The 144,179-nt window shown below is 41.2% G+C and overlaps 1 protein-coding gene, 2 non-coding genes and 2 pseudogenes across 3 annotated transcripts; 1 reads left to right on the forward strand and 4 right to left on the reverse strand.

The window, feature by feature from the left end:
* The first annotated feature begins 21,782 nt into the window (after positions 1 to 21,782).
* LOC122663030 lies at positions 21,783 to 48,707 on the forward strand (annotated as a pseudogene).
* On the reverse strand, positions 29,501 to 29,607 carry LOC122663521. The gene has a single exon (XR_006333185.1). It is a non-coding gene; the product is annotated as a small nucleolar RNA R71 (small nucleolar RNA).
* A 3,642-nt stretch (positions 48,708 to 52,349) lies between the features above and the next one.
* On the reverse strand, positions 52,350 to 55,828 carry LOC122663031 (annotated as a pseudogene).
* On the reverse strand, positions 55,461 to 55,567 carry LOC122663512. The gene has a single exon (XR_006333177.1). It is a non-coding gene; the product is annotated as a small nucleolar RNA R71 (small nucleolar RNA).
* A 20,127-nt stretch (positions 55,829 to 75,955) lies between the features above and the next one.
* On the reverse strand, positions 75,956 to 76,459 carry LOC122663034 (uncharacterized mitochondrial protein AtMg00860-like). Its single transcript, XM_043858743.1, has one exon. It carries the CDS (start codon positions 76,457 to 76,459, stop codon positions 75,956 to 75,958), a length of 504 nt encoding a protein of 167 aa, XP_043714678.1.
* Between the last annotated feature and the right edge of the window lie 67,720 nt (positions 76,460 to 144,179).

Raw genomic sequence — 144,179 nt, forward strand, 5'->3', positions numbered from 1 at the left:
CAGTTCTAAAAGCACTCAACAAGGTTCAAGTACCAATAGAAATGGGTCTGGAAGAACTCTCACACATTGTAGGGGCAACCTATGCCATGCAATACCTCTCCTTCTCGAAAAATGATCTCCCACCTGGAGGAAAGGACCATAATCGAGCTCTGCACATTACAATAGAGTGCAATGGGAAACGAGTCCCTCAAGTTTTTATTGATAATGGGTCAGCTCTCAATGTCATACCTCTCAAGGCTGCAAGTTGTATTGGGATGGATCTGACCCAAATGAAGCCCTTTACTCGGACAATTTGCGTATGATAATCCAAAAAGGAAGGTTCTAGGTGTTTTGACCATAGACATCCGAGTTGGACTTGATCTATGCACTGTGGAATGTGAAGTGATTGACATCCAAGCATTATTCAACATGCTGTTGGGATGGCCTTGGCTGCATTCTGTAGGAGTAATAGCCTCAAGCCTATATAAAAAAAATGAAATTTGTCTATGAAAAAAAAATGATCACTATCTTTGGCGATCCAGAGATTATCCACATCTTGGCAAGCATCAAAGTAGGTTGGGAAGCCCCGACAGATATCCAGTTGGGAGGATTTGAGATTGAGGCAATCAGTGTAATGGCCTAAAAAATGAAGGAGATAATTCCATCCAATTACCCATCTGCATGGAGCGAAACAATTTTGAAGATGATGAACAACATGAGATATTTTCTTGGACTTGGATTAAGAAGGAACCAACAAAGGATTCCACAATTCCCTGACTTTCCTACCTATAGCAACCATCGCGGGTTGGGATACAAAGCACAAGAGAAGGGAAGTTATCTTGAGCAAATGAGCCAAGAATGCCAGAAGGCCAAGAAACCATCTCCATACTTCAAGACTTTAAATGGATACTTTATCAAAGAAGGTGACAGCTTCCCTTACTGCGGAAACATTGAGCCTCAGTTTGATCATGACAGTGGAAGTCTCCAGCCAGAGTTTGAAATCTTCTTTTAGGAGGACATCGACTAGATCGCCCTCAAAGTAGAACAGGTGAAACTGAAAGCTACAAAAGAAGAACTGAGATGAATACAGAAATAAAATTTAAATGATGCCACAAGGGCACCATTCTTAGGTGTACATCGACATCCAAGTCCAAGCCATCGGCTCCACTTGATTTGCATCCATAGGTGCTCATCAAGAAATTACCTGCATATCAACTAAAAGAGGTTGCGCAACGGGGTTAGCTCCACAAGCTAGTGAGAGAACAAAGGGGAATGCAAATACACGCAAAACACGCAATTTGAACAATTCATGATGCATGCAAATGTTAGATTCATTTTCCACCTAGCACACAAATTCCAAGTCAAGTGTATGCTACTGTGATAACTCGGGACACACTATGGATCACTCAACTTATCGCCACAATGAAACCTTAGTTATCACGAGGGAGCCTATACCGATAGAAGCCATCGGACCACCCGGTGGCAGACCCTGATAGCAATCACTACCCCTGACCTGGCCTCTCTCCCCCACAGGCAACAGGTGCTCAGACTATCCAACACATAAACCCCTATTGGTAAGGGTCATAACATAAGGGAACAAGAATCCTAGCCATAGATATACTACATGCAAGTCCTATCGTCCCAAGAGGTATTCCGAGTGCATCAATGTCCCATTTCATCTAGTTCCCGGGTACCAGCACGGCACAACGCATACAGGTCAGGATGACAGTCAACAAGTTTTATAATTAATTCTGGGGTTCCGATATCGGTACACCCGGCATCGTGACCCGATACCATAATGAGAACATTATCACATCACATTAGTAACAGTTCACAATCAAGATAAATAATGCATTGCACAAGATGTTTGTAACTCATATAATAGCATGATAATGATTGTTTAATAGATATTCAAACCCAAACAAATCACCCAAAACCCACTCACCAAACTCGGGTATCAACCAGCGTGGTTGACATGAATCTCACCAGTGTACCTACTATCCATTGAGTTGGTTAGCCTAAGAATGCAAGAGTAACGTTAAAAAATGTATAAAGGGGTCCTATGTCATGCCCCCAAGTTAAAACTAGGTTTCAACCAAGACAGCACGGACCGACTCAGGGACGGAAGCAATAGGGTGAGTCTGTCCCTGACTCCGTTCAGGCTAATAGGTCAAAATATGAGGGACGGATCCACGGACGGAACTTCCACCTGAATCCGTTCCTGCATCTGTCCAAACCCTGAGACATACCCGAGAGCGAACGAAACTACAGACGGAACCTCTTCATGAATTCGTCCCTATATCCGTTCAGTCCCTGAGACATTCCTGAGAGGGAACGGAACTACGGTCGAAGGCAACAGAGTAAATCCGTTCTTGCATCCGTTTGAACCAGCTACTAGAATACATTGGACAAATTGATGGACGAAACCACGACAGTGACTCCGTTTGTGTGTTCGTCGGAGATCTTTCTGAGATTTCTAAAGGTTTTCTCCTCCATCTTGGAACCTGGAGTTCACAAGGACCTCAGGGTCATGGAGGGGTGTTATAGGTCTCCCTAGGGTCACTAGAACCTAGGGCTACCTCATGGATCTAACTCCTATTTTGGTCCAACATAGGGTTTGGGGTTTGAAAACCAGGGAATCAGTAACAAAGGCTGTAAGGTAGCTGATAGAAGCCTTCAATACAGCTTGGTCTTCACTATTAGAGCCCCATTTAAGGGTTAAGCCTCATCTTGAGTCCCAAATGGAACCCTAGGTTAGCTCAAACTCAAGAAACCTACTCAAATTCAAAAATAGAAATGGAGGAGAGGGAGATACCAAGAGATAAAACATACCTTGGTGAGTGGAGCTCCAATCCCAGCCCTAGCCAACCTTGAAGATCCACCTCCTCCTCTCTCCTTCTTCCTTTTTTCTTCTTTTCTTCAATCCTTGTCCGGACAGCAAGAGGAGGGAAGGTAGGGCAACAAAACCCCTTTGCCTTACCTTCCATCTTCTTCCTTTCCCCTCCTATTCCTCTTCCTTTCCTCTTCTTCTTCTTCCTTACCTCTTCTCCTCCACAATTTTGGCTTGGAGGGGGAGAGATGGAAGAATCTTGGGCTGAGCCCTTCTTTTAAAGATCAAAAGTGGTCTTAGGGCCTGTTTTCCTAGGTACCCCTAAGACTAAGGATGGTCCTTTAGGTTTAAATGGGCCTTAAGGCCTATTTGGCCAAGGTCACATTCCTATTAAGTCTAATTGGTTAGGACACATTTGGCTTAGCCTAAGGTCCTATAAGGGCATATTAGTTTTAGGGCATGTTTAGCTCAAGCTAATTAAAGGAACACATTATTCATTTAAGTTAAGTCTTGTGGGCGCACTTTTATGGCCCAACCAACCAGAAGAAAATAAGGGTGGGAGTCCACCTTGTCCGAGGACCTAGTTAGGGTGTGCGGGACACGGAAGTATGGGTCCCACACAAAAATACAACAGAAGGGCAAGAAACAGTACGGATGGACTCATAGAGGGAACCAGTTTGGTGAGTCCGTTCGAAACTCCGTTGCTGCTGTCAGGGCCCAAACCTTAAGGAAAGTTGTGGGGCTTTGACCCATACTTTCAAGACTTCGAGGGGATTCCAATAATAGGATTTGGGGTCCAAGGTCACAGGTATTGACCATTGCCATCGTGGCATTACTCGTTAAGTGAAAGTCCAATTTGACCCGGGTATTATGATGCATTTCGGGTGCGGGTGTAACATTTCCCCAACCTTATAAAAAATTTTTCCTCGAAATTTGACGCGTCTAAGGGTCTCAATGGGTGAGGATTGTTAAATAACAACACCTCTAGTCAACCACTACATGAACTAAGTCAGGGGTTCGATCAAAGTAGGGCAGTGCCTACATAGCACAGCAAGTCAGGACTTAAAATTTCTCTTTTTCACAGAGTCGCATTACCACAGGGGGTGTGGTTCACTGTAACCCGGGCTCAATTGGGTTAAGGGTCAATGATTAAAATATATCAGGAAAATAGGGCCTCAAATACTAAGTTAAGCCACAAGGAACAGAAGGTCCCACGATCTTCCCGATCGAGTCAGCATTATATGCCATCTACCCTTAAGTTATGGGGTTTAACTTTATTTAGCCCTTGACACAGGGTTCAAATTCTGAATGCTTCCACCTTGGGTTATTTCATACCTAACCCAACTTTAGAATGACTCAAAATATTGATGGAATCTCCTATTATTCATTCCCAGTACGGAGGGAACGCATTTGGTGACCCATTACCCCATTCATATCTGTTGTTGGAGAAGGTCCTGCTACATCCTTTAGTTTCAGCCTTCATCACCTTATAATTTACCACTCGCTCAACCCACCAGAAAGAAAGTCCACATTAGTACTCTTTCGAGAACTAAACAATCTCTTATCAGTTTCAATCTAAGTCATTTATTTTAAGCAAGTCCTACCAATCAACCTACCCGTGACCTACCCAGGCCAACATTAAATTTATAGACCATTATCCCACACTTAACTCAATTGAGGTCAGGACTTGATCTGGCTTTAACATAGTACGATCGAAGCAAGGTCATATTAGGAATACGTGAAAACCATCCTAGTTAAACATTTAAGATTTAAGGGAGGTACTTATTTGGTTTCAATCTTTCACATACACATAAGTACAAAATAAACCCAATAATTATATTCACATCCCTAAGAATGTACCCACTAACAAGGTTAATTCATAAGGGTAGGTAAATCTTAAGCACGACATACTAGGTCATTTGGGAGTTCTAAATACGATTTGGAACTCCATTTATGGATCTAATTTAAAGGTTTGGATAGGCCAAGCAAAATTCTAATTAGGGTTGTCACTAGCCTGTGAGGTTTCATGAATGGCTTTCGCTTATACAAGGTCTCCATTGATCGCTTAAACTAAGCTATCTAAAACAAGCCTATTATCTCTTCTTTCTTGTCTGACTACGAATTTGGATTTTATACATCCCTTTAAAGGTTTCTACACTGTACAGGTTTAGCTAAGTGGGTTGCATGACACTCACCCTTACATGGTCCTCTGTCCTACACCTTGTACTTGGAATGGGGAAAAGATCCCACCCTATTCTAAGTTCTTACAGATACTGTTGAATTCAAGTGTAGTGAATGGGGTTCGAGCCTCTTCATTAACTTTAGCTTTCCCGTCCTCAAGCTTATAATTAAGATCAAACAATATCCATGAATAGGTAAAACAACATAGGTGTATATTTAGGGTACAGGCATAAAATCATCACATATAAGCGTGGCCACAAAGTCTCCAAAGTTTGGTCTCAAATTCCCAAAAGAAAATGGACAGACTCATGGACGAAATCAATGTTGTTAGTTCGTTCGTGGCTCCATTGCAAAATAGGCAGGACGGATTAACGGGTGGAATGTAACGTGAATCCGTTCATTTGTCAGTCCTCAGAAAGCTTGGTTTGGTAAAAATACCAAGACAAACGGAACTACGGATAGAATCATGATAGGGGATCCGTTCGATGCTCCATGCAGTTCTAGGAACGAAAGGTTACAATTTTGTGCTGGACGGATTCAAGGATGGAATCACGATGATAGATCCGTTTGTGCGTCCGTTCGATAAATTTTATAAAAACAGAGCCATGAGTTTTTCAAACTCATTTTGGCTCCAAAAGGGAAGAACGGAACTGCAGCGTGAGATCTCTAAGAAGCCTCCATCTGTGCCTCCCTTGCCCCTGTCTTGGTGATTTTGGTGAGTCAAGACCTCAAGGTCGATCTCCTCCGACTCCAGGTAAGATTCTCTCCCTGTTTCCCCCTTCCTTTCCCTGATTTCCTCTCCCTTTTCCCCTAGGGTTTTTGGTTGTGCACCCTCTTTGTTCAAAGGGCAAAATCATTAGGGATTAGTATGTAAATTTATCTTGTTGTTTGTTCTTCCAATCCATGTAAATACCGAAACCATGCTAAGACTCTATTGGGGCTAGGGTTTTTGATTGATTCAGGCCCTAATCGATCAATGACACTATTTTAGTAAATTTTTGTATGCATATTGTGTTTTTGATTGAATTTAAAATTCTTTTCAAGGAATTCTAGAGATTAATTGTCAAGTTTACCATTTTTAGTTGAATTACTTCAATTGTTTCTAGGAAATGGTTGGGATAGAACTCTCAAATTCTCACTATTTTGGAAAAACTTCCAAGGCATAACCAATCCCAATGTATGTCCTAAAATTATATGGAAAGTAATTTCATTGACATATCCTCAAGCATGTTTCCTTGTTGGTGTGGTTGTTAGTATAGAATTTGAAATTCATTCCCTTCCCTATTTACTCTATCACACTCGATCTTTGCCTCTTGTTGGGATTTTCATCTAATCGAATTACTTGTTTGATATTTGATTGGGGACAATGAGTAGCCAAGAGCATAGGTTGCTCCTATAAATCTCTTCCCCTCATGTCCGTGCTCTATGGATTTATATGTCTTATCGCTTTCTCCAAATTGATCGTATTTCCCAATGATAATTATGTCTTGTCTAATTGTTGTGTAATCTTTCTCATCTAAAAATTCCCACACAACACATGTATTTGCACCTACAATTGTACACATCAGTCACATCTTATTTATTTAAGTTTGACTCAATTGTTGTTGTCTTTTGGTGGTTTCTTGTGTGTAGGAAGTACCCGTGGCTCCACGTAAGTGAAGTGATTTAGCCATCGTGACAGCTCCCCCTCTCGCCTTCAATGTTGGGCGGTTTATATCAGTGGAGACAGAGGGAATTTATAGAGAGCATCTCCATGAAAGAAAGATTTTGGTGGAGAGGGATTGTCACACCCCAAACCACCCCCTGGGAGGATTTAGGCAAGTGACCCGGACATCCTACAACATCCGCCAATCCCCAAGGATCAAGAAGCAATACTTACACGTCATAAACCACACAATGAGGGTAAAAGAATAATAAAGGAATATCAGAGTGCAACGGAAGATCGAACTACCCATAGATGATTTATATCATCAATAATAAAATCCCAAATACCTATGTTATACCATATACATATCCATTTATGTTCAATAAGTACATTATCTTGGTAATTACACTTCTTGAAAGAAAGAAATTTAAATAATAACAAAATCGTTGCTAAGCAATGAGATGAAGAAGATATACAATTCCATCGATAGCTTCCTCGCCCATTAGCAAACCCGTACCTACAAAATCAGGTAAAAGAGAATATACAAGAGTGTGAGTTCCACCGAGCCCGTGAATGAAACATAAACCAAGCATGTACATGCAAGCACAACCAAATGAGTCCTACATGAGGTGCAATTCATTTTATTTATTAGCCACCTAACGTCATAACTAAGGCGGGTTAGTGCTACTACAATCCACAATACATGTATCCCTGGTGCGGGCTTGGTTACCCCTTCCTACGATACACCCATTGAGTTGTCGGAGAGGACTAGTCAGCTCCAGTATCTCCCTACCCAGATCAGTCTGACTAGCCCTCTATGATTATCCTGTGAAGTGATCGTCAACATATAACTCAATGATCACATTTCTTTTCTTTTGGATTATATTGTGGCATAAAGCCCAGCATATAGCTCAAGGTCACATTTCTTTTCCTTATTATGGTTTTAAGCTCGGCATATAGCTCATAATTGAATTGTGGCTTAAAACTCGGCATATAGCTCAAGGTCACATTTCTTTTCCTTATTATGGTTTTAAGCTCGGCATATAGCTCATAATTGAATTGTGGCTTAAAACTCGGCATATAGCTCAAGGATTATATGGTCGCTCCCACAGTCATCCAACACCTTAACCCCTGTTGGCAAGGGTGCGTAGCACGGGTGATGAAACTCTAGCCCCATGTCTATATGGCATTGTATGAGTCAGGCGGTATCAATCGTATCCCATAATACAGGCTACCATAGGCCTCATTTCCCAGCCGGCTATGGCATCTAATATAGCAATTCCACATACAAGCATTATCATCCATTTCCAATGTTCATCAGATAAGATTTAGAATTTAAATGAGAATATAAAACTATTTAAAGTAATTAAAGATAGTAAATATTGTTGTTGTTGTCATGACCCATCAGTCATGTTACACCTACACTCATGGTGTACTTCCACTCACCTTCGTTTGATCCTACCAGTTCAGTTGTTTATTCAGTTCTGGTCGGTATCTGGCTGTGCACCTTGAGCACGGAATCAAATCCTAAAGTAATAAATCAGAAATATGTTATTTTAATTATTCAAAACTATTTTGGATAACCCAGTGTTAGTCTAGGCTCCTAGGTCTAACTCGGTGCTCAGTCCAAGATCACTTTGAATTCTCTGGGCCTTGCACTGGGCTTTAAGCCCATGTCCCGGTGCATCATCTGGAGAATGTGGCTTAGGGTCAATATGGTATTTTACCATTGTAGTACATGGTTCTAGGTCACAATAGTCTTACAACACAGTCCCTAGGTAGCAATGTTGCAGGACCAAAATAGACAGGGTTTTCAAGCCCTACGGGCCCACTTAGGTACCCAAGGTGTTCATAATTATGGACAGATGTGAGGAGGGGTATTTTGGTCATTTTACACCTCCTTACACTACTTATAGTCCATATGTGGAGGTCCCTAAACTCAGATTTGCAAAACAGCCCACTTTAATTCTCTGGATGATGCATCGCCCAGTGGCATCAGCCAGAGAATGCAAAAGCGGAATGAAGCTGAGATTCCAAGGTTTTGAGCTATGGGTAGTGCATGGATCCTCTCCCCATGCATGTTAGGTCATCTTGGACCCCCAGGGGCATACTTTGCACTGATCCTTGTGGATTTTCAATTGGGCCCACCACTTGGCTGCCAGAGGCTGCCTAGACAACCCAGTGAATAGTGACACAGGGTATCTTCAGTTATAAATGACTGTTTTCACTACATGTAAGGCTGAATTTATGTTTATTACAATGATCCAAGCCTGCTACCACCTAGGGCTAGGCCCCATGCAGCCAGGGCATGAAATCAGGACTCCAAACAGCCTGTTTTCAGTGTAACACAGCAGTGCAGCCAAGCACAGTTCTGGTTTCGGTTCTAGATGTAAAAATAGATGTGAAAATCATCATAAAAACCTCAGATCTTCCATGCATCATGCTTGCATGGTAGATCTGATATTGTCCATGGCAGCCGCCAGCTATTCTGGGCTGCCAATGGCCAGAAATGCTACCAAAACTCAAAGATTCATGGAGAAGAACAGTAATAGTAGCATAACAGCAGGTATAGGTATAGTTTTATACCTGAACTGGGTTGAGGATGGCTACTGGAGCTGAGTCTTGGAGGCAGGTACAGCTTCTCCTCCTTCTCTCTCCTTCTTTGCCCTTCTTTCTTCTTCCTCTCCTTCTCTTTTCTCTCTTTTCTCTCTTCTCTTCTCTCCTACGTTTTCAGCAATGAAATAAGGTTCTAAAATAAGGCTGAGGTCTCTATTTGTAGACCAGCCCTCTACTAAGGCCTGTTTGGCTATCAAGGCCACTTTTGGAAATGCATTTTTAACCTGATTCTTTGCCATTATGGGCACTCAGGTGGGGTCCATAGTGATCCAAGGGTATGAGGTGGTCCCTCAGACTCCCCTCATCCTATGGAGGGTGCCCATGACCAGTATGGGTGGTCCCCGCACATCTGTATAATAGAATAATGCACTTTCCACCCTGGGTGATGTGTGCATCGCCCATGGCCATCGCCCAGAGAATTCATCTGCAGAATTGTTTGGATTGAAATGAAATTTCAGTTCATTTAGAGACATAATTGGATCATGGTTCCTTCTAAGAAAATGAAGCCCTATGAATCTATTTTCTAGAAAAACTAGAATCAAAGAAAATGAAGATTGGATTATGGAGTTATGTTATTTTTATTACACAAAGGTCAACTTGTCAAGACAGCAGGATCCGATTTTGACAGCAACTTGAACTGAACTTTTAACTAACTTAGAGTCATAACTAGGTAATGGTGTCCTGTAACAAAATGCATCTCTATGAGTCTAGTTTCCAATGAAATTGGAATCAACACAAATGGAGTTTGGGTGGTGGAGTTATATTATTTTAACTAAGAGGAGGTCAATCTGCAAAGTAGCAGAATTTGTCATTTATTGTTAAGATGTATGCATGGAATTAGGTTCTCATCATCAAATCAATCATGCAAATTGATGTTTGGGTTTAAAAATGCTTTATCTAAAACATAGGATGGTGATGAGGGTTGTTTGAGTTAAAATAAAATCGTAAGCGTACGGGTCAATCGTAGCTACGGGTCGAACACGAGGAGATATACGCCACTCTATTTAACTAACTTAAAAGTAATGCAAAATGAACCAAATTAAAGTGTTAAATTAAACTAATTAAACTAACAAAAATCAATGCATCCTAACTCATAAGCATCTAACAAAATTAAGGGATTAAATCGGCGTCCTAACACATGAGCATCTAACCTATCAAACTAAAGCGAATTGAAAGGAATAAAAATGCAGCCACACATACTAACCACATAAAAAGAAATAAGGGAATAAAAATGCATCCATAAACCACAACCATATAAAATTAAAATAAAAGAAATAGAGGGGGAAGAAGAAGAAGATAGAGAGAGATAGAGGAGATGGAGAATGAGATTGAGAGTTTAGATAGTAAAATCTGGATATGCTTGCATGAATGTAAATGAAAAGCTTGAATACTTGCATAAACTTACCATGGCCTCCTCTTCTAAATCTTCAAGTCTTGTCATCAACTTAAGAACTTAGACTAGAAGGCTTAAAACCTAAACTAGAATTAAGAAATTACAACCCAATTGAAGACTTAAATTGAAATTAAAGCATAAACTAAACTTATTATAACCATTAACTAAAAATTATAAAAGCAAACTAGAACTTAGAAAAGCCAAAAATCACAAATTAGAAGGAGAAGAAGAGAAGAAATTTCACTAAGTGAATGAGCCCATTTTTACAAGAGAGGTAGGGGGTATTTATAGGTGGAAGAGAGGAGAAGAGAAAAGATGGAAGTGTAGGAGAAATATTCCCTAAGAAAAGAGAATATTCTCTTCTCTTTCCTCTTTTACAATGCCTTGAATCCTAAGAAAAAAGAAAAAATAGAAAGAAGAAGAAGAGAAGATTGTTTACATAGACCTTCTATTTCTAGAAAAATAAACTTCCAATTCTAACAAGTGCTTCCTTTTCTTTGTAGATATCTTCTCCAAGTAATAAAATCAAAGCATCTTTGATTTTTCAACCTTCCATAGATGAGAAAATATAAATCTATCCCAAGTAGAATTCTAGAAGTGCCCTTGAGAAGTTGGAGGAGAGAGAGAGTAAGGGTGATGACTAGGATTCCTTCAAGAATAAATAAAATACCCATTCTATCCTTCAGAAAACGTGGAGCATGGGGTGCTTATATAGCCCTCACCATTGTGTTCCTTGCGAAAAATCACACAAAATAGACCCAAATTTCATCCAATTCGGAGTTGGGGAGCCCAAGATATCTCAAGTTGAAGTTGGACTGTCCAGAGCCTTCCAAATGGAATCTTTCGGATACAGTAAAGTAACTTCTGATAATTACATTAAGGCCCCTAAAATCCGAACTTCCGCTTCACTTTGTCCCCATCCGACTGTCAATAATTATAAATAAACCACTGCAGACCATTTTCACGCGTCGTTACGGAAACGGCCATAACTTCTTCGTTTCAACTCGGAATTAAGTGCCGTTTGAACCATTGCGAAGCTGACTCGATGGGCTATGCATCCATTTACACTTCTAAAAAGCTTAAAAGCATCTCCTTAGCATCATCTCCTTCATTTTCACAAGAATTCACCTAAACCCTAAAAAGCACAAGAAAGCACCGAGTAACTCTGTCCAATGTGGTAAAATGTATAATTTATGCCCTAAAATTTCATACATAAATGTGCTCATCTGATTCCCCCACACTTGAACGTTACTTGTCCTCAAGTAAAGCAAAAACAAAAACTAACCTAGAATGCAGAAAATCCTAACTCACTTTCGTAGGAATCACGGTTGCACTTAGCATGTGCAACAAGCCTTTAAACCTCTAGGTTACCCCTAGTGGACGAGTTGTGTCTCGTGGGTGTTTGCAGTGAATATACACCCAAAATTCAATTGTAAATAAATGCTGTAAATTTTAATCATGGCATAAGTAGGACAGTGCACATAATCCCAAAAAGTGTTCAACTAATGATCAAGGAGCCAAAGGTTCCCCCACACTTGAATTTTATCATCCCACATCAATTCAAGTAACAAGCATGCATCAAGTTCAAGGGATCTCCTCATATTTTCTGAACACTACTCACCTTTAAGTAAACCCCTCATAGCATCGATGGAACCAAAGACTTAGGCATTGAGTATTGTTGACCATACTTTTTTTTTTTTTTTTTCAGGCATTAAGGCAAAAGTTTTTTTTCTTTCTCAACCACAAACTCTATTTCTACTCCACTACTGTTCTCTGAATGATATGGTGGAGCATACACCAGACACCCAAATACTTGGTAGCTTCGCTTTTTGCATATATCCATAAGACATTGAGACATTGATGCAAGAGTTTTTTTTTTTTTTTGAGTTTCCTTCCAAAGAATTTCAATCAAGTCACCCTGCTTCATGAGGCACAGTGCCCTGTCTAGTCCTAAGGAATTCCACTTTCTTTTCTGTTCCTTGTTTTTTTTCTTTTTCTTTTTTTTTCATTCACTTCCACTTTCATGTCTTGCCTTGCCACAAACAAATTGGTCTCAACTACTAGCCAAAAGATCAAAGGGGTCCATAAACACATAGAGGAATCTAACCATCACATGAAGTAGCACTCATATATTCAAACTCAATCCCCATCACCGGATACAAACCAACTACCATCCTTGAAAAGGGATTTTTTTATTATTTCGCATGCTAGGAGGGCACCTAATTCCCTCTCACTCTCGCTTTGCAAATCGAAGAGACTTATGCACATACCCAAAAACTATCGCCACAATCAAAATTCACAAAATTCAAAATTCATAAAATTCATAATTAAAGTCCAACACACCCCCCACACTTAATTCATGCAGTGTCCTCAATGTATGTAGAAAAGAAAGAATAAGGACAAGGGAGGGGATACATACCAGGATATCAGGGGTCAAGGTAAAGAGGCTCATGGAGATTCATGACCTCTTCGTCAACTAGAGTAGGCATCTCTATGTACTGCTTCAATCTTTGGCCATTGACCTTGAAAGTAGCTCCTGTACTTGGATTGAGGACTTCAACAGCCCCATGAGGATAAACTTTTTGAACAATATAGGGGCCATCCCATCTAGAACGCAGCTTACCTGGAAAGATATGCAAATGAGAATTGTACAACAAAACATTTTGGCCTACCTCAAAAGATTTTCTCAAAATGTGTCTATCATAGAAAGCCTTGGTTTTTTCCTTGTAAATTCGGGCATTCTCATATGCCTCATTCCTAAGCTCTTCCAACTCAGATAGTTGGAGTTTCCTATGGGCACCTGCGGTGCGTAGGTCAAAGTTAAGCTTCTTGATAGCCCAAAAGGCCTTGTGCTCAATCTCTACAGGTAAGTGACATGCCTTTCCATACACCAGACGGTACGGAGATTGACCAAGATCGGTCTTGAAGGCTATCCTATGGGCCCACAATGCATCTAACAATCGGTTAGACCAATCCTTGCGGTTCGGGTTGATGGTTTTCTCAAGAATTTGCTTGATCTGCCTATTTGAAACCTCAACCTGGCCAGTGGTCTGGGGATGGTAGGGTGTGGCCAACTTATGGACGACACCATACTTTTTCATGAGGGCCTCAAAAGGCCGATTACAAAAATGCTTGCCCCGATCACTAATGAGAGCCCGGGGAGTACCAAAACGGGAGAAGATGTTCTCCTTCAAAAATTTCACAACCACCTTGTGGTCATTGGTCTTACAAGCAACTGCCTCAATCCATTTGGACACATAGTCCACAGCAAGTAATATGTACAGGTTACCAAAAGAGTTAGGGAAAGGTCCCATGAAATCAATACCCCATACATCAAACACCTTAACCACCAGAATTGGGTTGAGGGGCATCATATTTCTCTTAGTAAGATGCCCTAAGGATTGGCATGAAGAACATGCCCTGCAATAAGTAAAAGCGTCTTTAAACAGACTAGGCCAATAAAATCCACTTGTAAAACTTTGGCCTCGGTCTTATTAGGCCCAAAATGGCCTCCACAAGCTCGATCATGGCAAAAAGATAAGACAAATTGTTGCTCATGATCAGGGACACATCTCCGGATTACTTGATCCGGGCAGGTCTTAAAAAGATAAGGATCATCCCAAAAGAAATACTTAACTTGGGAAAAGAAATGATTCTTATCTTGGGTGGACCAATGTGCAGGTGTCACACCCATAACCAGATAATTAACAATGTCAGCAAACCAAGGTTCACTAGATACTGCCATCAGATACTCATCAGGAAAATTCTCGTTGACTGGAGAATCAACAGTCAAGGAATTAGGCAGCTGGGATAGATGGTCTGCAACCAAATTTTCACACCCTTTCTTATCCCTAATTTTAAGATCAAATTCTTGTAACAAAAGGACCCACCTAATGAGGCGAGCCTTGGCATCTTTCTTCTGCCCAAGATATTTGATAGCTGCATGGTCAGTATAAACAATCACATGTGATCCAACCAAATAGGGCCTAAACTTCTCTAAAGCAAACACAACAGCTAAAAATTCTTTCTCAGTGGTGGTATAATTAAGCTGTGCATCATTAAGAGTCTTACTTACATAATAAATCACATGGGGCAATTTATTGATTCTTTGCCCAAGAACAGCCCCTATAGCAAAATCAGAGGCATCACACATAAGTTTAAATGAAACTGTCCAAATTGGAGCTTGAATAATGGGGGCTGAAGTCAACGCTCTTTTCAATTGCTCAAAACTATCATGACACTCAGAAGAGAAATCAAATAGGCAATCCTTTGCCAAAAGAGAGGTGAGAGGTCTAGCTATCTAGCTAAAGTCCTTGATGAATCTCCTGTAAAAACCTGCATGACCAAGAAAAGATCTAATGTCCTTCACACTCTTGGGTGGTTGTAAATTGGCAATAAGGTCTACCTTAGATCTATCAACCTTGATCCCTTCTTTGAACACAATGTGACCAAGAACTATACCTTGCTTTACCATGAAGTGGCACTTCTCCCAATTCAGGACCAAGTTCTTTTCTATGCATCTTTTAAGAACCAAAGAGAGATGATGCAAGCAATTAGAAAAAGTAGAGCCGTGAATAGAAAAATCATCCATAAACACCTCTAGGAAGTGCTCTACCATATCAGAAAAGATACTCATCATGCACCTTTGGAATGTAGCAGGGGCATTGCAAAGCCCAAAAGGCATACGCCGATAAGCAAAGGTTCCATAAGGGCATGTAAAAGTGGTCTTGTGTTGATCCTCTAGAGCAATAGGAATTTGGTTATAGCCTACATAACCATCAAGAAAACAATAATATTCATGGCCAGCTAGTCTCTCTAACATCTGATCAATAAAAGGTAAGGGGAAGTGGTCCTTCCAAGTTGCCGCATTCAATTTCCTATAGTCAATGCACACTCTCCATCCCGTTTGGATACGGGTTGGAATCAACTCATTATTAGCATTCTCAACTACAGTGACTCCTCCTTTCTTAGACACAACCAGCACAGGACTCACCCATTGGCTATCAGAAATAGGATAAATGATGCCATGATCCAAGCATTTTAGGATCTCTTTCTTGATTGCCTCTTTCATCACAGGATTAGCCCTCCTTTGGGGTTCCCTAGAAGGTTTGGAACTCTCCATTAGATGTATATAATGTTAAACAATGGAGGGGCTAATACCTTTGATGTCAGACATGGTCCAACCTATGGCTTCCGTATTGTCCTTTAGAAGCTTAATCAACTCTTCTTCCTGAATAGAAGTCAAATCAGAAGCAATAATAACAGGAAGAGTATGATCATGTCCTAAGAAGACATACTTGAGGTTGGAGGGCAATGCCTTCAACTCTAATGTGGGGGGCTCAATAATAGAGGATTTGGGAATGGAAGTGGATAGGGGTCCAAGGGGCTCCAAAGGTGGTTGGATGCTCCAGACCTCAGATAAGGGAGTATCATCAACACCCTCCAATTCTTGCATACATTCTTGAAATCCCGAATCAAAATCAATCTCAAAGAACATATCAATATCATCGAGAAATCCTTGAAGCATATGCACCTCTTCATCCATGTCAGGCTGCTTGCCCAACCTAAACACATTGAAGTCAACAGAAGTATTGCCAAAAGATAATTTCATGAGACCATTCCTGCAATTGATTAAAGCATTACTGGTAGCTAGGAATGGTCTACCCAATATGATTAGGATTTGGTCCTTGAAGTTGGCAGTGGGTTGGGTATCTAAAACAATAAAATCTACAGGAAAAATAAATTCTCCAACCTTCAACAGGACATCCTCAATCATTCCCTTAGGAACTTTAACCGACCGATCTACAAGTTGAAGAGTAATTTTGGTCGGTTTTAGTTCTCCCAATCCCAGTTGTTGGTAGACATGAAAGGGTAAGAGATTCACACTTGCACCAAGGTCCAATAAGGCATGATCAATAGTAGTATGGCCTATAGTGCAAGAGATGGTGGGGCTTCCCGGATCCTTATGCTTGGCTGCTACTGGCTGTGAGATTAGAGAACTAATATTAGCAGCCAAGAATGCCTTTTTGGGCACATTGGTGGTCCACTTTTGGGTGCATAAGTCTTTGAGGACTTTAGCATAAGCGGGGATCTAGGCAATAGCATCCAACAAGGGGATATTCACCTGAACCTGTTTGAACACATCCAATATCTTCTCCACAGAAAGAGACTTCTTGCTAACCAACCTATTTGGGAAAGGGGCAGGTGGGGTATAAATTCTTTTAGGGTTGGTCTTTTTAACTTCCTCAACAGAATCCTCTTTGGTTTCCTCAACCAAATCATCTGGTATATCTTTAGGTTCATCAGACGAACCTGAAACAGAGGCACTTCAATGGCCTCTTCGAAGGGGAGAGTCAACAGGAGTATGAGATGATAAAGACCGAGGTGCACTAGCCTATTGATACTCACGGCCACTCCTTAAAGCATAAACAACATTTACTGCCGGAGGGCCCTTGGTGCTTGTTGGCCTTGTGCAACATTGGTTGGAGGAGCTTGGGTACCTTCTTTGAATATGAACTCGATGCCTAGGATTTGGCTCGGTGGCTAGGTAACTTCCCCTGTTTCCCTCTCATGCAGGATTGTGGCAAGCTGGGTGAGTTGTTTTTCCATGTTATTATGGCTTGTCATGAGAAGAGCTATCTTGTTGTCCATCTCATTCAGTCTTGTTGCCTCTCCTATATTGGTAAACCCTGAGGGTTGCTGATAAGGTGTAAGGAGAGGAGGCCTAGCAGAATTAATAGAAGGTCCTGGATGAGGACGAGGGGGAAAGGGGTTAGGAGACATTCCTTGGCTTTGTGGTGCATAGTTGGTCCTTTGGGCACCAACCTGGCCTTGATGGTTAAAGTTGGATGGGCCTGCTTGGTTCCCTTGATTCCATGAGAAATTGGGGTGATTTCTCCATCCTGGATTGTAAGTATTGCTATATAGGTTATTTTGGTAGAGAGCACTTACATTCTCAGTGCTGGAATTGCCCACCAAAGTGTTGGGGTATTCCTCAGAAAGGTGTCCAGGGGTTTGGCACCAACTGCATACCGACACATGGTTGAGCTGGTTGACCGGATTAACTGGTGTAGACTCTTTAAGAACTATGGACTCCAACCATTTTATGAGGCTATCAAGTTTGGCCTCCTTGACTGGCATATCCTCAATGAGATACCCCTTAATGGTCCTTTCAGCCTCTTGGGAAGATTCCCATTTCCTAGTCTTATCAGCCAAGTTGGTTAAGAATGTCCATGCATCATTCTCCTCAGAAAAAGAAGTAAAGCCTGCTGGACACATAGACTCTACAAGTTGCTTGGTCTGATAATCAATACCCTCATAAATAATTTGGCATAGCTGCCACAAGTCAAAACCATGGTGAGGGCATTCTAAGAGGAGGTCCTTGAATCTTTCCATGAATTTAGAAAAGGACTCATGTGGTTTTACTTGAACCGGAGGATGTCACTTTTAAGCTTATTGGCCTTGTGAAGAGGGAAGAATTTTCTCAAAAAGACAATGGTGAACTCATCCCATGTATTAATGGAGTTTGTTGGCAGTCCATAGAGCCACTTCTTGGCCTGGTCTTTCAAGGCAAAGGGTATAAACCTAAGCCTAACTACATCATTAGTCAAATTCTGGACCTTAATTAGAACACAGACCTCCTCAAATTCCCTAAGGAAGAGATATGCATCCTCATTAGCCATCCCATGGAAATGGGGTAGCATACTGATGAAGTTGGTCTTGAGTTCATAGTTATTCCCTGTAACAACAGGCAGACTAATGCATGAGGGTTGTGCAGCCCTGGTGGGGTAAAACCTATCCTTAAGAGTCTTGAGTTGTTGGTCACCCATGGTTAAAGGTGGTAGAGAAAGTAGTCTTCTAATAAGATGATTACTTGAATCATGAGTCCACACCTTAGCCACCTAAATAGATATGAGGTCTCCTTTAGAAAAATTAAAGAAAAATAAAACACTTAAAAAAAAAAAACTAGAAACAAGAGGGACCCCAAGGTAGATAGTGCATCTCTATCCCTCAAAAATCGAAACAATGGTTTAAAAGCTGTAAGGATGCCATATAGGTTGGCAGCAAGGGAACCCGTATAGTCTTCTATAGCCACCTACGTGCGACTCCAATATGGATTCTGATGTAGAATGGAGGTCTACTATACGTTTATGTTTCCAACACTCTCACTATGTTGCTTTCCTGTTATCAAGAGTGGTCACCTCCAAAGATAAGTCACATGTCAATCCACCCAACCAAGTCAAGATGTAGCATCATAGGTAACTTAATCCTATGAGGGACACCAAAAGATGGAGGGTTGAAGCATATGAAGGACTTTAGATTGGACGCACACTATTTGAAACAGAAGAGAAACAAGCAAAGGTTTTCAAAAACTAATTTTTTTTTTTTTTTTCAAAAAAAGAAGAAGAGAAAATAATAAAATAAAACACTTCGAACTACTTAAAAATCAGATAAATAAAATGGACAATAATCTCCCTGGAAACGGCGCCAAAAACTTGTTTGAGTTAAAATAAAAACCGCAGCGTACGGTCAATCGTAGCTACGGGTCGAACACGAGGAGATATACGCCACTCTATTTAACTAACTTAAAAGTAATGCAAAATGAACCAAATTAAAGCGTTAAATTAAACTAATTAAACTAACGAAAATCAATGCATCCTAACTCATAAGCATCTAACAAAATTAAGGGATTAAATCGACGTCCTAACACATGAGCATCTAACCTATCAAACTAAAGCGAATTGAAAGGAATAAAAATGCAGCCACACATACTAACCACATAAAAAGAAATAAGGGAATAAAAATGCATCCATAAACCACAACCATATAAAATTAAAATAAAAGAAATAGAGGGGGAAGAAGAAGAAGATAGAGAGAGATAGAGGAGATGGAGAATGAGATTGAGAGTTTAGATAGTAAAACCTGGATGTGCTTGCATGAATGTAAATGAAAAGCTTGAATACTTGCATAAACTTACCATGGCCTCCTCTTCTAAATCTTCAAGTCTTGTCATCAACTTAAGAACTTAGACTAGAAGGCTTAAAACCTAAACTAGAATTAAGAAATTACAACCCAATTGAAGACTTAAATTGAAATTAAAGCATAAACTAAACCTATTATAACTATTAACTAAAAATTATAAAAGCAAACTAGAACTTAGAAAAGCCAAAAATCACAAATTAGAAGGAGAAGAAGAGAAGAAATTTCACTAAGTGAATGAGCCCATTTTTACAAGAGAGGTAGGGAGTATTTATAGGTGGAAGAGAGGAGAAGAGAGAAGATGGAAATGTAGGAGAAATATTCCCTAAGAAAAGAGAATATTCTCTTCTCTTTCCTCTTTTACAATGCCTTGAATCCTAAGAAAAAAGAAAAAAATAGAAAGAAGAAGAAGAGAAGATTGTTTACCTAGACCTTCTATTTCTAGAAAAATAAACTTCCAATTCTAACAAGTGCTTCCTTTTCTTTGTAGATATCTTCTCCAAGCAATAAAATCAAAGCATCTTTGATTTTTCAACCTTCCATAGATGAGAAAATATAAATCTATCCCAAGTAGAATTCTAGAAGTGCCCTTGAGAAGTTGGAGGAGAGAGAGAGTAAGGGTGATGACTAGGATTCCTTCAAGAATAAATAAAATACTCATTCTGTCCTTCAAAAAACATGGAGCATGGGGTGTTTATATAGGTCTCACCATTGTGTTCCTTGCGAAAAATCACACAAAATAGACCCAAATTTCATCCAATTCGGAGTTGGGGAGCCCAAGATATCTCAAGTTGAAGTTGGACTGTCCAGAGCCTTCCAAATGGAATCTTTCGGGTACAGTAAAGTAACTTCTGATAATTGCATTAAGGCCCCTAAAATCCGAACTTCCGCCTCACTTTGTCCCCATCCGACTGTCAATAATTATAAATAAACCCCTGCAGACCATTTTCACGCGTTGTTACGGAAACGGCCATAACTTCTTCGTTTCAATTTGGAATTAAGTGCCGTTTGAACCATTGCGAAGATGACTCGATGGGCTATGCATCCATTTACACTTCTAAAAAGCTTAAAAACATCTCCTTAGCATCATCTCCTTCATTTTCACAAGAATTCACCTAAACCCTGAAAAGCACAAGAAAACACCGAGTAACTCTGTCCAATGTGGTAAAATGTATAATTTATGCCCTAAAATTTCACACATAAATGTGCTCATCAAGGGTCATCATTAGTTTAGCCTAGAACAAGGATTCAGTCTAAGGGCCCTAGAATCAAGGGATGGTATCTTCCTCAGAATGTACATTATGCAGTGGGCTATACAATTACAAAGGTCTGCATCCATCTTTTGACAGGTATGTAGGAAGATATCCTTAGAGTTTCTCCATTAAATTCAATCACTAGAGTGATACTCCATAGTGTGCTTGGATGCCATGTCAGGGGTTCCTGTCCTTCATTCAAATCCCCAGCCAGTCAAGGGCGGGTTTGACAGGGATGCTATCGAGGAGGAGTTGATCGCCTTCAAAGTGGGCACTAGATTTGGTTAAGTTGAAGTGGAGTAGTATGCTGACCCATCCAGACTTCTATTACCCCACATTAGTCAGGGAGTTCTACTCGTACTTGGTGCTAGTCAAGGAGGATGAGGAGGGCATTAGGTTAACCTCTTTCGTGAAGGGGGTAACCATTTCCTTTAATGAGATGGAGCTGGGGATTCTTTTGAACATTTCAGCAGAGGGAGATAGAGTCTATTATTATCTAAGCAGCGACCCTAACCCATGCCTGTCCTCTGCAGACCATCAGAAGTTATATAAGATCCTTAACAACGACAAGACGGATGAAAATGATGACCTTTCCAGGTTCGGCCCCTCTCAGTGAGTTCTCACTTTCATCACTAAGACCAACTTGGCCCCCTCTAAAGGACATAGCACCCGGCCTCCTTTGATGGTAGCAGCACTGGCATACTCCCTCTATACTAGCCAGCAAATATGTCTTCCTTATGTGATCATCCAGCACATGGCCCATGCAGTGGCAAATCCTCGCTGCAAGAACACCTTGCCATATGGTAGACTGCTCACCCGCATTTTCCTCTACTTTGGGAAAGACCTCGACCACGAACCCAAGGGAACCAGCTCAGAAGGGCCTTTTGGTTTGATGCATTATAGAGGATGGGATTATATTGTGACTATTATAGTTCCAAGGAGCCGATCAAATATGAGGAGGGTGGAGGGCCCCAAGAGATTGATGATGAGGATGATGATATAGAGTTCATGGGATCCAAACCACATTCTACAGAGGCTTCTAGTGCCAGGGAGGGAGGTGGAGGTGATGTTCTTTTGGCCATCAGGCGGATGAATCTGAGGATGATGGAGGGGTTCAAAGGAATTAAGGGGCAGTTCTCTTCGCACAGTCAGCGCCTCAAGTGGATCGAGAAGGAATTGAACGACATCAATACTTTCCTCTATTATGGTGGCAGCGAGAGGACTGACGACCGTGATGGTATGGAGGACTAGCCCGCTTCTCTTTCAGAATCAAAAGTTGTCTTCAATTTACATTTTCTTGACTTGACTTCAGACTTGCTGGAACTCTTTTTACTTTTGGCTTTCTTTTATTCTAGTGTTCTCTGTCCCCCCCCCCCCTTGGCGTTTTTTTTTTTATCAGTTTGGTTTGAGAAGTTTGGAGGTGGTGGTTATGTATGTTTTTAGTTGGGAAGGATACAGCTACCTCCAAGGGAGGGATCTAAACAATTTGGGCAGTTAGATATTGACTCTATATATCTGTGTTTATATATATTTGCCTATTTCCCTTAAGTTCTAGGCTTTGCTTGAATTATTATTGATTATTGTGAATTGTTAGATGTGATTGCCCATCTATCACTCACATAGGGCCTAACTAGGCAACATCACAGTTATCACTCAAACAATAAGTACTTCAAGTCCTAAACTCCATATATGCCTATTAACTTCTAAAATTTTTGGTAGTACCTCAATAAGTCTTCTCCTATGTCTGCACACACTTAATTATGATCTTGAAATTTTTAATTTAGAACTCTAATTGTGGGGAGTAAATCAAATGGTTACACTAGACTAGTGGTCGGTGCAGAGCATCACGCTCTAATACCAAGCTGTCATGCCCCCATCCCAATAAAGGGTATTTTACAAGAAAGGGGTGACCGAGACAATAGACGTCATCCCAATACTACCAGGATCACAGATACAGTGTCCTGAGCCACAGTCTATTCAATTATCAAGGCATGATAATGTCAAAGAATGTAGACCAATGGAATAAATCGTTTCAAATACAAAGATTGAGATTAGTGGAAGCATAAATCATTTTAAAATCATATAAATACAGAGCATCGGTTCTCTAATGATAACATATATTACAGTTACAATATCCCGTATCCATCCAATAATTTTCGTACATTTACACATAAAGTTCATACATGAATGGAGATGAATACAAAAATGAAGTTTAAATTACGCCACAAGGGAACCATTCTTGGGTGTACATCGACATCCAAATCTAAGCCACCGGCTCCACTTGATTCGCATCCATAGGTGCTCATCAAGAAATTACCTACATATCAACTAAAAGAGGTTGCATAACGAGGTTAGCTCCACAAGCTAGTGAGAGAGCAAAGGGAATGCACATACATCAAAACATGCAATTTCAAACAATTCATGATGCATGCAAATGTTAGATTCATTTTTCACCTAGCACACAAATTCTAAGTCAAGTGTATGCTACTATAAAAACTCGGGAGACACTATGGGTCACTTAACTTATTGCCACAATAAAACCTTAGTTATCACGAGGGAGCCTACGCTGGTAGAAGCCATCAAACCACCCAGTGGCAGACCTCGATAGCCAACACTACCCCTGACCTGGCCTCTCTCCCCCACAGGCAACAAGTGCTCAGACTATCCAACACATAAACCCCTACTGGTAAGGGTCGTAGCATAAGGGAACAAGAATCCTAGCCACAGTTATACTACATGTAAGTCCTATCGTCTTGAGAGGTATTCCGGGTGCATCAACGTCCCATTCCATCTAGTACCCGGGTACCAGTACGGCACGGTGCATACAGGTCAGAATGATAGTCAATAAGTTTTATAATTAATTCTGGGGTTTCGGTACTGGTACACCCGGCACCATGACCCGATACCATAATGAGAACATTATCACATCACATTAGTAACAGTTCACAATCAAGATAAATAATGCAATGCACAAGATGCTTAGAACTCATATAATTGCATGATAATGATTGTTTAATAGATATTCAAACCCAAACAAATCACCCAAAATCCACTCACCAAACTCGGTTATCACCCGGCATGGTTGACATGAATCTCACCGGTGCACCTTCTATCCATCGAGTTGGGTAGCCTAAGAAATCAAGAGCAACGTTAAAAGATGTATAGAGGGGTCCTATGTCATACCCCCAAGTTAAAACTGGGTTTCAACCAAGACAGCATGGATGGACTCACGGACGGAAGAAATAGGGTGAGTCTGTCCCTGACTCCGTTCAGGCCAATAGGTCAAAATATGAGGGACGGATCCACGGATGGAACATCCATCTGAATCCATTCTTGCATCCGTCTAAACCCCGAGACATACCCGAGAGCGAACAGAACTACGGACGGAGGCAACAGAGTAAATCCGTTCCTGCATCCATTCAAACTAGCTACCAGAATACACTGGATGGACTGACGGACGGAACCATGATAGTGACTCTGTTTGTACGTCCGTCGGAGTTCTTTCTGAGATTTTTTAAGGTTTTCTCCTCCATCTTGGAACCTGGAGTTCACATGGCCCTCAAGGTCATAAAGGGTGTTATAGGTCTCCCTAGGGTTAATAGAACCTAGGCCTACCTTATGGATCCAAGATCACACAAGGATCTAACTAATATTTTTGTCCAACATAGGGTTTGGGTTTGAAAACCAAGGAATCAGTGACAAAGGCAGTAAGGTAGCTAATAGAAGCCTTCAATAGAGCTTGGTCTTCACTATTAGAGCCTCATTTAAGGGTTAAGTCTCATCTTGAGTCCCAAATGGAACCCTAGGTTAGCTCAAACTCAAGAAACCTACTCAAATTCAAAAATAGAAATGGAGGAGAGGGAGATACCAAGAGATAGAACATACCTTGGTGAGTGGAGCTCCAATCCCAGCCCTAGCCAGCCTTGAAGATCCACCTCCTCCTCTCTCCTTCTTCCCTTTTTCTTCTTTTCTTCAATCCTTGTTCGGACAGCAAGAGGAGGGAAGGTAGGGTAGCAAAACCCCTTTGGCTTACCTTCCACCTTCTTCCTTTCGCCTCCCATTCCTCTTCCTTACTTCTTCTTCTTCTTCTTCTTCTTCTTCTTCCTTACCTCTTCTCCTCCATGGTTTTGGCTTGGAGGGGGAGAGATGGAAGAATCTTGGGCTAAGCCCTTCTTTTAAAGACCAAAAGTGGCCTTAGGGCCTGTTTGCCTACGACTAAGGATGGTCCTTCAGGTTTAAATGGGCCTTAAGGCCTGTTTGGCTAAGGTCACATTCCTATTAAGTCTAATTGGTTAGGACATACTTGGCTTAGCCTAAGGTCCTATAAGGGCATATTTTTAGGGCTTGTTTGGCTCAAGCTAATTAAAGGAACCTATTATTCATTTAAGTTAAGTCTTATGGGCCCACTTTGGAGTCTCCCACTCGAGAACCGCCTTTACTTTGTCTAGGTCTACCTTGATGCTGTCCTTGGTGATGATGTGCCCCAGGAATCCAATTTGGTGAAGCCAACATTCACACTTGCTAAACTTGGCATATAGCTGGTGTTCCCGCAACCGCTGCAACACGAAGGTAAGGTGCCGAGCATGCTCCTCTTCACTCTTGGAATACACTAGAATGTCATCGATAAATATGATGACAAACTTGTCCAACACGTCATGGAACACTCTATTCATCATATCCATGAACGCTGCTGAGGCGTTAGTTAACCCGAACGATAAGACTAGAAATTCATAATGTCCGTATCGAGTTCTAAACGCCGTTTTATAAATATCGCCACTCTTGATCTTTAACTGGTGGTATCCAGACCTAAGATCGATCTTGGAGAAAACTCTTGCTCCCTGTAGTTGATCAAATAGGTCGTCAATGCGTGGCAATGGGTATCGATTTTTAATCATCAGTTTATTTAGTTCACGATAGTCGATACACAAACACATACTATCATCCTTCTTCTTCACGAATAGCACGAGTGCTCCCCAGGGAGACACGCTAGGTCGTATGAAACCTTTCTTCAGCAAGTCTTGTGGTTAGACCTGCAGTTCCTTCAGCTCGAGAGGTGCCATTCAATATGGTGCCTTGGATACCGGTGTTGCACCAGGAATTAGATCAATCGCGAACTCTGTCTTGCGATCAGGCGGTAGCTGGGTAGATCTTTTAGAAACACATCAGAAAAATCTCTGACGATGTTAAGTTCCTCCAAAGGTTTTATCTTTGCCTCAATGTCCAACACAGTGGCCAAAAAGCCTTGACATCCTTCATCCAGTAACTTTCGCGCCTGGAGGGCAGATAAGGTAATTCTTCTGGGCTTCCTCATCGGTTCAGTTTGGTAGTTGAAAACCGACCCATCATCTAACTTGAATACTATCTTCTTCTCCGCACACATGACGTTTGCTCCATAGGCGGATAGACAATCCATACCTAGTATTACATCAAAGTCCTTCATATCAAACTTTATCAAACGTGCGGTCAGGTTTTTCCCATAAATTTCTACCTGACAGGGGTCGTAAACTTCCCATTTTTATACTTGGAACGGAACTACTTGAGGTTTTTGTTTGTGTTTTCAGGTTTTAGGTGAATTCTTATGAAAATAGAGCAAATGATGTTAAGGATCATTTTTAAGCTATTTAGTGGTGTTTGGCAGTAGCCGAAAGCGCCCAGGAGTCGAGAAAATAAAGTTTGGATTGAGCACTAAAAGAATCATGCCAATTAGTTAAATTTTAATGCTGTCATAATGGGCTCCTTAGCATAATTTTGAGGCGTTAATAGTACGGATACGTAGCCCATCGAGTCAGCTTCGCAACGGTTCAAATGGCACTTGATTCTGAGTTGAAACGAAGAAGTTACGACCGTTTCCGTAACGACGCGCGAAAATGGTCTATAGGGGTTTGTTTATAATTATCAAAAATTAGCCGGAACAAAGTAAAGCGGAAGTTCGAATTCGAGGGGTTTTAGTGCAATTCGCTGAAGTTATCTTTTCTGTTAGCCGAAAGATTCTATTTGGAAGGCTCTGGAGCAGTCTAACTTTAACTTGAGATATCTTGGGCTCCTGAACTCCAAATTGGACGAAATTTGGGTCTATTTTGGGTGATTTTTTGCAAGGAATGCAATAGTGAGGCCTATATAAGCACTCCATGCTCCATGTTTTTTGAAAGACAGAATGGGTATTTTATTTATTGTGAGTGAAATCCTAGTCATCACCCTTATTCTCTCTCTCCTTCAACTTTTCAAGGGCACTTTTGAAATTGTACTATGGATAGATTTCTTTTGAAAAATATTCTCTTATCCATGGAAGGTTGAAAAGTCAAAGATGCCTTAATCTCATTGTTTGGAGAAGACACCTACAAGGAAAAGAAAGCACAAGTTAGAATTAGAAAGTTACTTTTTGATAAATAGAAGGTTTATGTAGCTAGGATTTTTATCTCTCTTAGTTTCTATTTTTTTTCTTTTTCTTAGCATTCAAGGCATTGTAAAGGAGGAAGGAGAAGAGAATATTCTCTTTTCTTAAGAAATATTTCTCCTACCACTTCCCTCTTCTCTCTTCTCCTCTCTCCCCCCTGTAAATACCCCTACCCTCTCCTTTGTAATGTGGTTCAATTCATTAGTGAAATTTCTTCTTTTCTTCTAGTTTTTGGCTTTCTAAGTTCTAGTTTAATTTCATGCTTTGAATTCCATAGTTGTAATGCTTTTGATTCATGCTTTAATTTTATGTCTTCAATATGGTTGTAATAATTCTAGTTTAGTTTCAAGCTTTCTAGTTTAGGCTTCTAAATTCTAGTGAGAAGATTTAGAAGACTTGGAAGAGGAAGCCATGGTAGGATTGTTCAAGTGCTCAAGCTTCATCAAATTACATTCATGCAAGGATTAATTAGTTCATGCAATTCAACTTTGGTAGAAAGGAGTATCAATTTCTTATTTTTATTTTTATGCTCTTCTTCTCCTTAACCTCTTAATTTTTTCTAGTTTCTAATTTCTTCTTCTTATTCTCTACCTCTTTCTTCTTCTATTAGTATTCTCATCTCCATTAATCCCTCCACTCTATTAGGAATTTTAATTCTCCATTATTTTTAGTTTATTCTCATTTTCTATCTCCCTAGTTCAATCATGATTTTAAGATTCTTATTATTATTTTTATTCACTATTATCATCATGTTAGAATCTTAATTTAATTAATTTTATTTTAATTTCAGAATTGGTAGCGCCATTTCAAGTGTGAGAAGCAAGCAAATTCAGTCCAATTCAAGCACCTTTGGATTTACCTAATTTCTTATCTTTACTTTTTCCTTGTGTTTTTTTATGTGGTTGTGGTTTGTGGCTGCGAATTATTCCTTCCAATCCGCGTTAGTTTGATAGGTTAGATGATTATGTGTTAGGACACCAATCAATTCATGCCAATTCAGTTTCCTAGATGCATAATTTCGGTAGATGCTTGTGAGTTAGGACGCATTAATTTTCGTTAGTTTAATTAGTTTAATTTAACACTTTAATTTGGTTCACTTTGCATTACTTTAAAGTGAGTAAAATAGGGTGGCGTATATCTCCTTGAGTTTGACCCGTAGCTATGATTGATCCATACGCTTGCGGTTATTATTTTGTGCAAACAAGTTTTTGGCGTCGTTGCCGGGGAGATTATTGTCCACTTTATTTTTCTGATTTTTAGATAATTCGGAGTGCTTAGTTTTTATAATCTTTTCCTTTTCTTCTAAAAAAAAAAAATCAGTTTTTGAAAACCTCATCTTGTCTCTCTTCGGATTCAAAGACTGTGCGCCCAATCTAAAGTCCTTCTTATGCTCAAACCCAGCCTCTTTTGGTGTCCCTCATAGGATTAAGTTACCTATGACGCTGCATCTTGACTTGGTTGGGTGGAATGGCATATGACTTATCTTTGGAGGCGACCAACTTTGATAACAGGAAAGTGACATAGTGAGTGCCTAGAAAACAGAAACGTATAGTAGTCCTCCACTCTATATCAGAATCCAATTGGAGTCGCCCGTAGGTGGCCCTTGAAGACTATACGGGTCCCCTTGTTGTCAACCTATATGACAACTTTACAGCTTTGGAACCACTGTTTTGATTCTTGAGGGACAGATGCACTATCTATCTTGGACTCCCTCTTGTTTTTGATTTTTTCTAGTCTCTTATTTAATTTTTCTAAAGGAGACTTCATATCTATTTAGGTGGCTCAATTGTGGACCCGTGACTCATCTAACCGTCTTATTAGACTACCATCTTCTCCATCACCTTTGACCCCACCTTTGACCATGGGTGAACCCAAGACTCTTAAGGATAGGTTTTACCCTACTAGGGCTGCACAACCTTCTTGCATTAGTCTGCCTACTATTACAGAGAACAATTATGAACTCAAGACCAACTTCATTAGCATGCTACCCCACTTCCATGGGATGGCCAATGATGATGCATATCTCTTCCTCAGGGAATTTGAGGAGGTTTGTGTTCTAATTAAGGTTTAAAATTTAACTGATGATGCAGTTAGGCTCCGATTTATACCCTTTGCCCTGAAGGACCAAGCTAAGAAGTGGCTTTATGAACTGCCGACTAATTCCATTACTACATGGGATCGGTTTACCATTGTCTTCTTGAGAAAAATTTTCCCTCTTCACAAGACCAATAAACTCAAGAGTGACATACTCCAATTCAGGCAGAAACCACATGAGTCCTTCTCTAGATTCATGGAGAGATTCAAGGACCTCCTGTTAGAATGCCCTCACCATGGTATTGACTTGTGGCAAATCTGCCAAATTATTTATGAGAGCATAGACTTTTAGACCAAGCAGCTTTTAGAATCTATGCGTCTTGCAGGCTTCACCTCTTTTTCTGATGAGAATGATGCTTGGTCATTTTTGACCAACTTGGCTAATAAGACTAGGGAGTGGAAATCCTACCAAGAAGCTAAAAGGACCACTAAGGGTAACATCATTGATGGTGTACCAGTCAAGGAAGCCAAACTGGACAGTCTCATCAAAAGGTTAGAGTCCATTGTCCTTAAAGAGCCTATGTCGGTTAACCAGGTCAACCATGCGTCAATGTGCAATTGGTGCCACAACCCTAGACATCATTTGGAGGAATGCCCCAACACCTTTGTGGGTAATTCCAACACTGAAAATGTAAGTGCTCTACCAAAATAATCCATATAGCAACACTTACAACCCAGGATGGAGAAATCACCCCAATTTCTCCTGGAATAAAGGGAACCCAGCAGGCCCATCCAACTTTCACAATCAAGGCCAGCTTGGCCTCCAAAGGCCCAACTTTACACCACAGAGCCAAGGTATGTCTCCTCACCCCTTCCCCCCTCGTCCTCATTTAGGACCTTCTATTAATTCTGCTAGGCCTCCTCCCCTTGCACCCTATCAGCCACTCCTAGGGTTTATCAATACAGGAGAAGTAACAAGAATGAATGAGATGGAGAACAAGATAGCCCTTCTTATGATAGGCCACAGTAATATTGAGAGACAGCTCACCCAGCTTGTCACCATCATACATGAGAGGGAAACAGGGAAGTTGTCACACCCCAAACCACCCCCTAGGAGGATTGGGTAGGTGACCGGAATTGCATAATGGCAATCTGCCAATTCCCACGGATCTAGAAGCAGTGCTTACATTCACGGAACCACATTCATCTCATTACCATAAGTAAGATCAGAGTGCTGTAGATAAACTACAATTTCAATAAAGAAAGGAAGCATAGCGATACGGGAAAATGATGATAATATATACATAAGAAAGATTGTTTTGATACATTTCCCACTAACCCACAAACATAAAGACAAAGCTAACAGAACCAAAGCTAAAACTACTATATACACATATATATACAGGGTGAGCATACTCAACCCCAAAGGAAAAAAAAAATAAAAACTACAACCGGTCCACAGTCAGAATGGGGATGAACCCCTAGTAAAAATAAAAAGGAGTTCCCAAAACAAAAAGCATCAGAAGTACTCAACGGTCTTCATCAATGACCATAGAGAAAGTATGCAGGATCAGTATGACCTCCATCGGGGTCCACACCAACATCATCGTAACAACCAGGACTCTCCTCCTCGAGATAAGCCTCCATGCCACACTATCATCGATCTGCAAAATCATCTAAGAAAAATATTGTATAACTGAGTGTGAGCCCCACTGAGCTTATAAGCAAATAACATCAATCATGCGTGCATATGCAATCACAATTCTCAGTTCATATGATCCTACATGATGTGCAAGTCCAGTTTATTATTAGCCACCTAACAATACAACTAAGTCAGGTCTGTGCTACTATAATCCCCAATACATGTATCCTTGGTGCGGGCTTCTAACCCCTTCCCGTGATACACCCATTGAGTTGTTGGAGAGGACCAGTCAGCTCCCGCATCAATCACCAAGGTCAGCCCGATCAGCCCTCTGTGATTAACCTGTAGGGCAATCCATTTCTTTTCTCTTTTCTTTTCTTTGGCATACAACCCATATTCACCATTCCGGTGTTCTTTCATTTCTTTTCATTTCTTTTCTCATTCACATATGGTCACCCTCACAGGCATCCAACACCTAAACTCATGTTGGCAAGGGTGCGTAGCACGGGTGATGAAACTCTAACCCCATGTCTATATGGCATCGTATGAGTCGGGTGGTGTCAACCGCATCCTATTCTATGGGCTACCACAGGCCTCATTTCCAAGCCGACTACGACATCTAGTCTAACAATCACAATCATCATAATAGAATTCATAGTGTTGATCAACAGACAGTCATTATGCAGTGATTTGAGTAGTTTGAACAGAAATAAATAACACAACATATATGATTCAAGTTTTAGTAGCCGGCATAGTATCATAATTACACATGTACGCACAACAAAATTATTCACTCACCTAAGTTTGGTTCTAGATACTCAGTTGCAAACTCAGTTCCAATAGCAGTTTGGTTGTTGACCTCGAGCGCGGGATCAATTCCTAGATATAAATCAAAAGTTATCATGTTAGGTTTCCAGTCTATCACTGGCACTCCTAGGATTAACCTAAACTTACTAGGTTGACCCGGTATTTGATTGGTACTCATTTTGGATCACTGGGCCTTGCATTGGGCCTTAGGTCATGTCTCTGTGCATGGGCCAGAGTTAGTGGCACAAGGGTAATATGGTCATTTTCAATAGTTGTACCTGACCCTAGACCAGATCAGGCCCACAGTGTTGTTCATAGCTTGCCTATGCTGCAGGGCCAAGCACAATAGGGTTTCCTTCACCTACGGGACCCACTAGGGTTCCAAAGTATGCCTTGATCATAAACAGTTGTGGGGAAGGGCTTTTTAGTCATTTCCCAACCACCCATAGTGTCCAAAAGCCAAAGGGTGAGATTCCCCAAAGTCAGATCAGCAATACAGCAACCTTCCATTCACTGGGCGATGTCTGCATCGCCCAGAGGCTGTAATCGACATTTGGGCTGAGTTCCCAAGGTTGGGCCCACAGGGCTGAGGTCAGACTTGATCCTCTGCATGTCAGGGGGTTAGGTAGCCCCTGGGATGACCTTCAATTTGATCCTAATGGATCATCCATCAGGTCCACCATCAGGCTGCCCAGACAACCCAATAAATAGTGTCACAAGGTTTTCTCCAAGCTTGGATCTCAGTCTTAGCCATATGTAGGGCTGTAAATAGTTGCAAAATAGGGTTTCATGGCTGTGATTACCTAAGGTTAGGTCTGTGCAGCCATGGGTTGCATCTAGGGCTTCAGTCAATCAGCCAGGAATGAATCTGGATAGTGCAGCTATGCACAGCCAGAATCGGCTCACAAGAATAACAAATCAGAATTATATTTTTGTTCAAAAATCACAGATCTTCCATGCTTAAGGCTAGCATGGCAGATCTGGAGCTGTTCTGGGAAAGCCCTAGTTGTTCAGGGCTGCCCAGGGAGCAAAAATACACCAAACACAGAGAAAAGATGTGGACAGTAGGTATAGGCATACATGCTTATACCTGAGACGGCTGAGAGAGGGCTTGGTTCTAGCTGTGATGGGTGGCAGCACCTCCCCCTTCCTTCTTCTTCCTTCTTCCTTCTCCTTTTTCTTCTTTTTCTCCTTTCTTTCCTCTCTTCTCTCCCACGGATTTCAGATATGTCAAGGGCTCTAAAATGAGCCCAAAGCCACCTATTTATAGGCTAAACCCTTACTGAGGCATGTTTGCCTGAGAAAGCCTCTTTTGAAAATAAGTTTTTAAACTGATTCTGACTGATTCTGGGTACACTGGTGGGGTCCACAGTGAACCAAGGGTATGAGGTGGTCCTTCAGACTTCCCTTTATCCATGGAGGGTACCCTTGTCCATGTTGGGTAATCCCCACAATTAAAATCCAATAAAATATTCAAAAACACCCACTGGGTGATGTCACTGGGCCTTGCTGCATCGCTCAGTGCCATCGTCTAGAGAATTCCAGCAAGCTGAAATTCAATGGGCTTACACAGGGGTTTGACCCTTGGTCAGGGTATTGTCCCCACATGCCCATATTAGGGTTTTACACACTTTTACAGAGGTGGGTCCCACCATTATAAGGAGGAGAGAGATTACCTGGGATCCAAATTATATATCAGGCAATGGGTTGTACATTTGCATGGGTTTGCTGTCCATCTTCTGACAAGCATGTAGGATGATCCACACAAGGTTTCTTCATCAATCCAAGTCACTGGAGTGATGCTCCACAGTGATCCTGGTTGCCGGATCAGGGGTTCCTGTCCTTCAATCAAAATTTCTAGTCAGCCAGGGGTAGGGTTTGACATTTTTCCCCACCTTACAAAAATTTCGTCCTTGAAATTTGCTTACCTCGCATTTCGAAGAGTTGAGGATATTTTTCTTTCATTTCATCCTCACGTTCCCATGAAGCTTCCTCTACCAGATTGTTTCCCCATCGATCCTTTACAAAAGTGACTGTGCGGTTATGGAGGTTATGCTCCTTTCTGTCCAATATCTTTGTGGGTTGTTCTTCGTAGGTCATATCCACATCCAACTGTTCAGGTTCAGTTGATAGTACATGTGTCAGGTTGTTAATATACTTTCTCAACATCGACACATGAAAAACATCGTGGACGCCTGATAAAGATGGTGGTAATGCCAGTCGGTATGCTACGGGTCCCACTTTATTAAGTATTTCATAAGGACCAATGAATCTTGGGCTCAATTTGCCTTTCTTGTTGAATCGTAGCAATCCTTTAGTTGGAGACACTCGAAGGAATACATTTTCACCGACTTCAAACTCGATGTCCTTCCTTCTATTATCGGCATAACTTTTCTCTCTTGATTGGGCTGTCTTGATCTTTTCTCTTATAATATCCACCTTGTCTCAAGTCGCTTATATCATCTCAGGTCCGAGATATTTCCGCTCGCCAACTTCATCCCAATATAATGGAGTTCTACATTTCTGTCCATATAATGCTTCGAATGGTGCCATGCTAATGGTGGAGTGATAGCTATTATTGTATGCAAATTCCACCAGAGGTATGTGAGCATCCCAACTGTCATTCATTTCCAAAACACAGGCTCGGAGCATGTCCTCCAGAGTCTTAATGGTTCTTTCTGATTGTCCGTCCATCTGCGAATGGAAAGCTGTGCTAAGATTTAGTTGAGATCCCAATGCCTTCTGCAAACTTCTCCAAAACCTTGAGCTAAACCGAGGATCTCTGTCGGACACAATACTGACAGGCACGCCGTGTAACCGAACTACGTTTTCAATATATATGCGGGCAAGCTTCTCCATTGGGTAACTTGTCTTGATCGATATAAAGTGTGCCACCTTTGTTAGTCTATCTACAATCACCCAAATTGCATTCATGCCTTTCCTAGTGTTGGGCAGATTTGTCACAAAATTCATAGTGATTCTTTCCCACTTCCACTTAGGTATGGGAAGTGGCTGCAACAATCCATACGGTCGGTGTCTCTCTGCTTTTATCTGTTGACAGATGAGGCACTTAGACACGTATATTGCTATGGTCTCCTTCATTCCCATCCACCAGTAATACTTCTTCAAATCTTTATACATATTTGTACTTCCAGGGTGGACTGTGTAGGGTGAGTTGTGCGCCTCTTTAAGAATTCGGTCTTGGATGTCAAAATCATCAGGCACGCACAGTCTATCTCGAAACTTCAATGCACCATCATGGGCCAAGGAAAAATCTGGGTCCTTATGGACACCTTATTGAACTTCCCAAATTATTTTGGCCAGGTCGGGATCCAATGGTTGTTTCACAATTATTTCCTCTCGTATCGACGGCTGCAGGTTCATAGCTACCAATTGCATAGCTGTTCCTTCGATCACGAGTTCCAAATCAAATTTCGGAGCTTCCTCTATTAACTGCTCACTTACGGCCAAAGATGCGAGGGACGCAGTCTGAGATTTTCTGCTTAGTGCATTCGCCACAACATTGGCTTTGCTAGGGTTGTACTGGATTTCACAATCGTAGTCTTTCACCAATTCCAACCATCGCCTTTGTCTCATATTCAGCTCCTTTTGGGTAAAGAAATACTTCAGACTTTTGTGATCGTTGAAGATCTCACTCTTTCCACCATATAGGTAATACCGCCATATTTTTAACGCAAAAACTACTACTGCCAACTCTAAGTCATGAGTAGGGTAGTTCTTCTCATGTTCCTTCAATTGTTTGGATGCGTAGGCGACAACTTTTCCTTTCTGCATCAAGATGCCACCCAATCCTATCCTAGATGCATCTGTATATACCACCATTCCTCCGGTGCCGTCTGGAATGGTCAGGACTGGAGCTATTACCAAACGGTTCTTCAATTCTTGAAAACTTTTCTCACATGCTTCGTTCCATTCAAATTTGGCTCCCTTCCTTATAAGTTTTGTCATTGGTGCCGAAATCCGTGAGAAATTCTCAATAAATCGTCGATAATATCCGCCCAGTCCTAAGAAACTTTGAATCTCAGTAGCATTCTTTGGGGTTTCCCATTCAAGAATCGCTTTCACCTTGCCTGGGTCTACTTTGATGTCGTCTTTGGTGACGATGTGTCCCAGGAATCCAATTTGATGAAGCCAAAATTCATATTTACTGAATTTGGCAAAAAGTTGGTGTTCTCGCAATCGCTGCAACACAAAAGTAAGGTGTCACGTGTGTTCTTCCTCATCCTTAGAGGATACCAAGATGTCATCAATGAATACAATGACGAATTTATCTAGCAAGTCATGGAATACTCTATTCATCATGTCCATGAATGTTGCCGGGGTGTTGGTTAATCTGAACGACAAAACCAAAAATTCGTAATGCCCGTATCGAGTTCGGAACGCCGTCTTATGGATATCACCGCTCTTGATCTTCAATTGATGGTATCCCGACCTAAGATCAATTTTGGAGAAAACTCGTGCTCCCTGTAACTGATTGAGTAGGTCATCGATACGCGGTAGCGGATATCGATTCTTGATGGTCAGCTTATTCAACTCGCGGTAGTCGATACACAGCCGTATACTTCCATCTTTCTTCTTGACAAGCAGAATGGGTGCTCCCCAGGGTGATATACTGGGTCGTATAAATCCTTTCTTCAACAGGTCTTGAAGTTGAACCTGCAACTCTTTCAGTTTGATTGGTGCCATCCAGTATGTTGCCTTCGATACCGGTGCTGCACCAGGAATCAGATCAATATTCAAATTCTATATCGCGATCAGGCGGTAGCTGCTTTAGATCTTCTGGAAAAACATCAGGAAATTCTCTGACGACTTCCAGTTCCTCCAATGGTTTTATCTTTGCCTCCGCGTCTATTATTATGGCAAAAAAACCTTGGCATCCATCGTCAAGAAACTTTCGTGCCTAGAGGGCTGACAAAGTTATTCTCCTGGATTTCTTCTTGGGTTCACTTTGATAGGTGAACATTGACCCATCTTTCAAGTTGAACCTTATCTTCTTCTCTGCACACAAGAAGTTTGCACCATAGGCGGATAGCCAATCCATGCCTAGGATTATGTCAAAATCATTTATATCCATCTTTATCAATTGTGCGGTTACTTTCTTCCCACAAATCTCAATCTAACAAGGGTCGTAGACCTTCTTCAAGCTCACGACACTCCCTGTCGGCGTGCTGACTACTAGTTCATGCCCGATGTCTCTTGGTTGATCTTTCATCTTACTCGCAAAGGTTGAGGAGACGAAAGAGTGGGTTACGCCTGAGTCAAATAATACTCGCGCAGGTATGGTTGAGACATTCAGGGTACCTAGGGTTCGTAGGTAATTTAGGTTACATGTAGTAAGCCAATTAGTCCCTATAAGTTAGTAGTGTTCAGTAACTTACCTGTTAATACATCGGGATTCACCTCAGCTTCTTCATTCGTCATCGCAAACACCTTTCCTAGCGTCCGATTGTCCTGTGGCTGGAAAGACCTAGCGTAGGGCTGATTCAGCGAGTTGTTGTTGCACTCACGCGTTCTACAATCTCTGACCCTTCCTTGTTGCACTGGTAACACTTAAAGGCTGGAGCAGCAGGTGTTGAGGCTTGGCTCACTTGACTTTTTACTAGTCGAGTTGGAGAAGCTGCCGTTGTTGCTTGACTCATCGCCGGTTGAGCAGGTCGATTAAATGTGGGGCAAAAAGGATTCTGACCCATGTTCGGCCTATGATACGGAGTTGAGACGGAATTTGAGTTGGTTCCGCGGTAAACTTTATTTTGGCCAGGCATAGGTCTGGAAATTGTTTGGCCTTTTGCCCACGAACGATGTCACAGCTTTCTCTTTCTCTTTCTCCTTAAATCTATCTTCCATGGTTTTTGCCTTGTCGACCATCTGAGCATAATCCCTAATGTCCATGATTGACAACACTGATCCGATCTCAGTCTTGAGTCCTTTTTTAAATTTCTTCGCCTTACTAACTTCTCCTTTCAGGTGCTCTGGAGAAAAATGGAACAAGTCCTCAAATCGCTGTTGATAATCTAGTACCGACTTGGTTCCTTGCACCAATGCGATGAATTCTACTTCTTTCCTATCCCTGAAACTCTCTGGGAAGTAGTTCTTGAAGAAAACTTCTTTAAATTCCTCCCACGTGGGGTTCGGATGAGTGGCTTCCAAATTATGTTTAGTAGCTTTCCACCAGGCTTTGGCTTCATTCTGCAACTGATAACCCACACATATCAATTTTTGTGCTTCTGTGCACTCAAGCACTTCAAATGCCTTCTCTAGGGCACTGATCCATCGTTCCGGCTGCAATGCTTCAGAAGTTATTTTGAAAAATGTAGGCGATTGAAGTTTCTTAAATCTTTCCATAACCTTGGCGGTAGAGTTCTCTGCTAAATGCTGAGGCACAGGTGGTGGAAATAGCACAGGTCAGTTGGGTGGTGGTGGTGTCGCGTTCGTGTATCATGGTTGCAAACTGAGTAGACATCTGACCAAGCAATTCTTGCTGTTGTTGCATGGTCCGCGTCAAAGTGGTTATGAATGCAGTCACGTCACCAACTACCACATTTGGCTGAGGTGTAGCAGTAGTGACTTGAGCAGCCGCTGGTGCTTCTGATGAAGCAGCCGATGCTTCAGAATTTTGAGCCTCAGTTTCGTTAGGCAGTTCAACCTCCGGTACAACTCGAGGTTGCTTTCCCTTACGACCACCACGAGAACCTCTTCTGGTGTTAACCATTATTGCTTCTCTGAAAAAGAGGAGCGTGTTCAATATCCCAATATCATCCATATGGATCAACAATTCTAGCTAGAGCAGGTGCAAGTCTAGTCCACAGTTCCAATTAGTTTCGTGAGTCGAACCAGTAAGGTAGATTGTTAGAGTACATTGTCTTGGTTTATTATGTGATGTGTCTTATTGAGTGCATTATGTTTCACTTTCTTATGCATTTTATGTATCAATATACTATGCATGGCACTATATGAGAGATTTCAAAATTTTTTTTACATAAAAGACTTTTATTTATTTACCTGATCTAACAGGCAAGCATCTCCAGCTTCTTCCCGGTCACAAACTCCATCGCAAGCAAAAATTCTATGTCAGCTCTTACCTCTTCAGCTAAGGTCATAAAATACTCTCGCTCTTCTGGTCCACTAAGGGCAGCAATGGCTAAATAGAAATCCAATCGATTCTCAGCTCGGGGTAACATTAGTCGTATCCGTCTCAGTCTCTCTCGTAGATGTCTAATATAAATCATATTGCCGGGGTCTCCAGCCTTGGCCAAGGTAATGGGTCCTGTCATGTAAAATGATTCTAATCATCAGGTCATACTTAATCAGAAGAGTTAAGTACAAATCTACTGAAATTGAATTACCAAAGATCGATGAAACTAATTCTTGGGTTGGCTCGAGGTACCTTAACATCTAGGTGTTTGATTTACTAGGAATCCTATTAGGTCCTATTCCCAGCTATTCTAGGCCTTGGTTAGGATGAGATCTACGCTCCCCGTACTTACTAAACCCTTATTACAACATACCTACTTAACTAAGTTCTGTTTGCATAGCAACACTCCAATCAGTTTGTACATCACAGTATTCAAGCATGTAGCTGTACTCACCATAACCTATAATTATGCATACACGTACATTCATATTTATATAAATATATTAAGTACTTAGTTTAATTATATCCACAAAATGTTCCTAGTCCCTATGTGTTCCACTAAAACCACATGTAGAAATTTCACCCTTTTGACCTTAAGAAGACTAGGTTGGTTGCCCTCTTAGGTCATTTGAGTTTTATTATTTTATTATTTTATTATTATTATTATTATTATTTCTTAAACATTAATAAAAATCTGTATTTTAATGTTGTCTAAGGTCACTTTAGGTATTCCCAAAGGTTCCATAAGCTAAAACTCAAAAACTAGCAAGATTCCCTCACTGGGCGATGTCTCTGGGCGTTGCCACATCGCCCAGTGCCATCACCCAAAGAATCGGGGCTTAGGCTTTTTATATCTGAGAGGGCCCCATTTGACTTCTTACTTCTTCCAAATCTCTCTAAACACCTAGGAGAAGTACTTGGAGGGTGAGGGGACCATCTCAACACCAAATCTTGGCATTTCCTCAAGTCAATCACGAACCTACACATACCTAGGTGAGTTTTCTTAGTTACTTTATCTTTTTCTTTGAATTCTTTTTGTTCCCTCTTGCTTAGGTTAGGGTTTTGTCAACAGTCTTGTCCTAACCATGTTATTTTCTTCCCTTTTTGTAGAAAATGTCTACAAGTCATTGTACGGCTAGGAAATCGGTAGCCCAGAAGCGACTACGGGTTGAGTCAGAGGATTCTTCGGCATCCATAGTACCTCCTTCATCTCCTAGTGATGATTCTTCTCCGGAGGAAACCAACTTCGATCATTTCCTCTTCTCTAGGTACGAATATGCTAAGGAGTGGAAAAATTTTGAATCTCTGAAGATTGTGAATGGTCAGGTAGTCCGGGTAGAGGACTTTCATCAATACAATCTCTATACTAGGTTCAACATTTTGGGTTGGACCCCCATGTTGGCACTCACCGAGCCATGCTATCCTTTCTTGGTTTGGTACTTTTACTGCAACCTAGGGCCTTCTAGTACCCAGGAGTTCGGAGTGGAGAGTAGGGTGAAGGGAACGGATATTAGGTTGACCACTACCCTATTAGCAGAGATTTTGGGTTTACCTGACTTAGGAGAGAGGGTTTACTATCTGCCACGGATGGACATCTCAGATATGTTCTCTTTGGAGACCAGGAGGATGGTCTTCAAAGCATTGACAGGGTCACAGAGCTCACCCAAATCTGAGATTTCTTACAAACCCAGTGCCCGTGTCATTAGCAGGTGTGTGACTTACAACATCTACCCTAAAGGCGGTAACAAGGGTAGCATACCCATGCTGAGGGCGTACATCACATACTATCTCTTGGGAGCTGGGAAGGAAGGTCTAGTTATAAACCTTCCATATCTATTGCTTCAGGTAATGCTTTACCATGCTAGGAACCCAGCTGATGGGAACCTTCCTTATGGGAAGTTCCTCACTTTAGTCTTTCGTTACTTTGGGGTTCCCTTGGAGGGTGAGTATGTTGATAAAGACCGATCCAGGCCCATTGACAAAACCTTCATTCTGAAGATGAAGGTGCCTGGAGAGGATCCACCAGAGGGTGAGGAACAGATGGGGATGTAGTAGGATGTGGAGGAGCAGGGAGTGGAGCATGGTGATGATGTGCACGATGAGGGGTTGCTTGGAGAGGAGCAGAGGAACATTGGGGGAGACACCCAGGGTATACATGTAGAGGAGCAAGGTATAGGTCCAGGTGATTTCGAGGGTTTTGACACTTAGTTTACTGACCTACCTGCATATGAGATGACCAGTGCCACTAGCTCTCAAGTTCCAGGGTCTTCTGATTGGGCACAGATGAAGACACATTTCCAGAGCTTCGGAACCCAGCTTTCTGATATGGCGACCAGGATGGACCAGGGCTTCGCTTCCTTGGGGAGCAGAGTGGGATCTATTAAGCGGTGACTAAATTTCTAGGACAAATTCTACGGGGTTAACTCTCGCCAGACACAGCCTCCTCCAGATGACTTACCTCCCACCGAGTAGTTCTTGATCAGCTCCTGCCAGTCCATACTATGTGTTTCAGACTATTTTGCTTCTGTTATGCTTATGTACTTTTCTTTCCTTAGGATGTTTCAAATTTTAGTGTTTTTCTTTTTTTTTATTAGCTATGTAATTGTTAAACTTTCAGTTTACCAGTGAAACTTATGTAGTGGCTTGGCCACAATTATCTTTTATTTAATGGAAATTATGCATCTTTTATTTAATTGTAACTACCTCCCCTATAGCTTTTAATTATTACATATTTTATTATTTCAAGCTTATTAGTCCTAGTCTACACTCCATGAATGTAAGAAGAGCCTCACGCTCTGACACCAAGCTCTGTCACACCCCAAACCACCCCTAGGAGGATTAGGTAGGTGACCCAAATTGCATAACGGCAATCCACCAAATCCCATGAATCTAGAAGCAGTGCTTACATTCACGGAACCACATTCATCTCATTACCATAAGTAAGATCAGAGTGCTGCAGATAAACTATAATTTCAATAAAGAAAGGAAGCATAGCGATACGGGGAAATGATGATAATATATACATAAGAAAGATTGTTTTGATACATTTCCCACCAACCCATAAACATAAAGACAAAGCTAACAGAACCAAAGCTAAAACTACTATATATACATATATATACAGGGTGAGCATACTCATCCCCAAAAAGAAAAGAAAGTAAAAACTACAACCGGTCCACAGTCAGAACGGGGATGAACTCCTAGCAAAAACAAAAAGGAGTTCCCAAAACAAAAAGCATCAAAAATACTCCTCAACGGTCTTCATCAATGACCACTGAGAAAGAATGCAGGATCGGTATGACCTCCGTCGGGTCCACACCAACATCATCGTAACAACCAGGACTCTCCTCCTCGAGATAAGCCTCCCCACACTGGCATCGATCTACAAAATCATCTAAAAAAAATATTGTATAATAGAGTGTAAGCCCCACTGAGCTCATGAGCAATTAACATCAATCATGCATGCATATGCAATCACAATTCACAGTTCATATGATCCTACATGATGTGCAAGTCCAGTTTATTATTAGCCACCTAATAATACAACTAAGTCAGGTCTGTGCTACTACAATCCCCAATACATGTATCCCTGGTGCGGGCTTCTAACCCTTTCCCGCGATACACCCATTGAGTTGTCGGAGAGGACCAGTCAGCTCCCGCATCAGTCACCAAGGTTAGTCTGACCAGCCCTCTGTGATTAACCTATAGGGCAATCCATTTCTTTTCTCTTTTCTTTTCTTTGGCATATAGCCCATATTCACCATTCCGGTGTTCTTTCATTTCTTTTCATTTCTTTTCTCATTCACATATGGTCACCCTCACAGGCATCCAACACCTAAACCCCTGTTGGCAAGGGTGCATAGCATGGGTGATGAAACTCTAACCCCATGTCTATATGGCATCGTATGAGTTGGGTGGTGTCAACCGCATCCCATTCTACGGGCTACCACAGGCCTCATTTCCAAGCCGACTACGGCATCTAGTCTAACAATCACAATCATCATTATAGAATTCACAGTGTTGATCAATAGATAGTCATTATGCAGTGATTTGAGTAGTTTAAACAGAAATACATAACACAACATATATGATTCAAGTTTTATTAGCCGACATAGTATCATAATTACACATGTACGCACAACAGAATTATTCACTCACCTGAGTTTGGTTTTAGATACTCTGTTGCAAACTTAGTTCTAATAGTAGTCTGGTTGTTGACCTCGAGCGCGGGATCAATTCCTAGATATAAATCAAAAGTTATCATGTTAGGTTTTCAGTCTATCACTGGCACTCCTAGGGTTAACCTAAACTTACTGGGTTGACCCGGTATTTGATTGGTACTCATTTTGGATCACTGGGCCTTGCACTAGGCCTTAGGTCATGTCCTGGTGCATGGGCCAGAGTCAATGGCACAAGGGTAATATGGTCATTTTCAATAGTTGTACCTGACCCTAGAGCAGATCAGGCCCACAATGCTGTCCACAGTTTGCCTATGCTGCAGGACCAAGCACAGTAGGGTTTCCTTTACCTATGGGACCCACTAGGGTTCCAAAGTATTCCTTGATCATAAATAGATGTGGTAAAGGGCTTTTTAGTCATTTCCCAACCACCCACAGTGAACAAAAGCCAAAGGGTGAGATTCCCGAAAGTTAGATCAGCAATACAGTAACTTTCCATTCATTGGGCAATGGCTCTGGGCGATGTCTGCATCGCCCAGCTCATAGCCCGGAGGCTGCAATCGATATTTGGGCTGAGTTCCCAAGGTTGGGCCCACAGGGCTGAGGTCAGACTTGATCCTCTGCATGTCAGGGGGGTTAGGTAGCCCCTGGGATGACCTTCAATTTGATCCTAATGGATCATCCATCAGGTCCACCATCAGGCTGCCAGAGGATGCCCAAACAACCCAATGAATAGTATCACAAGGTTTTCTCCAAGCTGGATCTCAATCTCAACCGTATGTAGGGCTGTAAATAGTTATAAAATAGGGTTTCATGGCTGTGATTACCTAGGGTTAGGTCTGTGCAGCCATGGCTTGCATCTAGGGCTTCAATCAGTCAGCCAGGAGTGAATCTAGACAGTGCAGCTGTGAACAGCCAGAATTGGCTCACAAGAACAGCAAATTAGAATTATATTTTTGTTCAAAAATCACAGATCTTCCATGCTTAAGGCTAGCATGGCAGATCTGGAGCTGTTCTGGGCAAAGCCTAGCTATTCAGGGCTGCCTAGGGAGCAGAAATACACCAAACACAGAAAAAAGATGTGGACAGCAGGTATAGGCATACATGTTTATACCTGAGATGGCTGAGAGAGGGCTCGGTTCCAGCTGTGATGGGTGGCAACACCTCCCCCTTCCTTCTTCTTCCTTCTTCCTTCTCCTTTTTCTTCTTTTTCTCCTTTCTTCCCTCTCTTCTCTCCCATGGATTTCAGATATATCAAGGGCTCTAAAATGAGCCCAAAGCTACCTATTTATAGGCTCAGCCCTTACTGAGGCCTGTTTGCCTAAGAAAGCCTCTTTTAAAAATCAGTTTTTAAACTGATTCTGGGCACACTGGTGGGGTCCACAGTGAACCAAGGGTATGAGGTGGTCCTTCAGACTTCCCTCTGTCCATGGAGGGTGCCCATGTCCATGTTGGGTGATCCCCACAATTAAAATCCAATTAAATATTCAGAAACACCCACTGGGCGATGTCATTGGGCCTTACTGCATCGCCCAGTGCCATCGTCCAGAGAATTCTAGCAAGCTGAAATTCAATGGGCTTGCATAGGGGTTTGACCCTTGGTCAGGGTATTGTCCCCACATACCCATATTGGGGTTTTACACACTTTTATAGAGGTGGGTCCCACCATTATAAAGAGGAGAGAGATTACCTGGGATCCAAACTATATATCAGGCAATGGGCTATACATTTGTAGGGGTCTGTTGTCCACCTTCTGACAGGCAGGTAGGATGATCCACACAAGGTTTCTTCATCAATCCAAGTCACTAGGGTGATGCTCCATAGTGATCCTGGTTACTTGATCAGGGGTTCCTGTCCTTCAATCAAAATTTTCAGTCAGCCAGGGGCAGGGTTTGATAGAAGTTACCTAGCCAACCTGAGCAAAATCCTAGGCATCAGGTTCATATTCAGTAAGGTACCCAAGACCCTCCACTCAATGTTGTATAAGGCCAACAGCATCAAGGGCCCTCCAATCAGGTAAATGCAATATATGCTATGCGGAGTAGCCATGAGTATCAACAGGTTAGTACACCTCAATCTCTAATATCTTATACTCCTGTTGATTCTCCCCCTTCTGATAAGGCCATTGAAGTGCCTATTGTTCCTGGTTCGTCTGATGAACCTGAAGTAATTTCAGATGATTTGGTTGAGGAAACCAAAGATGATTCTGTTGAGAAAGTGAAAGAGACCACCCCTAAAAGAGTTTATACCCCACTTGCCCCTTTCCCAAATAGGTTGGTTAGCAAGAAGTCTCCTTCTATGGAGAAAATATTGGATGTTTTTAAACAGGTTTAGGTGAATATTCCTCTACTACATGGTATAGCCCAGGTCCCTACTTATGCTAAAGTTCTCAAAGACTTGTGTACCCAAAAGCGGATCACTAATGTGTCCAAAAAGGCATTCTTGGCTGCTAATATCAGTTCTCTTATCGCACAACTGGTAGCAGCCAAGTATAAGGACCCTAGAAGCCCCACCATCTCTTGCACTATAGGCAATACCACCATTGATCATGCCTTATTGGACTTTGGTGCAAGTGTGAACCTGTTACCCTTTCATGTCTACCAACAGTTGGAATTAGGAGAGCTAAAACTGACCAGAATTACTCTCCAACTTGCAGATAGGTCGGTTAAAATTTCCAAGGGGATGGTTAAGGATGTCCTGCTAAAGGTTGGGGAATTTGTCTTTCCTGTGGATTTTATTGTCTTGGATACCCAACCTACTGCAAATTTTAAGGACCAAATCCCAATTATTTTGGGTAGACCTTTCCTTGCTACTAGTAATGCTTTGATCAATTGCAGGAATGGTCTCATAAAACTATCTTTTGGCAATACTTCTATGAACTTTAATGTGTTTAGGTTAGGCAAGCAACCTGATATGGATGAAGAGGTACATATGCTTCAAGGATTTCCTGATGATGTTGATACTTTCTTTGAGATTGACTTTGATTCAGAATTTCAAGAATGTATACAGGAATTGGAGGGTGTTGATGATACCCCCTTATTTGAGGTCTGGAGCATCTAACTACCTTTGGAGCCCCTTGGACCCCTATCCACCTCCATTCCTAAACCCTCTATTATTGAGCCCCCCATATTAGAGTTGAAAGTGTTGCCCTCCAACCTCAAGTATGCCTTCCTAGGGTAAGATGACACTCTTCCTGTAATTATTACTTCTGATTTGACTTCTGTTCAGGAAGAAGAGTTGATCAAGCTTCTACAGGAACATAAGGAAGCCATAGGTTGGACCATGTCAGACCTCAAAGGTATTAGCCCCTCCATTGTTCAACATCATATGCATCTAATGGAGAGTTCCAAATCTTCTAGGGAACCCTAAAGGAGGGTTAATCCTGTGATGAAAGAGGCAATCAAGAAAGAGATCCTAAAGTGTTTGGATCATTGCATAATTTATCCTATTTTTGATAGCCAATGGGTGAGTCCTGTGCAGGTTATACCAAAGAAAGGAGGAGTCACTGTAGTTGAGAATGCCAATAATGAATTGATTCCAACCTGTATCCAAACAGGATGGAGACTGTGCATTGACTATAGAAAATTGAATGCAGCAACTTAGAAGGACCACTTCCTCTTGCCTTTTATTGATCAGATGTTAGAGAGACTAGCTGGCCATGAATACTATTATTTTCTTGATGGATATGTAGGCTATAATCAGATCCCTATTGCTTTGAAGGACAACATAAGACCACATTCACATGCCCTTATGGAACCTTTGCTTACCGGCATATACCTTTTGGGTTTTGCAATGCCCCTGCTACATTCCAAAGGTGCATAATGAGTATCTTTTATGATATGGTAGAGCACTTCTTAGAGGTGTTTATGGATGATTTTTCTATTCACGACTCTACCTTTTCTAATTGCTTGCATCACCTTTCCTTGGTTCTTAAAAGATGCATAGAAAAGAACTTGATCTTAAATTGGGAGAAGTGCCACTTCATGGTGAAGCAAGGCATCGTTCTTGGTCACATTGTGTCCAAAGAGGGGATTAAGATTGATAGATCTAAGGTGAACCTTATTGTCAATTTATCACCACCCAAGAGTGTGAAGGACATTAGATCTTTTTTAGGCCATGCAGGTTTTTACAGGAGATTCATCAAGGATTTTAGCCAAATAGCTAGACCTCTCACTTTCCTTTTGGCAAAGGATTGCCCATTTCATTTTTCTCCTGAGTGTCATAAGAGTTTTGAGCAATTGAAAAGAGCATTGACCTCAGCCCCTATTATTCAAGCTCCAAATTGGATAGTGCCATTTGAGCTTATGTGTGATGCCTCTGATTTTGCTATAGGGGCTGTTCTTGGGCAAAGAATCAACAAATTACCCCATGTGATTTATTATGCAAGTAAGACTCTTGATGATGCACAACTCAATTATACCACCACTGAGAAAGAATTTTTAGCTGTTGTGTTTGCTTTAGAGAAGTTTAGGCCCTATTTGATTGGATCATATGTGATTGTTTATACTGACCATGCAGCTATCAAATATCTTGTACAGAAAAAAGATGCTAAGGCTCGCCTCATTAGGTGGGTTCTTTTGTTGTAGGAATTTGATCTTGAAATTAGGGATAAGAAAGGGTATGAAAATTTGGTTGCAGACCATCTATCCCGGCTGCCTAATTCTTTGACTGTTGATTCTCCAATCAACGAGAACTTTCCTGATGAGTATCTGATGGTAGTGTCTAGTGAACCTTGGTTTGCTAACATTGTTAATTATCTGGTTACGGGTGTAACACCTGCACATTGGTCCACCCAAGATAAGAATCGTTTCTTTTCATAGGTTAAATATTTCTTTTGGGATGATCCTTATCTTTTTAAGACTTGTCCGGATCAGGTAATCCGGAGATGTGTTCCTGATCATGAGCAACAATCTATCTTATCTTTTTGCCATGATCAGGCTTGTGGAGGTCACTTTGGGCCCAATAAGACAGCGGCTAAGGTTTTATAGTATGGATTTTATTGGCCTGCTCTTTTTAGAGACACTTTACTTATTGCAAGGCGTGTCCTTCATGCCAATCTTTAGGGTGTCTCACCAGGAGGAATATGATGCCCCTCAACCCAATTCTGGTGGTTGAGGTGTTTGATGTATGGGGTATAGATTTTATGGGGCCTTTCCCTAATTTTTTTAGTAATCTGTACATATTACTTGCTGTAGACTATGTGTCCAAATGGATTGAGGCAGTTGCTTATAAGACCAATGACCACAAGGTGATTGGGAAATTTTTGAAGGAGAACATTTTCTCCTATTTTGGTACTCCCTGTGCTATCATTAGTGATCGGGGCAAGCACTTTTGCAACCAGTCCTTTGAGGCCCTTATGAGAAAATATGGTGTCATTCACAAGTTGGCCACACCCTACCATCCCCAGACCAGTGGCCAGGTTGAGGTTTTCAATCGACAAATTAAGCAAATTCTTGAGAAAACCATCAACCCGAACCACAAAGATTGATCTAATTGGTTGGTAGATGCTTTGTGGGCCCATAGGACCGCCTTTAAGACCGATCTTGGTCAATCTCCATACCGTCTGGTATATGGAAAGGCATGCCACTTACCTGTTGAGCTTGAGCACAAGGCCTTTTGGGCTATAAAGGAGCTTAACTTTGACCTACCCACTGCAGGTGCCCATAGGAAACTCCAACTATCTGAGTTGGAAGAGCTTAGAAATGAGGCATATGAGAATATCCTGATTTACAAAGCAAAAACCAAGGCTTTCCATGATAGGCACATTTTGAGAAAATCTTTTGAGGTAGGCCATAAAGTCTTATTGTACAATTCTCGTTTGCACATCTTTCCAGGTAAGTTGATCTCAAGATGGGATGGCCCCTATATTGTTCAAATTGTTTATCCTTCATGGGGCTGTTGAAGTCCTCAATCCAAGTACAGGTGTCACATTTAAGGTAAATGACCAACATTTGAAGCCATACATTGAGATGCCTACTCCAAGTGTGGAAGAGGTCATGGATCTCCATGAGCCTCTTTACCTTGAAGACTAACTTCCTGGTATATATCCCCTCCCCTGTCCTTATTTCTTCTTTTCTGCATGCATTGAGGACATTGCATGAATTAAGAGTGGGGGGGTGTGTTGGACTTAATTGGTGAATTTTGATTGTGACGGCAGTTTGGTTTGGTGCATACATTTCTTTGATTGCAAGGCGAGAGAGAGAGGGAATCAGGTGCCCTAGTATGCAAAATAATAAAGAAATCCCTTTTCAAGGACGGTAGTTAGTTTGTATCCTGTGAGAGAGACTGAATTGGAAAATATGAGCGTTATTTCATTTGATGGCTAGATTTCTCTATGTGTTTTATGGACCCTTTGATCTTTTAGCTAGTAGTTGAGATCAATTTGTTTGTGGCAAGGCAAGGCATGAAAGTGAATGGAAAGAAAAAAAAAAAAGAAAAAGAAATAGAAAGAAAAGTGGAATTCCTTGGGACTAGACAGGGCACTGTTGCCTTAGGAAACAGGGTGACTTGTTCGAAATTCCTTGGAAGGAAACTCAAAAAAAAAAAAAAAATTCTTGCATCAATATCTCAATGTCTTATGGATATATGCAAAAAGTAAAGCTACCAAGTATTTGGGTGTCTGGTGTATGCTCCACCATGTCATTCAGAGAATAGTAGTGGAGCAGAAATAGAGTTTACTGTTGTGAAAAAAAAGCTTCTGCCTTAATGCCTGAAAAGAAAGTATGGTAAAAAATACTCAAAGCCTAAGTCTTTGGTTCCATTGATGCTATGAGTGGTTTACTTGAAGGTGAGTAGTGTTCAGAAAATATGAGGAGATCCCTTGAACTTGATGCATGCTTGTTACTTGAATTGATGTGGGGTGATAAAATTCAAGTGTGGGGGAACCTTTGGCTCCTTGATCTTTAATTGAGCATTTTTTGGGATTATGTGCACTTTCTTACTTATGCCATGATTGAAATTTGCAGCATCTTTTAACTTATTGAATTTTGGGTGTACATTCACCGCAAACACCCATAAGACAAAACTCGTCCACTATGGGTAACCTAGGGGTTTAAAGGCTTGTTGCACATGCCAAGTGTAACCGTGATTCCTACGAAGGGGAGTTAGGATTTTTGCATTCTAGATTAGTTTTTTGTTTTTGTTTACTTGAGGACAAGTAACGTTCAAGTGTGGGGGAATCTAATGAACACATTTATGTGTGAAATCTTAGGGCCATAAAGCATGCATTTTTATACTTGGAACAGAACTACTCGAGGTTTTTGTTTGTGTTTTCAAGTTTTAGGTGAATTCTTGTGAAAATTGAGCAAATGATGCTAAGGATCATTTTTAAGCTATTTAGTGGTATTTGGCAGTAGCCGGAAGCGCCCAGGAGTCGAGAAAATAAAGTTTGGATTGAGTACTAAAAGAATCATGCCAATTAGTTAAATTTTAATGCAGTCATAGTGGGCTCCTTAGCATAATTTTGAGATGTTAAGAGTACGGATGCATAGCCCATTGAGTCAGCTTCGTAATGGTTCAAACAGCACTTGATTCCAAGTTGAAACGAAGAAGTTACGGTTGTTTTCGTAACGATGTGCGAAAATGGTCTATAGGGGTTTATTTATAATTATTGAAAATTGGCTGGGGACAAAGTAAAGCGAAAGTTCGAATTCAGGGGGCTTTAGTGTAATTCATAGAAGTTATCTTTTCTGTTAGCCGAAAGATTTCATTTGGAAGGCTCTGGAGCAGTCTAACTTCAACTTGAGATATAAGCACCCCATGCTCCACGTTTTTTGAAGGATAGAATGGGTATTTTATTTATTGTGAGTGGAATCCTAGTCATCACCCTTATTCTCTCACTCCTCCAACTTTCCAATGGCACTTTTGGAATTGTACTATAGATAGATTTCTTTTGAAAATAATTCTCTTATCCATAGAAGGTTGAAAAGTCAAAGATGCCTTGATCTCATTGCTTGGAGAAGACACCTACAAGGAAAAGGATTACTTTTTGATAAATAGAAGGTTTATGTAGCTAGGATTTTTATCTCTCTTAGTTTTTATTTTTTTCCTTTTTCTTAGGATTCAAGGTATTGTAAAGGAGGAAGGAGAAGAGAATATTCTCTTTTCTTTGGGAATATTTCTCCTACCACTTCCCTCTTCTCTCTTCTCCTCTCTTCCCCCTATAAATACCTCTATCCTCTCCTTTGTAATGTGGTTCAATTCATTAGTGAAATTTCTTCTTTTCTTCTTATAGTTTTTGGCTTTCTAAGTTCTAGTTTGATTTCATGCTTTCAATTCCATGGTTGTAATGCTTTTGATTCATGTTTTAATTTTATGTCTTCAATATGGTTGTAATAATTCTAGTTTAGTTTCAAGCTTTCTAGTCTAGGCTTCTAAATTCTAGTGAGAAGATTTAGAAAACTTGAAAGAGGAAGCCATGGTAGGATTATTCAAGTGCTCAAGCTTCATCAAATTACATTCATGCAAGGATTAATTAGTTCATGCAATTCAACTTTGGTAGAAGGGAGTATTAATTTCTTATTTTTATTTTTATGTTCTTCTCCTTAACCTCTTAATTTTTTATAGTTTCTAATTTCTTCTTCTTCTTCTCTACCTCTTTCTTCTTCTATTAGTTTTAGTTTATTAGTATCCTCATCTCCACTAATCCCTCCACTCTATTAGGAATTTTAATTCTCCATTTTTTTTAGTTTATTCTCATTCTCTATCTCCCTAGTTCAATCATGTTTTTAGGATTCTTATTATTATTTGGGAAATTTACACATACCCCCCTGAGGTTTAACGAAAGGATATTTTCACCCCTCAGGTTTGGAAAATTCTGCGTAACCCCCTGAGGTTTGTAAACGGTAACAGATAGGTCCATTCTGTCAATTCATGACTAACACTGTTAAAAAATAGACTTGAACTGACGGAATTGCCCTTCTAAGAAGAACCCAAAAAAAAAAAAAAAAAACCTGCAACTCATCTTCCCCAAAAGGGAAGATGAGTTGCAACCATCCCAGCCCCATTGATTTGTTAAAACGTTTGCCACTCAATCACTCCTCTTCAACCTCTTTGCTTGAACCGAATCATCTGCTCCAGCAGAAGGAAAGTAGCAAGCATTCTCTTTCAGCTGTTCTAGTGTATTATTCAAAGCCACAACCTTGGCCTCATTCTCTTTAGCGACTTTTTGCCAAGTTTGGTTCTCCATTTCTACCCTTCTCAAGCATTAACTCTATTGTTCTTTTGGCCGCTCTTGCAATGTCTTCATCCTTTCGTTTTAGTAAGCTCAACGCCTTTGATTCCATCTTTTTAAGAAGGGTAGCCATTTGTTGATTCCTTTATTCATGTAAAGCTGATCTGAGTCTCTCATTCTGTGTTTTTTCCCACCAAATAAACAGAACTGAAACATCAAAATAAGATACTATAATCAATCATATACAGAACAATCAATAAAAAAATAGATGCAGTTCCTTTTTACCTGTAATAGAATAAAACGATCAATCTCCAATGCTTTCTTATCAATCTGAGCAGCTAAACCTAGGTCTTCCTCAAGAAGGGTCTCAATTCCAAACTCTTTCCTCCATGCCACCGTATTCTTCATCATGGTGAATGCGTCCTTCACCTTCAAATCCCTGGCATGAAGGAATTTCAGAAGGACCACATCGCTCCGCTCATAGGCAAGCAAAGGGATTCCCCATATTGACACCTCCTCTGGTGGTGGTGGTGGCAGCACAGCAGCGTCAGTTATCTCTTCTTATTTTGTTTTAGTAAGTGCAGCGGCGGCGGCGGCCTCTGCCTCCCCTTCCTTTTTTGGAGCCGCCACTGCAGTTTCCTCAACCGGTGCTGCAGGAGCAAAGACGGCTATGATGGTCTCTTCAATGGCTTCAACAATCTTAGCGCCATTGTCATCAACATAGGTTATCTTCTCAACCACCTCTATAACCACCACGACTGCTGGTTCCTCAGCTTCGGGTGCCGATGCCAGTGGTGTCACTTCATTCGGCTTCTTCGATGGTGCTTCTTTCTTCTCCTCCACCATGTCTGAGACTAGTATCGGCTCTGCAACTTTACTAGCCTCCATCTTCGAGGGCTCTTCCGTGATTGTCGGTACCGACGTTTCTTCAACAGCAGTTGGCTTTTCCTCTACAGGGGCAAAGGCTTCTTGAATCTCAGCCTTCTTCTCTTCCTCCTTTGCCGCCGGTGGAGGAGCAGTGAACTCGTGTTTGTTAAGTGCTTCCTAGATAAGCTGCTTTAACTCTTCGAGGTCTTTCTTCTCTGGGTCAGGAAGATTGGAAACGATGTTACTCTCCTCCTTAAAAGAAACTGATTGAGCGATGGTCTCCTCCTCAGCAACCTTTGGCTTCTCAACCTCCTCGGTAGCAGTAGCAGAAACTTCTTCGATGAGGGTGGGTTTGGTTGACTCGTGACCTCTGGCACCGGTGGTGTTGGTGGTGGTGCATCTTTCTCAATCGTAGTTTTCTCTGTCTCAACCACAATGACTTCCTCTGCTTTCATTTGGGTTTCCTTTGCCATGGTTGAGAGTAGAGAGTGATGGTGAAGATGGTGATGATTCGGTTCAGGCAAAGAGGTTGAAGAGGAGTGATTGAGTGGCAAACGTTTTAAAGAATCAATGGGGCTAGGATGGTTGCAACTCATCTTCCCTTTTGGGGAAGATGAGTTGCAGGGTTTTTTTTTTTTGGGGTTCTTCTTAGAAGGGCAATTCTGTCAGTTCAAGTCTATTTTTTAACAGTGTTAGTCATGAACTGACAGAATGGACCTATCTGTTACCGTTTGCAAACCTCAGGGGGGTACGTAGAGTTTTCCAAACCTGGGGGGTGAAAATATCCTTTCGTTAAACCTTAGGGGGGTATGTGTAAATTTCCCTTATTATTTTTATTCACTATTATCATCATGTTAGGATCTTAATTTAATTAATTTTGTTTTAATTTCAGATTTGGTAGCGCCATTTCAAGTGTGAGAAGCAAGCAAATACAGTCCAATTCAAGCACCTTTGGGTTTACCTCTCTAATCTCTTATCTTTACTTTTTCCTTGTGTTTTTTTATGTGATTGTGGTTTGTGGCTGCGATTTATTCCTTCCAATCCGTGGTAGTTTGATAGGTTAGATGCTTATGTGTTAGGATGCCAATCAATTCATGCCAATTCAGTTTTCTAGATGCGTAATTTTGGTAAATGCTTGTGAGTTAGGACGCGTTAATTTTCGTTAGTTTAATTAGTTTAATTTAACACTTTAATTTGATTCACTTTGCATTACTTTAAAGTGAGTAAAATAGGGTGGCGTATATCTCCTTGAGTTCGACCCGTAGCTACGATTGATCCGTACGCTTGTGGTTATTATTTTGTGCAAAAAAGTTTTTGGCGTCGTTGCTGGGGAGATTATTGTCCACTTTATTTTTCTGATTTTTAAGTAATTCGAAGTGCTTAGTTTTTATAATCTTTTCCTTTTCTTCTAAAAAAAAAAAAAAATCAGTTTTTGAAAACCTCATCTTGTCTCTCTTCTGTTTCAAAGACTGTGCACCCAATCTAAAGTCCTTCTTATGCTCAAACCTAGCCTCTTTTGGTGTCCCTCATAGGATTAAATTACCTATGACGCTGCATCTTGACTTGGTTGGGTGGAATGGCATATGACTTATCTTTGGAGGTGACCAACTTTGATAACAAGAAAGCGACATAGTGAGTGCCTAGGAAACAAAAACGTATAGTAGTCCTCCACTCTACATCAGAATCCAATTGGAGTCACCCGTAGGTGGCTCTTGAAGACTATACGGGTCCCCTTGTTGTCAACCTATATGGCAACTTTACAGCTTTGGAACCACTGTTTCGATTCGAGGGACAGATGCACTATCTACCTTGGACTCCCTCTTGTTTTTTATTTTTTCTAGTCTTTTATTTAATTTTTCTAAAGGAGACTTCATATCTGTTTAGGTAGCTCAATTGTGGATCCATGATTCATCTAATCGTCTTATTAGACTACCATCTTCTCCACCACCTTTGACCCCACCTTTGACCATGGGTGAATCTAAGACTCTTAAGGATAGGTTTTACCCTACTAGGGCTGCACAACCTTCTTGCATTAGTCTGCCTATTGTTATAGGGAACAATTATGAACTCAAGATCAACTTCATTAGCATGCTACCCCACTTCCATGGGATAGCCAATGAAGATGCATATCTCTTCCTTAGGGAATTTGAGGAGATCTGTCTTCTAATTAAGGTTTAAAATTTAACTGATGATGCAGTTAGGCTTTGGTTTATACCCTTTGCCCTGAAGGACCAAGCTAAGAAGTAGCTTTATGGACTGCCGACTAATTCCATTACTACATGGGATCAGTTTACCATTGTCTTCTTGAGAAAATTTTTCCCTCTTCACAAGACCAATAAACTCAAGAGTGACATACTCCAATTCAGGCAGAAACCACATGAGTCCTTCTCTAGATTCATGGAAAGATTCAAGGACTTCCTGTTAGAATGCCCTCACCATGGTATTGACTTGTGGCAAATCTACCAAATTATTTATGAGGGCATAGACTTTCAAACCAAGCAGCTTTCAGAATCTATGTGTCCTGCAGGCTTTACCTCTTTTTCTGATGAGAATGATGCCTGGACATTCTTGACCAACTTGGCTGATAAGACTAGGGAGTGAGAATCCTCCTAAGAGGCCGAAAGGACCACTAAGGATCACATCATTGATGGTGTACCAGCCAAGGAAGCCAAACTGGACAGCCTCATCAAAACGTTAGAGTCCATTGTCCTTAAAGAGCCTATGTCGGTTAACCAGGTCAACCATGTGTCAATGTGCAGTTGGTGCCACAACCCTGGACATCTTTTGGAGGAATGCCCCAACACCTTTGTGGTATTCCAACATTGAAAATGTAAGTGCCCTCTACCAAAATAATCCATATAGCAACACTTACAACCCAGGATGGAGAAATCACCCTAATTTCTCCTAGAATCAAGGGAACCAAGCAGGCCCATCCAACTTTCACAATCAAGGCCGCCAGCTTGGCCTCCAAAGGCCCAACTTTGCACCACAAAGCCAAGGTATGTCTCCTCACCCCTTCCTCCCTCATCCTCATTTAGGACCTTCTATTAATTCTGCTAGGCCTCCTCCCCTTGCACCCTATCAGCCACCCCCAAGGTTTATCAATATAGGAGAAGCAACAAGAATGAATGAGATGGAGAACAAGATAGCCCTTCTTATGACAGGCCACAATAATATTGAGAGACAGCTCACCCAGCTTGTCACCATCATACATGAGAGGGAAACAGGGAAGTTACCTAGCCAACCTAAGCCAAATCATAGGCATCAGGTTCATATTCAGCAAGGTACCCAAGACCCTCCACTCAATGTTGTACAAGGCCAATAGCATCAAGGGCACTCCAATAAGGTAAATGCAATATATGCTTTACGGAGTGGTCGTGAGTATCAACAGGTTAGTACACCTCAATCTCTACCATCTTATACTCCTGTTGATTCTCCCCCTTCTGATAAGGCCATTGAAGTGCCTATTGCTCCTGGTTCGTCTGATGAGCCTGAAGTAATTCCAGATGATTCTGTTGAGACATTCAGGGTACCTAGGGTTTGTAGGTAGTTTAGGTTGCATAAGGTAAACCAATTATTCCCTATAATTTAGTAGTGTTTAGCAAACTTACCTGTCAATACATCGGGGTTCGCCTCAGCTTCTTCATTCATCATCACAAACACCTTTCCTCACGTTCAATTGTCCTATGGCTGGAAAGGTCTGGCATAGGGCTGATTCGGTGAGTTGTTGCCATACCCACGCGATCTGCAATCTCTAGCCATGTGCCCTTCCTTATTGCACACATAGCACTTATAGGGTGGAACAGCAAGTGTTGAGGCTTGGCTCACTTGACTTATTGCTGGTCGGGTTGGCGAAGCTACTGTTGTCGCTTGACTCGTAGTCAGTTGAGCAGGTCGATTGAATGTAGGACGAAAAGGGTTCTGTCCCACGTTCGGCCTACGATACGGAGTTGAGATAGAATTTGAATTGGTTCTGTGGTAAGCTTTATTTGGCCAGGCATAGGTTTGGAAATTGTTTGGCCTCTTGCCTACAGACGACGTCACAGCTTACTCTTTCTCTTTCTCTTTAAATCTATCTTCCATGGTCTTCGCCTTGTCGACCATCTGAGCATAATCCCGGATGTCCATGATGGACAATACTAATCCAATCTTAGTCTTGAGTCCTTTCTCGAATTTCTTTGCCGTACTAACTTCCCCTTTCAGGTGCTCTGGAGAAAAATAAAACAAGTCTTCAAATCGCTGTTTGTAATCCAATACCGACTTGGTTCCTTGCACCAATGCGATGAATTCAGCTTCTTTTCTATCCCTGTAACTCTTTGGGAAGTAGTTCTTGAAGAAAACTTCTTTAAATTGCTCCCACGTGGGATTTGGGTGAGTAGCTTCCAAGTTAGGCTTAGTAGCTTTCCACCAAGCTTCGGCTTCATTTTGCAACTGATAACCAGAACATATCAGCTTCTATCCATCCGTGCACTCAAGTACTTCAAATGCCTTCTCTAGGGCACTAATCCACCATTCCGACTGCATTGCCTCAGAAGTTATTTTGGAAAATGCAGGCTGTTGGAGTTTCTTGAATCTCCCCATAACCTTAGCGGTAGAGTTCTCCGCTAAGTGTAGAGGCACAGGAGGTGGAAATAGTACGGGCCGATTGGGTGGTGGTGGTGGTGGTGGTGGTGTTGTGCGTTCATGCATCATGGTTGTAAACTGTGTAGACATCTGACCAAGCAATTCTTGTTGTTGTTGCATGGTCCGCATCATAGTGGTCATGAATGCAGTCACATCATCGGCTACCACATTTGGCTGAGGTGCTGCAGCAGTGGCTTGTGCAGCTGCTGGTGCCACTGATGAAGCAGCCGATGCCTTAGAATTTTGAGCCTCTGTCCCATTTGGCAGTTCAACCTCCGGTATAACACGAGGTTGCTTCCCTTTGCGACCACCATGAGAACTTCTTCTTGTGTTGACCATTGTGGCTTCTCTGAATAGAGGAGCAGGTTCAATATTCCAATATTGCTCATCGAGGTCAACAATTATTTCCTAGCTAGTACAGGTACAAACCTAGTCCATAGTTCCAGTGAACTTCATGAGCCGCACCAGTAAGGTGGATTGTTAAATATGTTATCTTTGTTCGTTATGAGGTGTTTTCTTTCATTTTGTATTTTGTCTCTTCTTAAATATTTTATGTAATGGTAGGCTATGCATGACACTAGATAAGAGATTTCAAATTTTTAAATAGAAGGCTTTTAATTATTTACCTGGTCTAACAGGCAAGCAATTCCAGCTTCTTCCCGGTTACAAACTCCATCGCAAGTAGGTACTCTATGTCGGCTCTTACTTCTTCAGCTAAGGACATAAAATAGTCTCACTCTCCCAGTCCACTAATGGCAGCAAGGGCTAAATAAAAGTCTAGCCTGTTCTTGGCTCGAGGTAGTACCAGTCGTATCATCTTAGTCTCTCTTGCAGCTGTCTAATATAGATCATGATGCTAGGGTCTCCAGCCTTGGTTGAGGTAATGGATCCTGTCATGGAAAATGGTTCTAAACATCAGGTTATACTTAATTAGAAGAATTAAGTACATGTCTACTGGAATTTAAATGACTAAAATCAATAAAATATACTTGGGTTGGCTCGAGGTACCTTAGCATCTAAAGTGTTTTGATTGGCTAGACAACCTATGAGATCCTATTCTTGGCTAACTTAGACTTTGGATAAGGTAAAGTCTATGCTCCCTACACGTCGTAAATACGTGTTACAACATACCTACATATCTATGTTCGGTTTTACATAGCAGCACTCCAATTAGTTTGTACATCACAATATCAAGCACATATTAATTAAATATTACACATACCAATTCTCATAAGTATGTATATATATTTATATATTTTAGGCACTTATATCAAACATATAAACAAGGAGTTTAAATTTCATATGTGTCTTACTAAGATTCCAAGTAGAAGTTGTATTCCCTTAACTTCACGAAAATTGTGTTTGTTTAATTAATTAGTTTAATTAATTATTTATTTATATATATATATTTTATAAAGCATTAGTAAAAATCTTTATTTTTATGTTCAACAAAGCTATTATAGGTGAAGTCCAAGTTCCCATGTGTCAAAAGATCAAAATCAGCAAAAATGCATTCACTGGGTGATGTCTCTAGGCGTTGGATACATCGCCCAGTGCCATCACCCAGAGAATCAGGGCACAGGTATATGAGTCAGAGAGGGGCCCATATCAGTCCTAACTTCTTCTAAACTTCTCTAAACACTTGGAGAGACTATTTGGAGGGTAGTGCGACTATTCCCACACCAATTCCTCTTACTTCTTCGAGTTCCTCGCGAATCCACGTGTGCCTAGGTAAGGATTCTTGGTTACATTCTCCTATTAGGTTTTCTTTTATTCCATCTTGTTTTATCTAGGGTTTTTGTTAGATTTCCTTACCCTAACTATTTTTTTTTCTTCTCTTTTGTAGCAAAATGTCTACAAGTCACCGCACGGCTAGAAAGTCCGTGGTACAGAAGAGACTATGAGTGGAGTGTGATCATTCTTCATCATCATCATCCATAGTGCCACCATCTGCACCTAGGGACGATTCTTCTTCGGAGGAGCCCAAGTTTGACCGATTCCTCTTCTCTAGGTACGAGTATTTTAAGGAGTGGAACAACTTTAAATCCCTAAAAATTGTAAATGGTCGGATTGTGCGGGTGGATGACTTTCACCAATATAGTCTCTTTGCTAGGTTCAATGCCCTAGGTTGGGCTTCTATGTTGACACCTACTGACCCTTGTTATCCCAACTTGGTTCGGTACTTTTACTGCAACTTGGTGCCATCTGGGGCACAAGAGTTTGGACTATTGAGTAGGGTGAAGGGAGTGGATATTAGGTTGACCACTACCTCACTAGCAGGGATATTGGGGCTGCCTATTACTGAAGAGAGGTGTTACTACAAGCCTCGAGTTGACATTTCTGAGATGTTTTCTTTGGAGACTAGGAGGATGGTCTTCAAAGAACTGATAGGGTCTGAGAGCACACCCAAGTCTGAGGCTTCCTATAAGCCTAGTGCTCAAGTGATTAGTAGGTGTGTTACCTACAACATCTATCCCAAGGGCGGCAATAGGGGTAGTATCTCTATGATGAGGGCCTACATCACATACTGTTTACTTGGAGCTAGTAGAGGGGGTCCGATCATAAACCTCCCATACCTATTACTCCAGGTTATGTTGTACCAAGCACAGAACCCTTCTGATGGGAAACTTCCATATGGGAAGTTCCTTACCTCAGTGTTTCGGCATTTTGAGGTTCCTTTGATGGGCAAGTATGTGGAGAGGGACACATCCAGGCCTATTGATAAGACCTCGATACTGAAGATGAAAGTGCCAGGGGAGGATCCACCAGAGGATGAGGAGCAAATAGAGATGCAGCAGAGGGATGAGGAGCTAGAGGAGGTGCAGGGTGGTGATGATCATGATGAGGAGCTGAGAGATATTGAGGGAGACATCCAGGGCGAGCTTGGAGAGAGGCAGGGTGTTGATGAACAGGATGTGGGTTAGGGTGACTTCGAGGGTGTTGGCACACAGTTCACAGACTTACCTGCCTATGAGGCGATGGGTGCTACCAGTTCTCAGGTTCCAGGGCCTTCTGAGTGGGCACAAATGATGTCACATTTCCAGGGCCTCAGTACCTAGCTTTCTGACATGGCGACTAGGATGGATTGGGGCTTCACATCATTGGAGAGCAGGGTAGGGTCTGTTGAGCAGCGCTTGGACTTTTGGGATAGATTCTATTGTGTAGATTCACGTTATTTACAGCCTCCACCGAGCGACTAGCCTCCACCAGGGTAGTTCTTTTGACCAGCATTGGTGTCTATGCTAGGTGGTTCTGACTTATCTTTTTTTTTTTAGCTTATGTACTTTTCTTTGTTTGAGATGTATCCAGTTTTAGTTAGTTTTTTTTTTTTTTTGTTAGCTTATGTAACTATTGAAGTAATACTTCCAATCAAACTTATGTAGTGGCTTAGCCACAGTTATCTTTAAATTTAATGGTAATTTATGCATCTTTTTATTTATTTGCATCTACCTCCCTTGTAGCCTTTAGTTATTACTTGTTTTAGTGTTGGTAGCTTATTAACCCTAATCTACACCCCGTGAATGTAAGAAGAGCCTCACGCTCTGATACCAAGCTCTGTCACACCCCAAACCATCCCCTGGGAGGATTAGGTAGGTGACCCGAATTGCATAACGGCAATCGGCCAAATCCCACGGATCTAGAAGCAGTTATTACATTCATGGTTCCACATTCATCACATTACTACAGGTAAGATCAGAGTGTTGCAGAATAAACTACAACTATAATAAAAGAGTAAGCATAGCAATACGGGAATGATAGTGATATATACATAAATATAGTGTTCTGAAACATTCCCACCCAGATACAACCCACAAAGAGAAACTAAGCTGACAAAAGCTAAAAGAAAGAAAGATATACATACATATATGTACAGGGTGAGATAACTCAACCCCAAAAAGAAAAGAAAGAAAACTATAGCAGAACCACAAATAGAACGGGGATAAACTCCTAATAAAAACAAAAAGGAGTACCCAAGACACAAAACATCAAGTGCACTCTTCAACGGTCTTCATCAATGACCACCGAGAATGCACGCATCATTGGCACGACCTCCGTCGGGGTCCACACCAAGATCATCATAACAACCAAGGCTCTCCTCTTCATAATGAGCCTCCATGCCACAGCGGCATCGATCTGCAAAATCATCTAAAGAAAATAATGCATAACAGAGTGTGAGCCCCACTGAGCTTGTGAGCAAAACATATCATCATGCATGCACATGCAACCACATTCCACATGATCCTACATGATATGCAAGTCCAGATTATTATTAGCCACCTAGCAATACAACTAAGTCAGGTCAGTGCTACTACAATCCCTAATACATGTATCCCTGGTGCGGGCATGGTTACCCCTTCCCGCAATACACCTATTGAGTTGTCGGAGAGGACCAGTCAGCTCCCGCATTCATTCACCAAGGTCAGCCCGACCAGCCCTCTGTTATTAACCTGTAGGGAAATCCATTCCTTTTCTCTTTTCTTTTCATTTCTGGCATATAACCCATAATCACCATTCCGGTGCAAACACATTTCTTTTCATTTCATTTCTTTTCTTTTCTCATATACACATATGGTCACCCTCACAGGCATCCAATACCTTAACCCCTGTTGGCAAGGGTGCATAGCACAGGTGATGAAACTCTAACCCCATGTCTATATGGCATCGTATGAGTCGAGTGGTGTCAACCGCATCCCATTCTACGGGCTACCACAGGCCTCATTTCCAAGTCGACTACGGCATCTAGTCTGACATTCACAATCATCAGATAACATTCACAGTGTTGATCAACAGACAATCATTATGTAGTAATTTGAGTAATTGAACAGAATTAAATAACACAGCACTTAGGATTTAACAATTATTTGCCTGCAGACAGTTACACATGCATATATGATATTACTTCACTTACTTGGGTCTGGTTCTAGGAACTCGGTTGCAAATTCAGTTCCAACAGCAATCTGATTGTAGACCTCGAGTGCAGGATCAAATCCTAGATGTAAATAAAAAATTGTCATGTTAAGTTTCCAATCTGTCTCTGGTAGTCCTAGGGTTAACCTAAGCTCACTGGGTTGACCCGGTGTTCAGTTGGTTCTCATTTGGAACTCTCTGGGCCTTGCACTGGGCCTTAGGCCTATGTCCTTGTACATCATCCAGAGATGGTGATCTAGGGGTAAAATGGTCATTCTCAATAATTGTACCTGACCCTAGGATATAATAGGCTTACTGTGCTGCCCTCAGCCTGACAGTGCTGCAAGACCAAGCACAGGCAGGGTTTCCATCACCTGCGGGGCCCACTTGGGTTCCCAAGCCAAACCTTCATAAGGACAGATGTGGGGAGGGGCATTTAGGTCATTTTCCACCTTCCCACACAGCACCATGGCCAATGGATGAGGTTCCCTAAGCCAGATCAGCAACTTTGCAAACTTCCATTCACTGGGGATGTCTCTGGGCATTGGGTGCATCGCCCAAAGTCTTCAAATCGATAATGGGCTGAGATCCCAAGGTTGCAGCTCATAGGCAATGATCAAATCATCACCCCATGCATGTTAGGGCATAAGGTGACCCCTGGGGTGATCTTCATCATGGTCCATGTGGATTTTCCACTGGGTCCACCACTTGGCTGCCAGAGGCTGCCCAGACAGCCCAGTAAATAGTGTCATAGGGTTTTCTCCAATTGCAGATCTGGATTTTGGTCACATGCAATGCTGTAAACAGATGCAACATGGTGATTCAAGGCTACTACCACCTAGGGCTTGGTCCCATGCAGCCAGGGCTTGCATCCAGGGTTCCAAACAGCCAAGCAACTGGGCATCTGGCAGTGTAGCTATGCACAGCCAAATTTTGGCTTCAAGAACAGCATATTAGACTTATAAAATTAACTCAAAATCTCAGATCTCCCATGCTCTATGCTTGCATGGTAGATCTGGAGCCATCCATATCATTTCCTAGCTATTCTGGGCTGCCAAAGAGCAGGAATCCATACAAAATACAGGAATAAAGGGAGGCAGCAGGTATAGGCATAGAGATGTATACCTGAGTAGAGCTTGGGTGCCACAAAAATCAGGGCCTAGGTGTGAGAGCAGCTCCCCCCCTTCCTTCCTTCCTTCCTTCTTCTTCCTCTCTTCTTTCTCTCTTCTTTTTCTTCTTTTCTCTCCCATGAAATGAGCAGTGCCTAAAGCTCAAAATGAGCCTAAGGCTCACCTATTTATAGGCCCAACCCCCATTAGGGTCTGTTTGCCTGTTAAGGCCCTTTTTTAAAATGTGTTTTTGGACGGTTTCTCAGTGATTTTGGGCACACTGGTGGGGTCCACAGTGAACCAAGGCTATGAGGTGGTCCCTCAGACTCCCCTCTATCTATGGAGGGTGCCCATGTCCATTATGGGTGGTCTCCATAATTTAAAATTAATTTAATCAGCTGTTTTGCACACTGGGCGATGTCTTTGGGCCTTGTCTGCATCGCCCAGTGCCATAACCCAGAGATTCCAGCAAGGCTGAATCTCAGTGGGGCTTGCACAGGGGTTTGACCTTTGGTCAGGGTATTGTCCCCACATGCCATTTAGAGGTTTTTACACACTTTTCCAGAGGTGGGTCCCACAGTTATGGAGAGGAGAGAGATTACCTGGGGTCCAGGCCATACAAAATGCTGTGAGTTGTACAGCCACAAGGGTCAGTGATCCACCTACTGACAGACATGTAGGATGATCCACACAGGGTTTCTTCATCAATCCAAATCACTAGAGTGATACTCCACAGTGTTCTTGGTTGCCTGGTCAGGGGTTCCTGTCCTTCAATCAAAATTCCAACCAGTCAGGAGCAGGGTTTGACAGGGTTTGGATGAGCGACTTCAAGATTTGGCTTGGAGGCCTTCCACCAGGCTTCAACCTAATTTTGTAGCTGATAACCCGCACATATCAGCTTTTACGCATCCGTACATTCAAGCACATCAAATGCCTTCTCTAGGGTACTAATCCATTGTTCCGACTGCATTGCCTCCGAGTTCAACTTGGAAAACACGGGTGGTTGGAGTTTCTTGAACCTCTCCATCACCTTCGCTGTAGAGTTTTCTGTCAGGTGTTAAGGTACAGGTGGAGGAAAAAGTATTGGCCGGTTGGGTGGTGGAGGTGGTGCTATACGCTCTTGCATCATGGTCGCAAATTGAGTAGACATTTGGCCTAGCAGTTCTTGTTGTTGTTGCATGGTCCGCATCATAGTGGTCATGAAGGCATTTACCTCACCAGCTGCTACACCTAGCTAAGGTGCTGCAGTAATGGCTTGAGCAGCCATTAGTGCCCTCGGCTAAGTAGCCGACACTTCAAAATTTTGAGCTTCGGTTCCATCCGGCAGCTCTACTTCCGGGATAGTTCGAGGGCGTCTTCCTCGACGACCACCACAGTTGGTTATAGTGTTGACCATCTTTGCTTTTCTGGAAGAAGTTACTTGTTTAATAATCCAATACTTCTTACCAAGGTCAATAAGCATTCCAATTTAACATATGTACATTCCCAGTAAGGTGTATTATTAGTTTATTAGTTTTGTTCCAGTTATTTGTTTTATGCCAGAGGAGTGTTTTATGCTATGATATGTTATGCAAGATGTTGTCTTGAATTTAATTTAAGTAACTATTTTCTTAATTATATACCTGTGTCTAGTAGGCAAGTGTCTATGACTGCCAATTGGTGATGATAGTCTACAAGTAAAGGTATGCTATGTCACCTCTAACCTTGTCAGCTAGGGATAGGTAGATGGCTCGACCCATAGGTCCACTAGTGTCTACAAGTGCTAGGTAAACTACCAACTGGTTCTCAGCACGGGCCTGTGTCTCACGTATCCGAATCAGTTTCCTCCTTAATTGCCTAATATATCGCATGTTGCTAGGGTCTCCAAGCCCGAACAACGCAACAAGGTCCTGCCATGAAGAAGTTCTAAGTATCAGGCCACTATGGTTACTTAATCTCAAGAATTAAGTACAATACTATAGGGGATTTAAGTAGCATGAGCAGGAAGAAAAATAGGTCAACTCGAGGTTGCACAAGGTGTCTCGGTACCTACGGGGTTCAAATTTCACTCGGCAGCTTAATAGATCCTCTTCCAGGTTGAACTAGGTTATGGGTGTGGTAGGGTCTATTCTTCTTATGATTCTATAATCACATAGAACAACATACCTACATACCTATGTTTGAGTTTGCACAGCATCACTCAACCATGGTTCGTACACACATGAAAATAGACACATAATATTTAATATTAAAGGTACACAGTATTATTATTATTTTTTTTTACATGCATGTATTTATGTTTATAACCATTTAAATAAAAGAGAGAAAACTTTAATCCCCATATATCTTAATTTGATAGTTTACCCATAGGTATAACGTATAATTATCTTGTTTAGTCATTTTTCGAATTATTATTTAATTATTTATACTATTATATAATATTTATTTTTTTTGACATATTTATTTAATTAATGTTTTTAGGTTTATTATGCTGTCTTTAGGTGAAACTCACAAGTCCATAATCATTTATATAAAAAACGACAAAGAATCATTCTCTGGGCGATATCTCTATGCTTAGGGCTTACATCTCCTACTGCCTGTTGGGAGCTGATAAGGGGGGTCCAGTGATCAACCTCCCATATCTACTAATGCAGGCCATGTTATACCATGCTCAAAACCCTTCTGATGGGAACCTACCGTATGGAAAGTTCCTAACTTTAGTGTTTCGACATTTCAATGTTCCCCTAGCTAGAGAGTACATAGATAGGGACGGGTCTAGACCTATCAGTAAGACCTCGATCCTGAAGATGAAAGTGCAAGGGGAACCTGAGAGTGATCCAGAGGAGGGAGATGAGATGGAGCTGGGACAGGAGCAGGAGATTGGCCTGCAGGAGCAGGGTGATATTGAGGGGACTGGAGCACAGTTTACTGACTTGCCCTCCTATGTGCCGACTGGTGCTACTAGTTCGCAGATGCCAGAGTCCTACGGATGGTCTGATATGATGGCACAATTTCAGGGCCTCCGCACCTAGCTTATAGAGATGTCTACGAGGATGGATCAGGGCTTCACATCCCTAGAGGGGAGAGTAGGTTCCGTAGAGCAGTGCTTGGATTTCTGGGACTCTTACTACCGCGTCGACTCTCGACAAACTCAGCCTCCACCAAGCGACATATCTTCTCAGGAGTAGCTTTCCCGGCCCGAGTTTCTTATGTTTAGCCTGACTTGTTGGATGTATTTCTGACTTTCTCTTTTTGTTTTCATGGTTTATGTAGTTTTTTTTTTTTTTTGTCAGCTGATGTAATTTGGAAGTAGTACTTCCAGTAGAACTTATGTAGTGGCTTCGGCCACAATTAACTTTTCATTATGTAAATATGTGTTCTACCTTTTTTTTACAATTACCCCCTGTAGCTTTTACTTATTGCATGTTTTATTATTTGTAATTTATTATTCCTATTCTACCATTGGTGAATGTACAAAGAGCCTCGCGCACTGATACCAAGCTCTGTCACACCCTAACCACCCCCTGGGAGGATTAGGTAGGTGACCCGAATTACATAACAGTAATCCGCCAAATCCCATGGATCTAGAAGCAGTTACTCCATTCACAAACACACATCCATAGTAATACAACATGTAAACTCAGAGTGCTGCAAAAACTATAATTACATTAAAAGATAAAGGAAGCGTAGCAATACAGGAAATGATGATATATACATAAATAGGTCTGATCATTCCCTCTCTCACACCCACAAACAGAACAGTAAAAGATATTAAATACATCAGCTTAAACAAAAGGAAAATATATACAGGGTGAGGTAACTCTAGCCCCCAAAAAGAAAGAGAAAAATTAAAAGTAGAAACGGGGATAAACTCCTGACAAAGTAAAAAAGGAGTCCCCAAGACAAAAAGCAATAGCATCAGCATCCACGTCAACACCCTTCACGGGTCAGTCCTCAGTAGTCACCGAGAACACTCAGACCATTGGCACGACCTCCGTCGGGGTCCACACCAATATGGTCATAACCACCATGGCTCTCCCCCGTGTAATAAGCCTCCCCGCCACAGTGACATCCACCTGTACAATCATCTAATAGAAAAACATGTATAACAGAGTGTGAGCCCCACTGAGCCCGTGAATGAAACATATCATCATACATGCATATGCAACTGCAATCATATGGATCCTACATGAAAATGCAGTCCAATTATTTATTAGCCACCTAACATCACAACTAAGGCAGGTTAGTGCTACTACAATCCCTAATACATGTATTCCTGGTGCGAGCTTTTAACCCCTTCCCGCGATACACCCGTTGAGTTATCGGAGAGGACCAGTCAGCTCCCGCATTCGTTCACCAAGGTCAGCCCGACCAGCCCTCTATGATTAACCTGTGAGGCATCCGTCCCTTTTTCTCTTTTCTTTTCTTTTCTAGCTTATAGCTCGGCATATAGCCTATAATCATATTTCTTTGCTTTTCTTTTTCTTTTCTCATATATACGGTAACTCCCACAGGCATCCAACACCTTAACCCCTATTGGCAAGGGTGTGTAGCACGGGTGATGAAACTCTAACCCCATGTCTATATGGTATCGTATGAGTCAGGTGGTGTCAACCGCATCCCATTCTACGAGCTACCACAGGCCTCATTTCCAAGCCGGCTACAGCATCTAGTCTAGCATTCACAATCAGCATGGAATAATCAAACAGAATTGTCCAATAGTCAACACAGTGTTGCTTTGTATTTATGAGGTTTGAATTAAACATGTATCATAGTATTAATATTGTAAAGATTAAATTCAGCATATTATTCATGTTACACGTACATACACGATGACATTCCACTCACCTTGGTCTGGTCCTACAAGTCCTGTTGCTGGTTCAGTTTCGGTTGGAGTCTGGCAATGCACCTCGAGCGCAGGATCAAATCCTAAGGAATTAAATCAGACATGTGTTATTTAATATTCAAAATTATTATTGGATGTCCTAGTATTGATCTAGACTCACTGGTCTGACTCAGTACTCAGTCTGATTTCACTTGGAATTCTCTGGGTCTTGCACTGAGCTTTAGGTCTCTGTCCCGGTGCATCATCCAGAGAATGTGGTTCAGGGTTAGGTATGATATTTTACCATTGTGGTACATAGTTCATAGTCCCAACAGTCTCACAACACAGCCCTTAGGTCAGTAGTGCTACTGGACCAACACAGGCAGGGTTTCCAAGCCCTGCGGGGTCCACTTGGGTACTCAAGGTGTAAATACTTGTGGACAGATGTGAGGAGGGGTATTTTGGTCTTTTTTCACCTCCTTACGCTGTTTATGGTCCACAGGTGGAAGCCCCCAAAGTTAGACCTATAAAACAGCCCATAATAATTCTCTGGGTGATGTGTGCATCGCCCAGAGCCTGTTTAAAACGTGAAAAGGCTCCAGACCTTGGGTTTTGCACCACAGGCAGTGCTATGGTCGATCCTTCATACATGTTAGGTCATTGTGGACCCCATGTGGAGTGTTTTACAGTGGTCCATATGGATCATGGCCTGGGCCCACCACTTGGCAGCCAGGAGCTGTCCAGACAGCACAGGGAATAGTAGCCCAGCTGTGTTCCAGCATATGGCCATGGATTGGGCTGTATGCAAGGGTGATCCTATGTAAAATAGGGTAGTCTAAGGCTGTTGCAACACAGGGCTAGGTCGAGAGCAGCCTGTGTGCACAGATCCAAGCCCAGACTGCCCGTTCTTGGTGCAACAGGGCAGTGCAGTCTGGCACAGGGACAGATTTTGGTCCCAAGTATAAAACACCAGTAAAAATACATGAATAACCCTTAGATCTTCCATGCAATCTATTTGCATGTTGGATCTGAGGCAGTACATAGCAGCCCTCAGGTGATCTGGGCTGTCCATGACTAGAAACACCATTGATAAGCACATTTATGTGTGAAATCTTAGGGCATAAAGCATACATTTTACCACATTGGATAGAGTTACTTTGGTGCTTTCTTGTGCTTTTCAGATTTTAGGTGAATTCTTGTGAAAATGGAGCAAAAGATGCTAAGAATAGCCGGAAGCGCCCAGGAGTCGAGAAAATCAAGTTTGGATTGAGCACTGAAAGAATCATGCCAATCAATCAAATTTGGATGTGATTACAATGGGCCCCTTAGTATAATTTTGAGGTATTAATAGTATGGATGCGTAGCCTGTCAAGTCAGCTTCGCAATGGTTCAAACGGCACTTGATTCCGAGTTGAAACGAAGAAGTTACGGCCGTTTCCGTGGATAGGGGTTTATTTGTAATTATTAACAGTCCGTCGAAAACAAAGTAAAGCGGAAGTTCGGATTCCAGGAGCCTTAGCACAATTATCAGAAGTTATCTTTCTCTCAGCCGAAAGATTCTATTTATAAGGCTCTGGAGCAGTCCAACTTCAACTTGAGATATCTTGGGCTCCCGAACTCCAAATTGGACGAAATTTGGGTCTATTTTGGGTGATTTTTCGTAAGGAATATAACAGTGAGGCCCATATAAGCATCCCATGCTCCACCTTTTTTGAAGGACAGATTTGACATTTCATTAACTGTAAGTGGAATCCTAGTCATCACCCTTGCTCTCTCTCTCCTCCAACTTTTCAAGGGCACTTTTGGAATTCTACTTGGGATAGATTTCTTTTGAAAGATATTCTCTCATCTATGGAAGGTTGAAAAGTCAAAGATGCCTTGATCTCATTGCTTGGAGAAGACACCTACAAAGAAAAGGAAGCACAAGTTAGAATTAGAAAGTTACTTTTTAATAAATAGAAAGTTTATGTATCTAGGATTTTTTTCTCTCCCTCTTTCAATTTTTTTTTCTTTTTTCTTGGGATTCAAGGCAATGTAAAAGAGGAAGGAGAAGAGAATATTCTCTTTTCTTAGAGAATATTTCTCCTACCACTTCCCTCTATAAATACCCTTGCCCTTTGGGTTGTGAGAAGTTAGTTCTAGTTCAGTTTTTAAGTTAGTTTTAGTTTAGTTTTAATTTAGTTTTTAGTTCAATTAATTAGTGAAATTTCTTCTTCTCTTCTTCTAGTTTTTGGCTTTCTAAGTTCTAGTTTGATTTCATGCTTTCAATTCCATGGTTGTAATGCTTTTGATTCATGCTTTAATTTTATGTCTTCAATATGGTTGTAATAATTCTAGTTTAGTTTCAAGTTTTCTAATCTAAGTTCCTAAGTTGATGACAAGACTTGGAGATTTAGAAGAGGAAGCCATGCAAGGTTTGTTCAAGTATCCAGGTTTTTACTCTCTAAACTCTTAAACTCATTCTCCCTCTCTTCTATCTCATTCTCTCTTCTACCATCTTATTCTTCTTCTTCTTCTCTCTCTATTTCTTTTATTTTTTTTTTATGTGGTTCTGGTTAGATGGATATGTGTTAGGACGCCAATTTAATTCATACCAATTTAATTCGTTAGATGCTTATGAGTTAGGATGTGTTAATTTGTTAGTTTAATTAGTTTAATCTAACACTTTAATTTGATTCACTTTGCATTACTTTAAATTGAGTAAAATAGGGTGGTGTATATCTCCTCGTGTTCAACTCGTAGCTACGATTGACCCGTACGCTTGCGGTAATTATTTTAACTAAAACAACCATCAAAACACTGAGATCCAAGGTGAAGAACAGAGAACCAGTAGGTAAGGGATATATTTTTATACCTAAACCTGGTCTGGTAGGCTGCTGGGGTTGAGCTTGGAGGCAGGGGTAAGCTTCCTCTCCTTTCCCTTCTTCTTCTCCTTCCTTTCTTCTTCTTCTCCTCTCTTTTCTCTCTTCTCTCCCTTCCCACGGTTTGAACAGTGTATAGAGGCTCCAAAATTAGGCTGAGTTCTCTATTTATAGTTCAGCCACAACTAGGGCCTGTTTGGCAGCCTAGGCCCACTTTCAAGAATGCATTTTCGAACTGATTTTGGGCCATTCTGGCCACTCTGATGGGGTCCACAGGGGTCCAAGGGTAATTTATGGTGCCCAAGACTCCATCTACCTCTGGAGGGTATCCATGGTCAATATGGGTGGTCCCCACACTTCTACTGATTAAAATATTCAATTTTACCACTCTGGGCGATCCACTGGGTGATGTGTGCACCGCCCAAAGAATACAGCAAAGCTGTAATCCTTTGTACTTGCACAGGGGCTTGGCCCAGGGCTTAGGCCTTGTGCCTACATCATGCCCAGGGTCAAATGCACCTCTTTCCAGGTGTGGGCCCCATATTTATGAGGAGGAGAGAGATTACCTGGAGTCCATGTTGTACATTATGCAGTGGGTAGTGCAATTGCATGGGTCTGCAATCCATCTTCTGACAGGTATGTGGGAGGACATTCTCGGCGGTTCTCCATTAAATTCAATCACTGGAGTGATGCCCCATAGTGTGTTTGGATGTCTTGCCAAGGGTTCCTGTCCTTCATTCACAATTCCCAGCCTATTAGGGGGTAGGTTTGACATATTTGGTCGTTTATTTATTGGTTTGGTGATATTATTGGCAGAAATGCATCATGCATGTGGAATGGAATCTGGGAACCGAGGGTAATGTCGGTCCCGTGATTGCCATTTGGTTATTATATTTGCATATTGTATTAGGTTGGAAATTGCTTTGTGACAGACCGACCAGATCTTCGGTACCACATTCGCCGTACTTGTATGTGGTTGTGTATGCCATAGGAGATGGGAGGATAGTGTGGTCGACGGGGAATCTGGTACTATGGCCCCGACCTGGGTATATGCATCTACATGCGCTATTTTCCATGTAGATGCATAATGGTTAGGATGAATTATCCCCAGTGCTACACACCTTACCAACAGGGGGTGAGGTGTTAGATAACCGATGGTGGACCGACGTATTGGAATACTATGCTCAAATTCGGAAAATGCTATGCGAGAGTTTCGGTACCGAGTGAGAGCTAAGGTTATATCGGGGGTTTACGGATAATCTAATGTCTAGTCCGATACTGCTGACTTTCAACCGCAACTCGGGTGGCATCGTTGGGCTCCGTCATTTTTGGGACTAGGGATGTTACCTAGGGCGTTGCAGTAGCACTAGTACCTGACTTAGGCATTTGTTTGTTAGGTAAGGAATAATAAAATGAACTCATTCATGCTTTCATGTGCATGATTGTAAACTAGATTTGATGTACGAATTGTCCTGGTGGTATGGGATGTTGTGGGATTCGTTTATCATGTTTGGTTTGCGTCATTGGGAAATGTGCATTCATGATTGATTGTGTATGCTTGTGTGCTTTAATTCACTTGTTGAGCTTAGTGAAGCTCATTCAACATGGAATCCTTTTTTTATAGATTTTGATGCAAGACATGCCATGTCGGTGGACACCGATGATATTGTGGGTGTTATTGAGCATGGTGGTGATTGGTGGATTCTAGAGTCCAAGGGACGTGGAGTTGATTGAGGATGTGATGAGTGTGCCTATGGGACACTATGATCGAGAATAAGATCCTCAAGTTACTTTCTTTTTATTTATAGTTTTGTGATGTTTTTGGTGGGCTTGGCCCCAACCTTATTTTTAGTTCCACCTTGAGATGTAATAACTTAGATTTATTTACTACTATGTCTATTTGAAAACTTTGGATGTTTAAAGGATAATTCACACATGGTTATGTATATTTTATCACGAGTCTAGCTTCCGCACTCTGATTTATTCCTATATCTTCTATTTCCACTGCTTCAATTATAATTATGTTGGATTAAGGACTGTGAGGGCTGACTACTACTTCTGTGATCTTGGGGATGTTGGGGTGCTTGTGTGCATCCCAGTCACACCACCTTGATCGTGGGAAGTGGGGTGTGACAGAAAATGTAAATTAATTAAAAATAAACAATTTATTTAGATTTGATAGACACATCACAATATCGATAACAATAAGAATCATATCGAGACCACAATTTAGGAAAATAGGAGTTAAAATGTAATGAAGTACAAATAGAAGGTTAAATTCTGAATTAGAGTTTCAGTAACTCCTGGAAAGAAGAAGGAAGAGAATAGAACTTTTATTCATTTTTCCCCTTTCATCGAATACAATCTCCCTATTTATGACTCACTACTAACAATCAAGAATTCTAGAAGCTTTTCTAACAATATCCCACCCACTAACTCACTAACAGAATCCCAGCTGGAACCCACTAACTTGCTAAGCCATATTGTAATCTCTTGTCCAGTTCGGCTCTCTTCTTGATCTGGCGCTTCTTCTTATTTGCTGAGCTGGCTGAAGATGTCCACCTTGTCCATTTGGAATAGCAGTATCAACATCTTCATTGGTAGAAATAGAATCTGGTATCAACTCACTGCTAAGGGTATCATTAATGAGCTGATCATTCAATGGAATAGGCTGGTTCATTACAACTCCATCTCCCTCAAAATCAACCTTGTCCTCAAGGTGGAGACCAGGGAACCTTTGAATAAAAGGCTGAAAATTCTCCCAGGTGGCATCTTCCAAGGCCAATCCCTCCCATTGAAGTAAGATCTGGGGTACAATGCAACCATTCAGAACAACCTTCCTAGCAGCCAAGACTGCTATCGAACGATGTACAGGTTGATGTTGGTGGCTGAAGCGAGGTAGGGACTTATGTAACACAAAAAGTGGATCCCCCCGAAAAGGTTTAAGTAGAGACACATGAAATACAGGGTGTATCCTACTCCCTGTCGGCAATTGAAGATAGTATGCCACCTTCCCCACCCTTTGGATCACCTGAAAGGGGCCATAAAAACGTTTGCTCAGCTTCTAAGAAGTGCGAAATTGCACAGTGCGTTGACAATAAGGTTGTAATTTGAGAAGCACCCAATCGCCCTCCGTGAACTCAAGCTCCCTACGGTGTCCATCAGTTGCTGCCTTCATTGTAGTTTGGACCTTTTGCAAATTAATTTTGAGACGATGAAGCCGAGCTCTCCGATTGCCAAGTTGTTGCTCCACAGCCTCTACACAAGTAGTCCCCGAAACATAATCTGGAATGGATGGGGGTAATCTCCCATATAATGCTTGGAATGGGGACATCCCAATTGCAGTGTGGTGAGAGGTATTATACCACAATTCAGCCCAACATAAGAACTTCGACCACTGGTTGGGTTTCTCATGAACAAAGCATCGCAAATATTGCTCCACACATTTATTGATATTTTCAGTTTGACCATCAGATTGAGGATGGTACGCTGTGCTAAAGTTGAGAGTCGTGCCACTTAATGTGAATAGCTCCTTCCTGAATTGGCTGAGAAAAATAGAACCCCTGTCAGACACAATGGTGCACGGAAAACCATGAAGCCGGACCACCATCTGAGCGAACAATTGGGCTACCTTGCTAGCATTATAAGAAGGCAATCCCCTAAAATGTGCAAACTTAGATAGCCTATCCACCACCACAAAAATCACCGAGAACCCCTGTGACATAGGCAGGCCTGTGATGAAGTCCAAGGAAATATCCTCCTAGACCTGTTGGGGAATGGGTAACGGCTGCAAAAGACCAGCTGGTCTTGTAGTAAGGAACTTCATTTGTTGACAAGTTGCGCAGTCGCGTACGAAGGCAATGACATCCTTTCGCATGGCTGGCCAAAAGAAACTCGAAGCAACACGCTTGTAAGTGCGTAATGACCCGGCATGTCCACCCAATGGGCTAGAGTGAAACTCTTGCAAAATGGAATGTCGCAATGGAGAAGAAGAACTAAGCACCATTCTGTTGTTATAAATAAGTAAACCACCACCCCGTACTTCATAGCCTGAATCAGCCAATAAGCCATCATTCCATTGCTGATGTAAACGTAACAACTCAGTATCTTGCGCATTAGCCTCCAACAAGGCATCAATGATATCAAACTGAGGAGTAGAGAGAGGAAAATGTGAGGCTGGTTCAGCAAAAGTATCAGTCAACAGAGCAGGTACTCTAGAGAGTGCATCGGCTGCAGCATTGTCTCTCCCAAGCCGATAGACAATCTTATATGAATAACCAAGTAGCTTGCTTAAATAGTGATGTTGCTCCGGGGTTTGAATAACCTGGCTCATTAATTCTTTCAAACTTCGATGGTCTGTCCGAATGATAAACCGACGACCCAACAAATAATGTCGCCACTTTAGGACTGCTGCGGAGATTGCAAACAATTCCCGGACATAAGTGGATGCCATTTGCATTTTGGAAGACAACTTCTTACTGAAATAGGCCAAAGGATGACCATTTTGGCTTAGGGCAGCCCCAATTCCTACACCGGAAGCATCAGTTTCAACCTCGAAATCCAATGCGTAGTTGGTAAGGCCAACACCGGGGCAGAAGTCATGCAACATTTCAGTTCAATGAAAGCTTGCTGAGCCGAATCCGTCCAGGTAAAAGCGTCCTTCTTCAAAAGATCTGTCAATGGGGCAGCAACACTGGCATAGTGTTTGATAAATTTCCTATAATAACCTGTGAGGCCCAAAAATCCTCGCACCTGCTTCAAATTCTGAGGTGGTGGCCAGTGAAGCATGGCACTGATTTTACTGCTATCAACATGGATGCCAGAACTGGAAATTATATGGCCTAAGTACTCCACAGATTCTTGAGCGAACAAGCCTTTACTCATCTTAGCATACAACTGGTTTGTTGCTAAACATTGGAAAACGGTTCTCAAATGTGAAAAATGTTCAGCAATAGAGTTACTATAAACCAGTATATCATCAAAAAATACTATCACAAATTTGCGAAGGAATGGCTTGAACACAGCGTTCATAATAGCTTGGAAGGTAGAGGGAGAGCATTTGTTAAGCTGAAAGGCATGACTATAAACTCATAGTGTCCCTCATGTGTACGAAAAGCAGTTTTAGAAACATCACCTTCATGTACTCTGATGATAACCGGCACGAAGGTCCAACTTAGAGAACACCCGGGCACCATGTAACTCATCCATGAGCTCCTCAATAGTAGGAATAGGGAACCTATCATGCACAGTGATGGCATTTAAAGCCCGATAATCGACGCAAAAACGCAAAGTACCATCCTTCTTTTTAACCAATAACACAGGTGAGGAGAAGGGACTTGTGCTGTTTCTGATGATACCTTGTTCAAGCATTTCACTAACCAATTTTTCAATTTCTGATTTCTGGAAGTGGGGGTACTTATAGGGTCGCACATTGACTGGTTGTGAGCCCGGTAACACATGAATGTGATGATCAAATGCTCTCGTAGGTGGAAGATAAGTTGGAACAGAAAAAACCTGTTGAAACTCATCTAACAATGGCTGAATAACAGGGGATATGGAAACAAGTTCACGGTTCTCCTCTTGAATTACGTGCAGATGAAACATGGAAGCTATGCCTTCCAAAGAAGCTAACTTCTTGAGGCCTTTTAAATGCAGAGGTTCACTTTGAACAAGGGGTTCCCCCACCAAATGCACATTCGTGCCATCCCAAGTAAAGTCGATGGTTAATAGTTTATGATCAGTCACCACTGGGCCTAACAATTCTAGCCATTGAATGCCCAAAACAACCTCAGCACCTTCTATAGGTAATACAAATAAGTCGACAGTGAAGGAAGTACCTTGGAGGAGCAGGAGAATGGATTTGCACTGCTGGTTGCAAACCAAAAACTCACCATTACCCACATAAACTTTAAATTGTTTGCAGGGAAGAATGGTTAAGCCCAATCTAATAGAGATGCTTTCTTTGATGAAGTTATGCGTACTACCACTGTCAATCAAAACCTGAAGCTGGTGTTGGGCAAAAATACCTTTCAAACGAATGGTCCTGGGATTGAGTTGTCCAGAAAGAGCATGTAAACTGATTTCATGTAATGGAGCATCCTCAATTGTATCTTCTTTAATGATTGTAGAATCTGGTTCCTCATCTGCATCAACAGAATCGCCCACCAATAACAAAATCCTCTGCTTACATTTGTGACCAGGGGCATGCTTTTCGTCACAGTTGTAACATAGACCTCTATCCCTCTTAGCAGAGAGTTCTTCTGGGGTGAGGCGTTTAATGGAAAATTGACGAGGAGGAACGTTAGATGGAAGAGGACCCAAAATGCCGGAATTGGTCACCGAATGTTTGGGTAAAGAGGGTTTCCAAACATTAGAATGACGGATATCAAAAGACTTTTGTTGATGTAGTTTAGCTAGACTCATGGCATGGATTAAAGAAATCGGTTGGGCAATCAATAATTCTCTTCTTAATTCAGGTTTAAGACCAGAAATGAAGATGCTGATCAAGAAGGTTTCAGAAAGACCTGTAACTTTGGTGGATAATTGCTCAAATTGATCTTGGTAAAGAGATACCGAAGATGTTTATTGAATTCGAACCAATGCGCCTCTGTGTTCTTCAAACAGAGACGGGCCAAATCGAGTGGAAACAGCCTGCAAGAACCCTTTCCATCCTTGTAATAACCCACTGGATTGCATCCACTGAAACCAGCTGAGAGCAATGCCATCCAGATGGAAGGAAGTGATGATCAATCGTTGTTCGTCAAAGGTGTTATGAAAATCGAAAAATTGCTGAATCTTGAAGATCCAGCCAGTAACATCAGTCGTGCCATCAAAGCGAGGCACCTCCAATCGCATGAATCTAGGAGTTGAATGATTTGAAGGAGAAAACCAAGATCCTTCACTGGCTCTGTGAGATTGCGTTGAATCCTTCGGCAATTGCGGCTCCTTACTAGCAATTGCCTCCATGGACAATGTTTGCAAGTTCCTCAAGGAGTGTGTAATCTCTTCGAGCTTGGCATCATATTGATGGTGAATCGCCTGCTTACTCTTGAGCTGTTCATCAACTCTGGCGCGAGTGCCGTCCGCCATTGGAAAGAATGAAAGCACCAATTGTAATGAAGTACAAACAGAAGGATAAATTCTGAATTCGAGTTTCAGTAACTCCTGGAAAGAAGAAGGAAGAGAATAGAACTTTTATTCATTTGTCCCCTTTCATCGAATACAATCTCCTATTTATGACTCACTACTAACAATCAAGAATTCTAGAAGCTTTTTTTAACAATATCCCACCCACTAACTCACTAAAAGAATCTCAGCTGGAACCCACTAACCTGCTAAGCCATATTGTAATCTCTTGTCCAGTTCGGCTCTTTTCTTGATCTGGCGCTTCTTCTTATTTGCTGAGCTGGCTGAAGATGTCCACCTTGTCCATTTGGAATAGCAGTATCAACATCTTCATTGGTAGAAACAGAATCTGGTATCAACTCACTGCTAAGGGTATCATTAATGAGCTGATCATTCAATGGAATAGACTGGTTCATTACATAAAATTTTTCAATTGTATTTTTCCCCTTTAAACTAGAAAAACTTATTTTTGATAAAATATTATTTAGCAAGAAAAAGCAGGTGAGGCAGACAAAAATATTTTCCTTACAGCTAACTCATGGAAAACGTTGATTTTGTTTCGTTCCACTTTTGGTTATTTTACTCATTTACCTTACTCATTTATCTCAATTTACCTCACCACTAAAATTTGTACTCATACTTCACACTCCATATCTAACCAAACAAGAGTGATACAACATAAAGTCACATCATCAATCAGAAGCCGCCACGTGGCTGAGCCGGGGTCATCCCAAGAATCGAACCGAACTGAATCAAAAACCGGGCCGATCTAATATCCGTCACATCGCATGGTTGGGCCGAGCACTCTGCTGAACCCGCGATACATCATCCATGCCGACCTCCTTGGCCGAGCATACACAGGATGGCCTAGGCCGAGGTAACTGACGAGCTCGACCTCCCAAGCCGAGCATACACAGGACGGCCTAGGTCGAGGTAGCTGACGAGCTCGACCTCCCTGGCTGAACATACATAGGACGGTCAAGGCCGAGGTGATCGCCGAGATCGACCTCCCATGGCAGACCTCCATGGCCGAGCCCTCCACCAAGGTCATCACAACGGCCTACCAGGAATCGCGGAGCCACGTCAGCACCGCCCGAGTATCCCAGAATAAGGATCGAACCACGATCCCTACACGATATCGAATCACGCTCCCATTAGGACTCTTACCTTAACAAGAGTCCGACCCCGAAAATGACTCTCCACTCCGCCCTACGCGAGAGAGCCTTCCAAAAGAAGAACTCCTACCATACTAGGACTCTCCCAACCGCCTCATCTCCCCCTATAAATACCTAGGTATGGAGCACAATTCCACACCTTACTTTCACTAGCTATTACGCTGTCGCATTGGAGACCTAACTTGAGCGTCGGAGATTCCTAGGCCGGAGCCACACCGGCTCTCTTGCGCTCACTAGATTTTTTGCAGGCTCATCAGTGGGTGAACCGGGCACCGAAGGTTTCCACAGGCAACAGATTTGGCACCGTCTGTGAGAACGACGTCAGCAAGCCATCGTCGTTTCTACCAACTTCAAGAGCAGCAACAATGATGCACATGAGATCAGGGCAGCATGGCTCGACTTCCCGTGGGGATGAGCTATAGCCCGTTGTGTGGGCGAGGCAATCACTGCCCCCTGAAGCCTAGCGACAGGATACGATCGGAAGACCCCCTCGGGAAGGGGGTGCACAGCCCAGCACGGGCTCCGAGGCCAATCCCATTCCCCCGCTAGAGGGTGGGAATGGTGGAAGTGTGCTCGACACAGTAGCGGCTGACCGGGCACAGGTCGAGCCAAACTTGAACGGGTTGAGTCTACCACCGCCGCCGCCCTTATCGGAGAATTTGGACCCCAAAGCCCCGGTAAATAACCTACAAGTTATGGACTTGCAGCTGCAGATGCTCCACACCAACGAGATGCTGCGTACTTTCATGACCCAGATGGCCCGGGGTGGGCTGATGGGCCAACCACTAGTTGCGCCCCCTCCAACCCCAGTGATCGTAGAGGGAAACTTGCAGTAGAATGGTGGCCGGAGTCGGGCCTAGCCAACGCGGGCCGCGTCATCACACCCGTCTCGTCAGAAGACTCCTCTTCCACCCCCTAGTAGAGGCGCTCGACGGGATGAGTAAGGGCATCACCGAAGCCCGGGGGCAGGGCAAGAAATCGAACCAGCAGGCTCAGTAGTGAGAAGGTCGGTATTTTTTGGTCGACTCGGAGAAGACGGGCTGCCGAGGGGAAACCGAGAACAAGGGAACGAGCCAAATGGGAGACGTGTTGTGAGGCAAGGAGAAGGATCTCGCCATAGCCCCCGGCGTCGAAGCCCGCTTCCCCGAGAAGAGCAACAGAGGAGCCCCCACGGGTCCAATTTCCAGGTGGAAAGAAGAATAAGGAGGGATGGAGCTAACCGAGCCGACCAGAATGGTCGACCACAACAGGAAGACCGAGCATACCGACCCCGAGCTGAAGGACAAAATGGCCGACCTAGACTGAGTGAACAAGACAATTTGCACCAAGTGGATGAGCCGAACGGCCGAGCACCTGAAACCGAGCTGGAAAGGCGGCTACCAGACTTGGCCGAGCAGGTGGAGGGATTGAAGAAACAGGCAACCCCGAACGCTTATTCACTGGTCGGACGACACCCTTATCCTCCCGAAATCATGACCGCGCCTCTACCGGTCGGGTTCAAGCCACCACCTTTCGACAGGTATGACGGGACGACCGACCCGACAGATCATATCAACTACTTTAATGCGATGATGACCATGTACGGGGGAACCGAGATTGTTTCTTGTCGGGCTTTCCCCGCATCTCTCAAGGGCGCGACGACCTCATGGTTCTCTTGGTTGCCACCGAACTCCATAACAGGCTTTGCCCAGCTCTGTCGAGCCTTCGTCACGCGCTTCCAGAGTAGCATGAAACACAAGAAGACGATGGTCAACCTCCTCAGTGTGAAGTAAAGGTCTGACGAGTCGATCCAAGCATTCGTCTCCCACTTCAACAAGGAATCCTTAGACATCAAGGATTTGGATGAGGCCACGGCTCATACGGCCATGATTAACGGACTCACCGACATGGACCTGATCAAGGACCTGGCCTGAAAAACCAACCAAAAACATGGCCGAGCTCTTGGAAAGGTGTAATGAGTTCGCGAATATGGCAGAGGTGCTCCAAGCGCAAAAAATGACTGAAAGCAAGGGAGAGAAGAAGAGGTCGGCCACCGACGACCGAAAGGATGAGAAGAGGACCAAAAGTGATCGCCAAACTGAAAGGTCGGATCGAGCTCGAAGTCCAGATTGCACCCCTTTGAACGCGTCGCGGAAAGAGATCTTAATGCAAATCCAAGATGACGGATACATCCGTCGTCCTCGGCCAATGTAGGCCGAGTCATCCCGGAACCCTAACAAGTATTGTCTATTCCATAAAGACAACAGTCACAACACCGAAGATTTCTATCAGCTAAAGCGAGAAATCGAAGAGCTGATCAAGGTAGGTAACTTGAAGAGGTACATCAGGGGAGGCCGAGAAGATCGCGGAGGTCAAAGGCCCGAGGGCCGCGACCAGAAGAGGACCGAGCCGAGGTCCGAGAATACGCAAGCCGAGCGGGACGAGAGTAAAGCCCGAGCTGACAAAAAAGATGAGGAGGCGGGGCCGGATACTGACAAAGGAGCACCCATTTACACCATCCTCGGAGGACCTGGACAAGAGTTTACTCGAAAGACCAAGGCAAACGCGCTGTTCGTCGGAGTCACCGAGATGCCCACCAAGAAGGTCAAGCCAGTGGCGACGATCTCCTTCATCGAGTCCGACCTTGAAGGTATAAGTTTACCTCATGACGATGCTTTAGTGATGTAGGTAGAAATTGCGAAGAGACCCGTCCATCGGGTATTGGTCGATATTGGTGCATCCGTGGACCTTATGTCACTAGACGCGTACCGACAAGTTTGCTTCGGCGATAAAGCGCTCAAACAGGAGGGCACCTCACTTCACGGGTTCTCGGGAGCCACCGCTACCATCAAGGGCTCAATCGACCTACTGGTCATGATCGGACAAGCTCCATGTCAAGCGAAAATCCAGGTCAAATTCATGGTAGTATGGTTAGTGGTGGCTTTCAACGCCATACTCGGCTGCCCATCATTGACCTCTCTCCAAGCCATCATCTCGCCGATGCACTTGAAGATGTAGTTCCCTACCGAGAACGGTATTGACGAAGTTCAAGGTGATCAAAAGAAAGCACGGGAGTGCTATGCTACTTTTGTTAAGCAAAACAAAGGCAATGTCCAAGGAATGGCAATGTGCGTCAAGCACCTCCCTGAGGATCAGCGGGATGAGCTCACCAAAAGGAGAGGACGACCTGACCCCATTCCCCATCAGCAAGGAAGACCCAACAAAGGTGGTCCAGCTCGGATCATTGCTGAGCGAGGATCAAAGGAATCAGCTCGGAAACTTCTTAAAGGTGAACGCCGATGTCTACGCCCTTGATCGGCAAGCCGTGATCAAAGAAGAGGTGGAGAAGCTTCGCTGATCAGGGTTCATCCTAGAAGAAAAATTTCCAACCTAGTTGGCTAATGTCGTTATGGTCCCTAAGCTGAACGGGAAGTGGAGGATGTGTGTCGACTACACCAACCTCAATAAGGCTTGTTCGAAAGACGAGTACCCGCTACCTTAGATCAACCTCTTGATCAATGCCATGGTAGGGCACCAAATGCTAAGCTTCATGGACGCATACTCCGGCTACAACCAAATCATGATGCATATGGAGGATGAGTCATACACGGCATTCCGAATTGACCAAGAAAATTTTTGCTACAAGGTCATGCCGTTTGGATTGAAGAACGCCGGAGCGACATACCAGCGGCTCGTAAACTATATATTCCGTGAGCAGATAGAAGAAACATGGAAGTCTACATGGACGACATGTTAGTAAAGAGCTTGAAGGCCGAGCACTACTTGGCCGACCTAGAAGAGGCCTTTAGGTTATTGAAGAAGAACCAAATAAAACTAAACCCCGCCAAGTGTGCATTCGGGGTGACTTCGGGAAAGTTCCTCGGCTTCATGGTCTCTGTCAAGGGCATCGAAGCCAATCCGGCAAAAATCAAGGCCATCCAAGAGATGAGCCCTCCAAGGACGATCCAAGAAGTACAAAGGCTAAACGGGAGAGTGGCGGCGTTGGCACGATTCATGTCGAGGTCGGGCGACAAGTACCTACCATTCTTCAAGGCCCTTAAGAACATCCAGAACCTGAAGGACTTCGTTTGGTCGGACGAGTGCCAACAAGCTTTTGAAGAGCTGAAGAAATACTTGGAGAACCCGCCTCTTCTCTGCCGACCCGAGCCAAAAGAGGAGCTTCAAGTTTACTTAGCTGCCACCCCGGTGGCAGTTAGCGCGGTGTTGGTTAGGGAAGAAGGCCGAGCTCAGAAGCCTATATACTACATCAGCCATGTTCTTGTCGACGCCGAGATGAGATACTCTAAGTTTGAGAAGATAGCGTTCACCCTTATCACGGCCGCGAGAAAGCTAAGGCCATACTTTCAAGCTCATTCGATATCAGTGCTAACCAACCAGCCTCTCAAGAAGATATTGCACAAGCTCGACGTGTCAGGTCGGCTGATCACCTGGGTGGTTGAGCTGAGTGAGTATGACATAAGCTATAGCCCGAGGACCGTGATCAAAGGACAAGCCCTTGCGGACTTCGTCGTCGATTGCAGAATGCCCGACCTTGGAGTCGAAGAAGAGAAGACAGCAGAAGAGGTCAATGCAGAAGCTAAGGCAAACCCGACCTAGACCATGAACGTTGACAACTCGAGCAACCTCGGGGGAAGCGGGGCAGGGCTGATCCTAGTGAGCCCCAAGGGCTTTCGTGTCCAATATGCCCTAAGGTTCAAGTTCTCAGCCTCAAACAATGAGGCTGAGTATGAGGCCCTCCTGGCCGGACTTCGAGTCAGCAGAGCCATAGGCATAAAGCGATTGAAGGTACGAGGAGATTCCTAACTCATGGTCAACTAGGTCAGCGGAGACTATGAGGCAAAAGATGAAAGGATGATAGCTTACCTAAATCGAGCACAATATCTGATCTCCGAGCCTGAGCACTTTGAGGTAACCCGAGTACCGAGAAAGGAGAACATGGCGGCAGACTCCTTATCAAAGTTGGCCAAGGCCGACCTCCAACATCTGAGCCGATCAGTGTACATAGAAATCCTAGAGAGGCCCTCATTACCGGAGGAAAGCATCAAACACATTGCGGAGGACGAGCCGACCTGGATGGACCCCATTATCAACTACTTGGAGAATGACCAACTCCCGGAGAATCGAGATGAAGCAAGGAAAGTCAAAATTCGAGCTGCCAAATACACCATGATCGACGGGGTGCTCTATAAGAAAGCCATCTCAGCACCCCTTCTCCGATGTCTCGGTCCGAAGGGAGCCGAGTATGCCTTAGCCGAGGTACATGAAGGAATATGCGGAAGCCACATGGGTGGCCGAGCTCTGCCATACAAGATACTACGACAGGGATTTTATTGGTCGAGAATGCAAGAAGAGGCCATGAAATATGTGAAGACATGTGAGAAATATCAGCTCTTCGCACCAGTGCCGAGCCGACCTACAACAAAGCTGACCCCAATGTTGAGCCCGATCCCCTTTGCTATGTGGGGGATGGATATTCTGGGGGATTTCACCCCAGCATCAAGGAATCGAAAGTATGTGGTCGTGGGAATCGACTACTTCACCAAGTGGGTCGAGGCTGAGCCCCTGGCAACCATCACCGAGAAGAGCATGGAAAAGTTCTTCCGAGATAAGGTCATCTACCGGTTTGGACTACCAAAAGTGCTCATCACAGACAATGACGTACAATTCAACAACCCGGCCTTCCGAGAGTTCTGCGAACACTTCTATATTGACTTTCGACCAGTCTCGGTAGTTCATCCACAAGCAAATGGACAAGTAGAAGTATCCAACCGAACATTACTCGCCGGCATCAAGAGAAGGTTGGATGAGGCCAAAGGAAGATGGGTGGAAGAGCTCCTAAGTGTCCTATGGGCATATAAGACGACTTTAAGAACGCCAACTGGGGAGAGCCCTTTTCGGCTAGCATATGGGACCGAGGCCCTCACCCCAGTTGAGGTCATGGCATCGTCATACCGAGTGCTCAATTTTGATGAGAAGACCTATGAAGATGGGCTGAGAGCCAACCTTGATTTCCTCGACGAAGTTCGAGAAAATGTCCTACTCTGGAACACTACATACCAACAGAGGACAGCAAAGTACTATGACTCAAGGGTAAAAGAGCGACACTTCCGTTAGGGGGACCTCGTCCTCAGAAAGCTCAGCGAGTCCCAACCAAGGCAGCAAAGAAAGTTAGCACCAAATTGGGAAGGCCCGTATATAGTCTCCAAGCAAATTCGCCCAGGGACGTTTCGCTTGTAGACTTCGGGGGGCAAGAAGGTACCGAGACCTTGGAACTCAAAAAATTTGAAGAAATTTTTTCAATAATTTCCTTAAGTATTCTGCTCGGCACAGTTTATGACGAGCATATTTGTATTCGGCTTCGGCCCCGATGTTTAATTCGATAAAACAAAGTCTTTCTCCACCACTTAGCGTATTTTTTAGCTCCAAAATTAAGTCATAAGACCGGTCCTCATAGACTTGGCCGACCTCGAAGACCGACCCTCATAGGTCGGCAACCAAGTTGTAAGACCGGTCCTCATAGACCTGGCCGACCTCAAAGACCGACCCTCATAGGTCGACAACCAAGTCGTAAGACCAGTCCTCATAGACTGACCGACGTCTAAACCAACAACTACAAAAGCATGTTATGGCCAAGCTAAACAAAAACTAAAGATCAAGTAAAATATCTAAGGCATTGAGCTCGGCCATAGTGTCAACTCGGCAATATAGCCACTCAAATGGTATCTGACCCGAGATGACGTATGGCGTCCATGCTATTAGGCCGGCAGTCCTTGAGCTCAGCTACAAGACTGGGTCGGCAGCTCAATCTCAACATTCAAAACTACAAGGAAAAGGAAAGCAAGCAATTACTGAGCTAAAATACTTAGATAATTTAGAGAAAAAGAGATTTTCATTCATTGCAAGCCGACTGTTCGGCATGGTTACAATAGTGGGCAGCTCGGCCCAGCAAAAAAAAAAAAAAAAAAACTTTACATTTCACTCTCCTCGGCAGCATTCTTATAAGCGACCTCGGCGACCTCCACGGTCGTGTGCTCGACAAGGAGGTCTTGGGGCTCAGGGCTAAGGGTGAGGAGATCGGCCTACGTAGGGTCCTCGGTTAGCAGAGCCTGTGTGACCTCGACGCCCTCCTCATCTCCCAATTCCTCAGCCACAGTGGTCGCATCATTGTCAAAGCGTGAGAGATTGAGATTGGGATAGGCAGCCTTGATCTCGGCCAAGAGATCAGCCTGGCCTGCCTCGAAACCATCAGCATAAGGAGGCTTCCTGATCTCATGGCATATGTCAGCGTACTCCTTCGATAGGAAGTAGTCGTTGATCGCCTCATCTCGAGCCAGAGCCAGGTCCTCCTTGGCCTTCTCCAGCTGAGCCTGCAGAGCCTTGACTTTCTCCTTCTGCCTGGTCACCTCGGCCTTAAAGCCCTTCACCTCAGCCACGGCTGCAGTGAGCTTCTCTTGAGTCTCCTGATGCCTCTGAATGGCCTCCTGAGCATCCGGGTAAGCCTTTTTACATTGGACGCCCAGGGAGTGGTTCTCAGTCAAGAGCTGCTCAAAACGGAGCATGGTCTCCACTGCCTTGGCGAAGCCCTACAAGAAAGCATCCGAACAAAGGTCAGGTCGGACTCCACAGGTTGGATCCAGTCTCAAGAGCCGAATAGAATACTTACCATGTTAAAATCCTGGAACAGAGTAGAGAGGAGCTCGGGGTCGGACAGCGCCTCAAGCTTCTCCCTGTCGATCGGGAGCTAACCCTCGTCCAGCCATTCCTTAGCATGTGCGGCCGATGTCAAAGATGAGTCCCCTGGGAAGAGGCACCAGGTCAGCCTCAGCAGAACATTGTTGGCCGAGGCCCTCCCCAGGACGTATCGGGAGATGTCGGGGGGTGAGGCCACAGGTGGAGGACCACCACCCAATAGATTGGCCGAGAGCTTTTGGCGTTTTATGTCCCTCAGCGGGCTCAGCTCGCCCTTTCGACCCTTCCCTCTTTAGGAGGGGCTCGGCGGGGCTCTATCCTTCTCGGCCTCGAGACCGACCACCCCATCAGCTGGGCTTGAAAGCGTCGCCTTACCCTTCTGCGCCTTGGAAGACTCACCTTGAGGTTTCTTCGCGGCGTTCTTCTTCCTTCTATCCGCAATGGTCTCGGCCCTGAGCCGAGCTGAATCCATTGGGGGAATATGGCCGACCATTGCAAGAAAGACAAAACGTTAGAAACAAACCAAAAAAGAAAGAAGGCTAAGTAAAGGGGTCAGCTCGGGTAACAGAAACGGGTTCAGCCCGGGCTCCTACCAGGGGTCATATGCCACCTTTGAAGGAACCCCTCATCCTGAAGCTGGAGGACGTCGAGGGGCTGACACTGGAGGATCAGGTCGAGCGAGGTCAGCTCATTCTCGGTCAGGGGCAATACCCTGTTGACATAGTTCAAGTGGATCTCCTTCTACTCAGCTCGGAGAGGGTTGTTTGGAATGGAAGCCAAGAAAAAATGAGGCTTCCAATACTTATTGAAGCTTGGGGTACCGACCAAAAACTTGTGGCCGCCCAGGGCCGCACTCTTCCCAGATCGGCGGTTGAAATAGTACCACCCCTTCTCTGGCGACTTCTTTAAGAAAAAGATCTGAGAGAAAAGCACTACGCTTGCACCTCGGTCCATCTTGTAAAACAGGGCGTAGAAGCCATATATAGCCAGCCAAGAGTTCGGCACCAGCTGACCTGGGGACAGGTGGAAGTGGTCCAAGATCTGGTCCACTAGGTCGAGGATGGGGAGCCTGAACGCGTACTTGAAGGGCAGCTCGTACAAAGCCACCTCGCTGGGCCTGATATAGTAGGCCATCTCCCCTGGGTTGGGAGCTCGGAGCTGGATGTTCTCGGGGATGGCATAGGTCGGCCTGAGGCAGTTGAGGTTGGCATCTATGATCATGCTCAGGACGGTGCCGACACTCCCTTCTTCGGCCAAGGAGAGCTCAGCATGATTCAACGGTCCAGATCAAAAGACGATTTGAATTCCAGAGCTCATTTATGGCGACGGATGATGGGGCGTTGGCAGCTCAACTGTCAGACCGTACAACGTCATGTTGCCGATAAAGTAAGGTCGGCCCGACCACAAGAAGAACCAGTCAAGCTGACCAGAAGACTTCACTCATCAGCGCTAGACCGACCCCTGATGAGTGGGGGGGCCGTGATACAACATAGAGTCACCTCATCAATCAGAAGCCGCCATGTGGCCGAGCTGGGGTCATCCCAAGAACCGAACCGAGTTGAATCAGAAATCGGGCCGACCTGATCTCCGTCATATCGCATGGCTGGGCCGAGCACTTTGCTGAGCCCGCGACACATCATCCATGCAGACCTCCTTGGCCGAGCATACACAGGACTGCCTAGACCGAGGTAATTGACGAACTCGACCTCCCAGGCAGAGCATACACAGGATGGCCTAGGTCAAGGTAACTGACGAGCTCGACCTCCCTGGCCGAACATACACAGGACGATCAAGGCCGAGGTGACTGCCGAGATCGACCTCCCATGGCCGACCTCCATGGCCGAGCTCCTAGGCCGAGCCCTCCACCAAGGTCATCACAACGGCCTGCCAGGAATCGCGGAGCCACGTCAGCACCGCCCGAGTATCCCGGAATAAGGATCGAGCCACGATCCCTACACGATATCGAATCACGCTCCCATTAGGACTCTTACCTTAACAAGAGTCCGACCCCTAAAATGACTCTCCACTCCGCCCTACGCGAGAGAACCTTCCAAAAGAAGAACTCCTACCATACTAGGACTCTCCCAACTGCCTCATCTCCCTCTATAAATACCCAGGTATGGAGCACAATTCGACACCTTACTTTCACTAGCTGTTACGCTGTCGCATTGGAGACCTAACTTGAGCGTCGAAGATTCCTAGGCCGGAGCCACACCGGCTCTCTTGCGCTCATTCAATTTTTTGCAGGCTCATCCATGGGTGAACCGGGCACCGAAGGTTTCCACACGCAGCACAAGATCTAGGTGAGTATTTCAAATTGGATTCAGGTCATACCAATTAGAGATATAACTCATCAAATAAATAGGTCAATTGAACTAGTCACTTTAGACTATTAGCTGCAAATTCATGTGTAAAAATCTCATCCTTGGAGGATGATTATGGATGTACACTTTGAGAAACTAATAACTAGAGATGGCAACATAACTGACCCATTAATAGGAACTGTTTTTGTGACTCGATTTGATGCGGTAAAAAATTGTACCCGAAACGAAACTCGAGCGAGCCAAGTAAATCAGCAGGATCAACCTTGGAATAGATTTTAGGTCAGGAATACATTTGGACACGAGAAAATAATGAAGAATCGAGATTCATAATACGTTCTAAATTCAAAATCTATTCTAAGAATACATATCAAACATAGCCTACAACAACCAATTGATAAATGAATCATGAAACTTTGTCAAACAAACCATGGCCAATACCACCATTTACCTATATAAATAAGGGTTCTTCCCCGTCACTATGCCTAGTGAATTATAAGGCTTCATTATTTACCACATGGCAGTACATGGGTTAGTCCATGTGATAGAGGACCAGACAAACATCTCAGTGGTATAATTTTAACTTAGAATGAGTAGAGGAAGCAGCTAAAATTACAGAAGATACCATTTTGTATTTTATATTCATCTCCATTTGACAGCATTATAGGAATTTTACTAGAATTTTGAATCAGAGTTTGAGCAACTTTTCTTACTTACTTTGGACTAAAATTTGGTCATTGAGATGCAACTAGGGTCCTCTATCACATTCACTAACCCATGTACTGACTACAAGGTGGCAAATAGTGAAACTTTATACTTCACTATACCTAGTGATGCTAAGAAGGACCCAAAAAATTATCGTAGACCTTCCACTAGAGACTAAAAGACCACTTTTTTTTTTTTCTGGTTGGATATAAAAAATCCAAAACTCTTGGGTTCAAGATATTGCGGGTTAGGTTCAAAACAAAGGAAACATTTTTTTCCCCCTCCATTAGTTAAATGAACAAAATAAAAATAAATACATAAATGATTTGAGATTAATTTAGAAATTATATTTCCCTCCACGAAGAAAGGAAAAGATAGGATTATATATCTTCAAACCTCTTCCCACCTAAAAGTTTCGGCAAAAATTATTTTTGGGGAGGGTTCTCCAAGCTGTCAGCTTGGAGGAAAGCACCAATCAGGAGCGCACAGGTGCTTCGTCAATAGGGGCAGGGATTTGTTGATTGATTTTGGGAGAGAGAGAGAATTTTTTTTCATTATTATTTTCAACACAATACTATTTACTACAGGACTTCCCAATTGATTAAATGCAAATTACTTGATACCCACTAAACTCAACCGACCAATAGAAAAGAAATAAATGATGGAAGTCAATGTGGGAAAAAAAATAAAGAAATTTTTTTTTTAAGCAGTGATTACATCATTCATTGACTGTGATGGGCCCACCATTGTTTTAGCCATTACATTTAATACATCAAATTGGATTCTTAATACCATGGATGATACCTTCATTTACATTTAATTTTCCTTTACTATATCTCTTTCTCTTTTTCCTTTCATTTTTATTATTTTTTTTTTTGGGGGGAGAAAGGGGAAAGGGGAAAAGGGTAAAGGCGAGAAAGGAGAAAAAAAAATCTTAATGCACATCTTGTCTAGCTCACATTTTTAAAGTATTAAATGCTCAATAATTGTCTTTACCAAAAAAAAAAAAATGCTCAATAATTGTGTTGTTGATGTCTAAAAAAGAAAATCCTATGGGTGATTCAGTAGATAATATGTCAAAGGATGAAAGGCATAATGGCAGTCTCGTTATAAACGCCTCTAGATGCTGTTTCACTTCTTTTGATATTTTCAAGGATGTAAATGGATTGAATTTGGTAGGATTGTGGCATTATCATATTTGTATTGGATTATATTCGAACGGATTTAGATAATATCCTATTAATTTTTTGACAGAATTGAATAGTTTCTGGATAGTGATTTTTTGAATACGGATTCTCCTAAATAGATATGAATGTGGATTGAATACGAATTTTCGACTATCCGTTGACATTTTTACCTTTTTGTTGATGAAGATTAGGATTGAGACTTGAGTGTTTAGTAAATACCATTTCTTCTACTCTTCTTAGTCTTTGATTTTCTTGTGTTGTTTACTTTTAATTTTATCTTGTATTTATTTTAATAGATATGTGATTCCATGTATCACAGTGCAAAATAATATATATAAACCAGTAGAAAATCTAGAAAAAAATCACATTATCTTAACTTATAAGATATAGAAATAAAAAAAAAAAACAAAATCCAATAAAGTAACTTAATCGGATAGACAGACACAAAGATATATTTCAGGCATTATATTACCGTCGGATTCCTAAATGAATCGGATAGTAATCAGTTGGATAGGGGGATTATCATATTCATATCCGATTAGTTTTCGGATGGATTAGGATTCTCCTAAATGGATACGAACACAGATCGAATACGGATTTTGGAATATCTGTTCACATCCTTAATATTTTCTAGGTGGCCTTGCTAGGTCTCTAGTGGATGACTAAAGCCCTTTTGTTATTTTTTTTTTTTTTTAATTTGGGCTAATTATTTGTTTCCTACTAGGCGTCACTGTCTTAGTTTTTTTGCTTTATACAATTGGTATATGTCGTGTTGGCATCGGAATCTGGACTGGTGACGTGGAGACTTGCAATAGGTGAAGAGCACAAGAGAGGCTTAGAGCAGACTTTGAGGGGAGTCTCTTCGATGCTTAAGTCAGACCCGCATGCAACAATAAATTTGTAGAGGGAGTGGAGAGAATAGTAAGTTCGAATAAAATTGTCACTGAATCCTATATGGGGCCTCTTCTTTACTGTATAAAGGAGGGGCGGTTGCAGAAGCAATTATTGAGGCAGTTGTAGAGTCTGGTGTTAGCATCGCAAGTGCGATCAATGCGGAAGCGTAAACAAGATCACAATATCGATGGAGAAGTCATTCAAATAACTGAACGAAGCAGGGATCGATTATTACCTAAGCCTCATAGATGCAAGACCTCCAATCGATGATAGCACTTTCTCTGTCGTTCCACGCACCACGCAAGCTTTGCGTTCCCACACGGTCAAGCTATATATCTCCTCCACACACCAAGGAACACACCACCTTGATTTCTTCTAGGATCAAACACCAAAGAAGAGAGAAGGGAGACAACGGATTTTGGAGAGGGAGAGAGAGCTCAACGTTTTGAGTTCTTGTGTATCTTCTATATGATTTTTTCATCCACAAAAATATATATTTTGTCTCATATAATCCCAAAAAACTATCTCACATGGGTGTGATATATTGAGTTTCCAAAGATGACTCAGTTATCTACCCATCCAATCTTTCTCAATTAGGAAAGATCTGCATTGCTAGAGGAATCCAATATTGGGTGGAATATCTAATATTCCCCCATTGGCTTTCCTTTTCTAACAATCTCCTCCATCCTACTGTAAGATCCAATCTTACAAGAGGATCATGAAAAAGGAAACCATGATCAACCGTTACAGCGTAGATGAATGGAACCGAAAGGAAAATGGCAGGATCGCAATGGGATTGCACTTGGCTTCTAAGATGTGCAACATTGAAGATGCTAAGCAGATGTAATAACCTACGCCCAAGGTAAGTAGTTAAAACACGCATCAGTCCCCCACAAAACAATGTTGCATGGTTCAATATAAGGCATGTGTACGAGATTGTCAAACCTCAATGAACCGATACACCGATCGAGAGATTCAATTACTTTGATTGGACCGAGAGAAAACATTTCAAGTCAAACGTTCAAGAAATAGATAATGTTTTGTATATATATCTAAAAACATTTCAAAAATATTTTGAAAAAATGCTATCGGATCCGAATTTGCGTCCAATCCTGTATAGAATACTCTCCTCAACATACTCCCAACGTATGGGTTGTGGGTTCCATGTTGGACATCTCTTTCAAATATAGTCAGACACTGAGAATCCAGTGCACCGATATATAGTCAGAGAGAGACATCAACCGTTGGTACACCAAAACTCTCAACACATGAGTGCATCGATAAGGACCCCTCAGGTCAAGGGACAAATTGTGAACTACTTAAGAGAATCTCATTTTCTTTATAAACTGATAGTACATCACATGTGAAATTCTCAAGTGATCCAGTCTAATGTACACTCACATTTGTGTCTTGGAAAAATAACCATCCTAAGCACACACAATGTGACCACCATGCCGGATGGGATGTCCAGTCCCATCCCTAGTGGTGAATAGTTTTAGGTATGCATACCTAGGACAATAACTGAGCTCAATAACTAATCATGCTAATCAAAATTTAAATATATTAATTCAAATAAAAGGAGTTTTGTACATCAGTGCCAGTTACCCATGGACTTCACCCCCATATTCCCAACATGTTTTTCAAAAACACTAGGAGGCAATGCCTTAGTCATGGGGTCAGATAAGTTATCTGCAGTGTCAACCTAAGCTATGGCTATGTCACCACGCTGAATAATCTCACGGATCAAGTGATATTTTTGCTCCACATGTTTATTCCTCTGATGAGCTCTTGGTTCCTTTGCTTGTGCTATAGCTCCCCTGTTGTCACAAAACAATTGTATGGGTCGCTCCACTAGCTCAGGCACCACCCCTAAGTCTGTCAAGAATTTCTTGAGCCAGACACCTTCCTTGGCTGCTTCACTAGCTGCCACGTACTCAGCTTCTGTTGTGGAGTCAGCTATTGACTATTGTTTGGCACTCCTCCAAATCACTACACCCCCACCAATCATAAAGGCCATCCCAGAGGAAGACTTTCTATTATCCTTGTCAGTTTGGAAATCTGAATCCGTATATCCAACTACTGACAACTGGTCATAACCATATACAAGGAAGTAATCTTTGGTCCTCCATAAGTACTTGAGGATCCCCTTGACAGTTGTCCAATGTTCTTGCCCTGGATTGGATTGATATCGACTCACAATCCCTACAACATGACAAATATCTGGCCTAGTACACAACATGGCATACATCAGACTTCCTACTGCTGAAGCATAAGGATCTCTCTTCATAGTCTCAATTTCCTCAGGAGTTTGAGGATATTGTGACTTAGATAAACCGATTCCATGTCTGAGAGGCACATTACCTCTCTTCAAATCCTGCATGTTGAACCTCTCAAGCATTTTGTCAATGTAGGTGGATTGTGACAATCCCAACATCCTCTTCTTACGATCTCTCACAAGCTTAATTCCTAGGATGTAGCTGGCTTCACCCAGATCTTTCATTGAAAACGTTTTGGATAACCACATCTTTACAGAAGAAAGTAACTCCACATCATTCCCAATGAGTAGTATATCATCCACATATAGGACAAGAAAATAGACGGCACCCCCACAGATTTTCTTATACACACACGGTTCATCAATGTTTTGTTCAAATACAAATTCCTTGATAGTTTGATCAAAACGGATATTCCATGATCTGGAAGCTTATTTTAGTCCATAAATAGACCTCAACAACCTGCATACTTTGTTTTCCTCCCCTGGGGAGACAAAATCCTCTGACTGATTTATGTATATGACCTCATCAAGATAACCGTTAAGGAAAACGGTCTGTATATCCATCTGCCAAATCTCATAATCATGGTATGCAACAATCGACAATAGAATCCGAATGGATTTAATCATTGCTACAGGTGAGAAGGTTTCATCATAGTCAACACCCTCTTTCTAAGTGTATCCCTTCGCCACCAGCCTTGCCTTGAAACGTTCCACCTTTCCATCCATAGCTCTCTTCCCTTGTAGATCCATTTACAGCCAATGGGTTTTATCCCTTCTGGAAGATCTTCAAGAGTCTAGACATGGTTAGAATCCATGGAATCTATTTCACTGCGCATAGCTTCCTACCATTTCATCGAGTCAACATCCTTAAGAGTCTCAGCATAAGTATAAGGATCTGTATCTCATGTGAAATTCCTCCACCTCTTGATCCTCCTCAATGAGAAGGTTCAAACGAGTTAGTGGTCTGATAGACCTCCCACTCCTCCTAGGCTCTTGAGGCTGCTGCTCAACTGCGGGTACGTCAACTAAAATTTCTATTGGTGCAGAGGGTACTTGGTCATCAGTTATTTCTTAAATGACCACTGGATCTGATCTCAGTGAGATCATGTCATCCTCAAGAAACGTCGCATGCTTACTAACTATGACTTTCTGATTAACAGGGTCATAGAAGTAGTAGTCTATTGTAGTCTTAGGGTATCCCAAGAAATAGCATCTATTTGTTCGGGATTCCAACTTATCTGTCTGTTGTTTCCTTACATGTGCTATGCAATTTCACACCTTAAGATGTTGAAGACTAGGCTTACGCCAATACCACAACTCAAAAGGTGTTTTGGTCACAGACTTTATAGGTACCCTGTTCAGTATATAGATGACAGTTTCCAGTGCAAAACCCTAAAAACTCAATGGCAGTTCCTGTAACGCCCCCAAACCGGCCTAGGGTTAAGGGTCGTCACACAAATCCACAGGATCAAAATGGTTTTAGATAGATGAACCAAAATTGAACCATTAGTCATAATCTCAAAATAAATCCTCAATAATACCATCATATAACACAGCGGAAGACTTAAATGGTTAAATTCAACATTCGATTAATATGAATTCGGATATTTAAAACTAAAGTGTTGGTGGTACCACAACTAAAAGTAAGAATAAATCCCTATTACATTCATCCATCCAAATATTAAAATAAACCATGTATCAAGGTTAAATCCAAATCCAAAATTATTACAACTGTTCCAAATAAAAGAAAGTAAATGAATCAATAAAAGTTATAATCATCCCCAATCTGAGTATCATTTCCTCTAACAACTCCAGTACACTCATCGCATGAGCATGGCTCCTGACTCTCGTTCTCTGTGTGGTTAACTAAAGGGGTAAGCTTGAGGATAGCTTAATGAGTAAGGGAAAATAGAACATAAATATCGATAAACAAATGCATATCCAGAAATGTAATAGAATCTCAAAACATATGTTATATAAATCTGAAAATATCACAAATTCTAGTAAAACATGGCATGAGTTCAAAAGTTCATAAATCTAGTTCCAATTAATAGCCTCAGTAGGTTTATAAAATGGCACTGCTAAAAATCAACATATCACCAATATAATCAATAGGATGGGACTTAGGCTCTTGACTCACAGAACCGGTAACGGGCTCCTATGGAGGAGAAACCACGTTCCTTAAACGTCACACTTTTGCCTCACCCCCCGGTCCACATACCTAAACATGATGGAATTGCGAGCTTCGAGCTCTTGGCTCACAAAACCGAACCATGTCCTTAAACGTCACGCTCTTGCCTCACTCCTGTGCTCAACAATCCACCCCAACACATAACCCCCTGTTGGAAGGGTTGTAGTCCAACAATATTACATTCAAATCATATCTTATAAAATGACAAGTCTTGTCATGCTTTTGATAAAATCACAATCATGCATTCTTTCCATAGAAACCAAATTATATTTTAAAACATGCATAATACTTCAAAATAGACTTCAAGACAATTATGCACAAATAGTCATGTTGTTTCAAATCATGAAATTTCATAAAACAGTAAATCAAAGAAAAGAGATTTGTATATGAAAATAATACATAGATTCTGCGGGATCTCACTCACCTTTGCAAGTTTTAACTCAATTTTCACTGCACTTCAAATCAAAAAAATAACGATCCAATATACCCTACATAGATTATAAATAGCAAAATCAATAGGTTTATGTACCCTTACAAAGCTGTACCCAACTTGTAAACACTGGCAGCCCTCAAATTGCAATATTTCCCCCACTTGTACATATCTAGAGACCCTCAAAATTTATAAGAGACCAATTTACCATAACACCAAGATCTCCACCAAAAACCATCTCCAAATTCTCATATTTCATATTTAAATCATTTGTTTCAATCTTAGTGCACATATTCAGCCAGAATCTGCGCAACATATTTAAAAGGTACATAAATACCATATCCCAAACTTATTTTAATTTTTTTTTATTAAACTAGACTAAATAATAATGATTCACACCAAATTTCAATTCTAAATTCCAAATATTATTTGGGCTTTCATTATTCCCAAGTTCAGGTTCAAATTCTGCCAAGACAACAGACTAGTCCCAAGTTCTCATTTAGATGGGATACCAAACGAAATTGGATGGGCCTAAAATTTGAAACAATATTCTATCTGTATGTCATCCATAATCCCACAGAAATTGGGGTCCAAAATCCTCTCCAATTAAGAAATACAATTTGTTTTCTAACAGCGAACAAAATCTGCCCAAAACTATACACTGTAACAATACAACCTCAAGAATCAATCTCCTATATTCAAATGATCATGAAATAGAGTATGAGAACATTAAAATGTATACCTTTTGAAAAAAGACAAGTCCAATGAAGCCTTCTCTCTTGCTCTTACGTAAAACTTTCTCTCCTCTCTTTTTCTCCTTATTTCTTCTTCTTCATTTCTTCTTCTTCAATCCTTCTTTCTTCTTTCAATCCTTTTTTTTTTAGTTTCAATTTCTTTAATTAAATTTTGTTTTAATCTCTTAATTTTTTTCTTTATTTTTTGAAATAAGTTTCTTAATTCTTCCTTTTAATTATCTCAACTTCTCAAGTTTAAGGTTTCAATATCGATCCATAGTATCTAAGTCAAAAGTCAATATTGTGTCCACCAAGCTATCCAAAGAAAAACAAATAAAATTCCTTTCAATTGCTTCCCTAAGAATTGATCCTTAAACCTCATTAATTCCATATAGGGTCTTAACCATTAGGCTAACCTCTCTTAGATGTTAATAAACTTATAAATAAATATATTTGAATACTAGAAATATATAACCATGTACAAAGAAGGAAAAATAAATAAATAAACAAGCATACCCTGCACTAACACTAATAAAACACTAGCAAGGTTTTACCTCCAGTGTGCATGCCAACAACTAAAATTCCATCCTTCATTGGTCCATTGGTACAGATTCTGCACACAAAGTGAAAATTCCAAATTACTCTTATATTTTGGGCATGGGTATTACATCCCTCCCCACTATAAAAAATTTTGTCCTCCAAATTTGCATACCTGGATCGGTAAAAAGTTGTGGATACTTTCTCTGCATATCATCTTCTGTTTCCCAAGAAGCTACTTGAATGCCATGATTATTCCAAAGAACTTTCACATATGATATGGTGCGATTTCGTAGGACTTGTTCTTTATGATCCAAAATACGAATAGGGGTTTCTTCGTGGGATAGGTCTTCTCTTAGCTGCAACGGTTCATAACTCAAGATGTGCGATGGGTCTGCAACATATTTTCTGAGTTGGGGGTAGTACAAGTCGGTAAGCTACTGGTCCAACCCTTTGGAAAATTTCTAACAGACCAATGAATCTGGGCCTAAGCTTCCCTTTCTTGCCAAATCTTACTACTCCCATCATTGGTGCAATCTTCAATAAAGCACTGTCTCCCACATTGAATTCCAGCTCCTTCCTTTTTGTGTCAGCGTAGCTCTTCTGTCTATCTTGTGCTGCCTTGATTCTTTTTTGTATGAGCTGTATTTTCTCTTGAGCTTCTTGTATCAATTCTGGTCCCATAACTTTTCGTTCACCAACCTCATTCCAATGAAGAGGAGATCGACATTTCCTGCCATATAATGCTTCACAAGGGGCCATACCAATGGTCACTTGAAAACTATTGTTATATACAAATTCAACCAGAGGTAAGTGTTTCTCCCAACTTCCTTTCAAGTTTAGAGCACAGGCTCTCAACATGTCTTCAAGAATCTGTATCACTCTCTCTGACTATCCATCAGTCTGTGGGTGAAAAGTTGTACTAAACTTTAGTCTTGTCCCCAAGGCTTCATGTAGGCCCTTCCAAAATCTGGACGTGAACCTCGGGTCTCTGTTTGACACTATCAAAACTGGCACTCCATGAAGTTTGACTACCACATCAATATACAACTACGTCAACTTCTCCAGAGAATGCTTCATAGAGTAAGCAATGAAATGTGCCGACTTGGTCAGACGGTCTACCACTACCCAAACTGAATCATGTCCCTTAGGGGTCTTTGGTAGTGCAGTGATAAAATCCATGCTTATATACTCCCATTTTCATTGCGGAAATTTCAATGGATGCCACAATCCTGATGGTCTCTGATGCTCAGCTTTCACTTGCTGATAAGTCAAACATTTTTCTACATGCAGAGCAATTTCTCTCTTCATATTATTCCACCAGTAATGTTCCTTTAGATCCCGGTACATCTTGGTACCGCCCGGATGAATGGTGTAAGGAGAATGATGAGCCTCCTTCAAAATTAAATCTCTCAGCTCAGTGTCATTTGATACACAAAAGTGAGTGCCATACATCACAACCCCGTCCTCTGTCAACTGGAACTGTGTTTGTTTCCCTGCCTGGATTTCACCTCTGACTTTCATCAAGTAAGGGTCTATAGTCTGAGCTGATTTAATTTGGTCAATCAATGATGGTTTGATAGTCAATTTGGAAAATAATGATGTGGGGAAACTGACAATAAGTTCTAGTTCCAGGCTCCTGATGTCCTCCTGAAGTTGTTTTCGTTCAATCAAAATGGCTGCTGAAAATCCTTGTGACTTTCTGCTCAATGCATCTACAACCACATTCGCCTTCCCTGGGTGGTAGTGAATGTCACAATCATAGTCTTTTATTAGCTCTAACCATAGTCTCTGTCTCATATTCAGTTCTTTCTGGGTAAAGAAGTACTTTAGACTCTTGTGATATGTGTAAATCTCACACTTCTCACCATACAAGTAGTACCGTCAAATTTTTAGCGCGAACACCATCGCTGCCAGTTCTAAATCATGTGTGGGATAGTTCTTCTCATGATTTTTCAATTGCCTCGAAGCGTAGGCTACCACCTTGTCATATTGCATAAGTACGCAACCCAAACCTCTGTGTCAAGCATCACTATAAATAACCATCCCTCTAGTTCCTACTAGTGTCATCAAAACTGGTGCTATCACCAATCTGTACTTCAATTCTTGAAAACTTTTCTCATAATTCTCTGACCAATCAAATTTCCCACCCTTCCTGGTAAGTCTAGTAAAAGGTATAGCAATTTTGGAGAAACCTTTAATAAACCTTCTGTAATAAGCGGTCAAACCCAAAAAGCTTTTGATCTCAGTAACTGTGGTTGGCCTGGCCCAATTTGTAACTGCCTTGACTTTAGCAGGATCAACTAAAATCCCACTAGCTGATATAACATGACCCAGAAATGCAACTTGGTTGAGCCAAAAATTGCACTTTCTTAGCTTGGCATACAATTATTTTTCTCTGAGTCTCTGCAGTATAGTCCTTAAATGTTCCTCATAATCTTCCTTGTTCTTGGAATATATCAAGATATCATTGATAAACACAATAAAAAATCTGTCTAGGAAGTCATGGAATACCCGGTTCATCAAGTCCATAAATGCAGCTGGTGTATTAGTCAACCCGAATGGCATAACCACAAATTCATAGTGGTCATAACGGGTCCTGAATGCAGTCTTTGATATGTCTTCACCCTTGATCTTCAACTGATGGTACCCAGATCTCAAGTCAATCTTGGAAAAGACACTTGCATCCTTCAACTGATCGAACAAATCATCAATCGAGGTAAAGGGTATCTGTTCTTGATGGTCACCTTGTTCAGTTCTCTGTAGTCAATGCTCAATCTCAAGGTCCCATCCTTTTTCTTCACAAATAAAACTGGTGCTCCCCATGGAGACACACTAGGTCTAATATACCATTTCTCTAATAATTCTTGCAGCTGGTCTTTTAACTCTTTCAGTTCTAATTGTGCCATTCGGTATGGTGCTTTAGAGATCGGCGCCGTACCGGGTACTAGATCAATGATAAACTCCAATTCCTTATCGGGTGGTAACCCAACAAGGTCATCAGGGAACACATCTGGAAAGTCCCTAACGATATAGATATCCTCCAACTGATGCTCCTCTTTCTTTAAATCAACTAGAGAAGCCAAAAATCCATGCCAACCTTGAGCAAGTAACTTCCTTGCATGCACTGCTGATATCAGAGGTGATGCAGGTTTACCCGTCCTTAACCCACTAAACTTAAATCCAGTCTCATTCTTGGGTTTAAAAACTATCTCCTTCTCATAACATTGTATACTGGCATGGTAAGTAGACAACCAGTCCATGCCAAGTATGACATCAAATTCTGTCATGTCTAGAAGAATTAAGTTTGCTAGAATCTCTCTACCCTCTATTTGAACCAAACAAGACTCAACACAGTGTCTGCAATCAATTCTCTCCAGATGGTAGGGTCACCAATAAGGAGGGTTTCAATGGTCTTGGGTCAACACTAATCTTCTTAGAAAATGATTTAGACAGAAAGGAGTGTCTCGAACCCGAGTCAAATAATACATTGGCAGATATGGTAGAAATGTTAAGTGCACCTGAAAGATGTTCTAGGTTTTAGTTTTCATTTCCTAGTTTTAGGTACAATTCATCAATCAATCAAAATAATATATCATTCCAACACCAAAATTTCCAGTACACAAGAAACTAAGACAAGCTACCCCATTTATAAGGGTTCAATCCTAGGTGTAATATCTCTATGTTCAAGATCCTATGCCACCAATTCTAGTTCATACTCTACTCTAAAACTCCGCTTTGATACCACCGCTGTAACGCCCCCAAATCGGCCTAGGGGTCGTCACCCAAATCCACAGGATCGAAATGGTTTTAGAGAGATGAACCAAAATTGAACCATTAGTCATAATCTCCAAATAAATCCTTAGTAATACCATCATATAACACAGCGGAAGACTTAAACGGTTAAATTCAGCATTCGATTAATATGAATTTGGATATTTAAAACTAAGGTGTTGGTGGCACCATAACTAAAAGTAAGAATAAATTCCTGTTACATCCATCCATCCAAATATTAAAATAAAACATGTATCAAGGTTAAATCCAAATCCAAAATCATTACAACCGTTCCAAATAAAAGAAAGTAAATGAATCAATAAAAATTCTAATCATCCCCAATTTGAGTATCATTTCCTCCAACAATTCTAGTGCACTCATCACATGAGCATGGCTCTTGACTCTCACTCTTTGTGTGGTTAAATAAAGGGGTAAGCTTGGGAAAAGCTTAATGAGTAAGGGAAAACAGAACATAAATATCGATAAACAAATGCATATCTAGAAATGTAATAGAATCTCAAAATATATGTTATATAAATCTAAAAATATCACAAATTCCAGTAAAACATGCCATGAGTTCAAAAGTTCATAAATCCAGTTCCAATTAATAGCCTCAGTAGGTTCATAAAATGGCACTGCTAAAAATCAACATATCACCAATATAATCAATAGTATGGGACTCAGGCTCTTGGCTCACAGAACCGGTAACGGGCTCCTATGGAGGGAAAACCATGTTCCTTAAACGTCATGCTCTTGCCTCACCCCCGGTCCACATACCTAAACATGATGGAATTGTGAGCTTCAAGCTCTTCGCTCACAGAACCGGACCATGTCCTTAAACGTCATGCTCTTGCTTCACTCCTGTGCTCAACAATCCACCCCAACACATAACCCCCTATTGGACGGGTTGTAATCCAACAATATTACATTCAAATCATATCTTATAAAATGACAAGTCTTATCATGCTTTTGATAAAATCACAATCATGCATTCTTTTCATAGAAACCAAATTATATTTCAAAACATGCATAATATTTCAAAATAGACTTCAAGACAATTATGCACAAATAGTCATGTTGTTCCAAATCATGAAATTTCATAAAACGGCAAATCAAAGAAAAGAGATTTGTGTATGAAAATAATACATAGGTTCTGCGGGGTCTCACTCACCTTTGCAAGTTTTAACTCAATTTTCATTGCACTTCAAATCACAAAAATAACGATCCAATATCCCCTGCATAGATTATAAATAGCAAAATCAGTAGGTTTATGTATCCTTACAAAGCTGTACCCAACTTTTAAACACTGGCAGCCCACAAATTGCAATATTTCCCCCACTTGTACATATCTAGAGACTCTCAAAATTTATGGGGGACCAATTTACCATAATACCAAGATCTCCACCAAAAATCATCTCCAAATTCTCATATTTCATATATAAATCATTTGTTTCAATCTTAGTACACAGATTCAGCCAGAATCTGCGCAACATATTTAAAAGATACATAAATACCATATCCCAAACTTATTTTAATCCGAATTTTTTTTTATTAAACTAGACTAAATAATAATGATTCACACCAAATTTCAAGTCTAAATTTCAAATATTATTTGGGCTTTCATTATTCTCAAGTTCAGGTTCAAATTCTGCCAAGACAGTAGACTAGTCCCAAGTTCTCATTTAGATGGGATACCAAATGAAATTGGATGGGCCTCAAATTTAAAACAATATTCCATCTGTATGTCATTCATAATCCCACTGAAATTGGGATCCAAAATTCTCACCAATTAAGAAATATAATTTTTTTTCTAACAGCGGATAGAATCTGTCCAAAACTGTACACTATAACAATACAACCTCAAGAATCAATCTCCTATATTGAAATGATCATGAAATAGAGTATGAGAACATTAAAATGTATACCTTTTGAAAAAATACAAGTCCAATGAAGCCTTCTCTCTTGCTCTTACCTAAAACTTTCTCTCCTTCTCTCTTTTTCTCCTTATTTCTTCTTCTTCATTTCTTCTTTATTTGTTCTTTATTTCTTCTTCTTCAATCCTTTTTTATTTCTTCTTTGCTTCTTTTTCTTTATTTTTTTGAAATAAGTTTCAACTTCCTTTTAATTAAATTTTAAGTTTTAATCTCTTAATTTATTTTACAGTTTATTAAATCATTAAACTTTAAGTTTCTTAATTCTCTCCCTTCCATTAATCTATCTCAACTTCTCAAGTACACCTTGACAAGGGAATCTGTCTTTTCCTTTCAATATCGATCCATAGTATCCAAGTCAAAAGTCAATATTGTGTCCACCAAACTATCCAAAAAAAAACAAATAAAATTCCTTTCAATTGCTTTCCTCAAGAATTGATCCTTAAACCTCCTTAATTCCATATAGGGTCCTCACCATTAGGCTAACCTCTCTTAGATTTTAATAAACTTATAAATAAATATATTTGGATACTAGCAACATATAACCATGCACAAGAAGGAAAAATAAATAAATAAACAAGCATATCCTGCACTAACACTAATAAAATACTAGCAAGGTTTTACCTCTAGTGTATATGCCAACAACCAAAATTCCATCATTCATTGGTCCATTGGTACAGATTCTGCACATAAAGTGAAAAGTCCAAATTATCCTTATATTTTGGGCATGGGTATTACAGTTCCGAATAACTCAACATGGACCGAACCATGTCCAACAAGGTTCAGTTCCTCCTTTCTGAAACTCTGTTCTGTCGATGGGGCAGTCAACTGAGATATAATCTCAGCTTCTTTCAGATAGTCCCTGAACTCATCTGATAAATACTCTCCTCCTCGATTAGATTGGAGGCACTTGATGCAATTTTTTGACTGTTTTTCAACCTCCACTCGGAATTCCTTGAATTTGTCAAAGGTTTCCAACTTACGGTACATTAAGTATATATAACCATAGCGAGAGTAGTCATCAGTGAAGGTTACGAAGTATTCGTAACCTTATCTCGCCTGAACGTTAATGGGTCCATACACATCAGAGTGTATCAATTCTAACATAGCTTCGGCTCTTCTTCCCTTGAAGACACGACTCACAGGTTGGATAAGGTTCTACCTTCAATGATTCTAAAAGCCCATCCTTTACCAACCTGTTTATCCTTTCTAATCCAATATGACCTAACCTCAAGTGCCAAAGATATGTTGAATTATCTTGGGTTGGTTTTCGTTTTAAAGAATTATTGGAGATCTCATTCGCCTCTAGTATCAGTTTTAAGAGATATAATCCGTTATCCAGTAGGCTAGAAGCAATAAAAGAATTATTCAATTGAATAGTTAACTTATTACCAAAGAGGAAAGTATAACCATCCTTAACAAGCCTACTAACAGAAACAATGTTCCTCCTAAAATGAGAAACATAAAAACAATCTCTCAAAATTAAAGTACTATTACTGAAAAATAAAATAAAATCTCCAACAGCCTCAGCAACGGCCTCAGCACCCTACCCGTTCATAAATGAACGTCATCCTTACTCAGTCTTCTTGTCAGCTTGAACCCTTACAACAAGTTGCAAATATGGGCAGTAGACCCTGAGTCCACCAACCATGTGTTAGTAGGTTCCCCTGACAATTTAGACTCATAAAGGACCAAGGTTTCAGAAATACCTTCTTCCTGTGTCTCCTGCTTCTTTTTTTGAGCAGCCAGGAAAGCACGGCATTCCTTCTTCCAATGTCCGTCCTTCTTACAATAGAAACAAGTCCCCTTGCCCTTGTTCTTCTGAATTTCTTTATTACCAACCTTAGGGTTTTTGCCCTTGTCAGCCATCTTCTTCTTCTTGTCCTTGGGCTTGGAGGAAGAAGACTTGTCCTCTGTAGTCAAGACCTCCACTTTCTGCTTCTTGGATGCAGCTTCCACTTCTTGCAACATATTGCCCAACTCAGGGAGTTCTACGGAGAGTTTATTCATGTTATAATTAACAATAAATGATCCATAGGTCTCCTGAGGCAATGAGTAGAAGATGACATCCGTCTTATAATTCAGCTTGAAGGATGTCCCAAGGTTCTCCAGTTCTAGGAAGAAGTTCATCATTTTCATGACATGGTTAATAACAGAAGTACCTTGAGCCATCTTCGTGCTATGGAGGAGTGTCACCAGTTGATGATGAGCATGCCTTTCTTCTTTCCCATACATTTCATTCAACTCCTCCATCATGTCCTTGGTCAAGTACAGATCCTTGACTGAATCAGCGATGATCTTCTCCAGAGAACTCAACATGAAGAGTTTTGCCTTAGAGTTTTTCTATCAAAATAACTCATAGGCCGGCTTAGAATCATGGTTCTCCTCATTAGGGAATTCAGGCTCTTCTTCGTCCAGGACAGACATTAGACCTTTTGCAGACAGGAGTAACTTGATGTTCCTCCTCCAGTCAACATAGTTTGGGCCTGTCAAAATATGATCTTTGATAAGGGCGGCATAGTTCATTTGGATTGACATTTAAAAAAAAATCTACATGATGTACAAAAATTAATAATTAGCATGATCTACAACCATTGAAATAACTAGGGTAAGAACAATCAATGGTCAATTACACCCTAAGCTTCCCTCTAGCTTATAGGGCATGAATTGGAAACCATCAACCCTTATGCTCCTGACTTAGCCTATCGGAGTTCATCATTCGCATCTTGGTTGGGTGGACTATTCTGTCCATCACTTAGACTTCCAATGTGTTTTGGCCACTTGAGTGTCATGCCCATTCCTATCGGCTGACACACACTCAAGTCAAGTGTTTATCCTTAATTTTGGAGGGAACTATGGTGTTTGTGGGTTAATGCCTATTATCATAGTACATATACCACTGACCACATTCTCTACCTATCACATGTGAGATGAGTGCAGACAATTTCACCAATTCAGCCAAATATTATCCTATCGGCATCTACAAGGGTAGATCAATGAAAATTCTACACTCACCAACTAAGGGAGGCCATGAGAACCCCACCGATCAGGGTTTCCCATATCACACTTGTATTGAAAAAGAGAAAAACGGGAACGCTCATAAACCACAAACATACATCCAATGTATAAACACAATAGCACATCCATCCAAGGAAAACTATAAACATATAAACACCAATGGTTATGGGATATCATCTTTAATCAACATGAGTTCATATCCATGATAAACTTACTTTGATTAAAAGATGGATGGGAGCAATCACAGCTTCATGTGTCACTCCCACTCATGGCAATTATAGTGTGATAATGCATATGTAACTATCTATTACAGGAAAATTTTTTAAAAACTGTAATAAACTTGGACACTTCAAGTGAGCAAGTCCTTCCTTCAATCATCTCTCCAACAAACCGGTAAGATCATTGATCCACGATCCCGATCTCAACATGATCTCCCAAAGGTTACAATGAATAATTTTAAACTAATTCAAAAATTATTACAACTCTTTTCAAATAAATAAAATTACATAACAGGAAATCAATCCACCAAAATTGGACTGCCTGGAGGATAAAAAGGAAATTACATATAAAATCACATCCATGCCATGGCTAGCACACACATACATCTAATGCATGTAATTTTTAAATCCCATAACCATGGTCCACATTACATATATGATGCTCAAAAATAATATTCCAATACTTTATGTGAAAATTGCCCAAAAACATATAAAAACATCATTCCATGACAATCCAAGTCATTATGATCATGTGCATCCAATGCACCCATCATACAACCATTACCATGACAATTTATGTCACAATGGTTATGTGTATTACATGACCATTACCATGACAATCCAATGTCACTATGATCATGTGCATCACATAGCCATTACCACGACAACTTATGCCATAATGGTCATGACACATACCCCCACAAAGCCATCACATACATGCTTAAAATAAAATTAATAACCATAAACTTATAATAAGCCATTATGCCTATTGGGGAAGGTGGGTGAAGGGAGGAATCTCTCCACCCATCTTCTCCAATGAAAATCCCTTCAACAAGTAAACCAGAATTAATTTTTTTTTTTTTTAATAATGAAAAACTGCTACACAAAATAGCCAAAGGGAAAAATCATTAAACAAAGTGCACAAAGGCACAAGACAGCATCGCATGCAGCAAGGCTGCCCATGCATGCACGCTGCAGCCAGTCACGCGCGCACGCGGCAGGCAGCCAGGTGCGCACAAAGAGAGGGGGGTATGGCACGGCATGGGGCTGGGGTGCGTGCGGCAGGTGGGGAGCACAGGCAACCAGCCCGTGGCCCCCTTGGTCACATGCATCTCATCCCAAAATTTTTTATTTTTTTTAAAATAAAAAACTGAATACAGTTTTTGAGAGCATCACATAAATAATGAAAAATTGAAAACAACCCCATCGATAAAGAGGCTCTGATACCACTGTTAGCATCGCAAGTGTGATCAATGCGGAAGCGTAAACAAGATCACAATATCGATGGAGAAGTCATTCAAATAACTGAACGAAGAAGGGATCGATTATTACCTAAGCCTCACAGATGCAAGACCTCCAATCGATGATAGCCCTTTCTCTATCATTCCACGTACCACGCAAGCTTTGCATTCTCACACGGTCAAGCTGTATATCTCCTCCACACACCAAGGAACACACCACCTTGATTTCTTCTAGGATCAAACACTAAAGAAGAGAGAAGGGAGAAAACAGATTTTGGAGAGGGAGAGAGAACTCAACGTTTTGGGTTCTTGTGTATCTTCTATGTGATTTTTTCATCCACAAAAATATATATTTTTGTCTCACATAATCCCAAAAAGCTATCTCACATGGGTGTGATATATTGAGTTTCCAACGATCACTCAATTATCTACCCATCCAATCTCTCTCAATTAGGAAAGATCTGCATTGCTAGAAGAATCCAATATTGGGTGGAATATCCAATATTCCCCCAATGGCTTTCCTTTTCTAACATCTGGGCAATGGTTGGTGCTCTTCCTCATTTGGATATTCTTCTGTAAGTGTCAGAGTGGGTGTAGTCCTTCCCTCGACAGGGATCATGCTCTACAGTGGTAGTTGGTAGCTACACATGGAGTTTGAGTTTTGCTAGGGCCACAACACCTAAAAGGTCCGTTTCCCAAAGGGTCCTTTTTAGATATGCTTTGACTTCGAACATTGCGTGGTTTTCGTCCACATGTCATCGTCCATTGAGCGGCTTTTTTATGCACATCATGTCCTAACCATAGCTAATTACTTTGTGTATTATTCATAGAAGTATGGGATTTGAAAACTATGCTTATATGGATGTAGCATTTGGGTGGCAGGGCCTTTGGGATTGATAATGGGGAATCTCTCCCACTCCTCATTGGAATAGTTTTGCGTTTACCTCCTTTCTCAAAAATTTCTTGATAAACGTTTTAGAATTTGTTTTTTTTTTTTTTAATCTTTATTATAACTTGATATTTTATTTGGCACCTTAGAAATATGGTGATACATGGCTCTGTCAAATCCGATCCTTCCTAGGAAGAACATTCAGTCTTGGTTAAAGGATTTAAGAATCTTCCCTCCCCCTCTGTTGTTATTCTCTGATGATTCTGCTCTGATAAAAAGTAGTGTGTCATTATTATCATGTTTGGATTCATTGCCTATTACACCATGCTATTCTAACTTGCACAGAAACAACCAACACTTCCTTAACGAAATCAGGATAGATGTTAACTATTTTGTTGGATGGACATCTAACTATGTGCTAGATGCAGATTTTTTGGATACTAACCATTTTTTTGAGGCAGAGTTAGTCAGCCTATTACAGAGACTAGATCACTCTGCTCAATTGGGTTATAGAGTTAAGGAAGTCTGGTGTTGTAATCCTGATCTGCTTGATATTCTGTCATCTCTTACTTCTTCAGTGTGGCCATGGAGTTTGGTTCCTCTTCTATTGAAAACTTCAGAGCTATTATCAAGCATATCATTTTACAACACCAAGAATTAATACATTTTGGACTTTACAAACCAACTATGTTATTAATTCCCAGCAGGAACTCAAGATGTATTATATTGTAGACTCTATCTTCTTTATTTTAATATATCTTTTGTTTTTCATATATATATATATATATTGTAGACAATACTACGGTCCAGGGATCAAACCATGGTTCCCTAGTGAAACCAATTAACTAAAAATTAGGGTTTTGCACACCCAGGGTTATCCCATGGTGTCCCATGGGTGCCCCATTTTAATTTTTGGGTTTTCTATGGTTGCCCATGGGAACCCTGGTGCATCCCTATCAGTGTTTTTCCTTCCCTTATGTGTCCTATGCAATTTTAGAACACATTAGGGACAAAGAAAAATACATCTCTAGTCATCACATGGCAAGAGGGATCCATCCCATACTCGAATGCGCAGCGGAAATAAATCAATTTGAGTTTCTTTTGCATCCCATAAATATTAATAATTAATAACTGAAGGAAACAATCAATAATTGCTAACTTGGTGAGCCTCAAGTGTTGCTCCTCCAATAGATCGACAATGGTTCTTCCTCTAGTGAACGCTCCAAGTAAACAGATTAGAACCTCCAAATGGCATTACCAAGGTTCTTCAAGCCAATCCCAGATGCTCTCAAATTCTTTAGCACAGATCTGGGTTTCTAAAACCCTAACTCTCAAACACAGATGAGAGAAACTAGAAGAAGAAGGAGATAGATCACAAGAGGGAGAGAGAGTGACCAAAACGCAGGAGAGGAGGCCAGGCTAAAAATGCAGACTAGTGCCCCACTCTGCATTTTTGGTCCCCTATAAATAGGCCTAGGGTTTTCTAAAAACCCTGAATGGATAAGAATTAATCCCAGTGAGAGTCTGTCTCTCTCTCTCTTAGTTTGGCAGTTCTGTTTAAACTCAAAGTGCTTCTAAAAGGGGAAGAAGCAGAATCTAAAAGGAAAAGTATTAATTAGTTACTTTATTTAATATTTATGGATAATTATAATTAGCACCATATCCATTAATTAAATAAAGAACCAATTAAAATAATAAATTCCAAATAACTCCCTATATGATAACAAATTATCATAGACAACCCCCCACTAATCAACACCATCATTATGGAATCTAGGGCATGTACACAAGTACTGCCAAACCCCAATCCATAGCACATGTCCATATAAAGTGTCTGTGCATCTGATCGGGTCCTACAAAACTCGATAAAACACTTTGTTCAAATAATTATATATAATCTATCAATTTATGTAAAATAGATTTTTGCAAAACCATTTCCAAAACGGCACTGGATCCAGATTCTGATCCGACCATACACAGACAGTCACAATCTTGGTGTTCCCCAATCGGGCAGTGGTGACCATGTTGGATAACTCCTTCATTCACAAAGTGTTCACGCATTCCCAGAACACCGGCTTTGACTCGCTTGAGTCTCAGTCATTGATAAACCAAAGAATGCGATCACACTTTGCAACGACAGGGTTCCCTCAGGCATAGGGTGTCGGTGACAAATGTCTATCCCTTCCTACATCTGGCAGTAATACATGAGGGAATCGACAAAGTAGATTCTTCACCAATGCACACATCAAACATGCGAGCACTCGCATTTGTACCCTGACATCACATGTCTAGGCATACCTAATGCGACGACCATATGATAAGGCTGCCCAGCCCAAACCCTAGTCGTGACTACCATTTTAAGTAAAACTTACGGACACATAATGCTCAAAAAGTTTATATCGCATGTGATAATATCAAACTAAAATGTATAAAAGTTCAATACAAAGGTGAACCGGGTTTGATGGACACACACTTGTCCAACAATCTCCCACTTGTACATCAAAGTCAATTCCCTATACATTTTAAATCCATGCCCTCTATGTGTTTCTCAAACACTCCTGGACAAACCCTTTGTCATGGCATCAGACACATTTTCAGTTGTGTCCACTTTAAAGATACTCACGTCGCCTTGCTGGATAATCTCTCTGATGAGGTGATACTTCCGCTGCACGTGCTTGTTCCTCTGATGAGCCCTAGGCTCCTTTACTTGTGCAATGGCCCCTCTGTTGTCACATAATAGGGGAATGGGGCCCTTGACAAGGTCAGGGACTACCTCCAAATCTAATAGGAATTTTCTCAGCCAAACACCTTCTTTTGCTACATCGCAAGCTGCAAGGTATTCTGCTTCGGTAGTGGAATCGGCTGTAGACTTCTATTTCGCACTCTGCCACACAATGACACCTCCACCCATTAGATATACCATCCCAGACGTGGATTTTCTGTCATCCTTGTCAGTTTGGAAGTTTGAGTCTGAGTATCCCAAGACTGACAACTGATCAAATCCAGAAACCAAGAAATATTCCTTAGTCCTTCTCAGGTACTTAAGGATATTCTTCACAGCACTCCAATGCTCGCGTCCAGGGTTAGATTGATAACGACTCACCATACCTACTGCATAGCAAATGTCTGACCTCGTACACAACATAGCGTACATAAGACCCCCTACTATTGAAGTATAGGGAATCCTCTTCATCTCTTCAATGTCCGTCTGAGATTGAGGACATTGAGATCTGGAAAGACTGACTCCATGTTGGAAGGGAACACTTCCCCGTTTGAAGTTCTCCATGCTAAATCTGGCCAAAACTTTGTCTATATAGGTAGCCTGTGACAAGCCTAGCATCCTTTTCTGGCAATCTCTTACGAGTTTGATCCCAAGGATATAACTAGCTTCACCAAGGTCTTTCATCAAAAATGTTGTGGATAACCACTGTTTTACTGATGAAAGAAATCCTACGTTGTTACCAATCAGTAATATGTCATCTACGTATAAAACAAAAAAACATACTGCCCTTCCACTGATCTTCTTGTAAACGCATGATTCATCCATGTTTTGCATAAACCCTGTAACAACAATATATAAATAAATACATAGACCACCCTAATAGATATCTATAAATAATTGTCTCTCCTATATATATATATATATATATATATATATAAGTCTCTGTGAGATCTTCGTGAAAGCTAGAGAAAGAGGGGAGATGGGGTTGGGTTGCTGTTTATGTTACAAATCATCCTCGTCATCTTCCTTTCATGGTATTCGTGTTGTTCACTTCAATGGCTTTGTGGAAGACTTCAACGATCCAATCATGCTGACTGAACTCACCGGCAAACCACCTAAGTATGTCATTTGTACCTCAGCACAACTTTTCAAGTCCTCAAATAGTCTCCCAATTGATACCCAACTTCAGCCGGGACAAGTCTACTTCCTAATACCCTTCTCAGTTTTTGAGTCAGAAACTTCTCCGGTCGATCTCATATATTTGTCGAAACGGCCTACTGCGGCGGCGAAATGCCTCACTGCAGGCCGCAAAACTCCCCAAGTCTCCAAAACAAAACAATCTGCTGGTATTGAATCCATGGCGTTCCAAGGGAAGAAGCAAGTCTACAAAAGCGAAGGTTAATCCATTTTCACCCGCAGAAGATAGAATCGATTCAACACCAGAGAGAGTTAATGCTCCAATTGAGGTGCATGGAGATGAAGTGTCCTATAGATCTAATTCATGGAAACCAATCCTCGAGACTATTGCTGAGAAATCATTTGGCCGTCGAAGTGATTTCAGCCACCGATTTGAATCTTTTGGACAGCTTTAATTTAAGGTTTGATTTTTATATGTACTCTACTGATTCATAAACGTACTGTGGTGTGGCCTATAGCGGTAGAAAAATGATTTTTCGCAGAGAAGAGCTGCGTTGTGTGAGATACCTGTTCTGCCGGAGCTATGTCCGGCAAAGACTCTCCGGTGCTTAAAATAGAATTAATTTCTTGTATTGATATTATCTACCCATTAATGTATGTTGCTTGAAGGTCCATTAGTTTCCAGGAAAAATCCATGTAGAAGGAAAATAAACTGGGAAAATAATTATTTAATAATCCTATTTTACTTGAAATGAGACACTAGTTATTCTTCACTAGTGGGAGATGAAGAATCCCAATCAAACCATACAATTTGACTCTTGTCTCGTCAACAAAGTCTTACCACGTAATTGACGAATATGAAAATCTTGCCATTGGTCATATAAGAGTACCGATGCCCATGGCAAGTAATTCTTACTCATCATGGATGAAGAAAAACTTGATCCAATAAATTGTTCCAGGTTTTATAATTGGTTTGGATTGTATGGTTCGCTTGTTACTTTCGTTCCCTCGATCCACCGTGGCATGAAGTATGGGCAATAATATTATGGGCCAGCCCATGAATAATTCGGGCCTGTTGCACAAAGAAAACGATGTGGTTTCCCTCTCTACAACACTCGAATTAAGAATGGAAACAGTAATGGAGAATGATGGACACTCTTGAAACTCTCTTGATTGCTTTATTTTTTTCTCTACGAAGTGAATACAGGAATGACTACTTGATTGTGAATGAATCTCAACCTGAATCCCCTACATGGGACATTAGGGCCTCTATTTATACAATTTTTCTCCTCAATCCTATTACAATAGAGCTGCCAGATGGTTTTCCCACCTCATCATGAGGTTGAGTCATTCTCGGTATAGGATTGTTTGCGAAGGAGGGAACCTCTCCTATCTTCTAGGGGTCTGGACCCTTCTCTTTACACATGGGGTAGTGCTTAGCAATCATAATCTATCAGGGTTCTCTTAAATTGATCTTGCTGACATGTCTATACTAGTTTAACTGCCATGCACATGGCCTATACCGGTTTAACTACCACACACGCGGTCTATTCCGGTTTAACTGCCACGCAGATGACAAACAAGTCTTGGACAAAAACTAATTTTTTTGGACTCCAAGCCATTCCACGTGTCATCCTCGGATTGGGGAGATAAAATATGGTGTATCATTTGCCCCCTACTCCCTTTGTCTGGAATAAGGCATAGGGAGGACTTTTCATTTCTTTCGAACAACAGTATACTGGTCTCTATGCTTGGTTATCTGTGATCTTCGCTTGCTGCAGACCTTCAACGATGGTCTGTTTTCATTTAGGCTTGTTGATGTTCGGTAGCACTGATCATCGCTCATGTGTGGAAGTTGTTTTGTTTCTGAATTGCATCTCTTTCGTTGACAGTTTTTCCCTTGGATATGAAGCGGGAGTTCCCAAAATTGTGTTGTCATTTGCCATTTTTTGCACGTGGGTCTGAAATATCTTTCGAATTTCACGCCTTTTACGGGAACTTGAAAAGACATCATAAAGTTCAAATTTGAACCTCTTGGCCTCCCAGTGTTTCCTTGTCGAGGAAGCCTCCTTTATGAGCTAAACACGTGTTCCTCACGTTCTCATTTGCATCTTGATCGTTCAACGGTCTCGGTATTTGAATATACCGAAGACTATAAGATTCAGTGTCCCGCCTACATGTTGAAGGGCGAAGCTGATGCATGGTGGAAATCGACTCAGTCTAACCTTATTGCTGCCCATCCCGACCTCACATGGGAGCAACTTAAGGAGGCATTCTTCGAGAACATTTTTTCGGAAAGTTATTGAGAGAGAAAGGCAACTGAATTTATGGATATTACACAAGGACCCAAGTCAGTCCTCGAATACCAACAAAAGTTTGAGGAGTTGTTTCCTTTTGTACCCAATCATCTGAAGACAGACATTGAAAAAGGGAAGAGATTTGAGAATGGATTGAGGACACTTAATAGTTCCATCTTGGTGTCCCATGGACCCCAAACATATGCCAAGATTGTTCAGATAGCCAAGTCAATTGAGGATGGGCAATGGAAATCCTACCTTACGTAGTCGGGACATGGCAAAAGACAGGCCACAACATCACTCAGTTGGGAAACAAGTTCTCTAGGGTGCCCTACTCATGCCCTGCGCCAGTGTACTACAAGCATGCTAAGAAATCACAGCCCGCCCAACCTACTCAATCGTCAGCTTCATCATTACCTACTAGGAGTGGTGTGCGGTGTTTCAACTGCAACTAGTACAGACATATCTCCAAGGGCTGCCCTCACAAACCCAAGGCATCACAAATAGCAACCCAGCCCACAGCATCACGGGCAACCTATTCCAAAGCTACCAATCGACCCTAGTTATCTTCACAAGGCAATAGGATTCCGGGCCAGGCATATGTGATGACTGATGGCGAAGCGGAGGTGACCCTAGGAATTTTGACAGCTGAAACCTTAGCCTTCAATGAATTTATTTATAATTGTGCATCATGTCATTTCATGCATGCATAGTTGATTATCTACATTGCGTCAGGTACCATTTCCATTGTGTTTCCATTGCGTCCATCCCAGCTTATGTCCTTTTTTGTTTCGGGTGCTTCGCACTCTTTTGTGTCTTCCTCTTTTGCCAAGAACATGGGGATTGCCCCCTAAGAGTCTAGTTCAGGAACTGGCTGTTAGCACACCTACCAGGGATGTGGTCGGCTTAGATGTAGTTTATGAGCTGTGCTCTATGCAAATATGCGGTCGGGATTTGCTTGCACACCTTGTAGAGTTGGACATGAGGGATTTCGATGCGATCTTGGGCATAGAATGGTTGGTGGCCTACATGGCGTTGCTTGCGCGGAGCTGCAAATTCTACTCAACCCTCGAGGTGAGGAAGAATTTATCTTTTTGGGAGATAAAAGAAAGCGATCAAGAAGCTTATTTTCTCGGCCCTCCAAGCCAAGAAGCTCATGGATCAAGGGTGCGAGTGCTATTAGGCCTTAGTGACTGAAACAAAAGCCCAAGTGAAATCCTTGGAGGAGTTGAGGATTGTGAAGGAGTTTCAAGATGTTTTCCCGAATGACTTGACAAAGTTGCCTCCTGACCAGGAAAACCGAATTTGTTATCGATCTATTGCTAGGAGCTACACCAGTGTCTAAAGCACCATACCGGACGGCACCAATCGAGTTGAGGATGTTGAGATGGATGAATGGTAAATCTAGGAAGTATAAAGTAAGGAATGATCACATTAGAGTTGATTTGGGAGTAGTTTTGATACACGATAAGCTGCGAGAAAGTCCTTGAGGGGCATGCGACCATGATCAACGGAGGCCTTTGGATGCTAAAAGAGTCAGGGGTAGACCTAAAATGACCTTAGGAGAAGTATTGAGGAAAGACATGCATAGCTTAGGCCTTGTATCAAACATGACCTCAAATAGAGCTGATTAGAAGGCAAGGATTAATGTAGCCGACCCCATTTAGTTGGGATAAGGCCGAGTTGTTGTATAGAATATGGTGACAAATTATAGTATTAATCTACAATTAATATTTCAAAACAAGTAACCTCTTATACTCAAAAACATTTTGAGAAATAAAATTCTTTTAAAAAAATTAATTCCATTGTTTAAAACTAGTAACTCCGTATCTTCTTTCTAACTAAAAAACTTTAGTTTCTAGGGTTAAACCACATTGCTAAAGTTTAGTTTGAATTAGCTCTCAAAATCTTATAGTCCCAAATGGAAATATGTGTACAATGCAACAACTATGGGTGCCAGTGGACCTACCATATAATAGATATTCGAGAATTTATGGGTTTAAGAAAACTATCTTTATTGGTTATAAAGGGCCTACTATGTTTCAATGTGGAAGAATAGTTTCCTCCAATTCACCTACAATATTTTTGTTTTTTTTTTCTTTTATTGTACTATGTGACATTTTGCGATTTGAAAATGATTTTCCAACTAAAATTTAACGGAAATTTTTTTTTTCTAGTTTGAGAAGACTAGAGAGTTTTCCTAGTTTTGTACAAATATTTGTCATGTGGTATATTGGATAGAGCTGAAAGTTTATGTACAAATGGACCTGAACGACCCCTGCTCCCATATCAAGCTTCAACCAAAATGGAGTTTGCGCAAGTGGTAAAATAAAAAAAAAAGACATGAAAATCTAATGGAAAAAAAAAAGAAGAAATGGATGAATGAAAATATAAAGGAATATACTAACACAAGGGAGCGTGTATATAATTGAATTTGAGTTTTAAACTTGACATTTTGTCATTCTATACCATTTCTTAGATTTCCATATAGTCAAAACTACCACATCACCCTTCAACGTAGCAAAACTTGATGTTGGACTAGAGAAACTCTCTAGTCTTTGCTAGATTATGAAAATTTTTTTTCCGAAAGCTTGATTACATGAGAAAATAAAAGACTATGTTTTCCGAAAAGGTTATCTTAATGCATGTTTAGCTAAGCTTCTTGCACTTCTACTTCAAGGTCTTGAAGTTTGAACTAGCTTTCAGTGACTATAACGATTAAAAAGGAAAAGGCTCAATAAAAATATCTTGTTTATAATGTTTGCTAACAAAACTTTAGAAGTTCGAGAATCACATTCTCTTATTTTTTAGGCTTTTTGAGCTTTTGGCGATAAAGATTTCAAATAAATATTTTTTAGGATTTGTCCTTTAATCCCTATAATTACTAGAAGCTGACTTTTAAAAGTCTACAAGAAGAAGTCTGGGAGCCTAAGCTAATGTCTTTAGTCTTCCTTATTATCTATCAAACAATATCAACCGTACCCGATTTCTTTCCATACCTGTCGTTGCTTGGGTATCAAGTATACAATCCCATGCAATCCTCTATATTATTTCTCTCAATCTTCTATGCATAGTATGACACAATATTGTAATCCTTTATTTTTGGTATGTGTATTATAGGTGATTGAGTTTCCAACATGTGGATTCCTTCACCTATATATACACTCATTATTGCTATTCAAATGCATGCATTATCACATAAAATAACAATCCCATTATGGTATCATGAGCCTCTAGCTCCACCGAGCAAGAGAACCCATCCCCCTTTTTTTTTTTTATCTTCTCCATATCCTAACCCCCAACGTCCTCTCTAGCTTGGACGATATGGGCCCCTCTCCCTCCACCCCCAACTCCTCCTCTACTTCTTCCACCTACACTTAGCCTATCTCAAATACTTTCCATCAAGCTCTCTTCTAAAAATTTTGTTTATTGGAAAACCCAGATTGTTCCTTATCTCAAAGGTCAGCGATTCTATAGCTATGTCACTGGCTCCAATCCCTGCCCCAAGTATGCATCGCAGGTTGAATAATGGGAGGAAAAAGACTCCTTAATCATAAGCATACTCATTTCCTCTCTCTCTGATGAGGCCATGTCCTTTGGAGCCGGACGTGAGACAAGTAAGGAGCTTTGGGATGGCCTTCATGCTGTCTATAGCAATGCCTCCACCCCATGCATTTTATCAATCAATGCTGCCCTTCAATAGCTTGTTCAAAAACCTGAAGAAACAGTCACTCAATTTTTAAGTCGGGCCAAGGCTCTTTCTGATGAACTAGACACTGCCTGCAAACCCCTCCCCATGGAGGACCTTAATCTACATATTTTTCATGCTCTACATGCTGAGTTTCAACCTCTTGTTCCAATCATGATGGACCGCAAGGAACCAATCAGTTACATAGATTTGCATGGGCTTCTTGTTAGCCATGAGTACCTACTTCAATCGCTCCAAGCCGTTGTTGATCCTGCTGCCAATGCCACTGCCAATGTCTCACAATACAAAAGTGGTCCCCCTAACCAGCCCCAAGGTCGTGGCACTCCTGGTGATCATGGCCGGGGCAGGGGTGGTGGTCGTGGCCCAAGTGGTTTTGGCCTTTCTAATGCCTTTGCACATAGTCCCTGTACTATTTGTGGTCGTACAAATCATCAGGCCCCCACGTGTTACTATAAGAACAAGATCGTTGGTCAACAGCCTAACCAAACACCCTCTCCATCTGCCTATATTGCCATGAACAACAATCCTCCATTGCTGCCTACTCCACGTCCTTACCCACATCAACCACCAGCCCAACCGTTCCACCCCCCACCATGGCCATTATCCCCCACCCGCTACCAACTCAAGCATAGCCTCTTGGATTCCTGACACTAGGGCAACTCATCATGCAACACCTGACTTGCAGTCCCTCTCCTTATATGCTCCCTACAATGGGTTTGTTGGTTGGTGATGGTAAATCTATTCCCATCCCTCATGTTGGACACTCTTCTATCCCCTCTTCTTCTGGTTCTTTATCTTTTTTTGATATTTTACATGTACCACTGCTCTCTAATTCTTTACTTTCTGTTAATAAGTTTGCTTTTAAAAATAACGTTTTCTTTGAATTTCATGCTACTCACTTTCATGTGAAGGATCCGACGTCCAATCGCATTCTGCTTATGGGGCCTAGCAAAGACGGTCTCTACACCTGCCACCTTCACATCCTCCCTCCACCAATATTGCTCAGGTCTCATATTATGATCGCTGGCACCAGACGCATCCTCATGATCATTCACTGTGTCTTATGGTTACTGATATCAAGCTCCCGTCATCTCCGCATTTGTATTCTGCTTGTCAAATAGGCAAATCAAGCCGTTTGACCCTTCGTGAATCCAACCATCATAGTAGTTCTACTTTATCTTTAATTTTTAGTGACATTTGGGGACCTTCTCCCACTATTTCTTTTAATGGACATCACTATTTTATAATTTTTGGGGACGATTTTACTCGTTATATTTGGTTTTATCCTTTTAAGGCCAAATCTGATGCCTTCACTGTGTTTAAGGAATTTCAAGCATTAGTTGAACGTCAATTTTCCACCAAAATAAAAAATCTGCAAACTGACTGGGGGGAGAGTTTCACTCTCTTCATTCTTACTTTGCCACCCTGGGCATTCACCATCGGATTTCCTGCCCTCATACCCATGAACAATAGGGTACTGTTGAGAGGCGTAATCACCATATTGTGGAGACTGGGCTAGCTCTTATTTATCATGCCTCAGTCCCTCAATTTTATTGGGATTATGCCTTTGAAGCAGTAATTTACTTAATTAATAGAATGCCAACTTCTACTCTTGGGAATCTTTCCCCCTATCAGCTTCTCTCATCCCATCCACCCGATTACAATTTTCTTAAAGTTTTTGGGTGCCTCTGTTTTCTTTTTCTTTGTCCTTATAATAATCACAAAATGGATCTGCGTTCCGCTCATTGCATCTTTCTTGGGTATAGTTCCCATCACCATGGCTACCGTTGCATGCATCTTGAATCACATCGCATTTATATTGCACGTTATGTATGGTTTGATGAGCTTAGGTTTCCTTTAGTGAATCCCAATCAAACCCCCCTCTCACATCCCTTACCCCTGTAGGATTTAAGCGCTTCCCAATCCCCCAAAAGACGCTTTTGTATCAAATGTGAATTCACCTAGAGGGGGGTAAATAGGTGAAGGTAGAGAAATATAAAAACTTATAAGAAAATTAAAATCAATCACCAATGTAAAGACAATCAATAAACAAGCAATAATTAGAAGAGTGACACAAGAGATTTATAGTGGTTTGGCCAACACGTGTCTACGCCCACTCCTCTCACCTTAGAGAGAATTTCACTAAAACAAATCTTGAGTGAGAGCAAGAGAACTCGTACAAATCTTGATTAAGAGCAAGAGAACTCAACTAATCTTGATTCCGAGCAAGAGGACTCAACCAATCTTGATTCCAAGCAAGAGGACTCACTACTCTTGATTCCGAGCAAGAGGACTCAATTAAAACATAAAGTAAAAACTACTAGGAAAAGGGTTATCTCAAATTTAGTAGGAGTGTATGCTACCTTCCACCCTTGGAGCTTGAAGCTAGATGAGGTTGAGGAGCTTGAGTGTGTGAGCTTGTGATGATTGGATGCTTAAATGCTCACTTAGGCTATTGCAATTAGAGCTTGTGATGAAGTCTCTTAATGATGATTATTAGTAGTCATTAGAGCCTTAAACAATAGGGTATTTAAAGGCTTGATGGGTCAATTCAATTAGGAATCTATTTCAAGATCGAATTCCAAAAGCAAATAAATAATCCAATATGCTGGATTCCAATCCGGTATGCCTGATCACCTAATTTTCTTATTGAACAAAGCAATAACGGTCAAAAGATAACAATATTATATTAATCTGGTATGCTAGATATTGATCCGGTATGCTGGATTACAATCTGGCATGGGCTGGAAGGGTACTATGAGCAATTTCCTGAGATTGTAACACTGATCCGGTATGCCGTTTCATGATCCAGTATGCCGATTCACCTGATCCGGTATGCCTTTTCCTAATCCGGTATACCTTTTCACCAGATTTCTGCTCAAATTTGTTAACTCTTTTATTGGACTTACTTGGATGATCCCAATTGGGTTTGGTCACATGGATTGGGTTTAATTTAAACCTCCTAAAGTCCATCTAAATGAATGCATGCATGTGTGTGCATTACATCAATTATGACTATAAACATGATACAACATCATAAAGAATAAACAAGTTCTTGAGGTCTTGTATCTCAAAGAGTTGCTTGAATAGAAGTCTTGAAAGTAGTCCTTCACTTCACAATATTTTTTGAAATCTTTGTCTTGGTGCATCAAGCTTTTACATGCTCCCCCTTACTTGATGTTCATCTCTTATGAAGTCTCTCTATACAATATAACACAGGTTAGTACAACTAACTTATTTATTATCATCAAAACCATAATGGGTGATGTGTGGAATTTACCCCAACAATCTTCCCATTTTTGATGATGACAAATAAATAGTATCAAATGATATAAAGGGATAATATCAAGACAATATATGTTCCAAAAGATAAACTACAACTTTATCTCCCCATTTCTCTCCCCCTTTGGCATTATCAAAAAGCGGGGATAGAAGAAAAAACTTAATAAAATTTGGTCCCCATTGTATATTGGGTCCGTCAATGTCAGTATCATATATTCCTCTTGGTCTCCAAACCATTTGGTTTCCATTTACCCTTTGGTTACCATACCAATTTGGGTATGATTGGGGGTTCCAAGATCTTTACACCTTAGGTGGAGTTTTAGTAGGTCTTTGCACCTTTGGATGACCCCTCCTGTTTTGACCATTGTAAGATCTTCTAGGATGGTTGAAAGTTTGCTTCATGTGATAAGATTCCCAGATGGTATGTCCCTTCTTGTTGCAATTATTGCATACAACAATTTGAGAGATATAGGGAGTCTTCCCTTTGGGATTGGGTTTGCTAAATTGATGGCTCTTCTTTCTTGAGTAACATTCCTCAAGAAAGTGTCCTTTCTTTCTACAGTAGTTACAATATTTATTTTTCTTTACTCCCTTGCTTGCTATCTTACTTGAACTTGGCTTTTGGGTTTGCTTTGAACTCATATTTACATTATAGCCTAGCCCTTCCTTGTGAGGGAAGATGCAACTTTAATTCCTTATTGCACACCAGCCAGCGCGCATGGCTCCCTCGCCCGAGCCCGAATCTGGGCAGGGCATTTTGGGTCACACCCAACAATCCTCCCCCCCCCCAAATGCATGCCCAATAACAGAGCACCCATGGCATCGGGGAGACTCGAACTCGCGACCACCTGCTCTAATACCAATTGTAGGATTTAAGCGCTTGCCAATCCCCCAAAAGACGCATTGTGAGGGAAGGTGCAACTTTAATTCCTTATTGAACACTAGCCAACGCACATCGCTCCCTCACTCGAGCTGGGATCTGGGCAGGGCATTTTAGGTCACTCCCAACAACCCCCACATGGGTTTCCCTACCCCTCACCATCTTACCCGACCCACCAGTCCCAACAGACCCCCATACCTCACATCCCCATCCCTGAAGCCGATCCCATGTTCCCCTCACCTAGTCCGCCACCCTCCCCATCCCCAACCCCTCCATCATCTCCCCCACGTCGCACACGTCTTCTCAGTGACTTGTATACCGACCCCTCCATAGCTCCCCATGCCCATTTTGCACCACTTAATTCTGAACCATCCCCACCCATAGAACCTACCTATTACAGTCAGGCTGTGAAGGATTCTAATTGGTGCCAGGCCATGTCTGATGAGTTTGCGGCTTTGCTTAAAAATGGCACGTGGTCCTTGGTGCCTCTTCCTACTAATGCATTTGGTTGGTTGTAAGTGGGTGTATAGGATCAAGCGCAAGGTCGATGGGACTATTGAATGATACAAGGCGAGACTTGTGGCCAAGGGGTTTCACCAACAACCAGGCTTGGACTATGATGAGACATTTAGCCCTATTGTCAAACCTACGACCATACGCACAATGCTCACCTTGGCTATCTGTAATGGATGGGGTGTTCGACAACTTGATGTCCAAAATGCCTTCTTACATGGTGTCCTAAATGAGGAAGTTTATATGACTCAGCCTCAGGGGTTTGAGGATGCCAATCGACCAACTCATGTATGCAGGTTGCACAAATCATTATATGGCCTCAAACAGGCCCCTGGTGCCTGGTTCAGCCATCTGTCCCAGTTCTTGATCCAATCTGGTTTTCGATCGTCCCAGACGGATCCATCATTATTCATCTATACACAAGGTCCCACGATCTCTTATGTCCTGGTTTATGTTGATGACATTCTGGTCACTAGAAATCAGCCCATGCACATTGATACATTGTTACAGCAGCTTGTTTCTGAGTTCTTGATCAAGGATCTAGGCCGATTGAGTTTCTTTTTAGGGATTGAAGCTTCTTATCACACTGATGGCCTCACATTATCTCAGTCCCGCTATATCAATGATCTTCTGCAATATGCTGGCATGTCAGATTGTAAGTCGGTCCTTACGCCAATGGCCACAACCTTTAAAGCATCTACTACAGGAGGTGTTCCATTCTTTGATCCTACCAAGTACAGATCGATAGTTGGTGCGCTACAGTATATTACTCTCACCCGACCAGACGTGGCTTTCTCTGTGAATCGTGCCTGCCAATATATGCACAATCCTACGGAGGACCATTGGACCATGGTCAAGCGTATTCTACGCTACCTTAAACATACTATGGATTACGGGCTATATATCTCCAAGTCTTCTTCTCAGGATCTACAGGCCTGTTCTGATGCAGATTGGGCCGGTGATGGTGATGATCATAAGTCCACTGGAGGCTATGCCATCTACATGGGGACAAATTTAATCTCTTGGGCTTCCAAAAAGCAGAAGACCGTGGCCTGGTCCTCCACTGAATCCGAGTACAAGGCCCTTGCTGATGCCTGCGCTGAGCTAACCTGGCTCCAGTCCCTCTTTGGCGAACTTGGTCTGACTACCTCTTTGGCCCCTGTCTTATGGTGTGACAACATCGGCGCCATGTATAAAAAATCTAGGCAAATCCAGTTTTCCATGCCTAAACCAAGCACGTGGAAATTGATTTTCACTTCATTCGTGACAAGGTTGCCAAACGTGATCTTCAGGTCCGATTCATTTCTACTAAAGATCAGATTGCTGACATACTGACCAAGGGTCTCGGTACGGCCAGATTCACTTTTCTTAGGGGCAAGCTGAAGATTTGCCCGCTCACATCTTCATCTTGAGGGGGTGTATCAGACCATATCAACCGTACCTGATTTCTTTCCATACCTGTCGTTGCTTGGGTATCAAGTATACAATCCCATGCAATCCTCTGTCTTATCTCTCTCAATCTTCCATGCATAGTATGACACAATATTGTAATCCTTTATTTTTGGTAGGTGTATTATAGGTGATTGAGTTTCCAACATGTGGATTCCTTCACCTATATATACACTCATTATTGCAATTCAAATGCATGCATTATCACATAAAATAATAATCCCATTATTATCCTTTCTTCTCTTGTATGGTTTCATTGAAACCATTGGCTATAGTAAGATGTATGAATTAAAATCTTGATCGTTGCACTGTATAATTTTCTTCTTCAGCTAAGAGTTCTCATAGACGCTATGGCATGTGTTGTACTGTATATGACCGTTTCTTAACGTTACTCAAAGTGATATGTTCGAGCTTACATGCTTAATGTGACGAATTTAATACGACCATGTCGTGGCACGATATTGTTTCAAAAGACACATCGTCACTACGCCAATTGGCATACAACAATATTTCTATTGGCTCGTCGTCATATTTTTGGTAAATTACTAAGCACCCTTCATGTGTATCATCAGCCGGTTCATGCATCACATTGTACAATTCGCCGTTCTTTATTGTAATTACCAAAAAAAAATAGGATCAATGCGAGATATTATCATATCTCAAAATATCTATGACCGATAAATTCTCTCTCTATAAAATGGCAGTGGTAGGAGTAATTCAGCACTAAAAGAGAAGCAAAAGAGAGCTGTCAAATCACATCTCTCGTTCATCGACGGCGACTTCCTATGTTTACAGAGGATTTTCAAGCTGCTCAGTTGATGGCGAGGTTAGCCTAGTTTGAGCTTTTTGACCAAGAGGAAAAAAATATCCATAGGAGAAGCTATCAAGTTTGAGAAGTTTTAATAGAGGAGGAAGAAGATCTTGGTAATATACAATTCCCTCACGTTTGCATGCATAGTAGCATAGGCTTCTCATCATGTCTGTGTTTCTCAATCCTTCAACCCCTTTTTGGTCAACCCATTTTGTGTGCCAAATAGCCATGCTTGGAGGCATGAAGCTTTACCCCACCCTTCCCATCCTTCCCTCCCCCAACTTCACCCCACCCCACCATACCGCACCGCACCCTACCCTTCACTTCCCTTCCCTTCACTTCCCTTCTTCCCCTCACTTGCTCACTCTGTCTACCCTCACCAAAGTAATTTCTTTGCGTACAGCTTATTTCGGTTGTCAAAAAGAATCCTTTCTATTTGACTCCTATCTAAGAGTCGAGGGATCTTCCTTCTCGCTCTTGTGTTTTTTGTCCAATAGAATTTAAAATATCAAAAAATTTTATTTAAAAAAAAAAATAATAATAATAATAATTTAGCCCCTTCGCTCTCTTACGGGTTCTTTGATAAAATCGAAATTGGATTTTTTTTTCTTCCTGTTTTATATGATCAATCGAAAAAATCATACATGCAGCAAAAAAAATACGCAATTGAAAACCGGATTTGTCTCATGTCCTTGTATCTACTGCAGCTTTTTTTTTTTCCGAAAAAAAGAATTAAGCTCAATAATAGTCCGATAATGGCGGAAGGCGAGCAAAGGAGGAGGAGCGCAAGACTAGCTACGTTGGACGCGTGTAAAGATATGCAAGTTCAAATTGTGCAGGCCCTGCCGGCACCTAACGTACCAGCACTATTTGCTAAAAAGCAGCGAGGCAGGAAGAAGCGGCTTCTCGACGAGGCGTTCGTTAATTCAGTTTCATTTGCCAACAACAACATTAACAACCTTCAACTGGTGAGGTTACCGTTGATCCCATTATTATTTTCGTCTTCTTTTCTTTGCTGTTTCGCTATGCTCTGTATTCCTTTGTTTATTAAGAATTAATGCTCAGTAATAACGTGAACAACATGAACTAACAAGATTTGGTTTGCACTAGATACGTTAGCAACTGGTATGATTCTTTCTCTTCCGTCGTCTCCCTCTAATTTGATATTTGCAGTTGCTGGGGCAATTTAAAGTAAAGCCTAGTAATCCTTTAACTATGTCTCTGCTCCTGTGGGACACAGATGGTGTTCTGAAACCATAGTGTAAGAATCCAAGCGACTCTTTCACTCCTCTACCCCATTTTAAAGGTTAAAATTTTTGGAGAAATAAACTTTTATACTTCTATGAGGCCAAATTATTTATTTTTACAGGAGAAGCTTGTCCTAAAAGTCCTATTGATTTATTTTCCTACTGTTTTACTTTGATTGTCTTTTACTTGTTCAATACTATCAATAGTTGTTTATACTTCTCTCACATTCTATACATATACATTTGAAGAAACTTTATGCCCATATATCTATGCAAGAGCTTCTACAAATGTTGGTTTTGCAACTTCCTTTTGGATTATCATATTAAGTCCATGACTATTTTGGTTCCTCCATTTTGATGTTGAAATCTTCAATATTTTCATGCTCGTTGTGCTCTGTTGATTTTGTATCTATTTTTCAATTGCTTGCAGACAAGTGATATCTCCAAACCTAAAGATGATTCAACCAATACCGGTATGTTCCTTTTCTTCAAAGACGCCAACAGTAAGTCTGTCTTTTAAGATTTAAATCATGACCATAAAATTGAAAATAGTAATATGATTATCTTATATCAAATCAACCATTGTTAGTCATTTATCATTGTAAGTTGCCTGAGAAACGGCTGTTGGAGCTTGTTCTTGATGTACTACAAAAGTAAGAGATCCTCCAGGATAATAGTTTATTATCTAATTTCTCCCTCAACAGGTTCTAGAAGAACTAATCTATATGAAGCGGATCATCGATTGACAGTTTACAACAAATCAAAAGCACTTGTTCCTGTAAGTCATTAATGTTTTCCTTTGTCTTCCTAGTCCCAACTATTTAAACATTATGCTTAAAAAGTTGGTACTTCCTCCTCAACTCTACTCACTAAGATTTGTTCCAACTACTTGGAGTTGGCTATATGAACAAAATGAAATGGGTAATTCTTAACTAAAAGTGATTAATGAGTCAAGGGTTTAAACAGGGTTTTCAGATTTTTTAGCGGAATATGGCAGAATTAATGTGTTAGGAGTTCTCTTATCACTCTTGAAAACTCTTAGCCTAACAAGGAAGCCCTTTTTTTTTTTTTTCCCAAGTCATTAGTAACACTTGGTTTAGGCTCATTGTTTTAATTGATGAGTCTAGTAAGAAATTAGATAAAGCTATGCATTTTGTTCCAAAAGATATGCCTTGCACAAGATAATCTCTAAGAAAATGTTTTTTCAAATATCACCTAACGCTTTTTAATATTTTCCCACCCTAGCCATGAAGATGTCTGTCAATCTAAAACAATTCAAATGGCAGCTCATCGAAATGATATCCAAGTCATCAAATCATGTCTATCAGATAGCTGGTTTTGGGAAATGTCATTGGTCAGAAAGATACAGATTTGGAGTTACTAAATCCCATACGACAGTCTCATATTTCTATTTACATGGATATTATAATTGTATTTTAGGAACTTCTTTTATAAAATATTGTTGATAAGTATGCTGTCTATCCTCTGTTTTACACAGATTAATCAAGAGGGTGTTCCGTACAAGGAAAGCTTGATGAGATTTGAAAGTGATTTGGGACCAACTGCTCAAAAGGATGCAAAATGGCAGTTACAGCAGTGTCAGATTCAGCCAAAGAGTCCAAATTCCCAATTTCCAGCTCCAAACACTCAGGTTTCAGCAACCTCTACTCAATGTGGCCCAACTCCTTTGAGTAGTCTCATCAGCTTTAGTACTTCTTCGAATGTCTGTGAAAAACAGAGAAAGGAAAAGGAAATTGGTTATGCTTTGAGCAGAGATATGGTTCATCAAACCCCCATCTCTGAGATTCAACTGGGTACACACCATCGAGCTGCTGCCATTGGAGATTTGAATTTCCCACCTGTCCCTGAGATTCAATTGGATGCACACCATCGCACTGTTGCAATTGGAGATTTGAATTTCCCACCTGTCTCTGAGACTCAACTGAGTGCACACCATCGCACTGCTGCCATTGGAGATTTGAATTTCCCACCTGTCTCTGAGATTCAACTGGGTGTACACCATTGCACTGCTACCATTGGAGATTTGAATTTCCCACCTGTTGATTCGACGAGCTCCAGTAGTGGGCACTCAATTATGTTCATGGGTTCTAGCAAATCATAGAGTTGGGTTCAACCTACTGAATTGAATTCGCAGTCAAAGCTGGCTAGTTTAATGCCTAAAGACAATGACTATTACATGGTATCTCCATGGTCTTCACGAGAAGTAACTGATGGGTCAAGTTCGAGCCAATCCCTAGTGCAAAGCTACCTAGGTGAGTTGGGTGTTGAAAACATGTACTTGGATGAAATGGGATTTAATGAGAGGTTTCTAGGAGGAAGGAGGACATCTTTTAATGCATTGCCTTCAGGACTCCTCTAGTGCTTACCCACCAAGCTGAACCGATGAGTGACCCCAAGTGGAAGACTCCAGCATACAACTTGCAAACTGAACCTGATGAATACTCCAAGGGGGCTTTCTTGGGCTCCTACGCATACCCAACAAGTTGAACCATATTGGGAACTAAATTTTGATGAAATGGGTATCCGTCATGAGCTGAATCCGGTGGCCTGGAGGGAGGACGCGCTATCTCTTAATGCACCAATGAGTTTCCATGCAAGGCCTCCTGATGCTACAATGTCAACCTTCCAACTGAAGCTGAATACTGGGCCTGTGTCGGATGATAAGGAACCTAATCTGACTCTTCAGTTGTAACCTGTTAGCAATATACGTTAAAATAAATTCCATTGTTGCTCTATTTTCTTAATTTTCTATAGACAGAAAAAAAGAGGGGGGAGGGGTAATTGAATAGGGCGTATGTATACTATATGCAATGAACTTGCTTATCTCCATCATATAATTATAGTAAAATAAACATTTTTTCAATTCTGTGTTTGCATTTGTTTGAGTTAAAATAATACCGCAAGCGTACGGGTCAATCGTAGCTACGGGTTGAACACGAAGAGATATATGCCACTCTATTTAACTAACTTAAAAGTAATGCAAAGTGAACCAAATTAAAGTGTTAAATTAAACTAATTAAACTAATGAAAATTAATGCATCCTAACTCATAAGCATCTAACAAAATTAAGGGATTAAATTGGCTTCCTAACACATAAGCATCTAACCTATCAAACTAACGCAAATTGAAAGAAATAAAAATGCAGTCACACATAATAGCCACATAAAAAAAAATAAGGGAATAAAAATGCATCCACAAACCACAACCATATAATAAAAAAAAAGAAATAGAGGGAGAAGAAGAAGAAGATAGAGAGAGATAGAGGAGAGGGAGAATGAGATTAAGGGTTTAGAGAATGAGATACCTTGATGTGCTTGAACCGGATTGAACTTGCTTGCATGAATACTTGAATAAACTTACCATGGCTTCCTCTTCTAAATCTCCAAGTCTTGTCATCAACATAGGAACTTAGACTAGGAAGCTTTAAACTAAAGCTATTACAACCATTAAACTAGACTTACGAAATTAAAACTAAGAACTTGAAAGAACTAATCTTATGAAATCAAAACTAAAAACTAGAAAGCCAAAAATCACAATTTTGAAGGAAAAGAAGAGAAGAAATTTCACTAAAAATTTTAACCACTTTACAAGAGAGGGGCTAGGGGTATTTATAGGGGGAAGGAGAGAAGAAATAAGAGAAGAGAGAAGAGGGGGAGGGGTTCCACGATTTTGGAGCTCCTCTCCTTCTAAAAATCGTGGAGAGGAGAGAGAGTGTGAGAAGGGAATCCAAAAATGGGAGAAGATTCTCTTCTCCTTCCTCCTTTACAATGCTTGATCCCCAAGAAAAAAAAATATAAATAGAAAGAGGGAGAGAAGAGAATATTGTTTACATAAACCTTCTATTTCTAGAAAAGTAAATTTCTAATTCTAACTTGTGTTTCCTTTTCTTTGTAGATATCTTCTCCAAACAATGAGATCAAAGCATCTTTGACTTTTCAACCTTCCATAGATGAGAAAATATCTTTCAAAATAAATCTATCCCAAGTAGACTTCCAAAAGTGCCTTTGAAAAGTTGGAGGAAAGAGAGAAAGTGATGACTAGGATTCCACTCAACCAAATAACAAAATCCCCAATGTGTCCTCTAAAAATCGTGGGACATTAAATGCAGCCCAGAAAAATCGTGGACACCTTGTGGGCCTTCAAAACTATGGAATCTAGTGGCAGTGTGGATCCCTCCATGTGGGTAACAGTCCTCTCTCTTCAAGAATGCAAAATTACCGAAACGGCCTTGTACTTGTAGTAGATCTCCACCATTGCTTAGAAATATCTTCTATAATGTCGAAAATGTCCTTGGGCAGTGGTAGAATGACTATGGGCTTGCACTACAGCTCCTTTTTGACCCATTATCCTTTTTTGGGCTGAAAAGAATGATCAACTGTACGATGGGCTAGACGAATGCGTACTTGCGTTCTGTCACGTCCAACTTGCTCTAAATTTAATCCTCTTTACAACCATGGAAAGAAAAATGACAAATTTACGTGTAACTTGGGACATGTAGCTCCCGATAGTCCAGAATAGCCCAAAATAGCTCAAAACCTGAAAAGCACAAGAAAGCACCAAAGTAACTCTGTCCAATATGGTAAAATGTATGCTTTATGCCCTAAGATTTCACACATAAATGTGCTCATCAACATTCAATATATATTTTTTTTTTTGGGAGAATTCTAAAATGGGACCAACCATAAGAACATGGACATACTTTTCAATGAAATTTGGTACCCAGAAGCAAGACTCTTACAACTAAAGTTTTTTATTCTGAATAGGAACTAGAAGCATAGTTTTAATTGCAAGAACCCAGAGGGTGGAATCCTAAGCCAAAGCCAGCAAAAACAGGGCTGAATTCAAGAAAGAGGGTGGAACTCTAAGCCAAAGCAAGAAAAACAGGGCTGAATTCTAGGAAAAGAGTGGGTGGAACCCCAACAAAAATAGGGCTTAATTGAAAGAAAGCAGAGAGAATCATCACTACCCACCGAAAAACAAGAATTAGAAATCTTAATCTTATATCTGATGCATAGTTAAAAAGAAGAAGTTGTGGTATTCGATTGCAGATTCTTTCAAGATTTAAAAACCAAAATCATAGTGGAGTAGAGTAGAGAGGTAACCAATAGATGAGAAAAGACAGAATTAAAACAAAACAAAACAAAACATAACCATATAAAACCATTTGGGACGACATACAAACTGTAATTCTTCAATCTATGCTTCTGGAATTGGTCCTTTGTAGCCAAATCAGCCTTTCAGATTCTCGTCAATTGCCTTGTTTTGCAGAGATTTTCACTAATTCTTCAAACTCTATATCGTCATGATAAACACAAAACCCAGTCTCAATTACTCCCAAATTGCTTTCTTGGCCACAAAGATTTGCCAGTGGCTGCGTTTCTTCATTTCATATCATTATTTATAAATGCTCTGCGTGCCATCTTGAAAGTTTTGCTACTACCACTTTCCTTAAATGGTCTATGAAATTATTATGATATCCTTTCCTTATAGGTACGTGCATTTGTGCTTTCTAAATGGGTAACCCATCTATCGACCCGATCCGATTGTACATGTCCAAAAGCTCCAAACTTATATATTTTTTGATCTGCACTAATTCCACCATTGGTTGAAATGCTCCAATTTTGTTGTTTGCAATCAAGAAATCTATTGGCGCATAGTTGGATTTAGGGTTTTAGTTCATGGTATCGGATTAGGTATCCGCCAATTTTGAAATGGATATTGATATCGATATGTATCAGTTTGTATTAATCATATTGAATATTTTTGCCATCAAAGAAATCATTATAATAATATTTTTACCATTTTACCCTATATCCATATTGTACCACCCGTCCAGTATCAATATCGATGCTGGTATCAATATCAGTCAATATGGATTCATAAAACCCTGGTTCGATTCGATTGCAGGACATAGCTACAAAAAACCATGGTCCTTATAAGTTGGGCTATTTGAAAATTTGATTTTTTAAGAGAACTTTATGCTTTACAACATGTATGTACATGATACAATGAGTTAATTCTACAATTAAATACATGATTCAAGTATTGAAAATCGTTGTCGAAGAAGACGATTCTGCAAGTGTTCATGATTCAATTGTGTGACAACTAGTGCAAGGAGAATCACTTTCATCCCAGTGACATCAATAGGTAAGGCAACATGGAAGATCAGTGGAAACTGTTGTAGTCGGAGAAGACGGTCATTTTTACAATGAGACACGTGGTGGTTTCATATTGGGGTAGAGAGTGTTTTGTTTCGACCATAACATCTGACTTCTTTGAGTAACAGTCCATTTACAATGGCAATAACTTCATCTTGCTAGGCGTTTACTCACTTTAATGTCCATCAATGCTTACATGTGGCAACCAATAACATCTCCTCAAATCATGCAATTCAAAATGGGAATGAATGCATTCAATTTCATGCAGCTAGACCTCCTTATCTCTCATCAGTTACAATGTCTATAATTAATGCTCCACAAACGTCTACATTTAGTGATTATCAGTCATGAATTGTGGTCCGCGATATTGAATTGCATTAAATTTTATGCAGTTAGACCTCCTTATCTCACATTGGTTACACTGTCTACAATTAATGCTCCACCAATGTCTACACTGAATGTTCCACAAACGTCTACATTTAATGCTTATCAATCACGAATTATGGTCAACGGTATTGAATTACATTCCATTTCATGCAGCTAGACCTTATTTCTCGTCGGTTACACTGTCTACAATTAATGCTCCTCCAATGTCTTTACTTAGTGCTCCACAAACGCATACATTTAGTGCTTATCAATCACCAATTATGGTCAACGGTATTGAATTGCATTCAATTTCATGCAGTTAGACCTCCTTATCTCTCGTCGGTTACACTGTCTACAATTAATGCTCCTCCAATGTCTACACTTAGTGCTCCACAAACGTCTACATTTAATGCTTATCAATTACCAATTGTCCTCAGCAGTATTGAATTGCATTCAATTTCATCCAGCTAGACCTCCCTATCTCTCATCGGTTACACTGTCTACAATTAATGCTCCTCCAATGTGTACACTGAGTGCTCCACAAACATCTACATTTAGTGTTTATCAATTCAAGCACCAATGGTGGTCACCAGTATTGAATTGCATTCAATTTCATGTAGCTAGACGTCCTTATCTCTTATCGATGATGCTGTCTACAATTAATGCTTCTCCGTCTACACTTAGTGCTCCACAAACGTCTACATTTAGTGCTTATCAATCACCATTATATTATATATTGGAGATGGTTATGCCACTATGCTCTTGTAGATGTTGTCCCCACCCAACTCAAGGACTTGGCTAATATTCTCGGCCCTGCTATTCGTGATGCCAGAACTATGTAGCCCTCTAACTTGCAACCCTTCTTGTATGGACTCCTCTTTGATATGGCTGTCATGTGGGCCTCCTTGATTGACAACAAGATAGTTTGTAAGGTCATCATGGATCTTGAGAGGCCCAAAATCATTGCATCCAATCAACGAAGGTACACAGGGAAGTCCAGCATATGCGAGTACAAACAGATTAATTTTTCTAAGGTGAAGGTGATGTTCTTGACCTGACGGTGCATGACATAGCTGACGGGGTGATGACACCAGAATCTTCAGAAAATGCTGGGCTTTGTTTACTAGGTGAGCACTTGTGAACATGGGGATCAGATAGTCTATCAGTCATCATTATGGAAAATCACATGGTTTTGTCTGTAATGCCCATTCCTCTAGTTCCTTGTGCACAAGGATATACATCATGTATCCAGTTGTATTGTAAGCTATGTCTATAGCTTTTTCTCTAGGGAAATTGTTGGGCTTGCCCATACCTTAGTCTTGTCAATTGCATGTACGACAAAATAGTTATATTCCACTCCTTGGTCTTGGATATTTCGTTCCGAAACCTTATGTATCTCAAGGATTCTATTTGAATGAAATTTTTTATTTATAAAAAAAATCTAATAGAAGTATCACACTGCTTAGACGACTTTAATAACTCAAAAATATGGACAAGATGTTCATGGGATTTTTTTTAGTACAAACACCCCCAAGGTGGGGGAAAATAAAATTAATAAATTAAGCATCAAGGCAAAAATGTGCATTTAAACCTCTAGAATATTGTCTAAGACAGTGTTTTAAATTTCCTCATTTCATAATTTTATAAAATTTTTATGGGAGAGGGTTCCCTACATGGATAGTGTAATAATGAATCTACACACTACAAGCTATTAGGGATTAGAAAATGGTATCATCATTATGGGGCCCACATGGTCAAAATAAGAGAGAGAAATGTCAGTGTGGGGCCCATTATTTATTATGTGAGGAGGCTATAAAGGAATCTGTACAAGTAGTGTATCAATCTTTTTCTCAAATTTTGTTTCCATAAAAACAAAAAATATACAATGGATGTTCATGGACTTTCTATTGCTTAGCTTGCACTGCTAGTCCGCAAATGTGCTTTATTAACTATAAGTAAAAGTTTCATGGGGGAAAATAATGTTACATGGGGCTCCTATGTTTAGACATAGAAGGACGTGGAAGTACCACGTTGCCCCATGGAAAGACAGAAATCTCACCCAGGATGATGCTTGCGTGAGTTCTTCCATTGGCCAGCGCATGTGTGCAGGCTCTAGAGGCCCATGCTGTGATCTCTTTCCCAAGTTTCATATATTAAAAAAAATGGTCCTCCTAGGCATCACTATGCCTAGTGAAGTATAACGCTTCTTTATTTGCCACCTGGCAGTAAATGGGTCAGTTCCATGTGATAGAGGATTAGACCAAAGTAATAAGGGAAATAAAGAAAAGAGAAGTAAAATCAAATCATTGCCAAAGCATAAACTTTTGTTACCATGACCTTAAATGGTTGTGCAATTATTTTCAAAGTAATCTAATTTCATTATCAAATTTTATTTTATATTACAATTAAATCTCTTTGATTTAGAAGTAAAATAAGATTATATTAAAAATATAAGGGAAAGAAAATGCTACCTAGTTGCATACAGTATGTGGCTCGTGCGTCTAGATACAGGGCCACGCAAAATGATTGGCATACTCTCAAGAATTTCTGCCTTTCCATAGGAATGTAGCGGTCATTTTGCACAGCCCTATGTCTAGGCATAGGAACTATAAACTACATGCTAGTAGGTAGCTTTCTTTTTCTCCAAAATATAATTACCAAATATGGTCAAAATCTTGGGTACAGTCATGATTATAAAACTTTTCTTTCTTTTTAAACTTATAAACTTATTTCAATTATTTTTTCCTTCTCTTTCAGGATTTTTATAAAACCAAAATAGCACCTCCAATTACAGTTGGACACGTGGTGCACTCTAGCCCGATCTGAGAAACCAGGTTTGATCAAATGCGGGTCGGTGTCGTACATACATGATGGCAGGCCTAGTTGACCCTCATTGATCGATTCAGAACAAGTCAGTTGAAAGTTGTAGTTCGAGAGCAAACCAGCATGGAGCCAAGGACCTCGAGCCGTCCTTAAGGATCGATCTTAAAAAATGGCCTACATGTGCTACCGACGCCAAGTCTATGGATTGGACCAATGAGTAACTAAGGCAATAAGAGAGCCTAGCCAACCACATGAGGTCGGCCCCAACAAATTCAATAAATCCAAAGCCTAAGGGTCGGCATCGTTGACTGAGGCCGACCTGATCAGCCACCTAGCCAACAGCTAACAGCACACTGGACTCTCCATCACCGCCTCCTTCCTTCATATCAATCCCATAAATAATAACGTATGAACCTCATGAGGTCCATCTTGTATTTTCTGGAATTATCTGTTGCAAGTGAGGCCTAACATTGGCATTGGAGAGTCCCTCATCGGATAAGACCAGCTCTCCCTTGCTTATTTTGTTCCTCCATGTAGGTTTCATTCCAGAAGTTAGTTGCCGGTTTCTTGACGCAATAGATTTAAATTAGTGGAATTGACAAACTCTCAATCCTTTCCAATCCTGATTATGTTAGAAATAGGGGGTGTCAATTTAGGACCAGAACAAAAAACTGGAACAGATCCGGACTGACAGGAACTATTGGGATGGATCTGGTCCTAGTGATATACTATTGGCCCGGGCCGGTTTTGATCTGGATCTCCCAACAGTTCTAGAACTGATAGCCCATTAAGGACCCGGTAGTACCGAAACCATTGGAACCGTATGATATGTAAACAAATTGAATGGGAAATTATAAATCTAAAACCCTAAAAGGCTTTAAACCCTAACCTATTAATATTATTACACTGCTTTAGGACTTTTAACTGGCACTCTTTTGTTGGTCTTTAAGTCATCAATATATGAGTTGAGTTTGAAATGCAAATTATGAACTCTTAAAGTTGTCTCTTTATTTATATATGCATCAATGTTTTTGTTTTGGGCTCTCCAAGACTATATCTATGTATGATGAAGCTCCCGTTTTCCTAGAGAAACTCTCATTGTCCTTGTTTTCGGCTCAAGAATGTTTGGAACCGAATCATCCATTAGTTAACGGTCCTGGGTCTCAGATTTGGATTCGTAAGCTTATTGGTCCGGTTATGGTCTTGACACCTTAGAGCTAGAACCACTAAGGATCCAGACCGATAGCCCAGAACCGGACAAATTGACACCCCTAGCTAGAAATGATCAAAATCGATCAAGAATCAACCTAAGCTGTCAATCCTTTTTAGATTAATTTGCCGATTTGAATGGCAATAATCAGGTAAGTCAACTAATTCAACTGATCCGATACCAATTTTTAAACCATGCTTTTATTTTGAAATGGGAGGGAATCTTCATGTTTTCCAAACACAAGGAAGATAGGAAGGGGAATAGGGTCGGGCTACCAAAGAGACATCCACCAGGGAAACCTTGTTCTCTTTAATTTGTGAGTCTTGAGTTGGGTTGTTTTGGGCATTTTATGCATGCAAAGATATAGAATAACTAGAAACAAGTTGGCACAATGAGAGGCATGGGATCCCATACGGATAATGCACCAAATAAATTGGGGGGCCATCCACCCAGATCTAGGTCAGAAGATTCATTAAGCAACTGAATGAGGAAAACCAAGAACTATCAACCTTCTAATATTCATCCATCTGATGAAGGGTGGATCCATGGGTGCCCATCCTTTTTTTTTCCTACTTTGAGGCAACCCAAAAAGCAAATGTCATCTTAACTGTACATATTGAATGATGAGTGGGACCCAAAAAAATCCTACAATTTTAGTCACCTTGACGTGACGTGAAAGGAAAAAAAAGGGGTTTGTTAGATCATGCGAACACATAAATAAAGGATATGATAAGGAAGTGCTCTGCAATAAGAAAGTGAGGATATCTGTTTCACGTTGTTCATGGCCACCTGGACTACTTCTCCGATGACCAACAATGCTACTGTCACACCCCCATCCCGGTAAGGGATAAAATACTATAAGAAGGGTATGACTAGGATGCTTACCAACATCCTAAACCGCCTCCAGGATCATGGACGCAGTGGCTTACCTCACAGTCACACAAATGAGAATCAGAATTAATATCAAAATTACGAAAGACTTGTAATAAATACCGCTGATTCTCATTTAGGGAATAACTACAGTGATATTACATACGTAAAAGATTATCTTTGAGTACAATACTTAATTTAAAAATTACTACATTAAAAGATGATTTGAAAGTACAAGGAAAAGGTAACATTACTTCGAAATGCAGTAACACAAGCAACAAGAAATAAAGAAAACATTTAAAGCATCAACAACCATAATCCAGCTTTTGCATCCGCAACCACTACCAAGTCCTCCATCGTACATCGGTATAGTACTACCTGCAATACATTCTAAAAAGATGGTTCCATGAGGGGTGAGCTTCCACTAAGCCCAACGAGCAAAAAGTTAAACCACACACACAACAATAATTGTTCAACTGCAAATCAAACCTAATAAACATGCATCATTGACGTCCCATGCCATCAATGATGACTCGCATATCAGATCCAATTTACAATCATGCAACATACACAATAGTATAATATGTAATATGAATAATGATGTATGATGTTGATGATGATGATGAGATGCAATGTATGCATGAATGCTATGCTGTGTAGAGTAATGAAACTGTATCCCCGGTACTGGAACTTACTCTCGGATCCCCAATGATACAACGTCATTAGTCTACGACATGGTAGAGCCATATCCCTGGTATCGAAACATACCCTCAATCCCGAATGATATAATTCTAACTATGTCAGTGGAAGCGTGCCGGTCCTGGAACACATCATCGGTCTCCCAACAAACCTCTGATAATCCCAAGCCACGGTACCAGAACATACCCTCGATCCCCAGACTGGATTATCAATAAGGCAATCACGGTGTAGGAACTTACACATCTACCACCTGTATCCCTTTAATCACAATTAGACTATTACGGTGTAGGAACGTACACATCTACCACCAGTATCCCTTTAGTCACAATCATACGAACCCAATATGTGAAATGCTATATGAAACTATCATATCGAGAGGTACTCCGGGTGCATCAATGTTCCATACCATCTAGTACCTAGGTATCAGCACAACATGGCGTATAATAAACCAAATATAATACATGACAAGAGGCATTAAATAAGCACATTATCATTTCATCCATTTCCAACACAATCACAACGTATAGCCATCAACTAACATACACATGAACACATTCATAGGTAAATAATGCAAATATGCATTATGCATAAAATTTGACAAGTAACTTGGTTTCAACAAAACATATCATTATAAGCATGGAATCACTCAATGATAAAACAAAGTCCAACCCCCACTCACCAATTGTTTACGTATTGTTCGTTATGTTTAATAACGATCGCCTTGTATTATACTTTCCCTGCAGTAGTTTAGTAGCCTAAAAGTTCATGAACAAGGTGTTTAAAAGTGTAGGAGGGCCCCACAAAGGATCCCCAAAGTTTACTTGTTAGGATAGCAAAATAGAGTTCAAATGGATTCTTAAATGGATTCACATAAGTGAGTCCAGTCGTGAATCCATTCACAATTTAATTCTAACAGCATTGAACAGAACCTCGAATGGAGGTAGATCAGTGAGTCCGGTCGTGGTTCCGTCCGAGACTGAGCTTGGATTTTTAATGTTCAAACCTCATTTTTAAGAATCATAAGGCCATAGAGACCATGGGAAGATGCCCTAAGGTTTCTCTAGGGTCACATCATCTTATCCAGAACATTGGATTAAAGTGTGGGGAGTTTAAAACACCAATACCCCAAATCTAGGGTTTGACGTGTTAGGATCATAAATCCAAGAGAGAGGTACATATAGGGTTCTTAGAATGTCAAAAGGTGAGCATTGGTTCCTATGTAAGAGTTTCATTTCCATGGCCAACACATTGGTCAAAGAGGTTCTATTAAGGAAAAATCCTCACACACAAACTCCATCATCCATTGTGATGATATCAAAGTTTTGATGATAACAAATAAACCAAATTATACTAACTTTTGTTTGAGATGCATAGAATCCCTATACAACAGCATGGCACCAAGTGATGATCAAAGCAATTGAAGCCATAGTTCAAGCTTTCAAGACATCAAAGAATCATGAAGTAAAAAGAACACATCATAAAGACAAACACTCAAGCGAAGCAATGGAGCTCTAGACTTAAAGTGTATTGAAGACTTAATTTTGTATTAATTTATTAATTTGTTCTTAGGTCACAAATTGATGTAATGCACACACACACACACGCATGCATACATATAGAATGACCTTAGAAGGTTTATTTGAACCCATTCCATATGGCCAAGACCAGTGGAATCGCCCTAAGTCAGTCCAACAAAGGACTTTATCCTTTTCAGCAAAAATGCTTATTCAGCATACCGAATCTAGAAACGGTATACCGGTTCTCTATACAACCTTAGACATGATTTTTCCGAGAGCAAATGGCTTGCTCCGGATTGGATCTGGCATACCAAATCATGATCTAGCATATCAAATCAAAAAATCTGACCGTTGGATCAACGGCTATATTCCTATGTGATTTTGGTAATTCGGCATACCGAATTGGAATCGGTATACCAAATTAGAATCGGTATACCAAATTGGTGATGTTTTTAAATCCGAACTCAAAAACTGCTCACTATTGGTGTGAGCTCTCAAGTCTATAAATAGGCTCTTTGTTCAAGCTCAAAAGCCATCTATCACCATTACTAAGAGACAACATCATAAGCTCTATCATTTTAATTGTCATAGTCTCAAGTGAGCATACATTGATTGCAAGCATTCATTGATTACAAGCTCACACACTCAAGCTCCTCCACCACATCAAGCTTCAAGCTTCAAAGTTGAAAGGTAGCACACACTTCTACTAAGGTTCAGGTAACACTTTTACTTAGTAGTTATTTATGATTGTTTAAGTCCTCTTGCTTGAAATCAAGATTAATTGAGTCCTCTTGCTTGGAATCAAGAGTTGTGTAAGAGTCCTCTTGCTCTCTATCAAGATTGTTTTGATTAGTGGAATTCTCTCTAAGTTAGAGAGGAGTGGATGTAGGCAAGATTTGGCCGAACCACTATAAAATCTTTGTGTCATTTGTGCAATTGTTTTAATTTATATTAATAACTTATAAATCTGCAAAAGATGTTATTACCTATTAGTTTCATCTATTCACCCCATTTTAGGTGAATTCACAATTGGTATCAGAGCAAGAGCTTAAGACCTTGTGTAATGATTTAATCTTATTAAGAGTAAAAAATCCGTGGGTCCCTCTAGCAATTGAAAGATCGAGGGATATAACATCTCTAGACCTCCTTTCTTTGAAGGTGAAGGATTTGCTTATTGAAAAAATTATTTCAAGAACTTTGTCTGTGCTCATGATATTGATGCATGAGATGTCATTGAAAATGGATCAAATGTTATGATCAAACCCAAAGAAGAATGGACTACACCTGAAAAAATAAAGCCTAACTTAACTTTGTAGCCATTAGTTATATATAATGTGCTCTAGGTGAGAAGGAATATAGAACTTGCATGTGTGATTCCACTAAGAAAATGTTTGACAAATTCATTGTAACATATGAAGGAACCACTAAAGTCAAACAATCCAAAATTGATATGCTAGTAAATGAGTATGAATTCTTAAAATGAAAAATAACGAAGATATTTATTCTATGTTTACTAGATTTACTAACATTGTCAACAAGTTGAAAGGCTTAGGTAAAGTCTACACAAATAGAGAGTGTGAGAAAGATTTTGAGATCTCTTTCCAAAGAATGGAGACCCAAATCAACAGCCATCAAGGAAGGAGGGATACTTTGCCCACATTTCTACTTTGGATTCCCAAGAGGCATGCTCAATCGAGTGATTGCACCACTTAATCTTCAGATAAGAGAGGGGCGATTGCGGAGGTGTAATGAGCACATTTATGTGTGAAATTATCCCATGTAATTTTGCATTTTTATCTGCTTAGAATGGAGCTATTCGGGTACTTTTCTGTATTTTCAGGGTACAGGGGTATTTTTGGCATATTAAAAATATTGGATGACAAGTGCACTTTCAGAGCCTAAATTGAGAAAATCAAATTGGAGGAGTTCAATGTTACACAAGCCTGGCCCAATGTAGACCTCTTATATTTTTGAGTTCAAGGGGTGGTCCCCACCTAGTTCCACCAAATTTGGTCTCAAGGGTAAAAATGTAAAAAGGATGTTACAGGGTCATGCGCATAGAAGATGTTGAATGGAAGGATTTGATGTAATCTAGGCACCAATCTACCCATGGATTGACTCACATGTGATCAAGGGCGAGATGGGAAGAAGTTTCACTGAAGACCCAATGGCATAATCATAATTTTAAAAAATTGAGAAATTTTCAGAAGATATCTGATATTAGGTTCATATCGTCCGAAATATTAATTAGAGCAACTTTAATTCTCGGATTGGATCCATCCGGGCTCACGATGGAGAGATATTTTCAAAAAGATGATTTTGAACAAATTAGAATTTAGGTTAAATTCTCGCCCATTCTCTTCTCTCCCTCACGTTTCTCTCTCTTCTCTCTAATATCTCTCTAACTTCCAAATCTCACACAATCTCTCCCTTCCATCCATGATTTATATAGCAGCCCCTTCCATCTTCCACCAAACTTCTTCTCTTCTCAATCCCTTTCTTCTTCTTCACGTTTTATCTTGGGAGCGCAAGTGGAGAGCAGCCTTGCCATCACCGTTTCAGTAGCTTTAGCTTCAACGCATTGCAGCTCCATCATGAACCAGCAATTTCATCTCCATGGAAGATCACCATTGCTGCCCCCTGTCTCTTAGCACCATGATCGATTAAGTTCTTTCTATCTTTAGGTGTAGATGAACTTATGGTGTT

Source organism: Telopea speciosissima, chromosome 5 (genome assembly GCF_018873765.1).
Source record: "Telopea speciosissima isolate NSW1024214 ecotype Mountain lineage chromosome 5, Tspe_v1, whole genome shotgun sequence".
Lineage (NCBI taxonomy): Eukaryota > Viridiplantae > Streptophyta > Magnoliopsida > Proteales > Proteaceae > Telopea > Telopea speciosissima.

Coding starts and splice junctions, on each gene's coding strand:
- LOC122663034 (XM_043858743.1), bottom strand. CDS start 76,459: ATGAACGCTGTGTTCAAGCCATTCCTTCGCAAATTTGTGATAGTATTT.